Source organism: Catharus ustulatus, chromosome 27, assembly GCF_009819885.2.
Source record: "Catharus ustulatus isolate bCatUst1 chromosome 27, bCatUst1.pri.v2, whole genome shotgun sequence".
Classification (NCBI taxonomy): domain Eukaryota; kingdom Metazoa; phylum Chordata; class Aves; order Passeriformes; family Turdidae; genus Catharus; species Catharus ustulatus.
In genome coordinates, this window is record NC_046247.1 from 4695399 (window position 1) to 4836239 (window position 140841).

The 140841-nt window shown below is 50.1% G+C and overlaps 5 protein-coding genes across 9 annotated transcripts in view; 2 read left to right on the top strand and 3 right to left on the bottom strand.

Annotated features, from left to right (window-relative positions):
* Positions 1 to 2328: 2328 nt before the first annotated feature.
* LOC117007895 (uncharacterized protein FLJ45252) lies at positions 2329 to 9763 on the bottom strand. Its single transcript, XM_033081340.2, has 2 exons — positions 5236 to 9763; positions 2329 to 4947 (listed from the first exon to the last, which is right to left on the bottom strand). Exons 1-2 carry the CDS (start codon positions 5321 to 5323, stop codon positions 3821 to 3823), a joined length of 1215 nt encoding a protein of 404 aa, XP_032937231.1. The 5' UTR covers positions 5324 to 9763; the 3' UTR covers positions 2329 to 3820.
* A 102-nt stretch (positions 9764 to 9865) lies between these two features.
* On the bottom strand, positions 9866 to 68687 carry AAK1 (AP2 associated kinase 1). 2 transcript variants are annotated; one of them, XM_033081339.2, is made up of 21 exons: positions 68415 to 68687; positions 47555 to 47673; positions 45396 to 45504; positions 42394 to 42536; positions 38728 to 38849; positions 37253 to 37334; positions 35346 to 35478; positions 34054 to 34157; positions 33042 to 33121; positions 32154 to 32308; positions 31796 to 32073; positions 31411 to 31623; positions 28181 to 28407; positions 27203 to 27360; positions 26725 to 26841; positions 24957 to 25052; positions 18409 to 18510; positions 17321 to 17422; positions 16425 to 16535; positions 13528 to 13632; positions 9866 to 11947 (listed from the first exon to the last, which is right to left on the bottom strand). In XM_033081339.2, exons 1-21 carry the CDS (start codon positions 68575 to 68577, stop codon positions 11853 to 11855), a joined length of 2814 nt encoding a protein of 937 aa, XP_032937230.1. In that variant the 5' UTR covers positions 68578 to 68687; the 3' UTR covers positions 9866 to 11852. The 2 variants fall into 2 exon arrangements, with proteins under 2 accessions (XP_032937230.1, XP_032937229.1); XM_033081338.2 differs by having other exon boundaries at positions 17321 to 17440.
* An 8185-nt stretch (positions 68688 to 76872) lies between these two features.
* Positions 76873 to 88095, top strand: ANXA4 (annexin A4). Its single transcript, XM_033081337.2, has 13 exons — positions 76873 to 77107; positions 80461 to 80516; positions 82060 to 82135; positions 82509 to 82603; positions 82884 to 82997; positions 83155 to 83245; positions 83884 to 83963; positions 84348 to 84404; positions 84829 to 84922; positions 85414 to 85509; positions 85922 to 85980; positions 86251 to 86373; positions 86614 to 88095. The coding sequence occupies exons 2-13, from the start codon at positions 80514 to 80516 to the stop codon at positions 86671 to 86673; spliced, it is 948 nt and encodes a 315-aa protein (XP_032937228.1). The 5' UTR covers positions 76873 to 77107; positions 80461 to 80513; the 3' UTR covers positions 86674 to 88095.
* A 717-nt stretch (positions 88096 to 88812) lies between these two features.
* Positions 88813 to 106549, top strand: GMCL1 (germ cell-less 1, spermatogenesis associated). The gene is made up of 14 exons (XM_033081092.1): positions 88813 to 88988; positions 89283 to 89406; positions 92085 to 92181; positions 92507 to 92604; positions 93092 to 93204; positions 93661 to 93726; positions 93902 to 93986; positions 94109 to 94199; positions 94410 to 94550; positions 98813 to 98882; positions 101851 to 101926; positions 102628 to 102773; positions 102937 to 103024; positions 105252 to 106549. Exons 1-14 carry the CDS (start codon positions 88813 to 88815, stop codon positions 105378 to 105380), a joined length of 1500 nt encoding a protein of 499 aa, XP_032936983.1. The 3' UTR covers positions 105381 to 106549.
* Positions 106550 to 107154: 605 nt separating this feature from the next.
* Positions 107155 to 140841, bottom strand: part of LOC117007787 (hexokinase-2) — a 35276-nt gene continuing 1589 nt past the window's right edge. Inside the window, exons 2-19 of one of the 4 annotated variants that reach the window (XM_033081147.2) lie at positions 140557 to 140739; positions 126304 to 126466; positions 121107 to 121255; positions 120795 to 120914; positions 118866 to 118961; positions 118650 to 118749; positions 118187 to 118370; positions 117099 to 117254; positions 116734 to 116967; positions 116232 to 116536; positions 115501 to 115649; positions 114661 to 114780; positions 114467 to 114562; positions 113590 to 113689; positions 113302 to 113485; positions 112903 to 113058; positions 112177 to 112410; positions 107155 to 111318 (exon numbers count right to left, since the gene is read on the bottom strand). In XM_033081147.2, coding sequence (XP_032937038.1) covers positions 111174 to 111318; positions 112177 to 112410; positions 112903 to 113058; positions 113302 to 113485; positions 113590 to 113689; positions 114467 to 114562; positions 114661 to 114780; positions 115501 to 115649; positions 116232 to 116536; positions 116734 to 116967; positions 117099 to 117254; positions 118187 to 118370; positions 118650 to 118749; positions 118866 to 118961; positions 120795 to 120914; positions 121107 to 121255; positions 126304 to 126466; positions 140557 to 140682 — 2817 coding nt within the window. In that variant the 5' untranslated portion in view covers positions 140683 to 140739 and the 3' untranslated portion in view covers positions 107155 to 111173. Of the gene's footprint in view, positions 111319 to 112176; positions 112411 to 112902; positions 113059 to 113301; positions 113486 to 113589; positions 113690 to 114466; positions 114563 to 114660; positions 114781 to 115500; positions 115650 to 116231; positions 116537 to 116733; positions 116968 to 117098; positions 117255 to 118186; positions 118371 to 118649; positions 118750 to 118865; positions 118962 to 120794; positions 120915 to 121106; positions 121256 to 126303; positions 126467 to 133957; positions 134117 to 140556 lie in introns of those variants that run through there. The other 3 variants (XM_033081146.2, XM_033081145.1, XM_033081148.1) reach the window with 3 other exon arrangements.

Sequence of the window (140841 nt, forward strand, 5' to 3'; positions counted from 1 at the left end):
ACAGGCTGATGCTCTTCCAGCATCAGCTCTGTGGGCCCTGCACATGGCACTGACAGAAGCTTCACTGGATTATTTAGAAGCAATTTTTCAAGTAAAAATGAAGAGAAGGAAGGAGAACCTGAATCCAGTGAGCAGAGGTAACACCTTAAACCCACACAGTTTACACGGGCACCTGCTCACTCCAGCAAAGAATCGCCCTGTTCCACAGGTTCATCCCACAGCACCAAGGCCTGACCTCCCCTTCCAGCAGCTTCTGAGCAAATTCAAGAGCTCAAGGGCAGCTCCTGGTTCAGTGTGGCTCTGATACAGGCTGGTGTCTGGGCCCTCACAATCACTCTCCTTGAATTCACAGTTTGCTGTCACAGTCATTCTCTGTGTCTCTTACTGATTCCATCCAGCAACAACTGACTTGGGGGAACATATATTTAAAACACAAACCCCTTTTTGGGTGTATATTTAAACAGAAAATGAATCAACAAAACATAGTGTCAGCTTTGCTGAAGAAACATCTCAAGGGAAACCCAGAAACTTCTTTACAGTACTTCTGTTTTCACAAGGTGGTGATGGAGGACAGAAAGCCCCATAACCACCACTATGCACCAATATTTATTAACTCTGTGCGCAGCCATGCAGGGCAGGGGGGTCCCAGCTCCACAAGCCCCCCCAACCTGGTCACTATTCACCAGCAACCCATGGGAGCCAACATGCATTCCAGCATTCTCCCTCCCAACCCCAAGACTCCAACACCTCAGTCCAAGCTTTTGCCTCTCCCTTCCAGGCAATCCCCACACCCACCACAACACTTGGTTCATCTCTTGCAACAGGAGATATTTTGGAGGGGAACTGAATGAAGGGAAGGAAAAAGTAAAACAGGGCAGCTGGGGTTTTTTTCCAAGACCTTGTTCCACCAGGTGAGGCCTGCTGAGTTTAACGTCTCAACAGACTGGGAGCAGCACAGAAGATACAAAAGAGGAAACAGCCATCAAGGGCCACTAAGGGAATGTCAACTCCAAGCAACACCCCCGGCATGGCCGGAGACACCTGGCCTGGGAAAGAGAGATAATGACCTAATTCACACCGGAGGCAAAGAGATCTGTAACCAGCAGGAAACCAGATACTAAGAGCTACATAACCTGGAACCAACAAACATTACATCAATGAATTTCTATGAGGTTTTCACTGTATAAAATATGCTAAAAACCTAATAAAACTTACGTCTCAATTATTTCCTCTGCACATCCGGCCTGTGTGTGGATGAAATTATTTCTGCTACACATCCTGGCCAGAAGCAAAGTAATGCCTTGATTCTTTAACACTAAAAATGTTGTTGGAAAGGTTTCGTCATTCCCTCAGTTCCGGTGACACGGAGAGCGGGGGATGGAGCCGCGGGCACAGCCCGCAGCGCAGCGCCAGAGGAGTGGAGCAGGAGCGGGATTATCGCTGTGGCAGCGGAACGCGGAGACATCCACAGAGTAGGAGCACTGGCGGGACAGCAGCGGGGACCGGGACAGGAGCGAGGACCGGGACAGGTGCAGGGACCGGGACAGGAGCGGGGACCGGGACAGGAGCGGGGAGCACTCACACGGGAAGAACCCCAGTGACAGGCCGGGCGGTCGCGGCCACCAGCGGGACACGCAGAACCCGCGGCAGCAGCAGGCAGAGGGGAGTTCTGCAACGAGAGGAGACCACAGCACCAGCAGCAGCGACCAGAACCCGGAGCTCCGGCAGTCCGAGAGCAAACTCAAAGGAAAAGCCGTGAACAAGCAGAAGCCAAGCTCCGAGCAGTCCCGGGGCGCTGCTGGAGGACACCAACACGTTCCGGGCCGTGCTAACGGATGAGGAAGGAACTGGGGACAGACAGAGGAGAGAAACTCCTTGCAAGTGAATGGGCCCATAGTGCTCTGAAGTCGATGTTGTCAAAAAAGGGGGAGTGTAAGGATGGGGTATACACCCCACAAACGATTGCAAAAAGCCCTATACGTATCTCCAGCTTTTGAACCGTGTTCAGAATGACTCAACCCCAGTCCACGTGCCATTTCAGGGGATTGCAAACTCACCTAGAAAAAGCTTAAGTATTTGTTAACAATCTTGAAAGTGGAAAATGGAAAGGTCCCTTTTCATTATTAAGCTGGGGGCAAGGATATGCTTGTGTTTCCACAGAACCTGGCCCACAATGGGTACATGCAAGGGTGATCCAACCAGCCTTGGTTACTCCAACTTCCTCATCAGCTTGGGAAACTGAAAGGACAACATGAATGGAGCTTGTTCCCTGACTGGTTTGTGGGGTTCAGGCCCTAACTTGAAAGATTTTTACACAAAAAATGGTGATTCCGAGTATGTTGTTTATATCATAACACTCATACATGGAGTTTTTATAAAGGGATTGAGCTGTAAGACAATTATCCGATGTTATTTCTATCCCTTGGTTGGTTGTAGGTTGTTCACATTACCATTGATTATTAATAAAAGTTTATTTGTAAGATATGTTAGGGAAACCCTCCCAGCCAAAGCCTAAACTCTGGCCAAGCTCTCTGGTCCTGGCTGGTCAGGAAGTTTGCCATCAGACCTAAGTATTTCTGCTCTAGAATTGTCATGAAGTCCTTTGAGTTGCTGATTTAGAAGTGGCAATGTGTGTCGCTTAGTGACAGCTACCATCTAGGGAAATAGTGTCTTCCAGAAGGGTATAAAAAGAGGTTGCCTTTTGTAATAAATGTCTCTGTTTCTCTGCCAGGTTGAGTCCATGCCTCAGTCATCACAGCCCTGCTCTTTGGGAACAGGATAGGAAACATAACACTTCAGAAGGAGAGCAAATGAATTTTGTTTAGGTTCATCCTCAACCAACAGGAAACCAATAGGCAGAGTTCACTTTGAGTCGAGCTCTCTGCCAGTATAAACCAGTCCAACAGGGCTGTGGCCTCTGCTGAGTCACACCACATGAGGTACATCAGGACAGGTATGGAGCTGTTTACGTCAGAAATTTCCCCATAAGGTCTTCTTTTAATACTGTAAATACATGTCTCTCCTTCACCATAAGCAGATTTCTAGGCCCTACACATTGGCATGGACCAAAGAGGAAATGCATGTGTAAAAGTGAAAGCTCTGCCTGATTGTTTGCACGACCTTCCAGCAACAGTAATAGCCTGATTGCTTTGTTGGTTCACAGCACAAAGGCACTGTGATCCTTCCCTGCCTCCAGCCCCAGCCTGGGGCAGCAGCACTGCCACGGGTTCCAGTCCTGGGGGAGCAAAGCTGTACTGCTGCCCTGCCTTTGCTCTCACCAGCACTGCCCAGGCTGGCCCAGACATCATGGCACAGCTCTGGCTCCCACCAGCACACCTGGAGCCGTGACTGCCACTGCTGCTGAGCAGCAGGAGGATCACTGACAGCAAAAGTCACAGGAAGCCTTTAACCTGTGAAATCATGTCCTTTCCAGAGCATTAGCAAGTCCCGCTTGACTCGCTCTGTAATTAATAAACATTTTAATTCATCTTGTAGTGCATTTCTCCACCAGGACCAGAAAATATGGAATACTGCTGGTTTGAGAAAAGCATCTAAAAAAAGAAATAAGTGAAGGGAAGACAGTGAGAGGAGGAAGGTGAGAAGCAACTGGAAAGGATACGAGGATCCTGAGAGCCAGGCATTTGGACGAATATAACTTAAATGGTTCAACTATATATCACTGCAAATAGTTCTGACCAAAAATAATAATTACTTTATATATATATATGTATATATTGCTATATCATTCAGTTCAGCTAAGAGGTTTGAGTTCCTGCACGAGGTGGTCCTGCAGGCAGCACAGCCCCCAGCTCCGGGCAGGTTAAGGCTTCTGCTTTGCTGCTTTGAAGGGGAAGGGCGCTGAGGCGAAGGGATCCATGCCAGGCAGCTCCATAGTCCTGGAAGACAGAGGGACAACTGAGACAGACCCCGCTATGGCCTGTCTGTTGGTCTGAGACACCACTTTGTAAGCAGCTATGGGCTTGGCCTCGAGGCCCGGCCCATCCTTGGGACTGTAGTGTCGGGAATACTTGGACAGGGATTGTGGACGGAAAGGCTTGCTGGCCGCGGAGCCCAGCGCGGCGTCCGGGGGCACTGACTGGCTGTGGCTCCTCTCGCCGGCCATGTCGCCCTGCTCTGGTGGCACTGCTTTAGCAGGGACACTCTCCTGGGCCTCCACGGCTCTGACAGAGCAGGGATGGAGATTGCCTGGCTGAGCAAAGCCAGCAGAAGGATGTGGAGCTCTCACCGAGGCCACGGAGCCGGGAGCTGCCGAATCCAGGCACGGGAACATCGGTTGTGCTCGGCCATCACCTCCTTGGCTCAGGAAAATGGGTGGTGTGAACAGCTCCTTGTGGGAAGTCAGCTCTTCCATGCTTTTCTTCTTAGTGAAAGGAGCTCTCAGAAACACATCTGCTTCCTCTGGATGCTGTAGAGCTGTGTTGCCCTTACAGATAAAAGGAGCTTTGGTAAAGACATCCACTTCCTCGGACACCTTCCTGGAGCTTCGGAAAGGAGCCGTGGCAAACACATCGGGTTCGTTAAAAACCTCCCCCGTGTGAGACTGGAAGGCCGGGAACAACGTCTCCCCTGCTCTGGCCTGGGACTGGGGATCTTCTTTGGAGGCCTCATGCCTGGGCACCGGCTGCAGGAACCCTGGGCACAACTTGCACGTCTCCTCCTCCTCTTCCGAATCCATCAGTAAAGGTCTGGACCCGCTGCAATCCAGAATATCTCCCTCATGGTCTGTCCCCTCTCCTTCACTGCTGTAGAAGGAGCTGTTGCTTGAAGGACCATCCCTGGCCAAGTACTCTGACTCTGAGTTGTGCTGCACTTTCACCTCCAGCATCTCGGGCTGACCCTTGTAAAAAGTGAGTCCATCACTGCCAGAATCTCCTCTACAGAGCTCAAGAGCTACAGCTGGGAACCGGCCCAGATCCCTCTGCAGACCTACAAACACAAGAGAAGAATGTTACTGAACCAGCTCCATCTGCTCACTCAGCAGTCACAGTGAAAAGTATGTTACACAAGAATGTCACGCTGCTCAGATGGAAACCACCACCATGCATGGAAAATGGGCAGGACAGAGAAGGCAAATCAATGAAAAAATAATGCCAGGGAAGGTGTTTGCGACACGGCCCAGGGACAGCGCTGATACCACTGCTCAGAGGATGGGAGATGTCTGACACACACATGGGCACACACAGCACCATCCCAACAGGTTTCTCTCCCACCCACCCATGACAACAGCCACCAGTGCAGGGGGTGTCCCTTCCCACAGACGAGTTCTGTCATTCCATCCTGCACTGCTGCTCTCCAAGCACATCTACTGCTTGGTGTATTCTCTCTTCCTGTGGGCCACCCCACAAATACATGTGGGGATGCCCCAAAACCTGCTAAAACAACAGGCCCATTTCAAAGACTGAAGGTCAGCCTACAGCTTTTAGTGAATCCTAAATAGCAGCTATTTTAGTAGCAGCCATTCTTTTTAACCACTGCCAGACAAATGGTTTTTAAGCACTCCATACCATGACTTCAAATCAAGGATCAAAGCCCCAGTGACCTGGCTTGTTTCTGCATTAGCATAACAACCAGTGTGGGGAGAGGCTGTCCTGCCCTTCTCCAGCTCCAAGAGCCCACCAGGAGGCTGGGTTTGCCTTAGGACTCACACAGACAAAACAGAAGATCTCTTACCTTCACAGAACTACTGGCAGGTTAGAAGTGTGTCATTGGATTCGTTAGCAAGAGGATAGGAGAAAATCACATGAAAACTAAAACAGTAGGAATTGCAGCAAGGAGGAGGAGGGTGAGGAGGCTGGCTGGTACCCAGGGTCAGCAAGGCACCAACCAACACACCCTGCAGTGACAGAACCTCACTCAGAGAAAATTCTGCCCAGGGTAATTGTTCATGTTTACACATGGATCACAGCCCTCAGGCACTGCTTCTCCATCACACCCACGGATACACAAGTTACCCCCTTCTCCAGCACTGCTCACAAGTAAAGACACAGCAGCTGTTCATGAGGCATCAAAACCAGTATTTATTGGGAAGCTCTTCACCTGGGTACATCACACTGCTAAATAAAGACAGCATAGATATGCGAACATTTGACCAGTTACTTTACAAAAACCCCCTCTCCTTCCTGCAGCCCGTGTTTTTCCTCTGGTGCCACTCTGGGATTCCAGGAGCAACAGGGCTCCGGTGGAGCTCCCTCCCATGAGGCTGGTCCCACACTGGCCAGGAGTCACTGTGACATTCTGAGATCCAGGCTGAGCCAGAGCAAGACCAGCTGTCACATCAAGCAAACCCCTCCGGATCCCCCAGTCCACAATGACTCAGGAAAAAGGCATTCAGCATGGAGAGCATGGCCATGCAGACCAAGGGCCCACTCTGCACAAGAACAGTACATTTGGGTGGAATTTTCTTTCTAACTTTGATGTGCATTAGCAAGTGCCTGTGCCCACACAAGCCATGACATTTTTGGGACAGAGTAAGAGAGGGAGGACAGGATCTAAACTCATCTGCTTAGCAGCATGCAGCTCTGAATGTGGGGACACTGCATAAGAAGCAGAATGCCCTGTTCTGGGAAAAAATACTTTTTCTGATGTTCTGTCTGCCCATTCACATGAGAAGGGCATCAAATGCTCAGCAGCAGTTTTCTCCCTTGCCAAGGCCAGTACAGGAGCAATGAGTAACTCTGGGAGACAGAATCTAAGTGATGCTTCAGCAGGAGCTGCTTTCAGTCAGAACTGCCAAGTGACACTGCCAGGGAAGGGCCACAGTGACCTGAACACAACAAAGCTGGACACAGGGATGGTCCCTGAGAGTCTGGGGACTCACTGACAAGGCAGGAGCTTGGGGAATGTTTCTCTAATGCTGAACCAGGGAGACCTGGCAATTCCAGACCCTTTCCACTGTAACAGCAGTTTTTCTTTACCACTTTCCTTGGTCCCAGAAGGAGCCACAGCAGCATCATTACAACAAAGAAGACAACATCATAACAGCATTTTACTTTAGTTAATGTCTGGCTGTGTGACTCAGACATCTCTCCAGCTGTGAGTGTCACATTAAAAAAGGGTTTGGGCTACACTGACACTGAAATATCCCATCAAACCAAAACCCTGTAAAGGTCAGGGAAGAGAAAACAAGACAAGGCCAGTGTCCCATAAGCATCTGTAACTACAAAGCAGCACTGCAGAGGTGTCTTTGCCTTACAGGACCACAGGGAATTTCAGTTTGCCAGTGCTGCTGGATGCTTTGGCAGGGCTGAGATCAGAGACCAGCCCTGGGAAAAGGCCTGGATGCAATTACAGAAAAGGGGTCACTCCACAAGCTGGTGACAGCAGGAGGATGAAGGACAGATCTCACTGAACTGAGGCATCTGCCTTTCCTGAGACCAGGCAGGTCCTGTCTGTCCCCTCCTCTTCCAGACTCCCAGATCTGGGTGTTACTCCCTGGGGAAGCCTCCTCAGGTTTTCAGTGAGTAATCAGGTTTAAGGAATGCCCACTGCAAACAGCCATGAGCTTTACAACAGAAATCTTTACAGAAGCTGGAGCTTGGAGATGAGGATTCTCCTTACCCCTGCACAACACTAGTGTGCAGCATTTGATTCCAGGGTCAGATATACATATTAAAAGATTCCAAACTATATTCAGGCTCTTTTTCAAGAGGGAGAACCTTAACAAAAACCTCTCATCACTCAGTACCCCAAGAACACACACTGCAGGTATTCAGACAGCAACCTGAAAGAGCTTTACCCCAGTGACAGCCCTGGAACCTGGAAATTCCTCAGCTTCCAGGGAAAACAGTGCCCTGAAGTGGCAGAGTACTGAAATAACCAAGAGGAAAACTAGGAAAGATTTACTCCCTATTTCAAGAGGCAAAGCAGTCACCACAATGGAGAGGATCTCACTTCTGGAGCACAGCCTGAAAAAAAAAGATCAGGGAGACAGAGAAATTCCTGGAGTTTGAAGCTACTCTTTCACCAGGAAACTCTCCTGATTTCATCAAGCCAAAGTCAGGCAGGACTCAACATCCAGGAACAGGCAGCTAAAGATCAGCACAGTTACCAGCGTGCAGAATTACTGGTTTGGAATTTTAAAGGGGTCAAAAGACTTATCACTCCCTTATTCTTGCACTGTGGAGATTTTCCTTGTATTCCAATTCCTAGAAGTAATCTAATTAAACAGCAATACAGAGCTACCCCCACACAGCACTTCCAGCAAGGAGGTACCACAGCACCAAAGGTCAGTGACACCTGTGGCAATTTGCAGAATTAAGTGTTTCTACTCAAAGCCAGTCACAGTGGGAGACCTGGAGGCAGATCCAGAGCCCTCAGCTCTAGGGCATAAGGAATTTAATGCTGCAGGTCTGGCACACTTGTACAGCCATCTGCACCAGGCAGGAGTCAAGCACACCAGCTCACATCCCACATTCCAGCAGCTCATGAACACAGCAGTCTGGCCTGTGCATGCCAAGAGCATCCTCTGGCTCCCCCTCAGCTGTGCTGTGCCTCAGGCAGAGGTTACACAAGTCCTGTTCGAGGTACAGGCAGTGACCCTTGCAGAAAAATGCAAGGGCAGCTCCATGGGGTGGCCCCGCTCCTCTGGTGGCAGGAGCAGCAGCCCCACAGCAGAAACATCCTCAGAACAAGCCCAGTCCCACAGCAGAAACATCCTCAGAACAAGCCCAGTCCCACAGCAGAAATGTCCCCAGAACAAGCCCAGTGAGCAGCCCCTCCTCACTCCCCAGGGACAGCACAGGGAGTGAATTTTTACATAGGTGGTTTTGTGGTTTTGCACAGCCACTGAAGGCAATACCCTGCAAGCTTTTAGGCCAAAGAAATCATTATTGTTCCTTCACAAGAAGTTCCCTCTAAAAATAATTTTGCTCCACACAGATTGGCTCAAGCGGGGTGGAAGAGGATGCAGATCTGCCGCAGAGCCAAGATTCTCCCACCCACTGTCCCAGCAGGTTGCACAGCACCTGAGGCCCTGGCCAAGGAACTCCCAAGGGATCCTGAGCAGACATGAACAGTCCAAACCCAGGAAGGTGCACCTTCTGTTTTGGGACAGATGCTCCCAACACAGTGGATACTGTCAGAAACAAGGTGGCTGATTGAACTTGTGTTCATCCGGTTGAGAAGGAACAAGAAGCTTTCCAAAAGCAGGGGCCCCTCCCAACCTAAGCCCCTCAGAGAAGCAAGAACCAACACCAAAATTCCAACTATTCCTTTGAACCTTTCCACCCAGACCCAGAGTTTGTTCCTGTACCCAAAGCACAACTCTGACATGAAGGGAAATTGCTCCACATGCTGTGGTTGTGTCTGCAGTTCCCTGACAGGAATCCACCAGAACAGGCAATGGCACTGCTGCCAGCTCCAGCTCTCGCTGCCATGCCACCATGAGGGCACTGCTCACGGGCAGAGCAGAACAGCCCTGCTGGGACTCCAGGGACTGCTGACACCACTGAACATCTCCCAACCCCACAGCCCTTCGAGAGGGACAGGAACACCTCCCCTGGCTCCAATCCAGCTCCAACACTGATTCTTAGTCCCTCAGGGGAATGCCAGGCACCAAATGTGTCCCATGGGACCCAGGATGAAGCTCAGTTTGTACCCTCAGAGCAGCAGCTTTCACACAAACTCCTCAGTTCCGAGCAGCACCAGCACTACCCCAGAGCCCATGGGACACCACAGTTTCTGGAGAGTTTAAAATGAATCCCCAATCTCCACTCATCTCTCATTTCCATTCACTCTGCAAACACGTGGTGAATATTTTCTGACAAAGGAGGTCTGAGAACAGACATCTCTAAAATATCGTATTTCCACCCACACCCATGAACAGCTACTTGAAAAAGCAATAAAATAAACATTCACATCTGCTTATTTAATAGCATTATTAACAACCCAGTGCATTTGTCATTTTTTCCAGAACCCTTGAACAAGCGCCATTAGATTTAAAATCTTAAACATTCTTTAAAAGTACTTTAATTCACAGAAATCTTTGTTTCTAATATACAGTAGATGGTTACTTTTTAAAATCCATTCTCTTTTCATATAATCTCAGTATCTGACTATACAATAACTTTCTATCTATAGCGTCTTCATGTTTTCCAGTCCAGCTTGCCTGTGCTTTAGGAATATAAAACAAAAAAATAATAAAGTTCTATCCACAATTTTACTAAGGTCATTTCCATAGTTCTCATGTAAAGCTTGTCTTGGAAAGTGCAGTATACACATGTAATGATACAACACACTTAAGCAATACTTTTATTAATAAGTGTAGGTTTTAAAAGAAGAGTAATGTAGAGACACAACCGATGGGAGTTCTATGTACAGAATTTGTTAAACTAAGTGCTGGGGTGGGGAGAAGATGGAGAGAGGAAAGGAGGAGTCACAAACTTGGGGTTCGTCCCTTCTCAGCGAGGTCAGCACAGACACATTCAGTCGCTCGCACTTTCGCACGTGGGAACTGCACTGGTACTAATACAGCTACAAACACAAACACAGGGAGCAGGAAGCTGGGGAGAACTCCACTACAGAGGAAGAGTCCTTCTGCTCAGAGAGGGCTTTCAAATACAAGATAGAAATTCTGGACTTCATGGTAAGCCAAGGGAAACGAGTTGAGCGTATCCAGCTATTGACAAACCAAGCGTGTGAAGGGGAAGAACAGGGAGAACCCACCGAGTTGTAGCAGCACTGATTTCAAACCACCTGAACCAAGTGCATGCGTGTTCACAGAGACTGGGGTGGAGAAAGGCCCACAGGAATCTTTGTCTACTGAAACAATGGCTCCATACTGAACTGGGGTGAACTATAGCAGTTACAAGAGAAAATGGAGAACCCAGAACAGATATCAGATGCTTGACTAAAACCAGGATTAAAAATAGACAAACAGCCGTAGGACAATTTGTTTCATACACAATTTACAGTAGGTTGAGGGGATTTTCTTTTTTTTTCCAGTCAAACACAGAAAAGAACTTACAGAAAATACATCTGCTGCTGCCACAGCACCCTTTTCACCAAAAGAAAGGTCAGTGAAACACTAGTCACAGCCATACATGGATTTGGTTCACAACCTTGTTACACTTCACTTAGGGTCATTTCTGCAGCTTTAACAATCTGGTTGTTTCCTTTTTTGTATTCTCTTTTTTTCCTTTTCCTTGGTTTTCCCTCCCCCAGGAAGCAGTTTGTTCCCAGCAGGATTGTTAAACAGCAAACCATGAGCTGGGGGCAGCTGGAAAACTCTTCATGTGCACCATCACCAGAGTATGGCTGGACTGCTCCAAAGGAACTCAGGGCTTCCTCCTCCTCTGAAGCAATTTAGAGCCACCAGCTCTCCTACCCCATGTCCCACAGCTGAGGGATGTCTCTGCCACTGCCACCAGGGCCCTGCTCCTGCCCAAGCGTGGGGAAATGGGAACAGAACCAAAACCACACCCAAAAGCACAAAGCAAAGATGGGGACGTGCTGTTCACGCCCTGCTCTAGGGAGAGGAGGCTGGGGCAGGGTCACAGAGCAGTCACAGCTCCCTGAGCAGGGCCAGGAGGGCTCTTCACGGTGCTCCCCTGTGCACGGCCACGGGACAGTGCAGAGGGAACACCACAGGGTTTTACCAGCTTTAGAGAGAACAGGCTACCTGGAGAACCGAGCCACAATCTTCCCCTGGGCACGGGAAGACAGGGAGAGAGGTGGGTGACCATCCCCTGTTGGCAGATTTTTCTCTTAATTAAAGGAGAAGGAAAAAAAAAAAAAAAGAAGCCCCAAAGAAGCGCAACGGAAGGAAACTCTTCTGGCAACGAAACCGGAGGTTTGGGTACGTTACAGAAACTGCGTCTGCTACTGTGTCACTGCTACAGGTCTATGAGCTGATCCACCAGCAGCAAAGACCTGGCTATGTTGGGAAGACTGGACTCAGAGCTTCCACTGTTGTTTCTAGAATGCCCACCTGAAAGTGTGAGAGATAGGAATTCAGTATTGAACAGGACACACACACACGACAGTTCCAGAAGTTCAAGATCAAGAAAGAAGGAAAAAAGTCAAAGCAAAACAGAAACTTGCTCGAGTTCTTCTCATTATTTGTATCATGATAGCAAAGAATCCCCTGCTCACTCTTCCACCCTCTCCCCCCAAACCAAACCACCACAGCAGCCAAAAAATCCCTACAAACCCATCCTTTTCACAAAGTTTATCCAGAACCCTGTCCTTACTAAGGGATCTCCAAAACAATTCAAGGACTCCCACAGCCCACAGAAAGGACAGGTCAAAGTTTTAAATCTTGAAATCTAGTTGTAATTTTAGGAGTATCTTTGGGTGCTTTGAGCTGCTTCCAGGAGAACTGGGCTATCATGGGACCTTCTGCAATTGGGACTTGGACACTAAAGGAGAGAACCACAGAATGGTTTGATGATTTGGGTTGGAAAGGACCTTAAAGACCATCTGGTTCCAACCCCTCAGGATGCTTCCCTGCACTCAAGGTGGCCTATCTTGGCTCAGCCTTGGGAGAAGTCTCTGATTTCTAGCAAGAGCAGAGTTTATAATGTCTGAACTGTTTCTAACAAGTGTCATCCTCTGAAAGCCAAGACTAGTGAAGAACAGGGGTTCAGCACATTCCTGCTGCAACCAAAAATGGGAGGGAGGGAAGCCAAAAGGTCCCATGACCAAACTGGGGGGAGGGAAAAAAAAAAAAAAAAAAAAAAGGCGCCTTTAAAAAGCCCACACAAAAAAAGTCTTGGATTTGTCTTTAAACCTCCACAAGTATATCAAAGGCTACCATCAAAAAATCCTTTCAGCAGGGTGACTGCAGAGAGGGAACCCAGTTCACTGATCCTTCACTGGCAAGGAGTGAAACACTGCCTGCTGCTGTCCCTAAAGAGCTAAAACCACAGCACAACTGGTGCTGCTGAGCCATCAGTGCTGCTGGTTCCTCACACCCTCTGTGGGGCTGAGACTGCTGGCAAAGATCTCCTTAAGGGCATCTGGTGCCAGAACAGTGAAAATGAGCAGCTGTCCAGTCACTGCCCCAGACTCTGCCTGCCCAGAGCTCCTCAGAGCAGGTGGGGACATGGACCAGACTTCTCACACTCAGCTCCCACCTTGGGAAGACACCAAAAACCTCACTTCCAGCAGGAGTTTTGGGCTCTAAATTATCATCATTCCCATTCTTTCTTGTGGCTCATGCCAAACTCACTTAGACCAAAGGTTTGGGCAGTAAGTAAGAGGTGGGAGGACACAGCTCTCACTGCACTCAGCCACTGAGGGGTCTGTGCCCTCCTGGCAGGCTGGGAGAAATGAACCCATGGGAACTCAAATACTGCATGTCTGGTTTTGGACATGGAAATCTCCCAAGCAGAGAATCTACAGAAATTTCAAGGCCAAGGTATCTCACTAAACATCACACTGATAATATCTCACAGCTCAGGATTTGAACTAGTCACATGTGCTGCAGCACCACTGCCCCAAAACTAATTTATATATTCACTGTTTGCCTTTTTTCCTTCCATTTTTCAATCCCACATCCTGGCTTACCTTGTGAATTTTTGGATATCAACACTGGAATTGGGTCAAACTCATCTTCTGTCACTTTTTCAGAGCCCTCAGGAGCATCAAAGCCTGATATCAGGTTAGTATCTTCTGCAGCATAGAAGAGAAATAAGGGCAAAGAAGCAAAGACAGCAGAGAGGCTTGTTAGAATTGCCAGGAAGTGTTAGAACATCTTAATGTTTTCAGAGACAGTGTTCAGAAGCAGGAGATTTATTTAAAAGGTTAAATAAAGTTGGTAAGTCTGGGTAGGAAAGAAGAGAGGCAATGAAATACAGAAGTGGAGGGAATCAAACCAAACCAAGCAGGTCAAGTCACAAGACCCAGAACAAAACCTGACCAGTCTGAAGGCTCAGCTGGACAGTTGGCAGAGGCCTGGGGTAAGCTCCCAAGGACTGAAGGTGTTCTTTGTCATGAGCATGGTGTGAGAGCTCAGTCTGGCTCTCTGGCTCCCAGCTTTCATGCACAGGGAGAGGAAAAGGGCTGAGGGGAAAAAAAAAAACCACAGAAGAAATTCCAGTCATCTATATGAGACAAAACCCTGAGCTTTCACCCACAGCAATAAAACAAGAAGGGCAACATGAAGTCAGATTTCCAAGGAGTTTATCTGCCTGGATGCTGTGAGAGATTTTCTAGAGGCCCTTAGGGCAGTTCTGGGAGATAATTCCATTGATTTCAAACCACATCAGCTGCAGTTCACACTTGGTGGGAAGCACTTTCAACCATCTCCAGAGATGAGATGACTTATCCTTCTCATCAGGCAATTATGTATCTTCAGAGCCTCTCACACGCCCTGGGCATCACTACTTTGTTCCTTTAGACACCTTAAATACCCTTCCAAATCTTCTCCTCAACTCCTGTATGAAGTATTTCTGAAAGCCCAGCAAGGACACAAGGACACATCAACCTGACAGTTTTTGTGAACAGGAACATTCCTGTCTGACTCCTGTTGGGAATGAGAGATTTCTGCCCAAAGCTGACCAAGAGTTACCAGGTTTGGGGAGAGATGAGGCAAGGAAGCACTCATGGAACTACTCTGTGCTCTGGAGGATCAGACCCAGGGAAAACAACTCCCAAATGTTTCAGGAGAGCAGTGCAAAGTGTACACAACACAAACCACACAAAGGTTCATCCGAACAGGAGCGGTCACCATGACCTCTCTGTCCCCACAGTTATTTATTTATTTATGCCTCTTCCCAACAGCCTGGGAGCTCCTGCAAGGATTCCATTTCCATGGCATTTCTGCACACAGAAACACTGCCCAGCTGTGCACATCCCTGAGGAGAGGGACAGGCTGGCCAATGTCCCCACCTGGGCACAGCCCCTCTCCACAGCCCTGCAGTTTGGCTCAGTGACTTGTGCCACCCCAAGCAGAAACCTCCTCCCTGTTCTCACACACAGAGCCTGGTGCTGAATCCAGCAAATGCAGATTCAGGGACCCTGAAGGCTCAGCAAAGGGCTCAGTGATGGACAAGGAAAGGCTGCAGTGGGCAAGGCTGAAGGATCAGCCTGCTCAGAGGTCAGATCTCACTGATAAAGGATCAGAGCACAGCTGCTCTTCCATGATCCCACTGATAAAGGATCAGAGCACAGCTGCTTTCCCAGCCCTCCTGGTCCCACTGGTGCCAGCAGCACTGCAGCTCCACAGGCTGATGACACCCAGGGACAGCAGCACCCGTCTCAGGAGTGTTTTATGTCATCACCAGCACCAGGACTGGATAAACTCAGCAAAAAAATAAAGAGTGAGACTGATGTTCAGCTAATAACCACACCCAGCACTACAAATGAGGGTTTCAAAACAAGCCATCAATGAGCTCTCAAAAATTTTAATACCTTGACCCCACCCCCACTAACTTCCTCACTTTCTCCTTCTCACTCTCCTCATCATACATGAGCCTTTCCCATCCCAGAGGGAACAGCAGGTCAGCCCTGGGAGAGCCATGCAGAAAATTCATTTTCTCATTAAGCCATGCCAGCACACCTGGGCTTTGCTGTGTCCCAGGATGGAGCAGTAACTGCTCCACACACATTTCAATGCAAAGTAAAGTGGCACAGGAGTGTATTACAACACTGAGTAATTAGAACAACTGCTTGTTTAACCCAGAAGCTCTATAGAAAGCACAAACTCATTCTGAAGTGCCATCAAGTATAAAATTTGATTACAGACTGGTTTTGCAGCAATTCCTCCAAGGCCAGAGCATTTCTGTTGCTACAGGGATACTCACCAAGTGAGCAAAGCACACCCCAGCTCTGAGGGGCATCCAGGAATCAGCACTGCTGCTCTGAGCCTCTTTTTCAAGGCAATAAATAGCCCAGAAGTCCTGGCCTTCCCTCTCAGGTTCTCATTCATGTTTGCTGTGACACCACAGCTGGACTTAAGAGCTTCTCCTGATATGGACAACATTCTCTAGGGTTGGAAGAGCTCATCTACCTGGGATGCTAACTTCAATAAACCAAAAAAAAATTCTTTCATTCTAAAAACTTGTGACAGATGACTATCAGGCTTCCTTCAGGAATTAACAGTGCAGAAAAAACACAAATCTCAAATCCCACATAGAAAAAGCAGACGCAGAATGCATTCACTGAGGAAGGGCTGCACACAGAACCCACTCTTCCTGCCCACTGGATCCCCACTCCATGAAAAAAAACACCATTTTCGATAAAATCTGTCTTCACAGTCAAGCTGAATACTTGATTTTTTCCCCCTTAGTACTTCAGTGCACATTCCAAGTTTGAGCAGCTTGGGAAGAAAACAAAGCAATGGCTTGGGGACAATAAAACACCAGAACAGGTCAGAGCATCTGTTTCTGTAAACCAGGAGCAGCTTCAGGTCAGCTCCAGGCCAGGACAGGACAGGCAGGGCTGAGAGCAGAGGGCTAATTTACCTTTGTGAGGCTGAGCCGCGAAAGCTACGGGAGCAAACTCATCCAGGAGGTCAGCAGCAGGGTTAGAGAGCAGAGAACAGTCAAGCAGAGAGTCTTCCCCAGTGAGAGAGTCTGGATCCAGGTGGGCATCCCAGGGTGGCATTGAACAGGACACAAAGAGTGTTAAGCTGACATTCCCACACTCCCCTTCACCCACACACAGGCCACGAGCCCAGCTCTGGTGCAAAGCCAGCACAAACATTGCCACTTCTGCTGGAAGAGATTCCACTGCTCTCAGTGAGGGCAGAATCCCAGCACCTCCAGTTGGGGTTTCTGTCTCTCTGAAGCTGAACAAATACAGGAATCCCACAGAGCCAAAGTGGGAGCTCTACTGAAAGAGGAGCTTCAAACCCAGGGCACTCCCATCAGATACCTCCAAGAAGAGCACAAGTCCATCTGCTGTGGGAAGTGGCCCAATCAAGGTTGCACAATGAGAAAGGGCCAGGAGTTGCTTCTTGCCCCCCTGGAACAAATCAGTGACTGCTCCTGAGTTCTAAACCACTTCATGGGAGCAATGCACCAGCACCTACAGGTCTGTGATGGTGGGCTCAAGGAACACTGTACCACAGAATCACAGAGGCCAGACACCCCAAAATCCCACTCTCTGCATCCCTGGGAGAGGTGTCCAAAGGTTCCTGGAGCTCTGGCAGCCTTGGGACTGTGCCCATTCCCTGGAGAGCCTGGGCAGTGCCAGCACCCACAACCTCCTCCATTCCTCCCAAGAAGAGGAACCACAGAACACTCCCTGAGCAAGGGCCCCAGGCAGGCTCAGGTTCCAGCAGTGGAACAGCACCCCTGTGGAAGCAGCCAGAGTTCTCTGGTCCTCAGAGCCCCCCAGCCCCTCCTGCCTCACCAACCTGTTCTGTTGGAGGCCACCGACTCGCTCTGGGACACGAGGCGCTGGGGCACCGGCGCCTCCAGCCCCGGGATGAGGCTCTCCACAGCCACGTCAGCTTTTCCTTTCCACAGGGCCACAGCAGCACAGGAGAAGCCAGAGGTTAGTTTGCAAGGAAAAACAGGAGAAGGAACTGAGGCAGGAGTTGTCTGAATCCTTTACTGACCCTGTAGTATGTGTCAGCTCAAGGGTTTGTTTGGTTTTGAATCCTGGTTTCAGCTTTTATTTGGTTTTATTTACTTTAATTTGTACAAGTCAAATTTAAAACACCCAGGGAGTGGAACAGCAGGTTACTAACACCTGCCCTGCAGCTGAACAGGAAGAAAATATCCAGAAGAGCCTTGTCCAGCAAAAGGGAAACAGTCACCACTGGAGTCCCTTTGCATTCAGAGTAACTGATCATTAAAATTCAGACAACTGCCAGAAACTGCCAAAGCAGAAGTTGTTTTACTATTACAGGGAGTCATGTCCTTCTTTTCTATCAGAGCCAGAGGTCACACCCAGCTGGTCACAGGAGCCCAGCTGGGACCCCAACCCACAGAAGCAGCTGATGAGAACAGCCTGCAATCACTGCCTTCAGTGCACCTGGCAACTGGATAGAAACACAATTCTGCAGTGCTCCAACATCCTGACCCTGCCTGGAGCCTGCTGCATCCACGCTCACAGCAGCCTGTCATGTTTATTCCCAGCACTCCCCAGGTCCAGGGAATGCTGTCCTTTCTCCTCATCCTGCTGAGGGTCCATGGAGACAGACCAGCAAAATCTTAACCAGAAATAAAGGTATTTTTGCCATTTTCTTCTTCAATCAGCAATTAGCTTTTCTTCTACCAAGAGAACACCCAGGGCACAGCTATGCCATGTCACTGCCAGATCAGTGCAGACACCAAATCCTCACTGCTCTGTGCCCATCTCACAGCAAAAAGGCAGATCTGTCCCAGCATGATCCATTCCTTCCCTCCCTGTGTCTGCCCAGCAGCAGGGGCTGTGCACAGGGTGAGCATGCAGGGCAGGACAGCAGTGTGACAGGAGGGGACAGGGCTGGGGCTTTACCATTGACAGCGTCTGACGTGCTGCCGAAGGGGTCAGCCAGAGGCAGGAGCTCGGGGAGCAGGAGCGCAGGCTCGGGAGATTTGAGTCCCTCAATCAGTTTTTCTGGGGCAAGCAGGAAGAGGAGGAAGGGAGGCAACAGAGAGAAAAAGCAAAAGAAAGAAAAAGACAACATTAATGAAGGGCTCAGTTCCTGGCTCACTGTGTGAGCCACAGAGGAGCAGCTGCACCACAGGCTGTGCAAACAGCTCCAGCACAGAACCCCGAGTGGCCTGGGCTGCCAAGGACCTTCCAAAGCTCATCCAACCCCAGCCACACACAGGGACACCTTCCACAAGCCCAGCTTGCTCCAAGCCCCATCCACCCTGGCCTAGCACACTTCAAGTTCACAGACTGGTGTTATTATTTATTATTCAAAGAAACCCTCTCACAGCTGCACAAAAGCACAGGTATCCTGCTGTATGAGGCTTGCCATGCTGAGAACATCAAAGAAAAGCTCAAACTGCTACATATGTGGGAATAATATCCATCCTTTTCTATTGCCCAATATAAATAATAAAATAGTCCAAGTACAGGACAAATTCTACTCCCCATGACAAAGCCAACAACTGAAGCAACCAGGAGGGGAAGGAAACCTAAAAATCAGCCCAAGAGGCAGCTGTTATATCACTACAGGCCTGAAAAGGGTCAACTGAAAGGAAAAATGGAAACAGCAGCCTTAATACACAGGAACTCCTCCCAGTAAGTAAGAATATCCGTTTTAGAGGCTGGATTCACATCCAGTGCCATCCCTGGCTTGTGTGGGAGGGAGCAGAGGAGCCAGGCTGGGAGCGGGGCACCAAGAGGTATCATTGCTGTCACAGGGGCTAAGGAGGTGGAATTGGTTATGGGGTGCTGGGAAAACAGCACAGGAGAGCTGTGGGGACAAGGAGACAGGGAACATGCTCCATTCCAGGCAGACTCTTCCCAAGGGCCTGTCAGTGCCCAGCTCCTCCCAGGGCACCTCCCTGCAGCTTCACACCCAACACAACCAACAACCATTCCTGGCAGATCCCACTTCCAGGTGTCTTGCTCCTCTTCCCTTACCTTCACAACAGTTTTCTTCTGTTCCAACTGTGCAGATTTTCCCTATGACACACTGCAAGTGCCCCAAGACAGGTCCCAGAGTTGCCTATTGAGCTCAGCCATGTTTTTAACCACAGAGACTCTGAGAAATACTATAGTATTCTCCTCATGTGTTCATTTTCCCTCCTGCCCCAGGGCACAGCAGGTTTTATGCAAAGCTTTAGGCTGTCAGTGGTTCTTTGACTGATTTTGATTCTTGTTTCACAAGATCTCCTTCCCTGCCTCCTTCAGTGCTGGTGCTGATCTGCCAGTGCTGTTTCAGGCAGCCACTGTACCCCTCAGTTAAAGGAACTTTTATCCCCTTGCAATGAGGCTGAGGAGTTCAACAGAAACAAGGTGTCAGGATGAATGGGGAAGGAGATAAAGTGCCTCAAATCCAATAGACAAACCCAGATCATTCCTGTGCAGACACATGAACAAGCCCCAGGATAAACAAGGTTAAGAAAAGGTAACCTGTTACAGAGGTATTTGACCTCACAGAGCTCCTGAAGGGCTCCTGGGGTGGGCCTTGATCAGTTCCAGCTGGGAAATGTATGTTTTACCCAATCACTGTGCTCCCACTTGGAGCTGCTGCCTCTTGGGGACCTCCTCTTCATCAGTCAGCCTGTGTAAAACCTGCCAGATGCTGTCCAGCTGCAGGGAAGTGAGTCTGACCCAGTTCAGGATGAGCTGACCACTGCCAACCATTTTCTGTTGGGTTTTCTCCTTTGCCCCATGTCAGCCTGCCAGGGCAGGTTTGCTGGGGCTGTGCAGCAGCCAGGGAAACCATGGCAAGCTTTTAGAAGGTGTCTAAGCTTAAAAGCACAGAGGGGGATTAAAAAGTGCCCTCTCAGCCCCTTCCTGAGGTAGAGCCCAGCCACACACTGCAGGCTTTAAGAAAGAATGTGAAACATTTGTCAATGTTCCTTGCAGTAAGAAATTACTGAGGGTGTCCTATCAGGGTAAGCAAAACAGCTGCAGGAAAAGTAGAGCAAGAGTCTGCAGCTGATGGGTCTTGGAGCATCCCCAAGAGGATGACGCTCTTCCAGAGCCTGGAAAACCAAATCACTTCCTCCAGGAATGAAAGCAAGAGCTTCTCCTCTGATGTGCACCAACACAAGGAAGAGGTGAAGCCATTGAATTAACTCTGGATTCGTCTCTGGGGATGAGCAAACGGGCCAAACCCCACACACTAGCTGAGAAGCACAGCTTTGGACAGCCCAGTGAGAAAGTGCTGACCTTCTCTTCAGATCCCTTTTCTAACACATGCACAGACCTGATGGAGTTTACAGTCAGTCAGTTTGCTCAGACTTTGCATCTGCAGCCAGAGACTCTGTTGCCATGCTGCTTTTATTGCTGGCCACACACTCTTTCAGCCACAAATACATTTTAAGAAACACCAGATTAGGAAAAATATCAATCAAGAGATGAGGGAGGCAAAGGGGCTTTGGGTTAGAGCAGGCTATTAGAAACAACAAGAACTCCTGAAAATTTGCAAGTTAAAAAGGAGCAGAGGGCAGAGCTCTGTGCCTGGGTGAGGACACTGAGGCAGATCACAAGGCACATGCCCAAGGCAGGAGGGGCAGCAGCACTGCACACACAGGGCTGGTACTCACTGCAGGGCTGCCCTGGGACAGCACACACAGCTCAAGAGAGCACACAGCAGAGTCCTTTCCTTCGGGGGCCAGCTGGGAAAGAGAGACACGGCTGTGAAAGTCCTGCCAGGCCAGCAGGGGGGAAGGGAGGGAAAGCACCAGCATGGGCAGAGGTTTGTCACTGGGGAGGGTTTCTGCCTACTGACTGATGAAGTGTCAACAGCTTAAAGGAGGCCCTGCATGGTATGCAGCAACAGAATCCTTGGACTAGCCCAGGGAAGGCACTGCACTTCCATTCTCCTGATGATGAAATGGGGTGGTTTCTTACATAGCAGGGGCAGAAAGGGGAATAAAGGCAAATGGAATGCTTCCAATGCACAGAGCTTTGCAAACACCACGGAGGGTAACAGCACAACACTTAACAGTGGCTCCTTAAGAGATCAAAATCAAGCAATTTTTGTTTCATGTTCAAGATCTCAAGTATTTGTAAAATAGTAAATTCTCCCCCCTGAGATCAAACTCAAAGCCCAGACAAAAGAACACTGCATGCTCTTTACACTAATTCAGTTGGGATTCTCATGGTCTGCTGGGTTTATTGCTTTAAATCATCACACCACCACCTTTGTCCTCTCAGTAAATACAGCAATAAATCCATCAAGCTCCTGCCCTTTTGCATTTTCCCAACTCAAGATGTAAACTCAGATCATTAGTGCACACCCACAGTTGCTGTGCATGCCTAATGGTGCATGTGCAATTACTTTATCTCAATGTGTCATCTTGGTACAAATAAATTCTCAGCAGAAATACAGTTGTTTATTACAGTTGTTATAAACACCCAGGCATAGCTGGGCACCTAGTTATCTTTTCAGAATTTATGGGCCTGGAGTAGAGTTATGGTGATGAAAAAGATCTCATCAAGTATTTTTTTCCCAAAAAGATAAAATACTCTCCTACATCAGTCAGAGTGACCCCACAGAGAGAGCTCCCCTGACCAACACCCCAGGATTAGTCAGTGGTGAAGCCTGAAATAAGCTCATTAAGAACAACTTGGCTCATTTTCCTGCACATGCACAAGGAAATATGTTTTCAGCATGAATATTTCATTCTCCCTTACTTTAACAGATGTTTTGCCATATTTTTACATTCCTCATGCCAGCTCCTCTTACTAGTTACAATTCCACTGAGAACTGCAGCCATTACACAGGGGAGGAGGAGGGACACACTGAACACCACCTGTGGCACCCAACTGCACCTGTCCTGCAGGGAGGAGAGGCCAGGGCTCTGACCAGCACCCAGGTGATGCCACCTGCACCTCCAGGTGCCAAGGGGAGAAAAAGCAGCTGAGTTTAGCCAGGTCCTCAGCTGCTGCAGTGCTAGATGGCAGGGCCCCCAGGACTGGCTCTGTAGGACAAACAGAGTAAACAACCAATAAAACCTCACCCATGTACTGAAACCTTTCCTAAACAACACTGCCCTGCAGGCTCAGGGTGCAGGCTCACACTTCCACTTCTGAAAGGGCCATGCATCCTCCCAGCTGATAAAGACAGAGGTAAAATGGATTCAAAACAAGGAGATTCACTATTAAAGCTTTCTCAGGCATAAAAATATTCCAAACAGAAAGCAAATATTCAGCTGCTTCTGCACAGAACTGACAAGGTGCTGTGCTGGGACCTGGGGTCACTCCCAGCTCTGCTGATCACTGCAAACACCTGAACTGCCAGGCAGCACAGCCCTGAGCCAAGCCCTGTGTGCTGGGGATGTTCCTCACAGGTAACAGTGACACAGAAGAACAAAAACACAACACTGCTGGATGACACACAAAGCTTGAAAACCTGAGTTCAAATCCAGAAGTTTGATCTTTTCTGCTGAATTTATAACCAGACAACAACCCCTCTTAGTTTCAAGGCTAAGGGCTAGTCTGTAGCCCTAGTCCTTGAAAATATTAAAGAGCTCCTGGCCTCAGGTTTTACTTTAAAAAGAACAAATAAATGAAAATTTCTTTGCAGGAATCCTCAAGGCCAACAAAGCCAGGTCTCCTGCATGTCCTGGCCTCATGAAATGGGATCCACTGCACTGAACAGAAGCACAGGCAGCAGGAAGAGCAGCAAGAGCCTGCACAGATCCACAACCAGACAGGTTCACATCTGCAACGTGGCACCACAGAGCCTGCATCCACTGCTGCTCTGATGAGCTGTCCCAAGGGCAGGGCTGGCAATTCCTCCACAAGGGTTTCTCTACTGGTAGGAATTCCAGAGCTTCCACAGCTGAGGCTGCAGCTGCTGCTCCATGGGGTCCTGCTCTGTGGAGATGCAACAGGGAAAACACCCTGGTGTCCAGCTGTGAGCTGAGGATGCTGGTGGGGAAATTAATAGTCTGGGTGACTTCAATCAGGATAACCAACACTTCCAGCAGCAGTTGGGGGGAAGGAAGAAGGAAAATGTGCAGTCAGCTGCCTTCTGTGGGCTGTTTTCAAGGTAGAGCTGGGCAGGTCAGCTCCTGGCAGTGCTCACACGGGGAACAAAGACTCCAAGTTTTGCTTCTACTCTCAAACTGCATTTATGGGTAAAATTCCTTTTGGACCAAACCACATTTCTTCTGTTCTTTGAGCATGCAGCAGAAGGAAGCAAGTTCCACAGAGTTACGGATAAAAGGTTTCTTTTTTTTCCTGAACTGTTCAGCTCTCCATTGAGAGATGCCACCTTCACAGTATATTTTGAAGCTTGGGTCCTCCAAACCACCAGTGAGCCAGAGCCTGGGCTAAGGACAAGGGTGGGAGCTGCAGTTGTGCTCTGAGGCTCACTGACATGGGACCTGCCACACACACTCACCAGAGGGCTGAGAGAGGCTCCAAGATAAGAACATTCCCATATTCCAAATCCCACCGATTTGCAAATAAGCTCCTAAGCACTTACATAATCTTTTGCTAAAAAGTGTTGGCTGTTGCAGCCAGAAATGTGCACAGAGAAGGCTTAGAAGCAGCACTGCAAAGTAAATGAAATAGCACCAACTGCACTGAAAAATCTTGCCAAATCAGAAAAGGTCACATGTAACTCGTGCTTCACAAGATGCTCAGATTTACAACAGACTTTGGAAGCCAAAGGAACACTGACTCTTACAGGAAAGAAAGATTAACTATAATAAAACCTACAATTTCAACATTGGAGACAATTTGAAAACAGCTTAAATCAGAACAGGTAATTAATTACCTGGGGATTATTTCTCATAGAATCTTGGAATGGTTTATGTTAGAAGGGACCTTAAAGCCTATCTCATTCCACCCTCTGCAATGGGCAGGAACACCTTCCACCCTCCCAGGGTACTCCAGACCCCATCCAACCTGGCCTTGGACACTGCCAGGGATTCAGGGGCAGCTACAGCTGCTCTGGGCACCCTGTGCCAGGGCCTCCCACCCTCTCAGGGAACAATTCCTTCCCAGTATCCCATCTAACCCTGCCCTCTGCCAATAGAAAACCATTCCCTGTGTCCTGTCCCTCCAGGCTCTTGCCCCCAGCTCTCCTGGAGTCCCTTTAGGCACAGAAAGGGGCTCTGAGGTCTCCCTGGAGCCACCTCTGCTCCATATTGGACAACTCCAACTCTCTAAAGTCTCCCTCTTAGGAGAGGTGCTCCAGCCCTCTTTGAATACTGAGCCTCTAAAGACACCAATACTTTTGGCATTAGGAACAATGAGATAACCCCAGGCTCTGCCATGAAAACCATCCCCACTGCCAGTGAGCCCAGCAGAGCCTGTCAGTGACCAGGATTTCAGGTGTGCCTATAAACAGAACCAGAAGATTAAGAGGACAAAAGAAAGCCCAAGACTCTGCCCCGCTCCATCCCCTCAGCTCTGGTTACCTGGGGTGTCAGATAACGGGAGAGGAATGAAAGGATCAGGCACAGTCAGAAGAGGAGGGCTAGAGTCCAAACTCAGAATGTCTTTCGTTTTTTCAGCTGGTAGAGAAGAGGAAAAGAAAAGAAAAGAAAAGGCAGAATGAACAGAGAAGAGGAAAGGAGAAAGCACAGAGTAAAAACCCAGCACAGGCACAGCCCCAGCTCTGGCCTGACACAACCACACACAGGCACACTCTCCCCAAGTGTACTGCTCAAAAGAATAAAACCAAACAAAACTACTGTTACCATGTGGTTCTCCAACACAACTTAACCCACAGATCTCAGAACATTCCCTGGCAGAGAGGAACTGTTATCTGCCTTCACAGTAGCATGAAGGGTGAAAAAGGACAACAAAAAGACAAAAAGCCCATGTGGGGACTCTGTGTCTGCAATAAAAGCTGCAGCATCTTGTACCAGCCAGGCTGGGACATGGTCCTGTCTCTGAGGAAAGAAAGAAGGGCTGGAAATGCCCAGCCCAGCATCAAGATTTCCAAGGTACCTTCCTATGCCAAACCCCAGGACTGGAAAGTCAAAGGGCATATGTTAAAGACACTGCCAGGACTGACCATGGTACAGCAATCACAGAGCCCAGGACACACAGATGATCCTCAGGCTTTTCAGAGGATGTTTTAGAGCTCAACGTGGAGCTGCTGCTGCTCAACATCATCCACAAAGGCTGCTGGAACATCATAAACTGCTCACAGCTGGACAAACTCAGAAAGCAGCTCCCCAGGAACACTCCCGTGTCAGAGACTTCAACTCCTTAACTGTCCAGTAAGAACCAACATACCAAGCTCAGTTATAAGCTCCCCTAAATCTCCTTTTATAAATAGAATGAGGTATAAATGGATTTGTCAGTCCTTGCCCCACACAGGATTCTTCAGCCTCTTCCCAGACTCCTCTCACTAACAGTTGTTTTGCTTCTGTGGGGAGGCATCAACCAGCTGCATTTTTCACCATGGTGGAGATGCCCAGCATTCCAGCTCCTGGAAGAAGCTTTCCACCTCTGTGCTTGGCAGGTCTGAGCTGCCCTCACTGAGGACTGATGCTGCAGGATTAGAAATGAGCAGCAGCATTCAAAGGGTTTTGGCATAGAAGGGGCTGCTCACAGCAAAACCTTGGGAGGACCAAAGGAGACAAGGACCAAGACACCAGACAAGGTCCCACAGACAAAGGCTTCTGCAGAAAAACTAATTCCTCAGACCAGCCAAGGGTTCTGGAGCCACACAGCCCAGTCAGTGCAGAAATTACTGCCTTCATCACTTAACATGTTAATTATGAGACTGTGTTCTCCTCTGAGGACTTTCCCTGCTCAGTCATCCCTGCTGTCCTCCTAACTCTGCAGCAGAGATGTTGTTATCCCTGTTCCTCTGCTCCTCCAAACAGATCAGCAGCTCTGACCAACATCTCCAACCTTCCCTCACAGTACATGACAGCTTTTACTCTTTGTTATGAGCTTCATGGAACTTCCACACACTAAGAAGCTTCCTTGGGTACTTAAGGGGCTCAGTTTTTTCCCTCACCACAAGCCCCACCTCTGCCTCCACGCAGTGTCCCGTCTCTGCCACCCAACTGTGTCAAGGGAATGCAGTCTCTGTACATTCCCTTCTCTCCTGAAGTGCCAACCCTACTGCCTGCAGCTCTCAGTGCCCAATCTGTATCACTTTTCCTTCGCTTCAAAGAGGTTCTGACAAGAGCTGCCATTCCAGGCTGTTCATGTTCACAGACTCACCTGGCCCAGCAGTGAAGGAAGAGCCACCAAACGCATCGGCCGGGGCTGTGGACGCAGCCGGCTGGAAACCTGGGATCAGGTTCTCTGTGGAACCACCTGCCTTTTCTGGAGCCTTCCCTGGAATGCAAACCCAGAGTTAGGGGGAACACTTCTATTCTGAAAGTAGGCTGCTTATTTATAGTTTTAGGACACCGTTCAACTAAGTGACTTAAGTCTCTTTCTGAAAATCCCAACTTGCAGATGAAGCAGAGTTTAAATTGCAGCTTCCACAGGCACCTGAGCAAGGGCACTGTCAAAGCAGCTGGTACTTCTGCCTTTGAGGCACCACTGCACTGCAAACAGAAACAAACTGGAAGAATTCAGCTAGAGGACTGTAATTATATGGGGCACTCGAGCAGTCCCTGCCCAAAAGCATCCCCGGTCCACAGCATCTTCCCTTGCCAGAGCAGGCAGGTGTTAAAACACCCCACAGACCTACCGTCCCCCAGCTTTGCAAAGTCCTTGTTCAGCAGCTCTTCAGCTGTGAGCTTGGAGAAGTTGTCATCATCAAAGGGGTTCCACGTGGACACGTCAGGAGGGTTGTAGACATTCTGCTGCGAGGTCCTTGGCGAGCCCGAGGGCGTGGTGGAAGCAGATCTGGATGTGATCATCCCAAACAAGAGCCATTAACTTCCCATCCGAGTTAAATTTCCCATCTGAAAAGCTCTGGCCAGCACTATCAGCTGGTCCAAGCTACTACACTCTAATGACTTCCCAATTAGAACAGCCAGTGTAAGTTACTGCAGTCCCATGCTCAGAAACCTGGGAGCACTGAGGCTGAGCACTCACATCTCAGGGGTTAAAACCAGCATCCCAAGCATCCCACCAGGAACAGTGCCAGTGGGAAGGCTTCTTGCCTGCAGACACTATAAAACTGACAGCTAACTCCTAGGGAATCAGAGCTCCATCAAGATCTCCAAGAGCATCAAGCCCAATCTTCAGGAAATGCTGGTGTCAAGCAGTGAGAATAAAGCGCACACCAGGGCTGTGGCTGAAATGACACAGCCTTTTGTGAGCCAGAGAAGGCCCTGGTCACCCAAAGCTTTTTGGGAGCTCAGACAACTCATGAGGACTTTGGGGAAAATCTTCCAGCTCTTCCTGCCAAGCCCCAAATGGAGGTCTTGAAGGCAAAGACTCCCTCAGAGATTTGTGCCTACCTTCATTCAGAGCTTTGCATCGAACACCTCCCAGAGCATGACCCTCACTCCACACTGCACATGAGGGCCCTGGGCACCTACCTGGACTTGCTGAAGCTGAGCCCCCCCAGGTCTTGGGCACCTACTTGGACTTGTTGAGGCTGACCCCTCACCCCAGGCCCCAGGCACTACTTGGACTTGTTGAGGCTGACCCCTCACCCCAGGCCCCAGGCACTACTTGGACTTGTTGAGGCTGAGCCCCCCAGGTTTTGGGCACATACTTGGATTTGTTGAGGCTGGCCTCGGCAGCCGCGGCCTGCAGCAGCTGGGTGGATTTGCTGGCGGGGACGCCGAACACGGCGCTGTGGGTGACGTCGCTGAGGATGCGGCGGTGCCCCGCGCGCTGCGCCTTGGGCGAGGACGGCGGTGTGAGCGAGCCCAGCTTCTGGCCCTGCGCCGGGGCCGGGCCCTGAGCCTGCTGCTGCTGCTGCTGCTGCCTCGCCTGAGCCTGCCAAGGGAGAAAAGCACAGTGCCCTTGCTCAGAACAGCAGCCACTGAGAGAAAACAGCTCCTGCTGGAGCACCCAACATTCCAGTCATGGACTGAGGACAGTCTGGAGGGGAAAAGCCAGACAAACAAAGGAGCCATGGCAGGGGCGGAATTTGCTGCTCTGCAGTATTTCAGGATTACTGCACAGGCAGTCTCTCCCCTTTCTGTGGTGCAGCTCTGGAGCTAAAACCTCCATTAAGACTTGGCAAAGCCTGGCTGGGCTCAAACCTGCTCAAGGGTAGAGAGGCCAAGATCCAGAGCAGAGGCAGAAAGAACTCAGATCACAGTGCAGAGGAGTCTTGTCACAGGGATACAGTGAAAGGTAGCACTGCCTCCAGCACATAACGTGTGACTGGGTCAAATGCCTAAAAGGGTGGAGGTCTTGTGCAAAAAACCTTTCTCTTAGGGGAAGGGAAAAAAAAAAGCAAGGACCACAGGAGCAACATTTGTCATTAAAACTGGAGAAAATCAGGCACATTTGGTTTAGGTGTGAGCCAAGACAGCCCAGTTACAAATCCTGTAGAAGCTGCAAAGGGTTTCCTCACATTGATTTTGTCTTTCCATAGCCTTAGTCTTGCATTACACTCACAACTCATAAATACTTGAAATACAGTTTTGTAGTGATAAACAACAGCACCACTTGTGATTGTGTGATTTTTCACAATCTGTCTGCCAGGGAGATATCACTGCTGGATCTAAAACAGGAAAACTGGAATACAAGGAGCAGCAAGCTGTGCATGTCGCCTCCCCTGCCTGGGCCCTACCTTCATGTTCCCAGGCCTTTTCCAACCAAGATGAAGGGCTTGGAAAGACATAAGAGGGCAACAGGAGAGAGGTGCCCAGTGTGGTACTGAACCCTGGTGGCAGGAGGCAAACAATGAGGAGCTGCTCTGCTTTTCCTGTGGCATCCCAGCACACACTCACTGCGGAGAAGCAGAGCGCCCTGCCTGCTCCCCATGCACCCACCTGCTATGTAGGTCACTGCAGAGCAGGACATTTGGTGCTGAGAGACAAAAAGGCAGTGCTGGAATCACCACAGGAATGAAGGCAGAGCTTATTAAGCTGGAATCTCCCAACGTGAAAAGGTTTTGATAGGCCCTGGCTAGGTGTCTTCTGCTCAGAGACTCTGCTTGGCAGAAACTGGGCTTTGCTACCATTTTTTAAATGAGCCAACCACTGTTTTTCCCTCCTGACTGCTGCAGGAGCAGGAAAGAGTCCAGATGTGTCCATTCTGATCAGCCTACCAGGGGAGTAAGGCTAATTTTCAAGTTAGCCGATCTCATAAAATTAAGGCTGTTCTTGTGCTAGCAAAGCACAGCAAAGCTCTTGATTCAATGCTCCATTTGAGGCATTTCTGCCCTAAAAGGAACAGGGTAATAATGGGCATCACTCAAAACCTATCTCCCACTAACTTCAACTTCAACAACTGCCCCAGGTCAATCACCAGAACAGGAACAAAACCAGGAACACAACAGCTCCCAGCCAATCCAGGGTTGGATATACAACAGGAAAGGGGATATGGCAGAGCCCTGAGACACCTCAGAGAGCAGAGCAAACAGCTGCCCCAGCACTGCTCAGTTCATGGATTATGGAGTTTATTGTCAAATGAACTCCTGATGGCACTTCCAAGGAAACAAGGAGAGGGGAATTAACAAGCCAGCACAAAGTGACCCTTAGCCCGGACTCAAAGAATACTGTACCTCTGAAACAATGGAATCATGGACTGGGCTGGGGTGGAAGGGATCTTTAAGGTCACCTAATTCCACCCTGTGCCACAGACAGTGATGCCACTCACCCCATGCAGCCCAGCCCTGAACACCTCCAGGGCTGTCATCAGATACTGCCCACTTTGCACACCTGCAGCAAGGTACAGCACAAACACCGGCAGCCTGATCCTGTCTGGGGCCCAGGATTACTCCTAGCACACAACCAGAGTTAGGGACACCCCTCCAAGCTCCAAAAAGCCAGGGAAGAGCAGATGGGATTGTCCAGCAATGGAAGCAAGAGGCACAGCTTCCTCCCACAGCCCTGCAGAGAACTTTGGCTCCCTGGCACAGCTCCCTGCCCCTCCCAGTGGGCAGCTGCCTGTGTCTCTGCACTTGGACGTATTTTCCATCAAGCAAAGAGCATTTATTTTAGGTGCACACTTATATGATTAGTAAAGTGGGTAATTGATTTATTTATTTTTAGATATGGGGCTTTCAAAAGTCTCCTTTGAAAAATCTTCCTCCCACTACATTTATTAAAAAGTTAACCCAATGTTAGGAAGCACCAGGAAGCTGTTTGTACTTTCCTCTGAGCATCAGGCAAACATTTTCCAAACAAGAAGCAACAAAGTAGTTCGGTGCCTGGTGCCCATCTTGGTGTGTTAAGGACAAATAATGTTTCAGAGAGTTTCTCACATGTCTTCTATGGCAATGTGACAGGGGATGGAGAGAAGCTGCATTAAGCAGCTACTTACATCTCCTCTGCTATCTACTCATCCATTACTCATCTCTTTTCTGTGGACCCAGAGCACAATTCGAGTCCAGCATCCTCCTAGAACGAGAAACCCAAACAACTGCACATCCCTGAGGCAGCAAGGTCAGCACTGACATCTGTGGCCCAGTAATAACCAAATTATTACTAATCAGGCCCCAGAACCATGGAAGTGTTTGGGTTGGAAAAGGCCTCTAAGGTCATCAAGTCCCAGCATTCCCATGTTCCCAAGAGCCACATACTGGTATCTGTTAAATCCCTCAGGAATGGGGACTCCACCACTGCCCTGGAGAGCTGTGCCAGGGCTGGAAAACCCCTTGGATGAAGAAATTTTCCTACTACTCAATCCAAACCTCTCCTGGCACCTGTGATCTGGGCTCTGTGGGTCTAAAAAGCCAGCTGAGCTGTCCCCAGCACACAGGAGCTGGCAGAGAGCATTTGTAGCCCAAGTGCCAGTGCCCCATCCCTTTCTCCAAGGTCTCACCCCCTGCTCCTGCGGCTGTGCCGGCGGTGCCGCACTGGACTGGGCCTCGGGCTGCGCCGGCGCCAGGGGCTGCTGCTTCTGCTGAGCTGCTGCTGCTGCTGCTGCTGTGCTCTTCTGCTGCATGGCTGCCTGCTGGGCCATCAACTGCTGCTGCTGGTAGTAGTTCTGCATCAGCTGCTGCTGTGCGGGCGCTCCTTGCTGCATCGCTGGGAACTGGGAAACAACGCCGGTTGAGAGGTTGGAGGTGTGGTGGACCTAGACCAAATCTTGCTGGAAAATGCCCAAAAGCTGCACCCATTCCCCCCAAAAGAACTGGAAACTTGCCATAAATACAAAGCTCCAGCCCTGCAGACACAGATGTGATGAACTCATTGCACACACCCACCTGCTGTGCCTGCATCTTCTGCTGCTGCTGCTGGAAGTAGGCAGCCTGTTGCTGCTGCTGTTGCTGCTGCTGCAGGAGCTGCTGCTTCAGGAAAAGTTGCTGTTGCTGATGCTGAGGGGTGGCCTGGGGTTGTGTTGAGGGGACCTGGGGCTGTGCCTGGGGAGCTGCTGCTGGCTTGGCCTGGGGCTGGGCTGGAGGCTGCTGCGAGGCTGCTTTTGGCTGGGAGGTGCTGGCAGGGAGCGAGGGCTGGGCACTGCCCAGGGCAGCTGGGCCTGCAACTGGGACAAAAACCCAAACCCAGTTAGGCCAGTGCCCTGGGGCACACAGGGGTGCAGAGGCGACATGACATGTCACTCACCCTGTGGCTGAATGGCTGCCTGGGCTGTGGCTCGCTTCCTGGGTGTCAGGGCTGGCTGGATGGGCAGAATTCCAGGGTTGGGCTGGGTCTGTCCTGCTTTAGGTCTCTGCCGGGGTGCTATGGACGTCTCTGTCGTAGGGATGGGGTCTGTGAGCCTGTCAAGGAAGAACAAGAAGGAAGGGCAGTGAGCACAGCCTGAGTTGAGTGGCTGGTCCACAGAACACACAGCGGGGTTAAACACTCACCTACACTTCAGTTGGGTGTGACTGACAAAGGAGAAACACTCATGGGCACCCAGACATGCCCAGCACAGTAAAACCTCCTGGATGCACTCACAACAATTAATCTAACACTATCATTCTGATTTCTCTGCCAGTCGTGGCATCTTCTCCTGGTGGACAGCTGGGACTTGTCAAAACCACTCAACTTACATCCAACTATTTCCTACAACATATTGCTTGAAACCACTCAGACTTCTGAATGAGCACATGAAGGACACAAACCAGCTCATGAGCAGCTGGTACCTTAGGGCAGAGTTGTCTAAACTGCCATCTTTAGATGTACTTTAACTTTGGTACATCCACCCCAGAATCAGGTCATTGAACTCTTGTGATCTCTGCTCAATGTTTACTGAGCTCCAAAAATGCACAGCAAGAGAGAAGAGGAGCCATCCCCCCAGCCTTCTGTCATTTGTAGATACCAAATTGTTCTTGATAACTAATAAGTCTGATATCAGATTGTTTCTGAGAGCTGACTGATGGGAGAATAACTGTGCTCAGTCACCATTTGGCAACTGAAGTCCCCAAGGAAGCAGCTAAATACACCTTTGCTAATAAACTGCAGAGACAACAAGCAACAAGAAAGGGAGTAAAAAGCAGGTGGGATTACCTGGCCTTTGATTGACTCTTCTTTGCAGCAGCTTCACTTGCTTTAACTGGGTCTGGGAGTTTAGCAGGTATTGAAGAGTTCTGCAGATCCCAAAAACACCCAGTTTGTTATTTTGAGGGCAGAAAACAGAGTCAGAATAATAATGTGCAAAAAGAGGGACATCTGGGGATTCCCTAAGCAATTACTTCTCATGCTGGACATATAACAAACACCACAAGCTCCATGTCATGGGGAGACAGGAGTTTGGGAGAGTCTTTATAAAGAAAGAAAAGAGGTCTCAGCTTTTTCACCATTTAACATGGAATATGAGCACAAAGCTCCACAGTACAACATGGACATTTTTAAAGGACAACCACAGGACATTAGTGACAAAATTTATTAATTATGCTACAAAGACACAGGCATAATAGAACCCAAACTATCTTTTATTCATAAAGACCATAAATAAGCATAGGGAACATGGAGAAAAAACTCTAAATTTCTATTTATGTAGAAACAGCAAAATAAATAGTCTGTCACAGGTGTCCATAACAACATAAGGAAATAATTGTCAACTCCATGTTTCAGCTGAAGTCTCTGAAGACACACTAAGAAGGGGCAGATGGTTGTGTAAGGTCTGATGCAGTTCAAATGGCAAGTCCCAGCCAACAGATTCAGAACTGCTGTGTTCAAAACCAAGTGCAGGCCAAATTACACATGCTGTGATGAGTGTGCCTGGAAATCAAATTGCTTTCCCAAGCATGGCCTAATTTTCCATGTTCACATGCACAAGATCTCTTGGTTGGCCTCACACTGGTGACTGGATGAGGAGGCAAATTAGGGACAAACAAATAAGGAACATGAGAAACCCTGATTCCTGACCCAAAAAATCCAAATCAAACAGTGCTGATACAAACGAACAAGACCCTCCTAATTAAAGAACTGTGGAACAGAGCAGAGTCAAATGCTCAGTATTCAGCAACTGCCTCCCCAGCCACTCCCAGAGCTCCCCTCAGGCCACTCCCCTGCTCACCTGGACATTCTGCACCGGGCAGTCCTTCTTGGCCAGTTTGAATGCAAAGTAGGAGACCTGATAAATGTCAGGTCTCTTATCAGGGTCTGGCTCAAGCATGTACCCTTGAAGAGACAGAGATGCTGAGATCAGAGCAACAGGACACACAGATGCAGGGCAGCCAGCTTTGGCAGCACATCAGACTTGACACAGCAAAGAACTTTTTTTGCTGAAGGTGGGGAGGTCCTGGCACAGGGTGCCCAGCCCAACTGTGGCTATCCCTGGATCCCTGGCAGTGTCCAAGGCCAAACTGGATGGGGCTTGGAGCAACCTGGGACAGTGGGAGGTGTCCCTGCCCATGGCAGGGGTGGCACTGGATGGGCTTTAAGGTCCCTCCAACCCCAACCACTCCACAACTCCACATTTGGTACAACCAATTGCTAACAGTATCCTGCTTCCCTCAATGCATGTGATCAGGCTCAGCAGGGCTGAGTTGCCCATGGGCTCAGCTGGGAACAGGGCAGGACAGTCAGGATGGACCAGGACAGATCTTCCAACAGAGCTGGGACCTGCAGCTGCTACTGAAGCCTCTAGGGCAAGGAGGGGAAATGCTGCCTGGCCAAGGAACAGCACTGGGTGGGACTGGGCACTTCCAAGTGAACCCACAGAAAAAGGGCTTGATCCAGCCCTGCTGTGCCAGCAGGGCAGGGAGACAAGGAAGTCACAAGCACCACTGCAGATACCCCCACATCAGCAAAGAAAATAGCAGCCTGCTCCACAAACACATACAACTCTGTGTGAGTCAAGACTGTGGCTAGGAGAAGAAAAAAAAATCAAAAGCTGTGCTGGAAACAAGAGAGCTACCCCAGCTTTGCCAAGAGTAGTGCATTGTGCACTTAATTACACATTCACTCTAGTCAGTGGGATATTTATAAATCATTTCAGTTCTGTTTCCCAGTTCACAGAAGATGAATTCTTATCACTAGCCTAAGTCACTGCAGTCTTTTCAGTTCCTTATCCAAACAGATTTATTACTGCAGAAATACGTTTCTGCATAAATAGGCTTATTGTGCCAGTTTCTGTAGGACTCAAACCAAATGGTTGTCTGTGTTCCTGCCACAGAAATCTCTTTGTCATGACTGCCTCTCGAAGAGTGAGCTCCTAAACCAGTAAAAGATCACTTTAACCACCTCTGTGTGTAAGCAAGCCTCTGAAAAGAAGAGAAAAAGGAATGGTTTTGCTGTAGGGGCAGGGGCTGTAAGAGCAAAGCCCCTGGGCTGTTTTTCAGCCCTGTGGCCCTGTCACACACTCACGGATGAGGCAGTGCATGTCCTGGGAGTGCCGGGAGTTGTCTGGAATGGTGAAGTTGCCATCACAAATGGCCACCTGGCTCTCCCCAAAGGGCAAGGTGAAGTAGCACAGCTTGTACAGCAAACAGCCCAGGGCCTGCAGAGAGAGAACAGGGCAAGGATTCACCAAACTGAACCCAGCAGGGCACAGCTCTGACAGCAGGCAGGGGAGTCCTGCTGATGTCAGGCCTGCACTGATACCCTGTGAGGGACCTGAGACAGGCACAGCTGCAGGGAAGATGAACACATGTAGAGCTCTCCCTTGTTAGACACTGATCTGGGGGATTGTTCATCATCACACCCCCCACAGCTCTGCAGAGCACGACCCTTCATGTCATTGAACAGGCAAAGCCTTTCTGCCACACACTGGGAGGAAAGAGCAAAGTAACAGCACAAATAAATGGCAACCATCATCATCAATACCTCCATTCTGACAAAGAGAAACCCAAACTGTTTCCAAGATTAAGTTCAAACAACCTTTCAACTGCTATAAATAAATGCCAGGGAAGTACAGCTCATTCTGCAGGCTGCCACCCTTCCCTCTACTGCCACGCTGTTTTTGGCAGCAACAACCACCACCTATTGCAAAAGAAAACAGTTTTTGCACAAAGGGCTAATTATGAAACACTCCCACCATCTCAGAGGAGGGAGTAGGAAACATTTCCTAATCCTAAGAAACTCATCATCAGCTCATCTCTTTTGTCACAGGATTTCAAAATGAAATTGCACTCTGGTTTAAAATAACCTTGATAAGATTTAAGGGAAAGGGAGGTTTCCAACAGGACAAGCAGTGGAATAGGCCTGGAAGCTGAGGCCCCACTGTGCTCACCACCATACACTGCCCTGGACACGCTCTAAGCGCCACTGGAAGAGAACTCCTGCCAGAAAGAGCAGAGCCTTTGGATCTCCCCCTTTCCACACTATCACAGGAAGGAATGCAAATCCTGGTTCTCCTCTGGCCGCCTTTGAGGCCCTGTCCTTTCCTGCTGTTACAGCTGTGACCACCCCTCTCCACTCACTCCAGGCCAGTGACCCTGCACAGTGCAGGGCTGATGCCACAGACCCCTGGTTAAACCTGCTCCCACAGAAGCTGTTGCTTCCCCAAGCTCACTGAGGGCACTTTCAGCAGATATCACACCAGCAATTCTCCCTCTTGTAGATGCAGAGCTATTGAACATACATCAGAGCTCTCTTTTTCTGCTTCTATCATGTTACTTCCTAGCTCAGGGCTCCAAATAACACAAAACATGCTCCCAGTTAGCATTTTAAACACTTTTAAACACATGTGCTGAACTGCCACTCCAAACAGTACAGACTCCTTCTCATCTCTGTCTCACCCAAACGAGCCTTTCCCCTGACCAGGTTAGCCAGGAATGGACTCCACCACAGCTGGACTTCGTTCTCACCATGAAGAAAGAGCATGGCAGGATAACCCTCATCATCAGGAACAGTGCAGAAGTTTGGCCTTTGGCCAGTTTGACAACTCAGCCCTATCTCACACAGGATAAGCACACTGCTGCTGTGGGGGGCAGGCCCATTTTCTCAGGTTTCTGCTCAATTCTGACCAGAACTTTGACTCCACATACTAACAACCCAGCACAATGAGCCACAATACCCTGAATTTTCTAGTTTAACTCTTAAGCTATGATCTCATTTGCCCTGTTCAACCCTGGAGTTTCATCCATCTCTAAATTCAAAGCGGACAGGAGCAGTACAGACAGCCGCTCCACAGCCTCCCTGCTCAGCAGGAACTCATCAGACACATCATCAGATGAATTCTTCATTCAGAAAGTGTCCAGGCCAGCCCAGTTTCCCTGCTGTGGCAATGAAAGCAGCCTGGCTGGAGGATGCCCAGTGGTTTCCATACATACCCAGATGTCTGCTTTTGTAGTGATGAGCTTGCCGCTGTACAGGTTCACCATCTCTGGAGCTCTGTAGGATAACGTCGTGTACCTGCAGGGGAAGGGGGATCAGGGACTCAGAAGGTCTCTATCAGGTAGGTCATGTTCCCAAATAATTTAGAACCCACTCTTTCCCATCTCATTTTAAGGAAAGGGATGCTAAAGATATCTATCAAAAAAACCTGTTAACAGCATCACCTGCTACACACCTCAAGCAATAAAATATCCCTCAAACTGCCCTGGGAACCAAAATAGCAACCACAATCCTCTCTAAAACACAAAATTCACCACAAAACCATGCAGTCATTTTAAGAACAGAAACATTCAAGGATTCAAAGCATTAACAAGGTCACTAATCAAATGTCCTCTGCAACACGCTAACTGCAAGTCTGTGGCCAACTGTATTACAGAGATTATAACTGAATATGTGGCTCCTAAAAAGTAGATTTCCACACCAGGAGTCCTGCTCAGTCCACCACTGTAGCAAGGGATGGGCCACTGTGTACCTCAAACCACAGTGAGAATCTGCCTCATCTTAACAGATCACAACAAACAGAAAAGCTGGAAACTGCTCCACAGATTATGAGGCTCTTCTGCTAAGATTTCCTACCAGCAGGTCTATCATTTCTGCCTGCTGCTTACCCTGATCACAGGAAAGCACTGCCAAAGGCAAAGGTTTTGCAGGCTTAAGCATACAAATAGGGCATTCCAAAGGGACTGCAACACCAGATTAAGAGCACTCTGAAAACTCCAGTCAAACAAATCTAGGGAATCCAGGCAGGTGTAGCTGAATTCCAACAAAACAGGGCATCTGTACCCATTCCAGAAAGCTGTATTAACAGGAGTGGCAAGTCCACAGCAGTGATGCTGTCAGAACTGACAAGGCCAAGGACCTGGAGTGTGCTCCACCCCTGATCCAGGGCTCACTGAATTGCAGGTGAACCCCCTTTCAAAAATCACCAAGGGGCACCAGAGATGCTACCAGGATAGCTGGCAGTGTGTGGAGCAGGAACAGGAGTTGGACTGAACCTCTCCAGGACCTGACACTGCCCCATGCAGAGCCAGGATCAGCCCCAGTCAGTGCCCAGGTCCATGCAGAGGGTAGCTCAGTGAGGATGGGATTGTGCCACCCCTGTCTGGAGCTCAGAGAAGCCACAACAGATGAAGGACAGAGACAGCCTGACCCTGCACAGGACAAAACAGAACTGCCTTGCTGAGGTGCAGCTGCCTCTCTGCATTAATCTCAGTCTTCCAGGTCCAAAGCAATTACATCAAGCTCAATTTATTGTTTCACCTTCCCCCGGGCACTCACTCACCTGCAGCAGACACTGCCATGCAGCACAGCAAATCTGTTGCAACAGGCTGAGCAAAATTAATCCCAGCACAAGAAAAAATTACCCTTCAAACACAAACTAGAGCTGAGTGAAAAGGCAAAGCACACTTACTTCTTGATCTCCTCCTCGACTGCATTCACCCCTTCTGTTTGAGGGTTCTGGAATTTGTTAGTAGCACTTCCAAAGTCACACAGGACATAGTGGCCACGGTCATGCAGCAGGATGTTTTCAACCTGGAAGCATCACAGACAGACACAGAATCACTCAGACAAAAAAATATTCAGGGTTTGTTTTTTTCAGATGAGTCAAGGTTTCAAGTGCCTGAAGACATATCAGACATACCTAACACTAAAGCCTAATGTGACAGCAAAGAAAACAGGCATCAAAACTCTGTCACATCTCCTAAAATAAAAGTCAAAACATGGAAGCACAGTTGTAACACTGCCTTCCATCCTGCCACCCCTCCCTTCTCCTCCTGCAAGCACATTTCTTTGCCTCTTGTAAGACTTCAGTGTCCTGGTGCCTGTGGAGCTCAGTTCCCTTTCCTCCAAATATTATTTGGTACCTTGAATCAGGCAACAGAAACAAATGCTGAAACAAATGAAATCAGCAGAAACCTTCTCCTCAATACTCACAACTGTGCATTAATAAAACTCTACCTTGTATCCACCTAAGAAAATTGCCTGTTTCAACACTGATTTAAAATGTGTGAAACCCTGCGCTGAGATCTTTGCTTTGAAAGAGCAAGAGTGCTCCAACTCCTCATCTGTGCAGCAGCATTAACAGCATGTTCTCTCAAGGGAACACACAATTTTTCATGTCTTTATCTTCAATCAGCGTCAAATGCTCAGATAAAACAATGAGATAAAACATACTGCTCATACAGTTCAAAATAAAAAAAAAAATCACCACATAAGCGTTTGCTGACAAAACCCTTTAGAAGCAAAGCTCCCCATCAAGGATGATCTTTACAAGAAGGAAATAAAAAGGAGGAGTCAGCATTTTAAGCATCAGAAAATGCAGCCAAATTAGAGCAGCTGAGGGGGAAAACGTTGGCTTGAAACCAAGGGTTAAACATGCCCCTTCCCCCTCTGCCATCCATCTGCTTTGAATAAAGCACTCCACACAGATGTTCTCCCCAGCAGATCAACCCTGGCAGCATTATTCCTCCTCCCTGCAAATACTTCTCCAACATTGCCCCAAGAGTCCTCCCACTTTATCTGGCTGAGAAGTCTGAGGTGATTTTTCACTCCAACACCCTGTAAGGTTTGTTAAAAATCAGCATGGGACTATCCAGTAACCAGGTTTGCTCAGCAAATGCCAGGAGAAAATAAACACAGCAAAAGAAATTACTGCTACCCACTACCCAGGCCAGAGAAAAGTGTCCTTAAAAGGAGTATGAAGGTGTTGTCTTCTGGTCAAACACTCAGAAAGCTGCACTCCAGCTTCCAGCACTGCTAACTCTGCTTGCAGCCTCTGACACACCCAGCACAGTCAGATTTAGACCCCAAACAAAAGCCTTTAAAGGAGACCATGAGGTGTCTTAAGTTGTGCAGGTTATGGAGTGTAGTCAGCTTCAGTCTTTCCAAAATAAATGCTTCTTTGCTAGAACAGAACCAGAGTCATAAAAACCACTGCACAGATATGCTGAGTAGGGATGAGGCTTTCTTTAGCTGACTGATTCAACACCCAGGACCTTCTCCTGAGAGCAACAGCTTCAAGGCCAGTATTCCTGAGCTCAGGTAGTGATCTGAGAGGAATGCATGACCAAGGCACACTTCCTGGCTGCTCTGCAGCACACAAGGCACCTCCTCGTTTTTAGGAAAAAGCAGCATCAATATACACCAAAGCACATGAAATAAGCATCACAGCCTGTACTGCACAGCAGGCAGTGCCACAGCACCTGAATCAACCACCAGGCCAGGAGGGGACCCCTGAACACAGCCAGGGGTGACACAGGATCTTTTTGTGGTGCTCACTCACAGAGCCATGTCCCCTTTTGCCTATGGACACACTGGGTAAAGGTGCTGCTGGTCCCCAGCTGTTGGTCACTTCCTACCAGCTGGGGACTGTGCCAACAGGAGGCTGTTCTGCTCCAGGCAAAGCCTATGGGTTAATTCAAAATCAGAGACAGGGGCCACTGAAACTCCTCCAGCTGCACTTGTCTGAAAGGGCTGAAAGCTCATTCACAGCATCCCTTCTGCTGGCAGAGCTCTCTGGGCAGGAACCTCCAGCACCAGAGCAGCATCAAAGAGCTGGAAGGCAAAAAAGGCCTCCAGGCCCCAGGCAGCTGCCTGAAAAGCCAACATCTGCCCCCTTTTCAGCAAGGTTATATTCACCCCAAGAAAACATATACACAATGGATGGCCCTCCTTACGCCCAGAACTTGTACAAAACTTCTCTGGCCCTTGATCTCTCTTGGCTTTGCAACTCCCCCTTGACAGTATTACATTTTAACATAAATAAAGTCAAAATATATGCAAATATTAATTGTGTTAGTACTTAGCTCTCCAGAGGTCACCATGACAGAAACAATACACTACTCAAGCAGAAAACATGTCTCCAAGGAGAGAAGAGCCAACTCTGACTCTGGGCACAGCTTACCAAGAGTCAGGCCTTGTAAAACCTGCCCTGACCTAGACAGGCAACAGTGGGCTGGACACCAGCCACAACAGCCCATTTCAACTGGAACTCAGGGCAGAAATTAACACTCCAGATCAACTACTAATCCAGTACAGATGTCCCAGATTTATTCCCCTGCAACACACTGAGTTTTGTTCTTTATTAAACCCCCTCAGGGATTCACCAAAAAGGTAAGGGCAGGGGTCAATGTCAGCTGGAGAGGTTCCTGCTCCTTATCCTCTCACCCTGTTTTCCTGACCTATAGGAACTCCTGCAAGCTGCTCACAGACTTTACAGCTTCAAACCCAGGACTCAGATTGGTAAGAGATCACTTGTTTCCCCCTGGACACAGGAGTTGGTTCTACATCCAAACTGATTGAGCAGTGGCATCACTGCCACCTCAAAAATGCCAGAGCACAACAAAGCCTGAGGAATTTTTCCCCTGCTCTACCTGGCTCTCCTTGGTACTCATGGCTCTGGCTCATGTAAAACAATGGCCAGTGGCACAAACAAACATCTGTGAGGGCTCTGGAAACAGCACCTGCCCCACAAAGCACATCTGAATTTCAAATGCCACAGCAGCCTCCTTCTTGGCTGAGTATTTCATTCCAGCACTTTACAAGCTCAAGCTCATTGAGAACAAAGGGAACATCTTTTTGTTTGCTGGATTACAGGCTGGGATTTTTACTAAGATAGCCCTGCTGGCACAGCTCTGTTCCCAGCTAAGCACACAGTTTTACAACACACTTTCATGGTCAGAGCTCCAGAGGCCACTTTCAAAAGCTCCTAAGAATTTCTGCCCCAAGACCAACACTTCTTGAGTGCTCCTTTTAATTTGGGTCCAGGAAACACCACACTTTTTGTGAGCTACCTTAAATACGCAGTGTTTCAGGTCACTGTAAATAATTCATCAGGTATATTCTGGCCAGAATTATTCACAAATATTTGTGTTTAAGTAGATATATACATGGCAAACATATGGTAAGTAGCACTGAGAGGCTCATTTCTTTTTTTATCTTCCAGCAGAGAGGTGTGGTTTTGCCCACTTTCCCTCATTACCAGCAGAAGAAGCACAGTGTGGGCAGCTGGCAGACACGGGGGACGAGCAGGATGCTCCCTCTGTGCTGCACCCCTGGAGCAGCAGCCACAGCTCACCTTCAGATCCCTGTGGATGATGGGAGTCTTGCACTGGTGCAGCCTGGCCACGGCCTCACAGGTGTCGCAGAAGATCTGCAGGACCTCGCTCTCAGTGAAGCCGGTCTGCAGGCGCTGGTTCATCAGGTTCACCACCTGTCCCCCTGGCAGGACAGAACACAGCAGGGACAGTGAGCCCTGAGCTCCACAAATCAATCACAGCAGGGACAGTGAGCCCTGAGCTCCCCAAATCACAGCAGGGACAGTGAGCCCTGAGCTCCCCCAATCACAGCAGGGACACAGTGAGCCCTGAGCTCCCCCAATCACAGCAGGGACAGTGAGCCCTGAGCTCCCCAAAGCACAGCAGGCACACAGTGAGCCCTGAGCTCCCCAAAGCACAGCAGGCACACAGTGAGCCCTGAGCTCCCCATATCACAGCAGGCACACAATGAGCCCTGAGCTCCCCAAATCACAGCAGGGACAGTGAGACCTGAGCTCCCCACATGACAGCAGGGACAGTGAGCCCTGAGCTCCGCAAAGCACAGCAGGGACAGTGAGCCCTGAGCTCCCCAAAGCACAGCAGGGACAGTGAGACCTGAGCTCCACAAATCACAGCAGGGACACAGTGAGCCCTGAGCTCCCCAAATCACAGCAGGGACAGTGAGCCCTGAGCTCCCCACATGACAGCAGGGACAGTGAGCCCTGAGCTCCGCAAAGCACAGCAGGGACAGTGAGACCTGAGCTCCCCAAATCACAGCAGGGACAGTGAGCCCTGAGCTCCCCAAATCACAGCAGGGACACAGTGAGCCCTGAGCTCCCCAAATCACAGCAGGGACACAGTGAGCCCTGAGCTCCCCAAATCACAGCAGGGACAGTGAGACCTGAGCTCCCCAAATCACAGCAGGGACACAGTGAGCCCTGAGCTCCCCACATGACAGCAGGGACAGTGAGCCCTGAGCTCCCCAAAGCACAGCAGGGACACAGTGAGAATTCTCCAGCCCACAACACATCATGGGGCACACAATGAGCTCTGGCCACCCCAAACCCAGTCCCGCCAGCATCCCTGGTCCTGGGCTGCTCCTCAAACTGAGGCTTCACAGTCAGCACATGAAAGTTCAAACTAAATTCACAACAAACCTTCCCTGGAGGCTTTTTGCAATCTGCTTACTCAGCTTGTCTCATTCCCCTCCATCCAAGGGGTTTGCGGAACCTGTGGGCAGGTGTTACAATTCACCTGGGCTCTGAGTGAACCTTTACACAAGATCCTACAGCCCACCTTGTCCTGGCTGTGTCAGCAATCAATAATAATAGTACTCCCTTTTTTTCTTCCAAGTAGGACTTCTTTTGTCTGACTAGAGGAATAAAAGGCTGAATTTGGGGCACCCACAGTCCACAAATTAGTCTGCCACATGTAAGCAAAAGGAGGGAGGAAGGGAGACACTCAGAAAACCCACACATTAAGTGGTTTGGCTGAAGTTGTTGACTGGCAAAGAAATTAAAAATCCATCTGTAACAAGGGAAGCTCTGGACAAACAAGCAAGTTTTCATGAGTAAGTCCTGAAATTGTCTCAGCTTTGAGGTTTTGTTGCTGTCAAGGCCTTTCCAAAACAATCCAGAGGTTTTTTTTCTCCTCTAAACACCCTAGACAGAGAAAAACTCCTTTCTGAAGCTCTGGCAAAGCAGAACTGTATCATTCCACATCACAAGTGCTGGAAAACTTTCGTGGTAGGAAAGAAAAGCTCAGTTTAATGAATACTACAGCTTGAACACTTTACACTCAAAATGACTGCAGTTCTGCACATAAAGACACTGATTTGGTTTGGAAACTGCCAACCACAAAAGGAAAGGAACAAGGGAAAATCAGTGTGTAACAACCGTGGCAGTGGGAAGGCTCAGCCAGCAGCCAGCATGTGCTCAGCACATCTGGCAAGAGCCACGTGAGAAATGCCATCCTGCAGCTCTCCTCCCTTCAGACAGGAGGAAACTCCTTAGAAAGATGGATTTTACTTCAGCAGCCCAAAACTTGGGTACTACAGCTGGGGAGGGTGCATGTGAGGAGCTCAGGTTTGTACCTCCCTCCACAGGGAGCTCTGCACATGGGGCTGAGCAGGATTTGCCAGCATTGCCAGGCCTCATGCTTACAACACTCCTGCCATGTTCAGGCTGGAGCTTCAAGAGAGCTTACAGAGAGATTCCTTCAGCAAAACTGCACATAAAGTTCTTCCTTTCACCAGCAAATAGCCAGTGAAAGGCAGTCGAGATTCAAGCAGCAAAACAAAGCAGCAAAGAGGATGTAGCAGAACAGAAGCCCACACTGGGCATGTTTACACACATCTACACGTCCTTGCTAAGATGCTTTTGAATTCAAAGCCAGACAGGCCCAAAAACACCAATTTCCATCAGATGCCACCATCCAAACCAGCCACAGGCTCCTGAAATCACCTGGCCAAAACATTACTTTTGCTGAACAATCTTCCTGCAAGAAGCATTTGAGCCTAGCACATGCATCATGTTCCAAACACCACATCCCAGCCACAAAGACCAAAGCTTTGGGATAGCTGGAAGAGCCTGTCTGGCTACAGACAGCCAAGCAAAAAGGTCAGAGGTAAGAGTAATCCTTTTTGGCTTCCCATTATCCATTTCATGCTTCTTCCAGAACAACCCTAAGCCAGGCTGATGTGGAACAAAGTTTGCAATGAGACTGAGGTGAAGAAAAATTATATTCCTGGTAGCTTTAAGAGGAGCCACTTCTTGTGTGGACCATTCTAAAAACAACAGCAAGATGTATTTAGGGGTTCTCCTTCACAACAAAGGGGACCAAGCAGCAAAGATGGTACCAATCCCGTTAGTAGAGTCAACAAAGCCTCATGGGACAGCCACTTCTCCAGCCCTAATGCTGGCTTTGCTCAGCTCAGCTTCCTGGCAGCTTAGGGACAGCTCTTTTTTCAAAAGGAAGATGTTGTGCAAGTTTCCTGTAAGCACAGAAGGACAAACCCACCCCTGACCAGCACAGCCCCACTCACCCCTGCAGAAGTCCATGAGGATCAGCACTTCCCACACGTCCCCACTGCTGACAGAGTTGATGCTGGAGTCGATGTAGCCCACAATGTTCTTGTGGCCAGACAAATCCCGCTGCAAGACAGACAGGCAAATTCACACCATGGACCAGCCAAATTCACACCATGGACCAGGCAAATTCTCACCATGGACCAGGCAAATTCTCACCATGGAACACCTATACAGAGTGAGCAGCGTTTTCAGCTGGTTCCTCCGCACTGCACAAGCTCCTGTCACTTCGGATTAATTGTCACTCAGGGTTTGAGCAAACCTGAGATCTGTCTCTACCTGTTTTCCCTTATAGAAGAATCTGAGACAAACAGCAGAGAAACAGCCAACCTGATGAATTAACTTTTTCAGGTCTGGTCCAGGTTTTGACACATTCCCTGAGGTGGCTCAGGCGAAGCCCCAGGAGCTGCTTCTCCACTACAGGAGGGCAGGGGGTGGCAGTGGCCATGCAGGACTTTGGGCTTTACTTGTCTCATCCCCTTCCAACTCTTCTGCTGACAAAACATATCTCAAATCTTCACATGCTCAAAAAAACCCAAAAATAACAAAATAAATTTTAACCTTGCTTTTAGAAGTGCTTTATTTTAATTAACTGAACAGATTAAAGCAAAAGTTCTCATATCAACAATTTGTCACAGAATCAGACAGGTTTGGGTTGGAAGGGACCTTAAAGATCATCAAGTTCCAAGGCCCTGCTATGGAAACACATGCTAAACTGCAGGAGAAAATGGTTTCTTTGGGACAGCCAGCCCAGTTTGATACTCAGCTTCACCAGTAAAGGAAATCAAGGTTCTGCTGGGCACATTCTGCTGTAACACTGTAGGGCTGTAAAAACTGCAGTTAAGTGTAAAATAATTCCTTATTGTAGAAAAGCTGGAAAATAAATAAACATTTCCTTTTAGGGATGCACTGGTTCTTCAGGAAACAAATGCCTGGGACAAGATGCAGTCCAGGAGCAAGCAACCCTGCCAGGTGAGAAGGACACTCCTCACTCTTACTGTCCAGGAGCCACCATTCCAAAGGCACCAAAGACATGGAGACAAGAGAAACCCAAGTAAACAAACTTTGTGAGCACAACTAAACCTTTGATGTGAGATCTAATCTCACCTTTTCCCTCGTAGCCATGAGGAAACCAAGCCCAAAGCTTCCCTGCACTATCATAAACTACAGCAGTTCACTAATTACAAGCTACTTCAGAAATCACACACAGAATTGCAACAGGTAGGAGTTTATGATATGACGATTATTTACCCCAAACCTGTACCTCATGTGGTAAATTCACAAAATAAGGATTTCATATTTCTTTCCCCACCTGGCAGCTGCTCTAAATGCTCATCAGTATCTTTGAATACAACTTCAAAAGCGGCACTTCCCATGTTTACCATGCTGCAAACAAGATTAGGAAAATCTATCTGGATCATCTCCATTTTCTCTTTGTTTAGAGAACCTAAGTTTAAAAACAGCAATTAAAAATAGCTATCCCATCATATAAACCCTTGTGTCCAATAATCTACATCCCAGAGCTTATTACAAATGCTTTATATTTCAGAAGCCCTGGCAGCAGCTACCCCACAAATACTGTTTTAAGCTACCAACCTCACCAATGCAGAGACAACCTTGATCCTGACCAAAAGGATTAGAAGATGATGTGATACAGATTTATCTCAGGATGGAGATCTGCCATTCATGCACTGATTTCAGTTCAGGGATATCACAATCATCAGCCTTTTCTCATCAAGTTTAAAAGGCTGAGGACTCGAGATCTCAGTTGAAGATTGTGAGACTCCAAATTCCAACACCCCCAGCCATGCTCACATCTTCAGGCCATCTTCCTTTTCCCATTAAGCCATGTAGTTTTTCCCTCATTTTCCTGGAATTCCCTGGGCTTTTTTCAGGTACCAGGTTTTCCTTGTCCACTGCACAGAACTTTTGAAATAGTTCTGTACTAGATTTTCACACAACTCCAGAGCTCAGGTCTTTCCACACAAGTCATTTTCACAAGGAAAATGCAGTTTGTGACCTGATGCCATGGAGTTCACAAGCAGAAGGTGACCAGGCTCCCACCCCCCTGCATTCCAGCCTGGGGGCCCAGCACAGAGACAGAGCAGGGACTCACCATGATCTGGATCTCCCTCTTGCAGACCTGCAGGTCATACTCGTTATTGACATACATCCTCTTCAGGGCACACTTCACCCCATTGCTTGTCCTCACCAGGAACACGATTGCAAAGCCACCTATAAAAGACACAAAATCACCTGTTCATTAACAAGAAACCTCTTTGCCTTTGCTCCCAACCCTGTCCCTGCCAGGGGAGTACAGCAGAAGAGGGAGGGCACTGAGCAGCTCCCACCACCCTAGTGGAATGCTCCTCCCCCATGCCCATCTCCAGAGCTCCCAGCTCTGCCTGGACAGTTACCTCTAGGAACTAAAAGGGATCCAAGGGGGTAATCTTCAGTTAATGGCAATGAAGTTAACACCTAACATCTCCATAAAAACAAGCAATTACATTAGTTCCTGGTCCTGCCAGACAGTCCCTCATTGCTCCATTAATTCCCATTATGGAGAAAAAAGGCGAAGAACAGCAACACTGCCTTGGACAGAAATCAGAGCTACAGATCACCCACTGAACCACCAAAGGCCTAAACTTAAAAGGCTCTGCAACTTTGAAGCATCTAAGTTACATTACAAAGCTGATTGTACAAGAAGCAGAAGAAACATCTACCACATGTGGTTTGATGTTAATGCTTTTAAATCAGGACAGAAGAACAAGGGAAAAACCCACAATTCATTCTGTGGTCATTGCTATTAGTAAAGTCAGGACTCCCAGGATAAACTGACTTGTTTCAGATGAAAGCCTTTCATCTCTGTCAGCTCTCCATCCAAATACACAGGTTTACATTTGCAGTCCTGGCAGAAATAGGAAATTGATGGAGGATGGAGGTAGAGGCATTAAAAGTTTCACACCTGGATCCAGAGATCAGAATTAATCTGGGCAGAGTGGCACAGATCGAAGCAGCCAGAAGTGCTGCACACTGGTGAAAAGGGAGGCACAATGACACTGCTGATGCCACTACCCAACAGCACCTCACCTGCTCTCCTCACACTGCACACATTTCTTTCATGTTCAAGGACTCAAGAGCCCAGCTCACAAGTGAGTTACGTGTCTTCAGAAGTGCCACTACAAGGGGAGCAGCAGTTACACACCACAGAACTCAAGTGACATCCCAAAGAACTCCCCTTTTCCAAGTCTGAGCCCTTTGGTGAATCCCATTAACCACCAGACCCCCAGCACACACAGCTCCAGGGACACGTTTGTGCCTCACAGTTACTCAGTACCGGCACGGGTTGCCCCAGTCATGCCTCATGTGACAAAGCCACACTTGGGTAAAATTTACTGACCAGAAGAGAATGAAAAAGCAAATAACCAGACAACACTGCAGTGTTTCATGTACAACTCTCCCTGTTTGTTTCAAAGGCTTTTATGACATTACAGCTCCTCTTCCAGCTCGACACAGGAGTTACACACACAGGTAACACACCTGCCAGCACGGGAACTGCTCAGCAGGATTCTCTCTTGGCAGGCAAACCCCCTCAGTTTCACACAGCACAGTTTGCCACAGGAACTAGAGCAGGGTTTCCAAGGAAGCCCCACTGACTTTTAGAAGCAGCCTCAGAGACACAGCAGGAACACGCAACAGAAAGAAGAAACAAAACAAAACAAAACAACCCACTCCTCCTCCCTTTCCCCCCTACAAGAAAACCCCACCAAAAAAATCAGCATTAAGGCTTCAACTAAAGGTCTTGAAAACTACACCCAGGCTGCAAAATGGACACTCAAATTCAGAAAACTGGGACATGCCCTGAGATGCAGCAAATCATGGCTGCTCAAACCCCCTCGCAGCTCTGGAGGGGCCTCCATGCACAGTGCTCAGTTCAGACCCAAAAATAACCCTGACTCTCTCCCTGAAGCTGCTTCAAGTTGAGGATCTCAAATTACAAGTATTTTTTTAAAGCTTCTGACCCCACAGCAGTAGCCTTATTGTTCTCCCCAGCTGCATTTGTCTCGTTTTTGGAGAACAAATCCACACATCCCGCTGTGACTCTTTAGCCCAAAGGGTGGCTGTGGAAAAAGAGTAACACAGCATTGCACTGATTTTTCTTCCCCCTCTTATAACCCTTTTTACTGGCAATTATGGCCATCAAATTCAGAAGGAGCTGTGCCACTCAGGCCCCTGAGAAGCAGCAATGTTTGCAGAGCAAACACAGCTCAGCTGTGAGGGCAGAGGGACAGCAGGACCCAGCAGATGGCCAAGTGTCCCTTGGCAGCATCAGCCAGCCCACAACAGCCCAGGAGGGACTGAGCTATGCAGCACCTGGGCTGCAGCCAGCACTGCTTATCCAGCACCTTGGGATGGACTTCAGAGCTCCCCTTCACCAGCACTTCCAGGAAAGGAGGGGCCCTCATGTGTCTCCCATGGGCTGCAGCCCTGCCTGCTCACTGCCCACTCCACAGCCAGGCTTTGCCCACATGTCACCCATCTGAACTCTGTTCTTCACAGTCAGCACCATGCTGAAAATCATACACTTAGCTGATCTTTGAACTGCTGGCAGCTGGTTAACCCTTCCTCCTTGCCCACTGTACATCTACACCACCACCAGCACTTCCTCAGCCTCAAGGGCTTTCAGCTTCCAGAGCTCCAGACCACAACCAATTTCTCCCTCATTATTCAAGTCCAACCCCCAACTTAGCTAAATCTGGGTAAGGTTGAAAGGAAACAGATCAAAGACAAATTTATAAGCAATTATGGTGAAGCCCTGCCAGATGCACATTACAAGACCATTTACTACTACTCAGAGAACAGCAAGACAACAGCCAGGCACTGCCAGCTCCAACATAATGATGATCATCCCATGACCTGAGCAGCTCCCAGCAGCCAAGGTCAGCTCAGGAGCCTGTGCTACAGGTGGCCAGGGAGGGTGGGTCAAACACAGGCACAGCTTAGAGGCAAAGTATTCCAGGCACCAGGAACATCCCCGTGTGTCTGCTGGTAAAGCCTCTTTTCCAGTACACGTGTGGAAAGCAAAAGGCACAAAACCAGCGCAACAGAATAAATAAATCCAACGACTTGCAAGCACCAGAAGGGACAAAAGCAAGAGCTAAGCCTGAGAGTCACCTCAGAGGACAATTTTCCCCTGCACGTGTGCCTGTGATTTAAGGTTCTGAAGGAAATTCAACTCTCTTCCCACACCAGCCAGCAGAAGCTAAAATATTACTCCCATTCTAACTCACGAGAAGTTATTTCTGTGTTCATCCTGAAGACATATTAATATTGGTGAGCAGGCAGCACAGAGCCAGCACTGGGATCACCATCAGCTTAGAGCCACCACCAGCTACAGGAGTTTCTTTTTTTGTGTCTCTTTGGCATTTTAGGCCTGCCTCAACAGCATGGAAACATGGTTATCATACTACACACTGCTGCCTGACTGTTGTTCTTGCTAAGAGGTTTTAGGACAAGCTGAAAAAATACTGGGAAGTTCCAATTATCTCCAGTCAATACAGATGCCAAAGCAATTTTCCATGCAGGTTTGTGTCAGGGCACCGGCCAGCTGCCAGCTCAGGCACTTATGTTTTCAGCCCTTCTGTAATTTCAGCAGGATGCAGAACTCCTCACAGCCAGGCAAGCACTTCTAAACTAGGTAAGAGCAGCTGCACAGAGCTGCACGTGATCCCTCTGAGCTCCTGCAAGGTAAGGAGAGAGCACTGTGCTGAGTTTAAGGGATTCACAGGGATTGCAAGCCTGGAATCCTCTTGCAGCCAGCAAGCCACAGCAGGCAGCAATGCCAACCTGCAACCAAGCACAGCCTTGCTGCTGCACAGAATTTGCACCCACAGATGTTATGGTGGGGAAGACCCACAGTGAGATGGGCTCCTTCCCTCACCCCCTGGGGACCAGCACTTCCAGAGCTGCCTTTCACTGGGGTGACACAAACCAGGTGAGCTCTGGACACCACCCCTCACCCTCCACAGACCCACCTGATCCTTCTGGGATGGCACCACTGGAGGGTGCCAGGGAAACCACCCCAAATGTCTTGTCCTGAGAACCTCCTTCCTATACCAGTACCACACCTGTACCATCACACAGCACCACCTCCTCAGCCCAGCTCCAGACCTTCCCCCCACAGGTAACCTGGAACAGCAGAGAGGAAAACAAGGCACATCCACAGGCAGGTGTTGTGCCTGCCAGACAACACCCAGGAAAAGCCTGTTTTCATAGATCACAGCATATCCTGAAGTGGAGACACTCAAAAGGATCACCCAAGTTCAAGCCCTGGCCCTGCACAGAACAGCCCAAGAATCCCACCATGTTTTGTCTATGCTAGAAAAAATAAAGCAAGTTCAGCTGTAGCCAGACAGTGTTTGAAGCCCCAACTCAACAGACCAGTTCATCTGTGCTAATTATAGTCCAGGAACAAGGCTGGACTCTGCCCTGTGCACACACAGAAAAACAGGCTGGATTTCACGGACTCTGCAGGACCAAAGGCATGTCCACGAGCCCCCAGTGCTCCCAAGACCAAAACACTGCATTTCTGTGCTGCCCAGTTAGGCTGATCCAACAGCCTCTGCCAGAAACAGCAGCTACACTGACAAAACAGTAACTGTCTCATCCAAACACAATTAGACAGAACCTCTTCCTAAAATCCTGCACAGCATTCCTCCCAGAGACAAGAGTGCTGCTTGTCCAGGAGCACAGGAGACACACAGCTCCACGACCTACCAGCTGCACACCTGAACTCTGCAATAGCAGCTGCAAAAACAACTCCATGGATGTGTCTCCCCCCTCTGAAAACACTGTCAGGATTTTACTCCAATCACATCCCTCGTTTTTTGTTGAGGCTATGCTGGGTTTGAGGAAGAATCACTCCTCTTCTCAGTTAAGGCACTCAAATCATTGGGCTTGAAACAGCCAAGTCACCAATTTCCACTCTCAAAAAGAAATTTTTTTTAAAATCACTGTTTTGTTTTGGATTTTCTCCATCATCCTTCCACAAAGAAAGTAACAATACCTGGAATTACCATAGCTCCTGATAAACATTGTGGATACCACTAAAAACTCTTATTCCTCAGTGGTGAAATTCTTTTCTGAGACAGACAAACAAGACATGGTTTTCCACTGAATTGTTCTCATCTAGGTGTATTTTAGCTTCATCTCATCCCCCCCAATGCTTTGTGTGCAGACAGCCCACTGTGCTTCAGCACTGCAGCTGAGGGGAAGCCAAGTGCTGCTCAGATGTCCCCAGAACTGCCCTGGGAACATTCAGCCTTCAGGGACAGCCAGCAAGGCATTTTAAGCTCCAGCTGTACCAGCAGGCACTTAAAATTAAGTGCTCTGCTGAACCAGGCACAAAGCCACTCCATTTGCACAATTCCAATACTTACTGATCCTTATCCATCAAGAATTATGTCATATTTTGCCTTATCTCACCAGCCAGAAGAACTTCCTTGGCATTTACCTTCCTTCCTAAGTACAAGCACAGGCTCCCTCAGGTTTTGGTTTTTTCCCCACAGTGAGGATGCTGTGATCTAGCTACAGGAAAACCACAGTGACTCTCTTGCATGGGTGTTTCCAGCTCACCATTTCCAAAGCTTTACTAAAACACAGGAATGTTTTTCCCCCAGTCACAGCCACAGGCAGCTATCACACTGACATTGCACATTACCCATCACTGGACAACATCACCTGGCAACACCAGAACCATTTTCTCTCTACTGTTGTGCTGAGGAAGCCATCCTGCATCTCTGGCTCCTCTAACTGGAACAATATTCAGTCAAAAAAAAAAAAAAAAAAAAAAAAAAAAAAGAGAAGTTTTCCCCAATTGTGTATATACAACAGCCACTTCTTTCAACCCAAACTATTCTATGTATGATGTGCTTCTTGATCTTACAACACCAATGTTTTTGAGCATTTTTTCCAGAGACAGAGATGGCTACAGCAAACCTCAGCTCTAGAGTCACTTAAAAAGTGGGGTCACCACATAGAAAAAAGGCCAAAGAAAACAGTTTGGCCCAAGTTAAACAATACAACAATCTGCAATTATTTCAGACAACAGCCAGACTCAGCAGAGTTCTGCAAGCATACCAGGGAAAAGCTCACCATGTGCCAGTGCTGCTCCCCTGCAGCTCTCGTGGCCAGCTTTCAGCAAAGCTGAAGGGATACCCCTAAACCTGGTTCCCCACCCTGCACACCCAGGATGAAGATGGACAAGTTACTCATCTGTAGGACAGGCAAAAAGGTGTCCTGTGATCCTGTCCTCAGAGCACACTGGGGTTGCTGAGTTGCAGAGACCTCCCAAACACCCTCCTGGGACTTCTAGGAAGTGCCACTGGGACCACAGCAGGAGCCTCGAGGAGGCTCCTCAGCAGCTCCTGTAAAAAGCACCACACTGTCCCACAAACCCAGCAGTGACAGGGAGGAGAGCCAAGGAAAACACTCCTACTGATCCTGCCTTGTATCATGACCTGGTGTGACCCTCCACACAAGTAAATATTTGCTGGCATATTTTAATATGGGCTTTTTATTTCAATAATAGCTCCCTATGATTTGCATTAGGATTACAGTGCTATTTTTGTGGCTATTAATCTGCACCAATGTATTCTTTCTGCTGCCTTTATTCCACTCTTTCACTGCCCAGCAGGAGAGTATTGCTGCACATACCTGCTGGAAACACACCATTTCAAATCCCATTTTCCCCATTTTTATGCCACTTTTGCATCACTTTAGACTCTCTGTTTCCAGGACAGGATATTTCACTCCAAATTAAGCCTTCTGTTCCAGTATTATTCCTTGTAATTACCAAACGTGCCCACAAACCAGAGGCAGCATTGTGAAGTGTTCTACTGTGATACATAACAAGGGGTTGGAATGAACAGGATCACTGCACATTGATTTTTCTGCTTTATGAAGCATCTGCAACACCTTTAAAGTCACAGTGTGTCAGCATTAACATCTTTACAGAAAAATACAACTCCCTCATTTTGTTTTAAACATCATTTGAGGCAGGATTCTGAAAGCATGGTAACAAAGCAAACTTTGCATCAGGGCTGTAATAGCCAAGATCATGAAAATACCAAAGGAAGTAAAGACAACACCGGTACAATCCATGATTTACTGAGTTCAACTGGGAACATCATCTCTGCTTACCCTTCCTTTGGACAGAGACAGTCAGAAACACAAGCAATTTGCAAGTAATCTCTCTGTCCTTCAAGCCATGGTGTTAAAAAGGATAGGTGGTCCCAGCTCAGAGCAGGCCCTTCAAACCACAGGGGTCTCCTAGTAAGCGACAGCAACAAGTCATCCCAACAGGATGGGACTGAAGGTTCACCCTCTCCTGACACTTTAGCCATAGCAGAACATGTTACCAACTGGAAGAAATATTTTTACAGGCTTCCCAGCACTGGCAGGTACCAGAAAGGATCTTACCCAACTCAGCCTCTCTCAGGCAGGACTGACACTGCCCACCATCCCTCTTCTAACCTGTTCTTTCACCACTCTACTCCCCACATGCTCTGCAGCAATTTATTCCTGGGTGTTGTCACCCTGTCACCACCAGAAGTCTCACCAAAATCTACACTGGATTTCCACCTCAAGTGTTTCCCTTACAGACTAGTGTAGCTCCAACCCATCTTTTCTCCACAGCCTCCTGGGTGACTGGAAGGATGCTATCCAGACTCTTTTCCAGATGATCCAGCACAAGACAACTAGAAGGATGCAAAGTAGTGGTGGTTGTACTAATGCTCTCCTTTGTGTTTGTATTTTGTTGTTTTAGTACTACATATTGAAGAGACATGACACTTGGGGTTTGGGATTTAATTAGCGCCTGTGACTCACTCTCCCCCCAATTTCATAATCCTCTGGTTACAGTAGGGTATTTACATGCCATTTTATATCCACATAAGTGAAGATTATTCACCCTCAAGCTGCAGGTACAGAAAACACACAGTCTGTTTCAAGGCACAGGCCTGCATCACCTGGCAGGAGTACATGGACAAAACCAGTGTTTGCTCCCCATAACCCAGGCTAAAAAAACAGAATTTTCTGTACCTGGGCTAAACTGTGTCAACAGTCAGCACAAAGCACTGACATGGTATGCTCAGCCCCAGGTTCACATACAGACCCACAGATGTAAGTGGTACCTGCACAACTGTCTGAAGGTGGCAGTGGGGACAGAGGTGACACTCAGGACACGCCACACACACAACAACAGCTCCAGGAGGGCCTGAATGTGGATCTCCTGGTCTGACTACACCCAAATGCCTGTAAACAGTGCATGTGCTCGTGTACATGTGTGTTATAAACAAGAGTCCAACTCTGAACAAGAACAAAACAAACCCTCAACCCCAGCCAACAGCTTCCCCAGCTGAGAAGAGCAGATAATAACACTAAATTAAACAGGGCCTCTCTCAGCCGAGATTTTCTACCTCAAATGAAATAACAAGCTTTACTTAGCTGGTTTTTGTTGGATTTTTTTAAGTCCCTTGACTTACCTAATGCATAACAGTGCCAAGTTTAAGGGACTGCTTCAACCTAAAAGTCTGTCCCAGCACCTCCCAGAGCAGTATTTGGAGCAAGCTATTTCAAGGAGCTCTGCATACCAGGAACACAAACCACTGGTCTGTGCAGGGCAGACAGGAGGGCTCTGACCAGTGCTGCTCTCCTTCAGCTCTGAACCACCAATATGAGTCCTCCTCACAGTGCATGCAGGCCTGAAAGCTACAAAGCAAATGAGACTGCAGAAAACACTGCACTACACTTCCTTCCATCACAGTCCCTGGGAAGCTCCCCATGCTCATCTCCAAGAGCAGAGATCCAGTTCTCAAGGCCTGACCTCGCCATACTCACCTCTATAGGGAGTTAAACACACTAAAACCAAACAAAAATCAGTGCACATTCTGGGTGGTGCACTAAGCTTTCAGCTGTGGCTTTGTCTGTTCCTTTGGGCTGTTTCCACTGCCCCTAAACAGCATTTTAAAAGGTTTTATCCTGGAGTGGAGATAGAACTGCTCTGGGAAACTTATCAAATCACATCTTGAAACATCAACTGCCAATTAAACAGTCTGAACATTTAAGTTTTATCTTGAGGGCAAAAAAAGAAAGGGCACACCACTAACTCCAGCTGAAAGAGCTTTGTCTGTATAAGGAGCCATGGTCACAGTAACTCAAATTTCAAACCTGTTCTGATCATTTTAAGTGGCTGTAGGAGGCAATCAGAGCTCCAGAACTGCAGGGAAACTAGACAGCACCTAGGTAAAGCATAGAGGACATAGAGTATTTGATGACAGGAAACCTGAAACATGCACAGTATCAGGAGAATCAGCAGAATCCTGCATCTCCCCAGACGGAAAATTTACTAAGAAGGTATTTTTGCAACAAGATCAGGAATTTAATGCTGAACATACGCTAAAGAAGATTGTAACAGTTACAACTGTAAAAAGTCAGGAGAGCTTAGAGCTAAAGTGAACATACAGGAAATGCAGCTATTTTGTGAGTATTTCTAGTGATACTTCAGTTGAAGAAACTACACAAGAGACACAGATACAGGTGGTGTGTCAAGCCAGCCAAGGACAGAATCTTCCTGGCATAGGACAAACTCTTGAAGAATATTCAAGCTTTGCTGGGCAAATCACCAGCTCCCCTTCCCTCCCTGCAGAGCATGCACACAGTTTCCTCCAGCAAATGCTGGGGCTTCCAGGCTTCATCCTCCAGCCAGAGGAAAGCAGCACTGGGAAACTGAGGTGGATTCTGTGCTCACCCAGTTCATATTCACGACAACAGCAGCTCTGAGCAGGGCAACTCACTGTTCCACACAGTCCATAGCAAAGAGATACAGCCCTGCACCTCCACAGCTCCCGAAGTCAGACACTGTCCTTCCTCTAATAACCATTTTAAGCAGCTAGAAATTCTCCACACAGCTCACATTTGAGCTGGGAAGAAGCTGATCTGCACAAAGTCAATCTGCACGCAAACAACAGTTTCCACATGGAAGCAGCAGGCCGAGGAGCCTCCGTGGCTGGCCAGCAGAAATCCCTGAGCAGCCTCACACTGAGCGAATTCTCGAGGCACGGAAAGCCCGGCATCTGCGTCAGCCCGATGCCCACACAAAATGCAACTGGGATTCAGTGGGAGGCAGAAAGAAAAGGGGGAAAAAACCAAACAAGCTGCTTCAAAGATGCCTCCAGAGTCCAGACAACACCCATTACCAGGGCAAAGGTCTGCTTCCAAGAGAGCAGAATAGCCAGGCAAAGCCCTGCTTATCACAAACCCTTCTCACTTCCAACTCCAGAAAGCAGCAGCTCCAGTTGCAACACTGCTCGAGCTTCAGGCTTTAAATACCACCGGGAAACCCTTAATAGAACATCGAGCACATCTGAGCAAAGGACTTCTCCCCAGGTAAAAAAAAAAGCCTTAAGCTTACAGAGAGTTCATGGGTCAGTCTCCCAGCCAGAGGAAAGCAGGGCCATAGTCAGTCCTACAGATTTACCATAGCTGAGAATCCTAATGTGATTATCCAATAATACCAACATAATTATAGGGCCCTTGCTTAGTGTCACTGCTGCAATATCTAGGCCATGACAAGACAGATTTAGATTTACAAGCTCCACCCTCTCCTTTTAAATAGACAGGACATCACCATCGTTAATGTTGGTGTGGCAGCCCCAGCCAGGAGTGCCTGAACTGTGCAAAATAATATAACCAGGAACCTCACACAACACCAGCACAGCCTTTACCTCTCCTGACTTTAGAGGAGCAAGACTGGGTGTCTAGGGCTTGTAGCAGTTTTGACAATGAACATTCAGTCTATCAGTTATGATGCTCACAATGGCAAACAGACACAAAATAATTATATAGTTAGAGGCATCCTCTCTGCATGGATGACATGGGAAAAGCACAACTGCTTCTTGTCACTTCTCTGGGGGTTTATTTTGATGGAGCTGATTTAAAACCATTCAGCTTCATTACTTTGTACTTTTCAGGACTCCATCTCATTACAGACACATTAGGAGACACCTCACTCCCCACACAATCCTCCTGCAACTCCCAGGCCAGGTCCATGGAGAAGGACAAAAGAGGAAGCTGTAAATCACAACACAGCAGAGAAAGGAGGGGAAGGAAATTAATCTCTGCTATGCGACAGCATTTTAGAAGCCTAAAATAACCAGTGGGCAATATCCAGGCCGTGCATTAAATCCACACTCTTGTCAGAAGCTCCAGTCCAAGGGCACCAGTAGCTTGGCACTCCAAGAGCACAGCCCAGACAGCCCAATTCAGGGGTATTAAAGTATCCCACTATTTGCAGTATATGTGGCAGCAATTTCATAACAAACAGCAGCTCACTGGAGGCGATGGAAGTGCACTGGCTGTCACAGCAGGAAGCACATTTAGGTGTTCACATGGGTAGATTTGCTGGGCATGTGCTTTGCTGCACAGCCCTGTGCATCCACTCCATTACTCCCTGACAGGCAGACTTGGAAAACCAAAGCTGATAGAACAGTGTTTTATTACTATGCAGCAAGCCACGTTGCCTCCAAATAGATTACTTGGCAAGGCAGACTCAGTCCCTTTCTATTGTAATAATTTTAGTCCTTGAACTTCCACTGTAAGCCTGAAAAAAAATAAAAATTAATGGGTCATTAATAACTCACAGCTTAAAGAAGAATTAAAAGAATCATTTGTTTAGTTATCAGTCAGCCCTTTAAAAAGCACATTTCAGCTGCTATTATTCCCAGCAGCTGCTAATAGCATCTGAGCCTTTGTTCATCTCCAAGTGAAATTAGCACTGGTATCAACATGCTGCAGAGCATGACGGGCTCTGAGTGAACACGACTGGAACTGCAAAGCCAGCAAGAAGCTGCAGCAACTGCAGGCAGCTGAAAAGCTTCACTGGAAAGGCAAGGAAGCCACAAATCGGCAGAAGAGGAGAGAAAAAAGCAAAACTAGTCGAGCAGAGAGCAGGCTGTAGCTGGAGGTGTAGATGTGGCAGAAAGCAAGATGAAGGCCAGGGCTGGGACTGGTCCTTAACTGGACTGGCTTGCAAGGGCCAGGCAGAGAGGCCATGAAGAAGTGTCATGGTAACAGCAGACTCCATTTGGGAAGCAATTATGCAAGGATCCAGGACAGCTCATGGCAACAGACAAGTCAGGCATTTAGGAATTTTGATTTCTAGAGCAGCACCCAGACACCTCCTGAGAGCAGAAGCAGGAGAGCCACAAGCAGAACTTCACTACATACATTCCTGGAAGAGCCCAAGCTCACAGCAGTGTATGGAGGCTTCTCTCCAATCAGCTTCCTCTCCTTAAACCCACGAGTCCAGAGTTCAACCTTTCCAGGAATGCCAGATAACTACAGGTTATGGGTACCTGTGTAACTACAGGTTACAGGAACCCTTAGGCCACTGAAGTGCCACCTCCCTGAGTAACAGGAAAACTCAAAGACACATCCCATTCCTCTGGAGGGCATATGCTAATCCACCCCTGAAGACAGCAATGAACCTTTCAATTCCTGAGTACATGCCAAGCATGAAGAGAGGTATCCACTACGCCACCAGGCAGGTCTCAGGGAATTCAAACCCCCAGGTACAGCCAGGAGCACAAAGTATCCAACATTCAACATTTAATGGGGAAAAATATCAGCTCTACATGAAACAAGGCTTTGAGATTTACACACACACACAGGTGAAGAGGGAGAGGTATGAACTATTTGTCTGTTCATTTCTCAGATGCCTAGGAACAGGAACAGTTGCAGGGGTCCAGAACCTGCAGTCTTGTGACTATTACTCACCAAGCCTGTAACCACTGGGGATTGAATTCATCACTTCAAACGAACTTAAAGGACTGTTTTATTTATTTATATCCCAACTTAAATAATAAATATATCACTAAATGCATCAGTTGCAGAAAAGCTTTCAAAGGTACAGTATAAGGGCTTCTATGCTAAGTTTAAAGCAAAAGCAAAAGGTAGAATACAAGCATCTGTCTTCAAAAATAGAGTCATTTTAATTTTTTAAAAAATCCAATACATTTAATCCTGTCATGTTTTGCTGAAAGCTGGGTGAGCAAGGCTGAGTTTGTGTGTTTCTCTAAATGCTATCAGATCTCCAGAAGATCCAGTGTGTCAACTCTTACCCAACAATCAACTGTACCATCACAGCTGCTCATACCTCACACCCTCTCTCTGAACAGCAAGCACACGAGTATATTCTGGTACCAAGCAATCAGCAGGCACAAGGAAGGGCCAGGAATCTCCAAGGAGCAGGGACAGGCTTTGTTCTACATTTGCATTATGTGACACAGAGCCCTGGTCCATGATAAAAGTTCCTGGGTACTATGGTGACATGAATATTAACGACCCTGTGATTAAAACACCAGGCAAGGAGTTATATTTGCATTTAATACAAGACTGTCCCTGCTCTCCTACACAGCCCTTATCAAATAGCTTCATCTTCATGGGCTTCAGCTTCTCATTTGTAAAATAATTTTATAAGCCTCCCTGCCACCATCTGTTTGTCTGCTCTGCAGAGAGGAACAGGCACAGAACCACAGGTTGTGTGACACCTCACACACAGAGTCTTTGTGTTCTCCAGAGAGCAGAACTCAGGCTCAAACTACAACTGGTAATGGAGTATAGAAACAGAAGGGCAAACTCATATTCACATATCCAAATACATCTGCTGACTCAAAAGCAACAGGTAAAGGCTGAAAGAAAGGCTCTGATATTCAGTAGATTTGTTCTCAGAAATATGTGCCCAAGGATCACAGGCCAGTGTGACCTGCCCGTACTGCCCCCTTCCCTTCTCTCTGCCACATATGCCTCCACCATCCTCTGCCACCCCACAAGCCACATATCAGGGTTCTGTGATGCATTTATTTCCTTACAAACACTGTCAATAAAAGCCACAAACATAAGAACCATCAGGATCTCATCAGCCGGATGAAAAGGCAAGTGTGGCAGCACTTGAGTCCCTGCACACACACAGGTGCTTTCACAGATCCTTCCAACTCCAGAGAGTGTTTTTTTTAACAGTCTCAGGGTATTGCTCATGCCACCAGCCATCTGCATACCCCTGGTAATAAACACTTCTTGCCAATGGTCATGAAGAGTCATTACAGCAGAGCCCTGGGCCAGCAGCAGCCATAAATAACCTTCATGTGGCCACACTGCAGCTATAAGTGAGGATTTCCCATCGATCCAGCTCCCTCCTCCCAAGAAGCAGCTCAGTGCCAGAGAGGTCTTTATGGCCGAAGCACTTCCCAAGTCAGAAAACATTAATCCTTCAGAGGGTCACAACAGGTAACTGAAGTAACAGTGAATTAGCAGGTAGGTCATGCAGAGAAGGCACATGAAGTGAAAGGTCTCAATTTCTGCGCTTCTCACATCAGCACTGATTTCTTCTCCTCCTTTTAAGTATTTCAAACCACTTTGAAAGTCCAAATTTTGCACCACTCTCATAAACATCTGACTAGCACCCCTATACAACCTGGGAATAGCAGTGAAGTTACAAAAACATGTATAACACACCAAATCAAGGGATCCTCCTGCTTGCTCTGCTGCCTTGAAGAGAGACTGATGTTCAGTGACAGCCACAGGAACCAAGCACATCATGTCCTCATGGAGCACAGTGCACATCTTTGAGACAAGCCTGAGTTTATTTTACTGCTGCCATTTGTGCAGCAAAAGCACACATCAGCCCTGCAAGCATCACTTTGCTTACAGAAGGAGAGGCAAGCTAAAATGATACCTGAACAACAGCTGTGCAATTAGAGAGCCTCAGATCTTGCATTTTGCTCTCACACTCCTGAGAGCATCTTGTCAAATTGCTTTTTAAGTTCACACAGGCACATTTTGAGGCCCCCTAACACAGGCCTATGATCACCTAATGGGAAGAGAAACTGGTGTGTGACTAACAGTGAATGAAGATCAGCTCTACCTGCCCTAACCACAGCACCAGCCAGCTTCCAGCTCAGCTGTGGGGGGATGCACACGCAAATCCCTGCTCAGGAAACTCAGCTGTTGATGGATTCTTTTATTTTTAATCTATGAGATCACCCATCACTGATACGTAATTTGTTTCTGCAAAATCATGAAGCAAACCAGATGCTGTGAGCATCTTGTTCCAAAAATGTCCTTAATCCAATCCTGCACCACATGGCCCAGGGTGCTGGTGTCAGCAGGGGTTCTGCCACAGAACAAGCATGAATTTACACCCAAATCACACGTGTGCCAAGAGCACATTCACTGAAATCACAGAGAGGCAGCACTTGACAGGAAACACAGACTGCAATTAAAGCACCCAATCTGGAAGGCCAGAGATCAATTCCTGACTTGGCCACACATGCTCTGCATTGCTTCACCTCCCTATCTGAGTTCCCAGCAGCCCTAAAAGGAGTGGAAGGACACATTCACAGACTGTGCCAGGGCTCAGATACTCGGGATAGCGAGAGCTCCTCACATTAGAGGAGCTGCAGCAGCTCCCCTCTGTTTCACTCTGCTGCATCACACTGTGGACAGCTAACAATAACCTTCATTTCATTTAGTGGCAATTCCTGGACCTCTTACAAAAGGAGAAAGTTTCCATAATGACAAAAAGCCACAAATGAGAATTGCCTTGCAGTGCCTCACTTAAGCCTTTCCAAGTCTTTTCCTTGTGCTTGTAAATCACTGTCAGTATTGTTCCCACTCTCAAGAAGTACAGCAGCCAGTATCTCAAAAAAAAAGGAGGTTTGCTTCCAGCATGATACCACCATAAGGACATCCTGTGCTTTCCTCACCCAAGGAAGCCAGAACCCCTTCCTGGGAAACTTAGTTACCTCTTGTTATCAGAAGATAACTCCTCCATAAACCAACTTTGCTTATGTCATGTTCTCCTCAGAGACTTCCTGTCTCCTACATGTAGAACACAAGTAAACACTTAGCACAAGTGAAGGCAAATTGGTTGTGACTTTCCAGAGAAGCAGCACCAGCCCTGCAGCTGGCATGCTGCCTTTCCAATGGGCACAGCCTCAGCCTGCCCAGAACATTTACACTGAAAAAAGTCACCTTCAAGGGAAGCAGCTCCCAGTCCCAACACAAGTGTGCAGCACCTAGCCAGTCCTCACCCCTTATTAGCCATGATAAATGCAGGTGCTCCTTCTTGGAAGCCAAGAAGTGCTAAATCCAGAGTGGATTCCAGCTTGTCTTCACCACATTTATAACTTCCCACCTGCTCTCCTCAAGCTGCTGACAAGCTCCTGCACAAAGGGAAGAAGGGCCACGCCACAATAAAAACATTATGGCAGTGCACATGCAACCAGAGGTTAGCAACCTGTTCCTTTATAACTACTAGAACACTTCTGCAGGACCCCAGATGGAGAGTTAAACTATGTAAAAACCCCAGCCAGAATCCCAAAACTGAGTTTTCTTACACAAACTAACAACTTCATAGCAGGACTGCTTGAAACAGAAACTCTTTTGGTTTAACATGGAAGGTTCCTTCCCGGGATGATGGCTTGTGCTGGGCTAACACTGCCTTTAAACCAGCTCTTACCACAGCTGTTCCATCAGAAACCAACCTCTCTGGGCACAACCCAGACCCCTTCTGTGAGAAGCTGCACAAAGCCCACAAGCCAGGCCAGGCCAGGCCAGTCTCTGGCCTACACAACTTCTTACACACTTAAATCCACTAATACCTCCTTTTCCTCCCTGATTACATCTCAGGACACAGCACACACTGTCCCAGCAAAAGCTGTGCTAAAAGCACCAAAACACTTGGGATACCTCAACATTTACCAAGTAACTCTCCTGGGATGATTCTTCACAAGTTCCTCTGGCTTCTACTCTCAGAAAAACAGACTGCTAGAACACAGAATCAAACATCCTACCTGTCAGAGCAGAATGCAGAGTACATGTTCTGCCTCACAAGAAACACAGAAAAAGCAACAGGGAAAAAAAGAAAAAATAAAAATCACATGTCCCATTCCAAGAGGAGAATCAGTTTAATTCCTAATCCAAATGTCACTGGTCAGCTGATTAGCAGCTGGCCCCTGGTTGAAGTAGAAAGCAGTATCTCACAAAACACACTTCAAAGCAATGCCTTGAACCCAACCACACTGGAATTGGATTGAAGATCATATAAATCTGCAAAATGTACCTCAGATGGGGTTTGCTTTCAAGTGAAATTATTTCAGAAGAAGCTCATGTGTATTTTCAATGACTTCAAGTCATGGTGCTGCAGGGAAAGGAGGTGCCAAGGGTGAGCAGGGCAGGGGTCAGCACAAACCCTCCACACTCAGGCCAGCCACAGCACTGGGCAGCTCAGGGAACCCCCACCCCACCAGGCATGGGCTGGGCATTCACAGCCTCTCCCAGCTGCTTCCTACATGCACTGCAGGTCTGCTAAGGGAAGTCATGATGAATCCCATAATGTCCCCCTTTTCAAAACAGAGGAAAAAATACAGCTAGCAAACATAAGATGATTTTGTGACTTTGTAATACCAACTATTAAATGCTTTTGAAACAACACATACCTGAAAAACTTCAGTGAGATATCCAATAATCATTAAACCTGAATCCCTTACTTACACACTTTAAGGAGAAAAAGACCTTCAAAAAAGTACAACTAATTTTAAAAGTAACCCTTCATCAACCTGCAGAAACACAGCCTGTAGCTTTTACTAGAAGCAGAACAAGACAAACAAAACCGTGCTCAAACACATGCCCCATCAATGTTTACACACCTCGGGTCAGCTCAGCACTCTCTCACATTGTGAGTACAGAGCCACACAAAACACAGAGGCCCTCAAAAATGGGACACCAGGGCAATCCCTCTCAAACTCCCTAGCAAATTCCTCATTTATGGCCCCATCCTTCTCAATGTTTCTGTTGCTTTAATCCCCATCAGAGAGACACCAACCTCCCTAGAGTTCTGGGGTGGATTTTTGTTGTTTTGGTTTTTCTCCTACACACAGGCAGAAACAAAGAGCAGTACCTGATTTGGTCCAACACTGATTTGTTTTATTTCATAAAGAAAACAGCAAGACAGCAGCTTCACTCAGGCTCACACTGCAAGAGCTCCTGGGCATTCACTTCAGCTCTGTGAAACACCACTCACCTCAAAACCAGCCACAACACCCCTCAACCCATACTGGGGCACTGTGGGACTTTAAACCTGGCCCTGCAGACCCCCAGGGCCAGCAGCACTGCCTTCCCACCACAGATAATCCTTGTGCAAACTTTGAGGGGAATTTTTCAAGAGATTATTTGTGCCATTACATGGATTAGAGCAGGACAGCTACAAAGACTCAAGTAGGAATCACCTATTTTAACACCTTGTTAATAAAATTCACCAGTATCGTAGCACCACAACCAACCCCTGAAATACCTTCTATACTATTTCCATCGACTGCCTTCCAAAAGGAAGGGATGTTCCTCCCTGCCCAGGAAGGCAAGTATTCAGACAGAACTATTTTTCAGGGGTGGGGGGTGCACCTAACCACAGCAGGTATTTTTGGGGATCTACACAAGAGCCCAGAGGCACATGGAGCCGTTTGCCATCTGGCACAGACAGTACTGCAACCAGGGCACACTCCTTGTCAGCAGGGTTGCTCAGCAGAATTCAGGGTGACCAGGCACAGCTCTGGCAGACAGAGGCAAACCCCAACACTTCAATTCCAAAAGTTCTGGTTCAATTCAAGTCTCTTTCACATCATTCATCACTTCATCAATTCTCTCTTTTAAGTCACTTTTACACCTCTTTTTTTTTTTCATGTTTCACATGCTGCACCTAAACACAGGCCTCCCCACTTCCTCGTAAAGAAATGGGGATTAGAGGTCCTTCCTTCCCAGACAGGATACTCCTCCTACAAAGTGCTTCCCAGGGGACTTTTCTTTTTAGCAGAAATAGCCACGAGCTGCCTTTTCAGCACTGCTGAAACACCACTGCAGATACAGAGAGGTTTCCCAGAGGTTTCAGACGTCAGGAGCACAGGGACCTCACTGCCCACGAGCTCTCCAGGTCTCCAGCTGAGTCAGGGAGAAGAGGCTGTTTACCAGCACACTCGGCAAGGGGCATGCAGAGCTGCAGCACTTTTGAACCACACTGCTCCCCAGCTGGCCCAACTTTCCCACAGAGGAAACAGCACTTTCACTGCTCCCAACAAAAGGTGACAAGCTGCAAACCAACACACCAACTTGCTCTTGTCCCCTGGGAGGATTCACTCTGCAGGCAGAGAGATTCCAGACTGCCCACAGCAGAGTCTGGCTGTGAGGGAGATAACCTGGGCAGCACCTTTCACCAGAACTCCCTCTGCCTCACAGGAACAGAACATGGCACCTGTTTCACAGAAGTGCTCAGCCTGCCTGCAAGGAGCCCAGAGCTGCAGGCCATGCTCCATCCCACAGGCCAGCCAAGAAACCAGGAGCTGCAGGGAAAAGCTCTCAGAAGAAGCAGCTCCCCCAGGACAGAGAGGCAGGGAAGGGAGGCTCTTCCCTGCCAGGCAATCTGTGCTCCCACCTCCACCTCTGCTACAGCTCAGCCCTGAGCAGGAGAGCCCGGTGACACACAGCTTGGTGACACACAGCGTCGCTTCCCAGGGCTGTCAGCACAGGGCAGAACCTGCCAGCAGATTACTCATCAGCAAAAAAAGCCTCTGCCTTCCCATGTTACCAGGATGAGGCCATCCTGTATTAAAAAGAGACTCTGACAGCTTCTCAAGTTTAGCTCATGTAGGTCCTAAACTTCCAGGGCCAAAAGGGCCTTGGAAATATCAGTCCAAGCAAACCTATACTGCAAGTTTCCAGAAAAAAACCCAAACACTATAGTTGCTAGCTAGAAGCCAGGTTTTGGTGCTCCTCTCAAGAGAACACAACAGAAATCAAATCTAAAAAACAGTCACAGCCCTATTTTCTTGTACACCGTGATGAATTCTTACAAATCTGAACACAGGCAGCATACACAGAGTCCCTTTTCCATTTTAGGGCTCTTTCTGTAAAAGCCAACACAGGTCCTCCCACTCAGCTCTCTCCCAGCAGCTCCCCTCCCCTTCACCATCAAAACAAAACACTGTTTCGACTAAATGTGCCCAGGATGCTGCGCAGGAGGGACCAGGAGCAGGTCTAAGGAGGCCAAGATCTCTCTGAAGGTCGAGGCTAAGGTTACCAGCCAAAGACGTTCAGGAGGTTCCTTACAGCCCCAACAAATGAAATGTAAAATGGTAGTTCAAGCAGCAGAGCTGGTTACAAATAAACAAATGCCACCAGCAGCTTGCTGCACCAAAAGGCCTGCACACATCATGGATTCTATAACCCCCAGGATTCATTTTTTGATCTCTAACTGTCTTATTTAGGAAAAAGGGAAAAAAAAAAAGCAATTGGGATCACCACTTGCCCTTGCAGAAACCCTGCACACAGAGAAATCCTTCATCCCAGGTCACAGCCAGTCCTGCTCAGCCTACCTATGTGCATAACACAGCTACAGGAATTTACTCCAGTGTTTTAATCCTCTCTGCTTGAGGCAGGAAAGGAGGTAACAGCTGAAGAAAGTTTAAAAGTAAAGGACACTGCTTTCTTTATTTACAGATTTCTGCACCAAAATATTTGACAATTTTGGTTTGGGTGTTTATTTTGATTTTTTTAACTCCCAATGCAGGAGAAGCGGGAAATAATTGATTTCTGAAAATCCCCCAATTTCTAAAGCATCACCAAAAAAAAAAAAAAAACCCAAATCCAGCAAACCCACACCGGATTTAGATGGGAAGACCAGACACGTCAGCTTACATACACCACTGGACTGCGATTCTGTCAAGGACAACGAAATATTCAGGAATCTGGGGGTCAAGGAGAAGGCTAGGTGCCCGGTACAACTCAAGGCCTCCCTTTCAGCGTGGGGAGGGAACGGGAAAGGAAAAAGCAGCATACATCAAGCGCTCAGAAAGGCACCGAGATCTCACCTTCCGCCAGCACCTCGTCCACAGTGACCTGGTGCCGGCCGATGCTGAAGACTCGGCCGATGTAGCCGCTGCCCGGGCCGCTGCTGCCGCCGCCGCCGCCGCTGGTGCCCGAGCCGGGCCCGGAGCCGCCCTGCTCCCGGCGCGAGTCGAAAAACTTCTTCATGTCTCAGGAGGCGGCGGTGGGCGCGATGCCGGTGTCAGGTCCCGAGCCCCTGCTGGCTCCTGCCGCGGCCGCTGAGCGGGGCCCAGGGCCGCTCGCCTGGCGGGGCCGAGCCGCGCTGTCCCCCGGGGACTCACACCTGCAAAACCACAGGGGATAACAGGATCGTGGCGCTACCCCCGCGGGCCCCTCCGTGAGCACCGACCCGCAGGGACCCCGCTCGGTACCTCGCAAAGGGCGGCCGATGCCTCCATGCGCCCCGCGGGGCCGGCGTGCGCAGCCCCACCGGGTCACGGCGGGGGCCGGCTGCCGGCAGGGCCCGGGGCCTGCATCGCTGCCTGACGGCGTCACCGGCGGCCACCGAGCCCGTCAGGGACAGGGACCGACCCCGCCGCCGCCCGCCGCCGGCCCCATCCGACCAGGAAATGGGCCGTCACAGGAAGTCACGGCTGCCGTCGGGAGCACCGCCCCCGCGCCTCCGCCAGCTGCAGGGCCCGGCCCCGCCGCCCCGGGGTGTCGCGTCTCGGGCTGTCCCTTCCCGCTCCACCCCGTCCCGCCTCGTCCCGGGATGTTGTGTCCCAGAATGTCCCGTCCCGCAGCCTTCGGCCCCCTGCCCCACGGTGCGGCAGGAGGGGAGCGGGGGCTCGGCGGGATGGCGGCGCCGCGCGCGGCACGCTGGGGGTGGTAGTTTCCCTTCGCCAGCGGAAGGGGGTGCGCTGGGGCGGTGGGGACTACAAGTCCCGGCATGCCGTGCGGCTCTGTCCGGCAGGGGGCGCTGTGGCGAGGGGACGTGAGGGGGTTGTGGCGGAGTGCCGGGGTCGGGGTCGCCCCTCAGACCGGCTGGGAGCAGAGGCCGCCCCGCGGACAGCGGACGGGGCCCGGAGGTTCTGCGTCCTCCTCACCGCGAGGGATGAGTGCAGAAACCCTGTCCGACAGGAACCACGGCCCGCATTAGGGCTTTGCATGATGACGGGTGTTTACGTTTATCTTTGAAATAATGCGCTAGACTCGATGGTTTTGTGATATAATAATAAAAAACCGCTGCTGTGACATCTTGGGATTAACCTGAAACACAAGGTTTATCTTCACACAGGCTCTGCTAGCGGCTGCTTTGCGAGCCCAAGAAAAATTCCAAAAAGCAGAGATATTCCAAGCCCCCAAAATGTCTTGAGTGTTATACAACTGCTAGCTGGTTTTGTAAATCCTGTGCCTTGGATTTGCTGCTAAATTACAACTTCCTCGTCCTTACTGCCCTAGTACTGGCAAGACGGTCATGAGGGGCACTGCAGCTCCTCCAGAGCCCAAAGCCATTGGGTCAGGCATTGGAAAGGTTTAGTTTAGCTCTGATCTTGGGAATCTTACTTTAAATGCACTTTGGGTTCTTTTCAGAATTTTCTCCTCAGAAATCAGGAGATTTTTCCCAGCCTATGGCATCCAGAGCAGCCAACTCCTCTCCTCATGAGCTATTGAAGGCCAGAGCTGGGATTTCAAACAGCAGAGGGAAATGTAAAAATGACAAAAAATTTATTTTCCAGAATGAAGCCCCAGAATACAGAACCCAAGCAGCACGTGGCTGCCAAATGAATACCTCCATGACAACACCATTATCCTTCCTCCCCTCTGACTGGGATGGAAGAGGAAACCAAAGCATGGTCCCATTTTCCCGGTGACTATTATTTCCTGTATTATGGTAATAACTACAGCCATCCTGCTGCCAACCCCTGTCCCCAGTGGATAGGCCAGGCCTGGTTTCTTTGGGATGACAGAAATGTTTACCCTTCACACAGCCTTTTTCTTCATCCAGCCTCACTTTGATCACAGGCTTCCAGCAATGCCAGTGAGATTGGATCAGCATGTTGTAAATGGGTCTAATTGGGTTTTTCCTCACAGTGTTTGAAGACTTTTAAGATGCATGCAGCTCTCAGAACAGGCAGGTGAAATTGCTGGTGGTAACATTTAGCACAGATACACAGATCTGACAATATGTCACTACAGTCGTTTTTCTGCTGAGCCACTGTGCCTCCTCACAGTGGATAATGCTACAGCTCTTCGACCATCCTTGTCCTCAGCAGGTCTGAAAGCTATAGGCCAACAGTCCCACCCTGCAGACCCCAAAGTCCTCCTCTGACCACTTTCAGTCACCCATAATTTGTAGGGTGGCTCCTGACTGCACCTCATTTCCAAGTACACCCCAAGTCTGCACAGCTGGAGCTGCAATCATTTCAGCCAACACGTGTGAAAACAGTCCTTTTTCATTTGCAGGCTTTAATCTGCATGAAACATGCTTGGCTGTGCTTTAGGGCTGTGTGATGAATTAACTGCCAGAGGTCAATACAGAAAGTTCACATGCCCTTTGGAATAAATATAAAGTGAGTAAAGTCTCAGTTGCTTCTATATATTATTTCAAATTATTTTTTAAATTTCTCTAACTGGTGAAAATCCCCAGGCATCTCTCAAGATGGATAAAACACCAGTGCAAAAATTTGGTCCTATCACTGGGGATATCTGGGGACTCTGTAGAACTGAACAATTTCCAAGGAAATTGGGCATCTCTGTACAGTACAGGGAAATGACTCATTTTCAACTGAAGAAGATAAAAGCCACTGCATGCAGAGAGCTGCAGATGCACTGCTGAGCCTCCTCCCTGCCTCTGAGAGGGCAGTGCAATGCAGGGAGTGTCAGACCCACGCAGGGCTGGGGGCTCTGATGTTCAGCCCACAGGCACACAAATCCCACCCATGACCATTTTGGGGAGCAAAAGCTCAGCAGGAGCCATCCCCAGCTGCAGATGCTGAGGATATTCTTTATTTCAGAAGGTGCAAGGCTTGGCTGTGCTGCTGCAATCCCAGTGACCTTCACAGGGATCAGTGTGAGCTGAGCTTGAAAGCTCCAAGGGAAAAAGCTGATCAGTGGCTGCAGCACAGACGTGGCCTGATGCTTCTCCCATGTCAGAGTGACTCCAGAGTGCTCCCAAGCTCGTCTGCTGCAGAGAGGAATCTCAGTCTGACTGATCCTAAACACCCAATTTTAAGCTGTTAAAATCCCATGACGCAAGGTTTAAAGTATCCGAGTGCAGTCAGCAGAGCTGCTCCCCTGCACATTGTCTCCCTGATCCCTAGTCTTCCTGCACTGCTCAGAAAATATATTCAAATCCCTAAGAAGAAGCACATTAATACAGCTGCATCCTTCTCCATCAAACTTTCCAGACAGCTCAGCATTTTCTAAATAAAAACACAGGCCTCGACAGATTTCCTGCGGGCCCCGAAAGGCAAGGGCACACTGGCCCCTTCTGGAGAGCTCGAGGAGCAGCAACGACAGAGAACAGAGCTGGCACAACTTGCTGTGCTTGCTGTCACTTAAGTGGTCAGGGGAAACAAAGCCATGGTCACATTTTCCTGGATTCACCGCATGACAATTAAGTCTTAATCACACAGTTACGTTTATCTTGATAAGGATGTTGGGAGAGCCACTGTTTACACAGGCAGACAGTGGTAGGGCTGTTTCAAAGTAAGGGAGGAAATATTCAGATTAGATATAATAAAGGAATTCTCCCCTGTTAGGGGGATGAGGCCCTGGCATAGGGTGCCCAGGGAAGCTGTGGCTGTCCCTGGGTCCCTGGAAGCATCCAAGGCCAGGCTGGAGCAGCCTGGGACAGTGGAAGGTGTCTCTGACCATGGAGGGGGGAACAAGATGAGCTTTAAGGTCCCTCCCAACCCAATGCATTCCACAATTCTGTGTCTCTTTAAACATACATTTACTGCAAAAAAAATTCTCTTAAACTTCTTACCAGCTAAAGAATAGAGCTGCTGTTCTATCTATCTCTCTGCCTGTGATTTTCTGGATTTCAAGGATTTCTTTCCAAGTACATAATAGTGACCCCCAAACTATTAGTATGACCAGAAAAACCATCACTGATCTTCATCACCCCCAAGAAAAGGTCAATTCTCAAGCACGTTATCATGGAGCTGGGCTTTACTGGGTTCAGAGTTGTGCAGAGGAACAAAAAGACTCCAGAACTCAGATCTGTATTTTATGAGTTTTAAAACTGGAAGTTTCCACCTCCTTGGGGGTCCTGTTTGCCCTTGCAGGACATCTTCACTGGCTCCAGCAATGGTTCTGCTTCCTGTGGCTGGAAGCCAACCTTCCATCCACAGCAGTGGCACTCTGGTAGGCACACCCAGAAATAATAGAGCTGTTTGAGCTTTCAGGCCCATGCACGTAGGATGCAGTGGCCTGGATTGATCCTGTGTACAGCCAGAGGATGGAGCACTGGCTGGGGAAGAGCCATGTTTCTCCAGGAGCATGACTTTGCACCACAGCTCCACACCATCCTTTACAACAGCTGCTGTTACACTAAGGGAAATTTGTGGGTTGGGTTCTCCCTGAGAAGGGATTTATCAGCTGTGTTTCAAGTGTCAGGATCCTGTTGAGGCTCCTCGTGCCCCAAGCCACCTCACCCGGGTCTGCCCACCCCCTTTGCTCACTTCTGTTTAAATGCAGGATCAGGAAAAGTCATCCTGAGCTGGGCAGTCATAGCTCTGTTTCCATCCCCTAGAGCTGGGTTAAGGCCAAATTACACAGCAGCTAAGTAAAATTAAACTATATGGAGGCAGATATTAATTAAGAAAAAAAAAGTGAAAGATACTTATTTCAGAACAATATGTATTCTAATTAAACAGTCATTAAGCCCCCTCCCACTCTGGAGGTATTTGCTGACTCCTGTTTCCCTTTGGATGGATTCAGACCACTGATGGCCCTGGAATGTTTGCATTCCCTGCTGTTTATACCTTTAGTGAATAAAAGAAAACAGCAGACTGGGCCCGTGGCCAAGTGCAGCCTTCAGTTTCTCTGTGGGAGAAAGGCAGAGTGGGTGGGAATCTCTGAGGCAGTGTCAGCACAGCATATGCTGGGGGACAGCAGTGTGGAGAGCCCTCCACAGCCAAGATGCTGTTAGAGCTGTCAGCGTGAGGAACTGAGAGCATCCGGGATCCCCCCCTGTGTGCCTGCCTGCAAAACACACGAGCATCCCCACCTTGAGAACCTGGTGATTGAAGCACACTTGAAACAGTGAATTTGATTCCTGGCTGTCTAGTCCTTGCAGAGCTCATTGCTATCTCCCCTTACAGCTTATTGTCTGAGGCATTCAGCCTCCTGTGTCCAAGTGGTCTCTTGTTTTAAAGGCATCTTGGGTCACAGGAATTTTTTCAAATCAGTTCTGCTCCCCAGTTCCTTCTTGGCCTTGTGTAACATTAATGTTTATGTAATCTACCCAGAGAGCCTTTGACTTGCATAGCAGTGCTGGTATGCTGTGCTCAGGGTTCTAAATCGTGCCTTGATTGCTAAAAGGGAGAGTGCTGCGCATTCCCCTGATAATACTGAGTGCACAAGCAATGCTTCTAATGGTTGTGGAGAGTTAAGAACACTCCAATTTCTTATGTGAATTGGAATAGTTCCATTTTCCCACCTCAAATAAACACTGCTTACCTAGGTCTGGGAGTGTTTCATCTTCCTTCCTCTCTGTGTTAAAAGGGCTCTACTCCAGTCAAAGATCAACGGCTCCAGGCTGCCTCTTCCCAAGATCTTTCCCAAAACACCTCTGACCTGTGGGAGTGGCTGTTTCATCTTACCCGGTGATGAACAGCAGGTAAGGACACACCTTTGCTCTAAGGGTCAAAAGTGGCCCTGGATGTCAGCAGCGAGCCCTAACAACTGCAGTTCACTTTGGGACTGTTGTGATACTAATACACAGAATGAGAGAATTCCTTACCCTCTTACAAGCACACAGAACTCAATGCTTTAGAAAAGCAAGGGCTGATTTTCAGCCTCCAACTTACCTTCGGGGTACTGCTGCTATGGAGACAACGCTGACTGAGCTACAGCATCCAACACACTCCCACAGCACTTGTGCAACCCTTAAATAACCCCATTTTCAGGGGCTGCTGCTTGCAAACTGCCAGTGCCCAGGTATGAAAATGAGCACTTCCCTTGTGAACCTCCCAAAAACACCAGCTTAATCCCCAAAGGCCCAAATTCTGACCCTCACTTGGTGAATGACTTCATTAGTGTCACAATTTGGAGCTCAGTGAATGAGGTGTGGCTGTCCCTCTAGAGCTAAAGGCAGGTACCTGCTAATGAAAGAACACACTGAAAGTCTCTCCTCCTAGCACAAGGCTCCTTTGCTCTGAGGTGCAAATTTAAAAGGTCAGGTCCTTCAAGCAAAAACAAATGCTGCCATTTTCTAGCAATTCAGCTCTATTCTCATTGTGGGACTTTGAAAAAATACCTGCTTCCTAATGGGCTGCTGCATGAGCCCAAGTTATTTACTTAATGCACACTGCCCTCCCTGTTTTTCTGTGACCTTTAATTTTTATTAAGGCTTCTGCAGACGAGACAACAGCAGGATGGAATGGGGATAGAAAGCAGGTGTGAAACTGAGTAATGTATGGGGGGCTTGAGAACTTTATAACAAGGGTGGTTGAAATAATTGACAGGACAAATGAAGTATCTGCAAACAGAAGAGCAACGTGCCCTGTCACTGCACTGAGAGGGACTGTGGGCTTGCCCCTTACTGTCCCTCTTTTGATGCAGGGACAGCAAAGCTATGCCAGCCAGTGATATCCTTCAGCTGGAGGTACTGAAGGATAACCATAGCCTTTCCATCCTTTCAGAGATGAAGGCTGAAAGCTGAGCAGACCCTGCACAAAGGGATCCTGGAGAGACAAAGCCTTGTCATCTGAACCTTGTCTTGGAAAATACAGCAACAACCCTTTGCCTTCCTGAACAGAGCAGCTCCTGTAGCAAGGTACAACAGGTTCCCTAAACCCCCATCATCCTATCCACCTTCCAGAGAAGCCCAGCCAACTCTCAGCATGCTCAGAAGCTTTTGTGCTGGTTTTTTTGCTTTCTGGTCCAAATAATCATGACTGAATCAGATGGCTCTGGAGCCACCACCCATAACCAGCAAAAATTACAGGGAACTTGGCTGTGTGATGCATCAGGATCTGGCTGCTGAATGGACTACACTTACATGACTAACTCAGATGGTCAAAAACATCCACACAAATACTTTATATCTTCAAATATTCCTCCTACTTGGTGCCTCTCCTAGGGGGAAAGAAGAGGTTAAATTATGAAAATAATGAATGACAGGATTGGTGCAATATTTAACTAATTTGTAAAGAAAATTAATAACTCGTGGTATTAAATAATTACTACTGCATATGACAGTGACTGCAGTGACAGAACCTTCCAGTCCTGGGGGCTGAAGAGACTGGAAAGCAAACAGAAGGATGAAAATACACAGCTCTGCTGGTGGATTAAAATGGGCCCAGAGCAGGGACTGCTGATGTGAGAGGAAGGAATGAGAATGGAAACTTTCACAGATGTAGGAAATAGAAGAGTTTCTCCTTAGCAACAGTTTATAATATGTGCTGGTTCACACTGAATCCTGGTCAGGGTCAAGTGCCAGATGTTGCAAAGAAAGAGGCAGTGCAAAAGGAGAAGGTTTGAGGTTTGCACCTGGGTTTTCTGTTCTCCTGGTCTGTGTCCCCTTGCATCAGCAGGAGGTGCTGGGCTCTGTGGAGCTGTTTTGGGAGGCTGAGCTGCAGCAGGAGCTGTAATAAATAACCCACACAGACATGCTCACTGAGGCACAGCCTGCCTGCATCCAGGCTGCTAAATTTAGGTCCCCTTCCAGCAAATGAGCATGTGCAAAGAACACAGGGATGAGACAGAGCTATTGCATGAGCTGGAAAAAACTGAGAGGGTTGGTTTACCCGTCATAATAACAGCACTTTTGGCACCAGAGGAGACCAAAGGTCCTGAGGATAAACAATTGAATGCAAGATACATCTATTGCAAGGCTGACTTCCCTCTGTCACAGCCTTGTGATCATGCCCATGGCTGATCCTGGCAGGGTCACATGGGCGTAAAACTGAAGTCCCGTTGCCTGAAGGGTTTTGGGTTGAGGACACTGCCATTTATTGGGGCAAAAGGAATAATCGTTATGCAAAGAATCATCCTTACTGAAATCATGGCTGCTTGCAGTGCAGAGTTCTTAGACAGGGGGTGAGGATGCTGGAGACCCAGAGAGGTGCTGTGGGAGCAGAGGGGGCACGACACAGATAAGAAATCAGGACTTCTGGCTCGGGGTTGTTGCTGCCTGCGTGCTCCACGCCGTCGTCCCCCGAGCTCCCCCCCTCGGGTGCGCCCTGCTGCAGACAGGAGTGAGAGACCAGAGCCTGCAGACAGAGCCCCTCTGTTCGCAGGGACTTTTACAGGGAATGCCGGGGAGCGTGGAAGCCGGTCCCAACCTGCCAGCCCTCCGTGTAATCCCAAACACGCCATGTGAAGGAGGCTTGCTGGGAAACTTCTCCCTCCCTGCTCTGGATCACAACCAACTGTTCAGGGATGGGCAGGGCAGGGCTGGAGCTCCGTCACGTCACTGCCGCGTGTCTCCAGGGAGGGGACTTGGCCACCCAGGACAGCCGCTCGCTATCTGTGCCAGGGACCCTGTATCTGCGCGGGACAGCAGGTGAGTGCCAAGCGATCGGGGCATCCCCTCGGCTTGGGGACGGGGCTGCATGGCTGCAGGTGCCTGGGAAGGTGCCAAGCGCCATCCCCGCTTTCCAGCGCACACCGACAGCACTGCGGGAGTGGCAGCCCCGGGCTGGACGGTGCCAGCGATGCCACGGCACTGGGGCAGCCAGGGGCTCCGGCCTGGGCTGAACAAGGACGGGGAACAGTTGTGGGGTGGAGGAAGGGCTGACCTTTCCCGGGGTTTGGTTCCTATTTGTGCCGTGCCCAGGCTGGCACGTCTTCCTCACTGGCCACTGGAGCACCGAGGGCGTGGCAGGGGGGTGACACTGCTCGGGGTGGGCGCGCAGGCTAAACGAGGCGTAGAAGGCTATAAGAATCATATTTTCATTCCTTCTGAGGGCAGTGGCCACATAAAGGTCATTGTGTGGGAGGCGCTGGGATACTTCAGCTGGCTCGGGGCTCGTGGCAGATCCATTCTTGAGCTCGGAGTGAGTGACCCTGCGGCGAGTCCCAGCCCCAGCCCGGGCACCCCGGGAGCACAGCCAGGGCTGCATCCCGCACACTGGGAGCAGCTGGCGGTGCCGGAGCCATGGAAAAGCTGATCCAGCGCTGGGTGTGGGTTGTGATTGGGTAAACGTGCACCGAACGAAGGAACTCGTCGGACAAGTCCAGTTTGCCTCGTGAGGAAAAGGGTCACAGAGCGCTGTGTTTCCATCCAGATCCGAGGTGTAGGACGGGCAACGCTGAGAGCTCAAAGTGGGGGTGGCGGGAAATGCCCTGTGTTTATATCCCCTTAAGCTGTTGGAAACTTTCCTTGGTGGTTCCCGTGTGTGTGTGTCTGAGCAGTCACGAAAACCTGATTGTGCACAAGCCTAAACTTGAACTGGCCAGCACACGTGATAGTCTCAGCACCTTCCTGGTAAATTAGGTTTATTCTGGATTCAGCTTTTAGAGGATGTTGATATGGACTTAAAAGAGATTGATTATCCTGCAGAAAAAGATCATCCATGGAAAAAAAATGGAGTAAAGGGAGGGATGCCTCCTACACTTGCATTCCGTCACCTGGGCATAGTGTTCTGAGCTTGTTCTGTCAGGCTTATTGTACAAAGCCTTTTTTCTGGGGTAAAGCAAGTAACATCAGGGCCATAGCACTGGCTGGCTCTTGCATACACAATTTAATTCTTCAAAACACAGAGTGAAGTGTTGTTCCTGTCCTGAAGCTGTTTTTCCCTGATTATGCTGCAGGCCAGGAATTGTTTTAAGCTGTTGAGCACTGGCAAATCTGCTGAGCAATTCCCTTCTCTCTCTGCTTGCCAAGGGGTGGCTTAGGAGAGTTTCATTCATCTAAAGCCCCAGCATGAGCAGTTCCTGCAGACCCCTGCAGCTGTGAAAGGGTTACAGGGGCCACTGCTGGACAGCCTGGCTGGACTGCTGAGCTCTCCCATCTGTAACCTCAGTGGCTCCTTCTCACACAGAAATCACCAGGAACAAACCAGCACTTGCAGATTGAGCAGAGGGTTTGCACTGGTGCCTTTTCAATGCTCTGTTCTTCCAATTCCTAGTGGTGTTCCCAAGATGAAGAAATCAGAGTCGTGCAGTCAATATTCAGTGTGGTATTTCTGCTGTTAATGGATATTGCGAGAGCGTTTGCCCTGAGTGCAGTACGTGCAGCTTCTCCTTATTGTGTGATTTCCTTCTGCCAGCTCATTTGAACTCAGAATTTCTCTGCCTCCCTTTCCCTTACTACTGACCTTTATTCTGCCCTCTAATTGACTTGCTAAACCAGCCTGTTTGATATTCCTGCTTCTGTGTGCAAACCAGCTGCATCATAAAAACAGCAGTGAAATTTGGAGCCTTCATTTAGTGTCTGACTAAAGCAAATAAAATCGGCTTTTTGCTTCTGTTAAAAACTGGAGAAGAGCAAAGATGACTTTTCTGAGGTCTAGGTCATACTGTGATTGCTGGAATTCCTGATCAGATGAAAGAAAGCAAACTCCACACTCATAATTGCTGTGTGTTACCTGATTGCACAGGGTGTAGCAAGGTAGAGGTGACCCAGGAGTGCCTGCACATAACACATCCATGGCAAGTGCCCCACAGAGTTAACTGGCCTGAACAGTTTGCTCTGCGCATTCCAGGTCTGTAGGAGTCATGTGGAGCAGGAGCAAGCACACTCCTGTTCTTGCACAACTGTCTGGGCTCATGGATAGCAGCTGTTAAGCACCACGAGGAGAATTAGGAGAGATGTCATTCACTGCTGGCACCTCTGCTTCTGCTTCAGGGCTTTAATAAGAGAACTCACTCAGCCCTGAAATAAAACCACACATTTGGTGGATGGACTTGACTTGATGTCACTGTGTTTGCATCTTTTGAATTTATTTTTTATTTAATTCAACCCTACTGTATATAGGTAACTCTTTGAGTCTGACTTTCCTAACTTCTCTCCTGTGATGCTGGGATGAACGTAGGTTGTGGGGAAGTGAACTTTGTCCTGGTACATGGCATCCTGTCAAGTGATCAGGGACACAGGAAAATTTGGGTGTGTTCATGCAAAGGCTGTATGATTGCAAACAAAATTATGAACAGAAGTAATAACCCTGGGACGATGGCAAGTAAGCTTTGGGGTTTTTCAAGGGTTTTGTCAGTTAAAACTACAGCCTTACAAGGAAGGACAGAGTGCACCAAACTGAGGAGATGTTGAATATAAAATGTTCTATTAAAATATTAAGAGGGAAAGCAATTCTCCTGCCCAGTGCTCAAGTGAGGTTATCCTTTGTGCGCTCACCTTCACCATGATGTCTCTGCCTCCCAGGCAGGATCCATAAAGGGTTAGGGCTGTGTGGGCTATCTCACCCTACTTCATCCTCACCCTGGTTTATCCTCACCCTGCTTCGTCCTCACCCTGCTTCATCCTCACCCTGCTCACCCTCAGGCTCTTACCTGCCAAGCTCAAAGCTTGCAAGATTTTGGAGGACATGGGAATCAAGTCTATTTTCTTTGCTCCCAGGGCAACACTGTTTGCTTCTCCTTGTAGCCTCAGCCAGGCTGTCATACAGGCAATAGAGAAGAATCATTAAATTACCACTACTAATTATCTGCTGTTCACCACATCCCTTCCAGCCTGGCCCTTGCCCTGTGCTGCTATGATCCAGCCTTTGCTTAATGCAAAGCGGGGCTGAACATTCCAGGAAGCTGCTCTGGGCGTTCACTTGGGCTGCTCAATCTTGCTCTAAGTCCTCAAAGAATTAGATGGTTACTTAATCAGCCTCATTAACCTTCAATGGAAGGTGCATTCTATTAATTATTTGCTAGAAAACTAACACTCCCTGTTTTTTTTTTTCATTACAGCTGTCTGAGTGCCCTGGACGCAGACAATAACAGATTGACCAGATCCGAGCACGATGGTGAGTGAGTGTGTTTGCTGTGCCAGGCTGTGCCAAGCTTTGCTATGACCTGATAAAAGTGGGGAGTGGAGCTCAGATAAGAGCACAGCAGGAAGAACACTGTCACTGTCTGTCCCTTCAAGAGAGTGAATTTATCGCCTCTTTCTGCTTCCTTATTGTAGGGGAGAATGACCCACACATACAGGCTTTTGCATTTGGGGAGTTAATGGAAAACCAGATCAGATATTAATTCAATGAACATTAATTTCTCCAGATAAACTTCCTAGACATATTATTCTTTTGAGGTTGAGCCTGAAAGGCAGCCATTTCTATGGTTGTTATTACAGAATCTTGGAATGGTTTGGTGTGGCTTTTCTCTTTTGGTCCTTGATGGTATTTGCCAGGACCAGAGAGTGCTAACATGTAGCTATCTCTCAGAAAAGCTTACATTTAGCCAGCAGAGAAAGACCGGAGACTTTACTTGACGAGTTCCACAAGAGTCTTTATTTCATGCCAAGGGTGGTCAAGCAGGGATTCTCTCAGAACAAAGGGCAGACACTTATATTTATAGGTTCAGGGAGGATTCAAACTACAACCAATAAAAGTTTATACAAAGAACAGCATCCAATCTAAGTGAGAAGTTCTAAAGGTGACCTGACCAATTACACAGACTAATTTCTAACCAATTATCTTCCAAAGTGTTAGAGAGTGACCAAATTCTTAAGGAATTTGGCTCAACCTTGGTATCTAGGATACCTTATCTATTATAGCAAGTTCCAGGGGCCAGGGGAAGATGGCTTTGGAGGAATTGTACCATCCACAGTTTGGGTTGAAAGGAACCTTAAACATCATCCAGTTACACCTCCAGCCAAGGGCAGGGATGCATTTCACTAGACCAGGCTGCTCCAAGCCCCGTCCAGCCAGGCCTGGAACACTTCCAGGGACAGGGGAACATTTTCCTGTCCATTGAATGTTAAGTGGTATTTTGCTGATGATTTTTTCGGGAACATGAAGAGCTTTTCAAGAAAAGTATATTTCTCCAGAAATTGCACTAGATCAGAGGCAGGAGAAACCTGTTTGTGAATCACCATTTTGGATAAAACACTGTACTTCCTGGTGTGTTGTTCAAAAGAATGATGGTCCTTGACTGCTCTTAGAGAGGTCAGGAATGGGGCTTTGATGGGAACAGCTGCTTCTATGATTTAGATGGAAAACTGCTGGGAAGAAGCTGGACTGAACAGAGATATCAGGCGGTGTGCCCTTTAACTGGAAAGCAGATACTCCATGGATGGCTCATTAAGATATTTTCTGCTTTCAGTTGAGTCCCTGTGGCTCATTTCTTATGTGGCTGGGAAGTGCCTCTGGAACAAACAATTTCCTTTTAGGACAGGATGGAAACTGGTATCAAATCACTCATGTTTGGAGGATGGACTTTATTTGCTGTCACTTTCCAAAAAAGATGTTAGCATCTTTTGAACTGTATTTTTTTTTGTTAAATTCAACTCTACTCTGTGAATGTCTCACTTTGTGACTACTTTTCATAACTCCTGTCCTATCGATTTAGGCAACAGTTAAAGGTGTCTCAACTTTCAGTGCTGAGCAAGAAGCACAGGCACTAAGGAAGGCCATGAAGGGATTTGGTAAGTTATCTCCCTCCACTGTTAAACTTCTTTTTTTTTAGCTCTGGCAGTTGGGAAGGGTTTACTGGTGGTTTTGTGGAGGAGAAGTTCAGCCATTTGCATCACCTCACTCCAGGGCACTGGAGGGAATTGGGCGATTTGAACCCCACTGGAAATCCAAGTCTTGGCCATAAAAGCATCATTAGTCAGGCTCTTGTTTTCTCTGTCCTGTGCTGTGGTGGTGCTGGGCTGAGGCACTCGTGCACAGATGAAACCCAGGTTGTGCACGGATGTGTGTAAGGCTGTGTGGCCAAAAGCACACCCTGAGCAAGGCCAGGGCAGGCCTCTGGTTCTAGTACAAGTAGCTTGACTGGTTTTCCTTGGCTCCTTCCAGGCACGGATGAAGATGCCATCATTGAGTCCTTGACCAAACTGAATGTTTCCCAGCGTCAGCAAGTTCTGATCACCTATAAAAGCACTATTGGCAGGGTAGGTGCTCTTCAGAAATCAGTGCCTGTGGCTCTGACTGGGAGACGTGGACTTATCTGGGTTGTACCACTCAGGTGAAATGTGAAGAACATCCAAGTCTCCACAAGAGTATGATTGGCACTGAACACAAGCTTTCCTTGGCTGAGTTTTTTTGGTCTTGTTCACTTCAGAGTAACTGTTCATCCAAGGAATGCTGGAGCATGAAGAAAAGTGGTGAATAAGTTCTTCCTCTTCTCAAAGGCCATGTCATTTTCTCCTTTCTTCTCTTTCTGTCTTCTAGGATTTGATTGATGACTTGAAGTCTGAGCTGAGTGGGAATTTTGAAAGGGTGATCATTGCTTTGATGACTCCTACCGCCATGTATGACGTACATGAACTGAGGAGGGCTCTGAAGGTTTGGAAATCCTTTTTTATGTTGCATGACTTATGGTCAGTTCAGTATGCAATGGCATAATTGTATATTAATTATTAATTCCTTATTAAGCTATATCTAATAAACAAAAATCAAAATGGTTGTCACAATCTTGACTCTTGTCTCTGTGGTTCCCTAGGGAGCAGGGACAGATGAAGGCTGCCTGATTGAAATCCTGGCTTCTCGCACCAACGAAGAGATTCGGCGCATCAATGAGAACTACAAACTCCGTGTGTAGCACTTCATGCAATTTCATACTGGCTTAGAAGCCCTTTGTGTGTGTGTGCAGGGGTGTGTGGAGAGGACAGAGAAGGGTCTGCCAGCATCAAGGACTAGAATTACACCCAGAAATGGAGTGTAAATGTAATGGGGTGGGGTGGTTATGTTTGTCAGCCGGAGGTCTATCCATGGTGGATGTCTTGCCAGTACTGGCTGTGCTTTTTAATTTTGCCCTGTACCATGCAATATGATGGCTGGATTGCTGTGATGAAAGCCAAGAGGGGTGAGGAGATCCTGGTTTGTCCCAGTCACAGTGTGGCGAGCAGGATATGCCTGTCCCCCTATGCTGCACTGCTGAGACAACTCAAATCCTGGGGACAGTTTAGGATGCATGTTAGAAAAAGGTTCTTTACCCAGTGAGTTGCTGGCTGGGCACTGGAACAAGCTGCCTAAAGTGGTCACAGCACCAATCCTGATGGAGCTCGAGTGTTTCGACAACATTCTTGGGCACGTGGTGGAACTCTTGGGGATGGTTCTATGCAGGCCCAGGAGCTGCACTTGGTGATGCTTGTGGGTCCCTTCCCACTCAGCAAACGCTGTGATTCTGTGAGCTGTTAGTAACAGATGTGCTGTGTGTGTGCTGTGGCAGAGTACGGCTCCACTCTCGAGGACGACATTGTCTCTGACACATCCTCCATGTTCCGCAGAGTCCTCGTCTCCCTTGCCACGGTGAGTCCAGAACTGGGGAAATCAGGGGGCTGAATGTGCTTCTGGACATCTCTCACACAGTGACAAGATGCTTCAGGCTGGCTGCTCTGTGCACTTCTCATGCATTTCACCTTGCCAGCATTTCACACCAGTTTGTGCAGGGAGAGCAGCCTCACTCTCCCATGCCTTAATGCCATATGCTGTTTTTAAATTAAAGTGGATGGCTACTTGTTTCAAAAGAAAGAACAAATCACATCTGAATCATGTTTTGCTGTATTTGTAACCCATTACTCAATATTAAGAATCCCATTATACATCTCCAGTAACTGGTTTTGAATGGGGAATATGTAGGACTTCCATTAGTTGCTCTGTTGAAATGCATTTTTCATCCTTGTATTTCTGCAGGGTAACAGAGATGAGGGAACATTTGTGGATGAGGCCCTTGCTCAACAAGATGCTCAGGTGTGTAGCAATTTGCTTCCTTGAAGAACTGTCTGGGTTTGTATGTGTGATGAGTGGTGAATCCCTGCTGTTTCTAGACCTCTTTTGCTCGAGGTAGATGAATAAGCCTGAAGCTGTAGTAGTCAGCAGTGCCCCAGGTAGAGACTAAATTGGACAGTAGGAAATACATTTCTCCTTAAAGAGTTGTTCAGCTCTGGCACAGGCTGTCCAGGGCAGGAGTAGAGTCCCCATCCCTGAGAGGTTCAATAGCCACGTGAATGTGGCACTTGGGGACATGAGCTAGTGGTGGCCTTGGCAGTGCAGGGGAAGGGTTGAACTCAATGACCTTAGAGGGCTTTTCCAACCCAAATGGTTCTATGAAGTAAAAATCTCATTATATACACCTGGTGTTCTCAATTATCCTCACTTTGTTCATGTCTTCAAGTGCCTGTACGAAGCTGGGGAGAAGAAATGGGGAACAGACGAGGTGCAGTTCATGTCCATCCTCTGCACACGGAACAGGTGCCACCTGCTCAGAGGTAGGACCTCTCTGCTGTCCTGGGCTTTTTCTCTTGTTTGAGGACAGCACTTTTGTAGGAGCTTTGTACTTGTTCATCAACTGACTGTGATCCCTTCCTGAGACTACAGATATTCTCAGGGCCAGTTGATTCAATTCTTTTAGACCATTTTATTCCCTCCTGAGACAAAATGGGAGTTGAGAAAAACACCCATACAACTTTCTCTAGCTTGTGAATTGGAGATAATGATTATGACTCCCATGGGACAGATCTAAGCTTGGAAACTGTCTGCATTAAATAGCAGTTCTGGAAAATCCTAGGAGCAGTGGTGGGCTAATTAGCAAGACAGCTGATAATTGAAATGAATTATTTCTGAGGGGCAGCCCTGATTTAGCTTACAATGTCATGGTAATGGTGCAGTGTTTGTACAGGGTATGAGGAGCTTGATCTTGCAAAGTGATCCACACACTGAAGCAGCTCACTTGGCTCTTTTATCTGACTCTTCCTCCTAGTTTTTGATGTGTACAGAGTGATTGCTAATAAGGACATCACAGAGAGCATTAAATCCGAGATGTCAGGAGACCTTGAGGATGCTTTGTTAGCTGTGGGTGAGTTCCCTGCTTTTAAACTTTATCTACAAACTAATTAAATAATTACAGATACTGTCTCTTGCCCTGACTGCACAGGGCAGATTCTTTTTCACTGTTTTACAAGCAACAGTTTTTAATCTTTGCAGATGCAAAGACCTTGTAAGAAGACTCTGTGCTTTATATTTCTCTGCCAAGGGATGCTTTGGCAGATGACATTTGCTGGAAGTTTTAAAGCCCTAAAAATATTTTATTGCTGTGCACTGGACATGGAGACATCAATTGACAGCAGGTCACTGACTGGATGTCTGCACTGTTCTTATTGAGTTGCATTTTTACAGACTAAACATCTGCACTGAGAAAGTGCTGGAAGGGTTTGGAAGACCTTCAGTGTTTATTGGTTTAAATTCTCTTGTTCTTATCTCTCTTACAGTAAAGTGCATGAGGAATAAACCTGCTTATTTTGCTGAAAGATTGTACAAATCCATGAAGGTAAAGAGATTTTGCTATTTCCCCCTCTGTATCTCCATGCTTAAATCAATAACATGACAGCAATTAGAGAAAAAGAAACTGTTAATTGGAGGAAAAAAGAATTCTGAGGTTTTCTGTGGACCTCTTTTCCTTCAGGAAGCTCAGAGCTGGTAATGGATCTCTGCACTAATGCAAGAATGGTCTAACTGGGAATGGATTCCCCAGAAGGCCAAACCCCTGTGCCTGTCAGCTCTGTGCTGTGCAGCTGGAGCTGTTGTTGTGTTCCCTCAGGGCCTGGGCACCGATGACAGCACGCTGATCCGGGTGATGGTGTCCCGCTCGGAGATAGACATGCTCTACATCAGGAGGGAGTTCCTGGCCACCTACGGCAAATCGCTCCACTCCTTCATTAAGGTAACACCTACATTTGCTAAGCAGCTGCAAGGAGACCCTCTCGACAACTTTTTGGGTATTTTAGAGGAGGTGGAATTAAGGAGACTTTACATTTATGTACTGAAAACCTTCCGAATGTTCTTGGTTATTAAATTGTCAAAGAGGATACAAACACTACAGCAAGTCATTTACGCTGAAAGGAATCCTGCTTTCCATGGAGCTGCAAAATTAATGGCGTTCCTTTTTTTCTTCTCTCTCTAGGGAGACTGCTCAGGGGACTACAGAAAAGTTCTGCTTAGGCTGTGTGGTGGAGAGGATTAAAGGAGGCCTGGAGAACCTGCTGAGTGATGGGAAACAGCTGATCATAGAATTGTTTAGGTTGGAAAAGATCTTTAAGATCATCGAGCCCAATCACGATAAAGATTTCTTTTCTTCTTTTTTTCCCAAATGCCTTATTAATTACTCTGATTATTGGCTTAGGTTAGTTCATACTCTGGTTAGATAGTGGCCATTCTGGTTGACCCTTGAACACCCATTTGCCTACTAACTGGGCTGGTGAAGCCCATCTTGCACAGAATGCTGTAACCAAAGGTATAAAAGTTGTTTCCTGACCAGCTGCCCCTTTGCTGTTGTGTCCACCAGTAAAACACATCAGCTAAAGCAAACCTGGATGCACAGTGTGAGAGGCTGCACACAGAAAAGCCAACCTCATTGGTACATGGAGACTGCAGACCATGGCTTTGCTTTGGTTTTTCAGAAGAATTAAAACAAAAGAAACCAAATACCTAAAATACAAGCACGTTTACATATTAACTTGCCTCTGTTAGTGTGGAGCATTAACAGCCTGGCAATACTGTGTGTATATGTTGCCTGTAGCTCTGTAAGTGGGGAAGTTGTCACTTGGTGACATGAGAAAAACCTTTTTCTGCCCTGGTCAGAGCAGCCCAGTGGTTTTGGTCTTTCTGCTGGATCATGGAAGTATAAATAATTAGAGTTACATTATAAACCCTGCTCTGGATAAAGTGATGTCATTGGAATGTTGTCTTTTAAGGAATGACCTGTCCCCAAAACCCCATCTCACCAGCCTGGTGCTGGGGCACCTCCCTAAATCAACCTGAGCTAATTCCCCAGAGCTGCCTGGGACACCTGCCCACATCTCCCCACACTGGCTGACAGCTTCCCCATGCCACAGGACCAGTATGGGATCCCGTGTTTGTGCCTGGCCCTCACATGGATGTCTGCATCAACCTCTGGGAGAGATTTCTCCCCCAGACCCTACACATCTGCCTGTTCACCGTTCTCACTCCGAAAATGGGATTCTGATTTGTCTTAGCAATTTATTTTTTACTGCTGGTGTATAATCCTGTTCTGAAGGACCAGACTGAGGCTGCATTGTCAAAGCTCAAACACTGAGGTGGCTACACCCCAATTCCATTACTCATTTTCCTCTAAAACAGGCAGCTGCTGGCTGGAATAGGAGATGCCTCTATGGCTCCATTCAAATAATTTTCTTTCTCATTTTCTGGACTGCCATTGGAGACCTATTCCTGACTTTTGCTGGCAGAAGAGACAGAGCTTTATCCATTATTTTGAGGGTTCTGCCCAGGACAGGGAAGTGCCCAGCACAGCACAGCAGCTGTGGAGGTGCTCGGGCTTGGGCACGGGTTTCAGTGCACGTTGGGTTTCAGTGCTTTGGGTCAGGTTGCTGAGCATTGAAAAATGAATAAAGAATTTGTTTCTGTACTTGCTGTCCCGATGGTGTGTTCTGGGAGGGGACACAAGGGAAGAACTTGTTCTGTCCCGAGCTCCGGTGCTCTGCAGGGCCGTGGCGGGGTGGGGAGCGGCTGCAGAGCTGCAGAGCTGCTTCTTGTGCTAATTAGCGCTCGGGTTTAGTGCTTAGTCCTTTTAGAATCCTTTTCCTCCAGTAAGGACTTTCCAAACTTTCCAACTTATAAATGCAATCTTTGGCTCTTCTTTATCTTCTGGTTTCTGGAAATTGTCCTTGTCGTCCATAAATTCTACAGTCCAGATGTCCAGCCTCAACAATACGTTTCTCTCCCAGACTTTGTTCACTGCAGCACACTGGAGTTTGTTTGTCAAAACTTACAGCTTCAGTCATTCTCCCAAGCTCTCTTTCTACAACAGCAGTCTATGACAACTTTGCTAAACGCTGGCTAAGAGTAATTTAAGAACAAAGCACTATTTATTATTTACATCTATATATTAGTTATTACTAGAAAAACAATCCAGAAGTCAATTCAAACCATTTAGCAAAATCGTTAGGAGGGTGTCTCGCAGCGCTCGCCCGCCCACGTCTCCCGGGCCTTGCCGGGCCCGCCCGCGCAGGCGCGGAGCTGCGGGGCCGCGGCCGCCCCGGCCGGGCTGAGGCGCCGCTGCCGCTCCGGCCCCGCTCCGCTCCGGCCCCGCTCCGCTCCGGCCCCATGAGGCGGCCGAGCGGCCATGGGCTCGCTGGGCAGCCGCGTGCTGCGGCGGAAGGCCGGGCTCCCGCGGGGCGAGGCGGCGGCCGCGGGCAAGGGCGGCAAGAGGAAGCGCGGCGGGGCCGAGGGAACCGGCGATAGCGACAGCGACGGCGAGGCCGAGCGGGAGGAGCGGCTGCTGCACCTCCGGGGCCGCAGGTTTGAGGGCGGCTGAGGGGCGGGGGCCGGGACCGCCGGCTCTGAGGGGGCCGGGGGTGCTGGGGAAGGGCTGGGGCCGGGGCCGGGGGGATGCAGGGCCGAGCTGGGGCGGGCGGAGGGGCCGGGTCAGAGGTGGCTCGGGAAAGGCCCCGGCAGCGGTGCTGGCACGGGGAGACGCGGTGGGCTGGGCTGGACGAACCCCCCGAGGTCTTGAGACCAACTGTTGTCGCTCTAACGGGAGAATTTCAAGGAGTATTTATCACTGTTTGTGGTTTAATGTTTTGTTTTTACTAGGAAAAAATTGAAAAGCACGTCGAAATATATTTATCAGACGCTGTTCTTGAATGGGGAGAACAGTGACATCAAAATTTGTGCTCTGGGAGAGGAGTGGAACTTGCACAAGATTTATTTGTGTCAGGTAAGTGGCTGCTTTCTAATAAAAGGATGTCTGAGAACTGTGAAGTATGGCTGGAGATCTTTCATTTTTTTTCCTCCACTTCCTATTTAGGACTTTCACTCTTTTTGTAGATGCAAACAGTTTACCAACTCCTGTTATCAGTGTTGGGAAGCAGAGCTATATATTGATGTTTGAAAAATTTCTTTGCTTCTCTCTCTTACTGCTGATTTTTTTTAAAATGTTTGTTTATTTTATTATTAAATCGTGGTGCATCCTCTGTGAAAACATTCCTGACAGTTGTCTTTGATGTCCTGAGAAGATGTTCTTGTTTGCTGAACTAGTGGCTGAGAGACTCCTGTGATGTGAATATTCTTGCAGGGCAAAGGAAGGGCACTTCCAGAAGGGATTTGCAAAGCCTGTGGTGCCCCAGTTCAGTTTTACTGCCCACTGGCTTTGGGTGTAGGAACCTGCAGGGAAGTTGCTGTTGGTGGTTCTCTGTAGGTGCTACTGATTCACAAAAGGATTCCTTGCAGCTTCCCTGCTGCTGCAGGAGGAATGTTTTCTCAGGAACTCTAAAAAGGAGTACACCTTAGTGCATACGTCCAAAAACGATACTGTTTCCACAAACATTTTCTGTTGGGCTTGTGTTCAGGTGGAGTCCTTCGTGTCTGTGTTTTGGGGGTGCAGAGGTGCTGTTGGCTTCACTGTCTGTTCTGTGTCACTGCTGCTGTGGCAGAAGCAGGGAGGAGCTGTGACTGTGCCCTGAAACACCAAATTCGTTTGTGCCCTTGTCTTTCAGGGGTTCTGGCCATGGTAGGGATTGGTGTGAAGCCCTCAGGTGCTGTACCTGGACAGAAAGGCATTTGTGTATCAGCTGCAGTGGGAGCCAGAGCAGGGGTGTGACACGGTGGCAGTGGGAAGTGCTCTGCAAATGGCTGCGGTTGCTCGGGTGCATCAAGTGACAGGAAGAGCGAATTTTGGATTTTTTGTGGCTGTTTCTGTGTCAGTGCCTGAATTCTAGAGCAGCTTCAGCAACGGTCCCAGTGAGGGAAGTGTTTTATTGCTTTCTTGTAGGGAAAAGCCTTTTTTTTTCGAGTGTGAGAACCTTTTAACAAGCCTTAACTGAAGGCAGGAGAGGCCTTTGTGTGAGGCATAGCAGGAGCAGTGCACTGAGGGGCTGTGGGTGTGTGGCAGGAGCAGAGTTGGCAGGGACAGCTCCCACTGCCACTCAGCACCCCAGGGAGGGGGCACAGGCAGGGCTGGGTTGTGCAGGGCGGGCACAGCACTGCTGTGGCCTCAGGCTGCTGCTGTTTCCTGTCACTGTGGCTCTGTGGTTCCTGTATCTCAAGGAAGTGAAGCTGCTCCTGAGAGCTTAGTGTGGGCTTGTGACTGAAATTGGGTGTGGAATCCCTTCTGTGGGTGCAGCTGTGATCTTGTCTGTAGAGGCCTTGTAGGAGTGGTGTTCTTGGGACAGGAGCTTTGAGGGAACAGGAACTTTCACCATTCTCCTCAGGCAGGTTCTGTATCAGGGTACACTCCTGCATTGCAATTATGGTGCTGTAGGTAAAGGAGTTTTGGAGGTTAGGAATAACTCCATGTAAATGACTCTAGATGCCATTGTGCCCTCTGTGCCCCCGAACAGGCTCAGCCTGGCTGTTTCTGCTCCCCTGCTCTCTCCACACACTGTGTCAAGTTCCATGAAGGACACTCAGGTGCTGCTCTGCCTGCTCACAGCAGCTCTGAGAAATGGGGGATATCTTTTTCGTGATGCTGCTACGAAAGTGATAAATCCTTAGGAAACTGGGGAGTTGGTCTCTGTGGCAAAGGTGAGGCAGCCTTGTGAGGACTCAAAGATGAGTCCTGGGTTTGATAGGAATGTGTTGTATGTTTCAGAGTTAGGGTTATGCCAAGAGTACAGAAATACTGACTTGATCAAATGAAATCAAAATTGGTCTTGTGTTATTTGCTGTTCTGAGCTGTAATGCTGAGGGAAGAGGTCAGGGAATGTGGTGCTGTACAAATAGACTTTATTTTTTTGATCTCTCAGGTAAACTTCATTGATAGCATCTCATAATGAGCACATCTGCTGCTGGGAAGGAAAATCAGGAACCCTAGTAGAGCATTATCTTTCCCTTCCTTTGGATGGAAACCTCAAATTCTAGTTTTATTGCTTTTCACTTAATAAGAAAAGGTATATTGCCATAAATGGTGCGTGTGTCTGTCCTTGGTATGAGGCTACAGCCTTGTGCAATAATTTGTATGTCTTGCATGCCTTTCATTTTTTTTTTTTTTCACTCCCAGTCCCCAAACTGGCATTCTGTAATGCCTGCAGCCCGCAGGATTTACTGTTTGCCATTAACCTTAAGGACTTCATTCTTGGACTAATTCTGTCCCCACTGGTGATGTGGTTGTGGGAAAAGAGCTTGTGTAGCTTTTCTGGCCTTTTTAAACTCTTCCCTTACTCTGGTTACACACATGTAGCCCAAATTTTCCTGTGGGCATTTTGAGTGTCAGAAACAGCAGCTACAGTCAGCCCCTCTAGTCTGTCAGAATGCTTTATCTTGTGAAAGTTCCCTTAATATCTTTTGTTTTGCATAAAGGTGAATATTAACCATGTTTGGTTCCATGTGTTGCTTTTGGCAGTTTTAAGTGGGATGAAATCTCTTAGCTGAATTATTTTTCTCTCTTCCTTCATACAGTCAGGCTACTTTTCCAGTATGTTCAGTGGCTCTTGGAAAGAATCCAGCATGAATGTCATAGAGCTGGAGATTCCTGATCAAAATATTGATGTAGAAGGTAAGTTGGAGCCTTTTTTTTAACAAAACCCTGAAGGGAGAGGTTAAGTTAGACCTCATGATATTCAGAGAAGGCTCATGAGGTTCAGCTTCTTTTTGTGCAGTTTTTCAGCTGTCAGGGATGCTGAAGAGCTGGTTTGAGTTGTGGGAGCTCAGTAATGGATCGGTTAGTGCATCATGTTTTCTGTCTGGTCCATTGCTCTAGATAAAGAGGCAGCACTGAGACCATAGAGAGGGTGTGCAGTGAAGGGGTTTGGTTGTGTTTTAGGACTCTTTGCTGCCCCGTGCTCAGGTTGTGTCTGTGTTTGATTCTGTTCCCTTTGCAGCCCTGCAGGTGGCTTTTGGCTCTCTCTACAGAGATGATGTGCTGATCAACCCCAGCCGTGTGGTTGCCCTGCTGGCAGCAGCCTGCATGCTGCAGCTTGTAAGTCAGAAATCCCACTGTTCCTGTCTTTACCTGAAAGGAAACACAGCACTTCAGAGTATCCTCACCCATGTGGCCTTTTGCATCCAGAGAAATGAATCAGCTTTTCAGGCTAACTGGGGGAAAAGCTGAACACAATGCAGTGGGTTTATTGGAAAATGCTGTGACTAAGATTGAGGTGTGAGATTAAGTGATTTGAGAGTGATATCTAAAAGTAGATTAAATAGGTTTTGGAGCTCACTTGCTATACCCTGAAGGCACTCAGTACCCTTTTCTTTAATGGCAAATATTCTTAAGGACCATCTGTGTTTCTGAGGAGTGATGGTGTAAATGTTTTGAAGAGCATAGCACTGGTCTCTGCAGCCTGTGGGCCTTTGGGGATGGCTCAGGCATGCAAATCTGGATGAACAGCACAGTTCACAGTGTCTGACACTTCCTGTTGGGAAATGAACACTCAGAATGTTTGTGTGTTTTTTCCTCCCTGCAGGATGGTTTAATCCAGCAATGTGGTGAAACAATGAAGGAAACCATCACTGCCCAAACTGTGTGTGCTTATTACAATTCTGCAGGGACGTATGGGCTGGACTCTGTGAAGAAAAAGTAAGAATTACTGTCTCTGAGCTGCTTTAAACCTTGCCAGTTAACAGTGAATTTACACACAGTACCACAATGACCAGTTTAATTGTTTTAATATTTTTTTAGAATAGAATCATAGAACATCAAAGTTGGAAGAGACCTGTAAGATCATCCAGTCCAGCCATCCACCCACCACTAAACCACATAATCCAGAGCCAGGTCCAGACACCTCCAGGGGTAGCAATTCCCCCACATTCCAGGGCAGTCTGTTCCAATGCCTGACCATTCAAACAGGGGAAAAAAATCAAGTATCTAATCTGAATTGATTGAGTCTGTCCAGATCCCTCTGCAGAACCCTTCTGCCCTCCAGCAGATCCACAGTCCCACCCAGCTGAATATTATCTGTAAATCCTACTGTTGTAGGAATGTTAATGTTGAGAAGAAACAAGCAGAGGTCCTAACTCCTTGCTTTCCATGCAGGTGCCTTGAGTGGCTCTTGAACAATCTGATGACTCACCAGAGTGTTGGACTCTTCAAGGAACTCAGGTACAGGGGCAGCACTTGCCTCACAGGGATGAAGGACAGTCCTTTCCCAACTCTGGAGCTCATTGTAGATCACTTCCTGGCCTCTTGCTTGTTGCTTTGTTCCTTGTTCCCTATCTGCCCTTCTTCTTTTTCTCTTTTCTGTCTCACTGACCTGTTATGATTGATTTTTTTCCAGCATAAACCTCATGAAGCAGCTGATCAGCTCCTCCAACCTGTTTGTGCTGCAGGTGGAAATGGATGTGTACACTGCTCTCAAAAAGGTACTTGCCTGGGGCTCAATGCAGTGGAACCTTTGTGGGATTGACTGGAAGTGTTTCATGGAATAGCAGAACTCCTGAAACCTTCTTCAACTGACTCACTAGAATTTCTTTGTTTTGCCCAGTGGATGTTCCTTCAGCTCGTGCCTTCTTGGAATGGGTCTTTCAAGCAGGTGTTAACTGAAGCTGATGCCTGGTTTGCTGAGCGCAGGAGAGGTAGGAAGAGGTGGCCAGGCCTTGGTTTGGGGTTTGAACATGAGTAATTTCTTAATTTTAATGGCAAAAGCCATTAAATAACATAATGAAATAAAAGCCACTAAATGCCCATAATAACTTTGTCTAATCAGTAAGTAAAAACTCCAGTATAAATAAGGTCTGGAAGGTACTTAGGGAGGCAGATCATAATGTGGGTGCTGTGTGTTGCAGAGTTTGGGGGTGACATTTCCTTCCTGGAGTCGGCACAGGGGAGCGCGTTCCTGCCTGTGTTTGCACACCTGAGGCTGCAGTACATCATCAGTGACCTGGCCTCAGCCAGAATCGTGGAGAGAGATGCCCTGCTGCCCTCAGGTGAGTGAGTGAGTGCTGGGCACAGCTGGGACCTCATCTCGATTCCTGCCTTCAGTTTCTTCACCCCAGGAGAGACTGGGAGGTGCTGGAGCGTGTCCCGAGAGGACAGAGCTGGGGAAGGGTCTGGAGCACAAGTCTGATGAGGAGCAGCTGAAGGAGTTGCAGAGCAGGAGGCTCAGGGGGAGCCTTCTCACTCTCTACAGCTCCTGACAGGAGGGGGCAGCCAGAGGGGTCAGGCTCTGCCCTCAGGGAGCAGGGACAGGACAGGAGAACCAGTGTCAGGGGAGGTTCAGGTTGGATATTGGGAGCATTCATTCTGTCATGGAAAAGGTTGTCCAGCTCTAGCACACCTACCCAAGGCAGGGGTGGAGTCCCCATCCCTGGGGGGATTTAGCAGCCCTATGGATGTGGCACTTGGGGACATGGGTTAGTGGTGGCCTTGGCAGTGCAGGGGAAGCAGTTGGGTTCAGTGACCTAAAAGGACTTTCCCAGCCCAAATTATTCCTTGGTTCTTCTTGACTGATCCCGTTCTGTGTGCCTTCCCCAGCCTGTCCTGCCCTAGATTAATTGGGAAGGTCTGAGTGTGTTTACTTCTCTTGCTGCTCACATGTTTATCTCCAGCATTGGGTTTGTGGTTAAAAATTCAGCAGAAGCTGAGTATGAAAATTACAGGCATAAAAGTCTGCAAAGACACTCATACAGGTGTCACCACCATGTGGTAAGCATTCTGCTCATCAGTCAAGTTGTCAAAATGCTCTACAATAGGTACATAGTACTTTATCAATGTTTAAATGGTGCTAGGGGCCCAGATAAACAGAAAATCCTTTATCTTTTGGGAGGGTAAAACTTGCTGAAACTCAACTGAGTTTTTTCTACCATTCATTTCTAAAAACAGCTGAATAGGTGTTGATAGGATTTGAAATAAAATCCTAAAATTAAAATGAAAAGCACAGGATGCCGAGAACTCTTCTTCTCTGTTCCAAAACAAATGTTAGTTACTAATAGAGATTTAGCATGATTTGGAGCAGAGAGGATATTCAAGTATTCCTGTCTTGTTAATTTTTCTACATTTTGACTTGTATAAAACACATCCTCCTCTTAGGGCCTGGTGCTTTTTGAAGCCCAGGGAGGGAAGTGCCATTTCATATTGTTCGAGATTACTGATGCTAACATCTCAGTATCACTGGAAAAAGAAATGAAAAACCCCTTCTCATCCTGCTGCTGTTGTCTAATAGCATTTTATTATGCATAAAAATCCCAAAAGAGCAGGTCTCAGCTTTGATATATCATGTATAAAGTAAATATAATCCATCTCACTTCAGAGTGATACTGGTACAGACTAGGCAAAGTGCAAAGGTTATTAGAAAAATAACTTTGGGTGAATGACTATTTAGATCTTTAATGGGTGACCCAGGAGAACAGTGGATTTGTATCCCTGTGAAGTGGCTTTGTCAGTATGTCAATAAGATGTTGCAAACCAGAAATGTTCTGAAGCTACACTTGATTTTTCTCCTCCTAATGTGTGCTGTTACTACTTACAGTGTGATGGGCAACCTTCTCATAGTCCCCTTTGGTGGGTAAATTGTCTGTTCTCAAACCCTGAAACCTTTACCTGTGGTGTCAAAGGAAGAATTGTTCTGAGATTGTTGCATCTTTGAGGCTGATTTCCTTGTGCTCATTGAAAAAGAGTGTGAAATTTGTGCATAGCTCAGGAGTGCTGGCTCTGCAGGGAGGCAGTCTCTGAGCCACTGTGAGCACTGTGGTGACTGGATGGCACTGTGGTGCAGAGAAAGGGACACAGGACAGCTGGGTGGCACTGTGGTACAGAGAAAGGGACACAGGGCAGCTGGGTGGCACTGTGGTGCAGAGAAAGGGACACAGGGCAGCTGGGTGGCACTGTGGTGCAGAGAAAGGGACACAGGACAGCTGGGTGGCACTGTGGTGCAGAGAAAGGGACACAGGACAGCTGGGTGGCACTGTGGTGCAGAGAAAGGGACACAGGGCAGCTGGGTGGCACTGTGGTGCAGAGAAAGGGACACAGGACAGCTGGGTGGCACTGTGGTGCAGAGAAAGGGACACAGGACAGCTGGGTGGCACTGTGGTGCAGGGAAAGGGACACAGGACAGCTGGGTGGCACTGTGGTGTGGAGAAAGGGACACAGGACAGCTGGGTGGCACTTTGGTGTGGAGAAAGGAACATAGGACAGCTGGGTGGCACTGTGGTGTGGAGAAAGGGACACAGGACAGCTGGGTGGCACTGTGGTGCAGAACAGGGGACACAGGACAGCTGGGTGGCACTGTGGTGCAGAGAAAGGGACACAGGGCAGCTGGGTGGCACTGTGGTGCAGAGAAAGGGACACAGGACAGCTGGGTGGCACTGTGGTGCAGAGAAAGGGACACAGGACATCTGGGTGGCACTGTGGTGCAGAGAAAGGGACACAGGACATCTGGGTGGCACTGTGGTGCACAGAAAGGGACACAGGACATCTGGGTGGCACTGTGGTGCACAGAAAGGGACACAGAAAAGGGGACACAGGACAGCTGGGTAGCATTGTGGTGTAGGCACAGGGGACACAGGAAAAGGGGACACAGGGCACTGTGGTGCAGGACAGGGACACAGGGCACTGGTGCAGGCATGGGGGGACACAGGGCACTGTGGTGCAGGGACAGGGACACAGGGCCACGTGGTGCGTGCAGGAGGAGGACTCACATGTTGGGAAGAGTTTGGTACTCACGTGCCCTTGTAATCTGTTCATGCCAGGGTGTAGCCACAAGCTGTGTTAAGATCAGAACTTCTACTCTACATTCACAAGGAGGTTGAGATAAATCCTGGGCTGCACTTTGGAACAGGTTATTGACTGCCAACATTCGAGTATTTGAGGGGATGCTTCGTACCTGAGAGGCTGCAGATAGGGCCATTGCTGGGTAGTTTTGTTCTGCTGGAAGCCTTTTAGATTATTCCAGATGAAGTTGTTCTCAAGCAGGTAGAGAAGCAAATCACACTGAGTAGTTAAAAGTAGTGCTGTGATTGTTGATTTATTTATTTTTATACTCTCTGTGTGTAGATCCTGAAGGGGAAAACTGAAATTCTGTGTTAGAAGTTCACAGCAGTCTGATGTTTGTGCAGAAAAGGTGCAAGAGACAGGAATACATAATGTGTCTGTGTGACCACAGTGTTTGTTGTTATATTTTACTTGGTGGCTTATGAGCATTTCCTCAGATGTGCTTTCCCTCTTCATAAATCAGCAGATGAAGTGCAACTGTGAGGTAGGAGGTAGATACATGCAATACACAAAGAGAGAAGATGCTCTCCCCCCTGATATTTTTTCCTTCCCTTCTAGAACATCCATTCTCTTTTCCTTACCTGTGTAGGTTTCCTTAATTCATTTTTTATTTTCTATTGTACTTTGGTTGATTCCCATTTGGTCCTATCACAGTCTGTACTTTGACTCTAGAGTCAGTGGGACAAAGGCTGATTTCAAGTTTTCCATCTATGATCTCACCTCTCCTCCCTTCTGTCACATTCATCAGCTTCCTGGCTTGTTTTTGGTCATGTTGGCTCTCCCTGTTCTCTCACCCAGCCCATTTCCCAGAGCTCTGTGTGACCTTGCCCCCTTGCCCCATTTGTTATCTTGACTAAGAACTTCTTACACCCCATGCTCTTGGGATCTCTTTTGTGTAACTGCCTGACAAACTACTGAGTTTTGTTCTGTTTTATCTCTTGGTTGCAACATTAAATTAACATAGCAAATAAAATCTTTGTGTGTTCTCCAAGGAAGACATGATTTATGTTTATTCTTAGCAGGGTACAATTTGTCTGTTTTACCATATTTGTGTTAAGTCACTGTTTTTCTTTTATCCCTTGATTGTGTTTTCTTCTTTAACTTACGTAGAATTCCTCTGGGGGTTCAGACAACAGCACCTTCTCCCAAGAGCTTGTTAACAAGCTCCTTGGCTGAACAGAGCTTTGTGTGCTGAGAAAATGTGTGGAGTTGCATCACTTGTGGTAGCAGTGGGTGTTTGAGGAGATGAACATAGTCTGGAGTGACTGCCAGTTAGTTGTGGATGTTTATCTCTTCCCCTGTGGTTGAGGTTGGGAGCTGGAGGCCACAGGGAGTTACCAGGGGCTGGGTTGTACAGACTCTCCAGTTCATAAGTGTAACTTTATTATTTCAGTGTAATTTTATTTCTCTTTTCAAATGTATATGACCCTTCTCAGCTCCAAAGACAACACCAAGCTCATTTATTTTTTTTTAATTTTAGAATGGCTGTCCTCTGTTTACAAACAGCAGTGGTTTGCCATGCTCAGAGCAGAACAAGACAATGATACTGGGTAGGTATATTACAGGCTTTATTTCTTTCTTGAATTAGAAACCTTCCTGTCATAGAAATTCTGACACAGATAATTCTGGAGTTTGCATTAAAAGGAGAGGGGGAAGCATACTTCAGTGCTTTTGAAGTATGTGTTTGGAAGTAAGTCAGTATTTTGAAGTGCTGCTGATTTCTGTGAAGCTCTCTGTTCCCTTGGACTGACTGGTCTCTCAACCAGCAGAACTCTGGAAAACTGGTCTGATGGGATCAGAGGAGAGTTGGATGGGGGACACAAATTCTGTATTTTCCTTTATGTCAGTTAATGCTTCTCACTAGTACTTCACCTGGAAATGTGCTGAGGCTGTGAAAGGTATTTCTGAGCCTTCTATCTTAGGGATACTTTGGCCACCAAACTGTTTCTCTTCCTTCTGCTTGCTCTTGGTCATGCTGCAGTGAGCCAGCTCCCCAATTTAACACCAAAACTATGGCAAAATGTAGCTGGGAGAGTTGATCCTGCCTTTGTCTTCTCTCCTGGCTCCTAGAGTGCTTTGTGGAGAAAAAATGCCAAGTCAGGCAGCTGCAAAATGCCTGTTACTCCCCACCCTCAGCAGACTGACTTGCTCCTTTGTCCTGTAACCATGTCACCCAGCGGGGTGACAGGGACATGTTGGGTTGTAACAGGAGCTTCAAAAAAGCCCCAAACTCTGGTCTGAAGAATAACCAAGATCTTTAAGGTGTTCTCTTGGATAGCAGTCCTTTAGGAAGTAGTGGAGGGAGAGTGCAGGACTGTGACTCTCACATTCAATTCCTGCAGAGAATTTTGGGTGGCCGTGGCTTGTTTCTGATATTTCTGTTGACTGCTCTCTTGGGAAGGCTTTTGCAATGCTGCTGTGGCTGTATCTGAGCAGACAGATGTCACCCCCTGGCTCATGGGCAAGCAGGGTTCATGGGGAAGCGTGTCATCAGAATTCTGATATGAGATAAGACGCTGTATTTGCTAATTTTGATGTGTCATCCACTGGATACACATGCTTCTGTAAAAATGAGTTCCCACAGAGGTACAGTGAGGATGATGAGGATCATCCAGCTTGGAAAAGAGCAGCTTTCATACTCAGCTATAGCTGAGGATTTCAGTGGATCTTGGAATGGGCAGAGTATTTTTCCCCATTTTTCTTGCTTGTCTAGTTTTCCCTTTTGCAGTATGGGTAGATTATTTCTTTTAAGACAGTGAAAACCAAAAGTCTCAGCCTTCGAAGGGCACACATGCAGCTGTTCCTTTGTGTCAGTGCCAATGTTTTGACCATTTTACCAACGTGTAGCTGCAGGAGAAGAATTCAGGTTTTATAAGCCCGTGGTTTATCCAGCTCTGCTGCTCTTCCTCTCACACCTACTGCCCATATCACTATCAAACACATGTTTTCCCTCAGGGGTAAGGAAGCAGACTTAGGAATCAGAGCAAGACATGAATCTGACTCCTCTGAGCTGAAGTAAAGCTCTATTTCCATATCCCACCTGGTGCAGGGCATAATTGCACCTGATTATTGTAACACTGCCAGCATGGAAATGGCACTGCTTGGAAACATGTGATGTGGTGTGTCATGGTAACTTTAGAGAGGGGAGGAGAAGAAAGTGTTTCCCTTCTACTTCGAGTTTGCATTTAAAAGGATTAAACATCTTATTCAGAATTGGAGAAATTTTTAGTGTTAGCAGTGGAGTTTGTGGCTTTGAACTGTAGCTGCTCAGGGTTTACATGGTGTGTCAAAGTGGATCACTTTTTTTAAAATTAAACATGTTCTGTGGCAGAAGTCAGACAGGTCTTTGAAGTCTGGGACTGGAGTCACTTCTGCTCCTAGCAGTCTCTCTGGCAGTGTGTAAGAAGGAAGCAGAATAACTCCACTGTTCACTGTGTAGCAGCTAGTGGAAGTGGTTAAAGCTCAAGTTCTGCATTGTCTGAGGCCGCTCAAGGGATGGAGAGGGGGATGTTAATGTCAGTCTGAGCATTATGGACTAATGTTTGTGAAATTTGTCACTAATTAAACAGAAATAAATCCTTTATCACCATTACTGCATTTAGGTCAGCCACAAAACCAGTTCAGCTGGAAGATGTGGAAAAGCACACGGGAGGTTCCTGGGTGAATTTGTTCAAGTGTGATGAGCTTGTATGCATAACCTGTTGATGTCACTGGGATTAATAAAGTTCACTGCCAGCCCTCAACCTGGTGTAACTTGAACACTTTCTGGCAGTGGGTGTTGGGTTAATGATGTCATGGTGTGAAGCAAAGTGAGGAACACACTTCTGGAAAATCAAGGCTGATCTCACTCGTGCTGGCTCTGCAAGGCTGTTTTACGTGTTGGACGCAGGGGAACTGCTGGGGGAAAGGAGCTGATGTTGGTGTGGCATGACACAGCCGAGGGCTCTTGCATCTCAGGAGCTCTGAGAGGCTCTGGCACTTCATGAGCACTGAGGGGAAGTGGTTTTTTTTTTAGCTGAGTTGCATAACCAGCCCCTTGAGAAACTTCTCCCAGTGTCTCGTGGCTGCTGCTTCATAGCACTGCTGTAGTGCAGAGCCCTGCAGCTGTGCCCCAGCACTTGTCTCTGGTTGTGCCTAAGAAGTCAGCCTGCTGAGTTTAAAAAACACTTGGGTTTTTACAAGCTTGTGAGAATGTATTTCATTGCAACAGCTATTATTTTGTTACCTGGAAAAGTTCTTTTGTAGAAGTCCTGCCTAACTGAGGTGTCACAACCTGGTTTGTATTGCAGTTTTGTAGTGCAGGTGGATGTTTATGGGACAGTTTGGGATGGAAGAGGCTCTGGGAGCTCATCCAGTCACACCTCTGCTCAAAGAAGGGTCAGTTGTGGGTTCCTTCCAGCTCAGAGTATGCCATGATTGTGTGTTCTCCGGTCCCTTCATCTTCCCCACATTAAGGTATCATACAAAGCTGTTGAAGTGTCCTTAGAGATGCAGGTTTGTTTTTGTTTTTTTTTCCAGGCCTCAAGAAATCAATAAAGAGGAACTGGAAGGAAACAGCATGAGGTGTGGTCGCAAACTGGCCAAGGATGGTGATGTAAGTGTGGCATGTGGCTAACTGCAGAGCTGGCATGGCTGAGACAGGTCAGGGCTTTCCAAACCATGTAGGTGCTCATTGTCAAACTGCATCCAAAAGATGGCATGGAGAAAATTACCATTTTTTTCTCCCCAGAGGTTTGGAAGCAGTTGTCTCTGCAAGGAGCATGGAACTGGTGTTCCATTGTGCTCTTGTGCTGTGAGACTGGGATAATGGTTAGTCCAGGCAGTTAAACAGAGCTCTGATCACTGGTGTCCTTTTTAGCTGGAAAAGGAAGTTGTCTAGATAAAATGTGTAACATTCAGAGTCAGGGCCCCTCTGTGTCTTTAGGTGACAGGTCTTGTGGAATAAACAGAGAACATTAATGAAGTCACATAACCCAAGGCTGTTAACCCCGAGGAGTGCTTAGGGCATGGCTGAGGCTCACAGATCAGCCCCATTACCTGATGCTGCCTGTTTGACACCCACTGGTGTGGTGTGTGTTCTGTCTGTCTGGGAGGTAGCTGGCACTCAGATGCTCTCATGCAGTCCCCTGCAGTGTTCAGGTTGTCCCCACTGGGTTCTTTGTTCCTGAAAGGTGCAGGGATCCCCGAACCCCTCAAAGTGGTGCAGAACCCCACTGCCAGGACTGACCCTTTGGAGCTGGCATGGCACAGCCCATCCTCAGGCTGTGTCCCCTCTGTGTCCCCTGTGTCCTGCAGTACTGCTGGCGCTGGACTGGCTTCAACTTTGGCCTGGACCTGCTGGTGACCTACACAAACCGCTACATCATCTTCAAGCGCAACACACTGAACCAGCCGTGCAGCGGCTCCGTCAGCCTGCAGCCACGCCGCAGCATCGCCTTCAGGTGCCAGCCCGGGGGCTCCTCCAGTGCTGCCAGCCCTGCTGGCATTGGGTTTTGCTGCCACTGAGTCAGTGACATTAAAAAATGTTACCCTGTCTCCTCGGGAGAAACTCCTTATGCTGAAAGAATACAGGAGACTGAAGTGATTTCGTTGTTGTGCTCCCAGGTTACGCCTAGCCTCGTTCGATTGCAGTGGGAAGATGATTTGCAGCAGGACAACAGGCTATCAGATCCTGACCCTGGAGAAGGACCAGGTGTGTCTCTGGGCTTCTGAGCTGTTGAACTTGAATGGTGGAGTTCAAGGCATGAAAAAAATGCTGAGAAGTCACAAGTGCTTTTGGAGGGAGGTTGCTGTTCTTGTTGTCATTGCTTACATGGAATCTCAGGCATTTCTCTTCGAGGTAGTGGGTAATTAAGCTAATTTGTGAAGTAGATCTAGAGTAGGGTAGTGTGGGTTTCATTACTGATGATAATATGAAATTACAGTAATTTCACGAATACAAGCCGCACCAATTTGACCAAAATTTTGGTGGAAACCCGGAAGTGCGGCCAATATTCCGGGGCGGCTAATACATTAACAAAATTCTAAAAGCTGCCAACACGGAAGTGAGAGCCCGCGGCAGCCCCAAGCCAAGCTGGAGCCCGGCCGGCCCCGGCAGAGGTGGGAAAGCCTGGCAGAGGCGGGGCCAGCAGTGTGGGGGCGGGCGGCAGAGCCTGAGCCAGCAGGGCGGGGCAGGGAGGGCGGCAGAGCCTGAGCCAGCATGGCGGGGGAGCCCGGGAGAACTGGGGCTAGCAGTGCAGGGGAGCATGGCAGAAGCAGGAAGGCCGGCGGGTGGGGCTGCCTGGCAGCGGGGGAAGCCCAGCAGAATCGGGGCCAGCAGCGTGGGGGAGCCCGGCGGTGCGGGGGCCTGCAGTGCCGGCCAGGGCGAGGAAACGCGGCGGCGGTGCAGACGGGAGGGGGCGGCCGGCGAGCCTGGTGGCGGCGGCGGCAGCCCTGCCGGCGGGGCGAGCGAAAGCGGCGCTCGCGAAGCGCCGCCGCCGCGAGCGAAGCGCCGCCGCCGCTCGCGGAAGCGCCGCCGCCGCGAGCGAAGCGCCGCCGCTCGCGGAAGCGCCGCCGCCGCGAGCGAAGCGCCGGCGCCGCGGGGCGGGCGCGGCGCTCGCGAGGCGCGGCGCTCGCGAGGCGCGGCGCAGGGCGAGCGAAAGCGGCAGCGGGGCGGGCGGCGAGCCCGGCGGCGGCAGCCCTGCCAGCCGGGCGAGCGAACGCGGCAGCGGGGCGGTGCTGACGGGAGAGGGGGGCCAGCGAGCCCGGTGGCGGCGGCAGTACCACCCGGCCAGCCCCACCGAGCCGTGGCGCTGAGCTGGGCCACCCGGCCCCGTCGGCAACCATGAGCGGGCCGAGCCTTCCTGGCCCCGCCCCGAGCCAGTAAAGCCCGCTATGCCGCGATCCTGTTACTAATTGGCCAATTTGTGAAAGCTGCGCACGGATTCTCGCGACGAACGAAAGTGCGGCTAATATTCGGGGTGCGGCTTATCTATTGACAAAGACAGCAACATTGTCGAGGCACCGGGGGTGCGGCTTATAATCCGTGCGGCTTGTATTCGTGAAACTACTGTAGTTTCCATATTAGTGAAATTAGTGCCTGTGGTGCTGCTGTCTGCTGCCAGTGTCATGTTCAGCTGCTCTCCCAGCCTCCCAGCACTGCTGGCATCACTGCTCTGCATAATCTGTCCTTCAGACTCCCCATTTAGAGGCAGATTTGGAATTTGAAGACTCTCATAGGCTGAGGAGTTAAAAGAATGTCTAGTTGTTGTTTGAGGGTTGGATTTATTACTCTTTTAAATAAATTGATGAAAGCCCCAGAGAGGAGTGGAGTTTTCTTAGAGCAAGTGCCCTTTTCCACCCATTGCTTGACAGCAGGACTTAGTGAGGCTTGTGTGGGACTTGTTCATCAAGTTTCTCAAATCCCAGCCAGTAGTAATACAAAGGGGGTGGGAACACAGAAAACCTTTCCTTGTCAGTGCCATCTTCTCTGGAGGGTGACATTTCAGTTTTGAAGCTTCAATTGTTTTGTAGCCTCACGAGTTTGAAATTTCAATTTTGCTATCCCAAAACCAGTTCCTTGAGTGGAACCAAAAAATTCCTACCCACAAACTTGAAATTTGCTTTCAAGTATAAACTGTTGTGAAATGCCTGGTTGGTGAAATCTCCCAAACCTAAAAACCATCCCTTTCTTCCCAGCATGTTGGAGGGGAAATTTGCTCCAGCATTTCCTGTGGCTGTTCCCTGTGCTGCAGAGGGCTGGGAACTCTGGTGGGAGCAGTGGGCAGGCTGAGAATGTGTCAGTGTTACAAACTTTAGGTGAAGGTGAACTGTCTTTGCTTTATTTTTATATTCTGATTTTAATGTGCAGAAGGAGTGTTGTGTCAGTGCTGTGCTTTCTGGTCCCCCCTCACCGTGCAAATGTCCTGTGTTTGCTCCAGGAGCAGATTGTGATGAATTTGGACAGCAGACTCCTGACGTTCCCCCTCTACATCTGCTGCAACTTCCTGTACACATCGCCAGAGAAGAGGGCAGACAGCGAGGCCCAGCTGGATCATTTGGAATCCTGAGACCTCCCTGGGGCCTGTGGCAGCCCCTCTCACACCCTGGATGCTGCTCCAAAGCTCAGACAGGCAGGCCTTACCCTGCAGCAGCACTCCTAACCCTGGCCTTAGTGCTCTCCTATGCAGCTCTGAAAAGATCAGACATTAGGCAGGCCAAAATCAGTTAGGCCTTTTTAAATTTTTTATTTTCTGTTCTGCGTCATCAAGCAGTAGCAGTAGGCATTCCGTGTTTGAGAAGTGTTACACTTGGGCTTTTCTGGGTGAAAACTGAGCCAAATTGGAAATAGGGCATTTGTGTGGATCACAGCTTAGGAAATTACCTGTTGGACTCTGAGCACACGTTGTAGGTTGTGTGGGTTTTGTTAGTGTAGGTTTTGGGGGTTTGGTTGTATTATTTGTTGGATTTTTAAATAACTGATCTGTAAATATCAGATCCTTATTTTGCTTTTTTTTCCTGGTCTTTTTCCATTAGGGCCAAGTAAATGTGGCCTGTCAACTTTGGTTATTTAACTGCACAGTCTTTCCCACCTGCTGGGTCTAAGCCTTTTTTGCAGCTCACACACACACATTTCATTCTTGGTCTTGTTCTAACACTGCAGCCAATAATTCTCTGTCTTTTAGCAGGTTAATTTACTAATAAACATGTTCATAAATGATTTTTTTTCCATGTACAGCAAATACTCCAATGTCCTCACCATCACTTGAGTTGTGTCGGCAGCAGCTCTCAGCTGGAGTTCTGAGTGCTGACTCACACAAACCAAATACCAGTTTTTAAACATTTTCTGTGGCTTCTTTCAGCTGTTACCTTGGGAATACATCCCATGTTAGCTCAGGAACTTGTGACTTTTGAGTGCCTTTCGAGTTGTATATGTAATACCAACTTCACATCAGTTCAGCAAGGTCAAGGATCCAAAGGCAGAGCTGGGAACAAGAGATTCCTCTCTTGGTTTGATGGATAAGTAATGTCATGGTACACTCTGTTCAGTCTTCGTTGGGTTTTATGTTTGTCTCTTACAATTTTGAATTCTTAACAGCAGGATTTTTTGATTCAAACTGGGAATCTTTGCCTCGTCAGCCTATTTTTTTTAATGTCAGAAAAATATAAAACCATTTGTACTTTATAACAAGGATAAAAATGTGTTGGGCAATGTGTCAATAAATGATTTCAAGTGGAATACTTGCCCATGTCTCTCCTTTCCTGCTGGGAATAGCTTTTTGTGTTGGATTCACCCTGTGGATTCAGCACCTCAGTGTGATCTTGTGTTGTGTCATAACTTTGGCAGCAGAAAGCAGAAGCATTATCAGGAGTTCAGCTGCTGCAGCAATGAGTTTATTTATTGAGTTAATTGTATTTAGATATTTTACTCTGATTTTAATTAGAAGTGCCCATTCCTTAAAGTTGATTCTGAGGAAAGCAACAGGGGCTGCTGGCTAATGGCAGAAGGAACAGGTACCTCAAATCCAGGTGGTTTTTTGCAGCACATCAGAGTCTGAGCTGGGGGTGGATTGAGCTGTGCAGGGCTTTGCACCTTCATCCTGGTATTTTTTTTCCAGGCAATAGCCCCTTCCCTTGATCCCTGGGTGTCCTGGGTGTCCCTGTGCCCTCCTGGCTCTGGGGGCACTGTCAGTGCCAGGGAACAACCCCTTCCCGGCTGGGTCCTTCTTCCCAGGGGCCAGGATCAGGGATTTGGGATGGGGTGGGCACAGGTGCCTTCCTCAGGGATTGCTGAGGCATAGAGGGGAGCACAGAGGCTGGAACACACGACACTGACCCCAGAAATGGGTGGTGGTTGTTTTTCTTTGTTTATTGTCACTGACTAGGAGCAGCAGTGGTGGCCGAGGGGAGCTGAGCAGTACAACACCACACTCAGGAAAACGGTATGAAAAGTACAAAAATAAGGAAGCCTATATATAATATCATTGCAGTCAATTGCTAAAAATAAATATTGTAAACACGAAAGAACAACATCAGGTGAATCTACAGCACTCATTTCTGCCAGCAGCCTCACAGTCTTTGGCTTTATGACTCCCCTGCCCACACAGAGCCAACGCCCACATCAAGATGCATTTTCTTTGCTTCAGGCCAGAAAGATTTCAGATTGGTCAGGGATGTCACAAGGGGAAGAATTTTCCTCCCTCCAAATTACCTTTAGAACAGGAATTGCCCCTTTTTTTTGCCTTCAGTGCCCATTTTTTTACCAGAGCAAGTGAATGATCTGCCCATAGCAGGCATTTTCCTTATCTGGAGGGGAGGGGACTGGGGTGAGGGCTCCCACATTCCAGGTTATTTTGTTGTTACCTTGGACCTCACAACCCGTGCAGGGGGCATTTTGCCACCTTTTTACACCTCTCCCCTCCCATGCACTTGGACCTTTCACCCTCTTATCTCTCTGACAGCCAGATGGGTTTGGATTGCCTGATAAGGGAGAGCAGGCACCGCGTTATCTCGAGTTATCTCTCGGGGTCAAACTGTACTCGAGCTGCTGCCAGGCCAGAGATCTGTGCCCTGCTGATACTCCTCGGGCCATGGAGCAGGAGCTTCTCCCTCCCAGCCTTGGACTCCAGGAAGGGAAGAGGCAAATTCTGCTTTCAAGGCTCAGTAATTTGCTGATTGTGTTTATATATACCTATATATATATATATATTAAAAACTCAATAAAATCCTGTCCAAAGTACCAACGAGGAGAGATTTGCCAGGGAGGGAAGGGCAGAGACTCTGGTCCCTGCTGCCTGCGTGGCCAGAGAACATTCCAGCACCCTGAGAGTGCAAAGAAAATGCATCCAGATGGGAACAACCAAGCAAAACAAAACCATCCTAAATCCACAGAGCAGCGCTTCCTGCTGCAGGGAAGACTCAGACTGGGCAAATCAGGCTGAGCAGTCTGTCTCTCTGTCCCTACAAATAATCATTTGATCTTCCCTTCATATCAATAATTAGGATTTAATCTTCCCTTCTTCATTTTAAACACATTCACAGAACATCCTATGGTGACGTTTTGGCGTGAGGTTCCAGTCCCAGCCATCAGTCAGACTGTACATCCAACACCTCCAGTGCTCCTCCCCCGGGGACCCCAGGGAGCACAACCTGCCCCAGGTGTTCCCCAAACCCTCCCTGCAGCCCCAGGGAGGGTGGATTTGCACCCACAGGTAACACAGGTGTCTTGCAACACTTCAAGTACTGCTTTTAACTGGGAGCATTCCAGACCCTGCTTGATTCTGAGCCTAAGCAAAAGATTTCCAGCATTCCAGGAGCCTTGGATAGCCAGGTGGGTATCCCGCTCTGACCAAGCCCAGCCAAAAATCCACCACCACCCTGCAAGCTCAGGGTGATCCTTCCTCACTCCTGTGGAGTTACAGCCCCTCTGTCATCCCATCCAGGTGAGGGGACTGTGGTGACCCTGCTCCAGGCCAGGTACCTCAGCTCCCCAATTTCCCTCTCACCATGTCAGTCCCCTGTTCCAGCAGAGCCTGAATCAGAAGCAGGGCTCCTCAGGTCCCTAGTCCTTTCCATTCTGCCCCCAAAACTATTGTTGTATACAATTTCACACACTAACTGATGAAAACACTATGGATTTCAGAAGGGGTACAGCTGGCTAAGAGTAAAAAGAGCCACTAATGCAACTCTGCACAGTGCAGCAGCTAAAAAGATTTCTGTTTTGATTTTTCAGTAGGCAAAATGCTGGTTTTCTGAGGAAAAAAATCACACAAAACTGCTTGGTACCAGATTAGAGGTTTTCTGTATCATCCTTCAAAGATTTATTTGACAGCTTCTAAAACTTCCACTAAACTTGGTTTCTTACATCATTTCTATACATAGAATTTATTTGTTATAGTTGTCTTGAGGCTTATAAAAAAATAAGCATTTAAAATGCCCAAAAGAGTAATTTTTGCTTTAAAATTGTGCTACTGAACTTGACCCCCAACACAGAGAAGAGAGACTTTTGGTAATGAGGTTACCCCAAGCAGTATAAAAATATACATAAAAATAGACAAAAACTCTATCCTCCAATCTGAAGGGCTGTTTGTGGGGATTATTAGTTATTATTTTCTTTTGTACATCACTGGAATTGCATTAACTTCTGCTAAATATTTACAGAACCCTCCTCCCCCTGTCTGCCTTTGCTCACTAAGGCAGAGACCTGCAGCTTTTAGTTCATCCAGAGTTTCCTGTTGGCAAAAATGGATCCCTGTGATTGGCCATGGCACACAAGTGCTGCTTTGGGCACGGGGTGTCCCTGGGGATGCTCCCAGGCAGCCCTGAGGATGCCACATGGGGATGGAGTGACACCAGCTGCTGTCACCTCACCAAGAGATGAGCTCGGCTTGGCCGGTGCCAGCGCTCAGCCAGGACGGTGACGTGAGGTCCAGAGCCCTGCAGAGCCGTGAGTTATGTCACCCACCCATGGATGTGACCTCCCAGAGCATGGCTGGGAAGGGCAGGGGACAAAATAAAACCTCTCCTAGAGTTAAACCCAGCCTGAGCCCAACAGCATCACCACAGGGCCCCGCTGCTCCTGCACACTGTGTCCCTGGCTTTCTGCTTTCCCTTTTGTCCTGGTGATAAAGTCAGAATGCCCAAACCTCTTGTACAACAGTCATCAGGTATTTGGGTCTCTTTCTCCAGCCTACCCCAAGAAAAATTTAAATTAAAAAAAAAAAAAATTACATGACAGAAGAAAAAGAGAAGAAAATAATTACTCTGTACTGTTCTTCAACAACATGAAAAGGTGATGTTAAAACTAAGTGATACAACCCCCCCCACAGACTATGTACATAAAAAGACATCAGATCTCTTAGAACATAAATATACAGTGTATAAATCCAGGTGCCACCTAAAGGCTGCAGCCTCAGAACTATTTCACAGACACGAAGCAAACCAGACTCTCCACGCCAAGGGCAGACACACGGCCACGAGTTCAGGGCTTGGCAGGGGAGACACCGACCCGTGGCAGCGGCTCCTCGTGCCCACACATGCACCAGGGAAGGGGTGGTACACCAGGCAGTGGTGTCCAGGGGTGAAACACGACCCTACATACACGCCACATTCCTACAGGCTACTCAGGGTGCGGGTGAGAGGTCAGGAAATGGGATTAGACCCTGAGTCCCCAATTATTTCCAGGCACGTGCTCTGCCAGAACCGGCCCAGGGGTGCCCCTGGCCTGGCTCCAGCAGGTTCTCTAGTATTGCTCACCAAGGGAGATACGTGGTATCTCCAGTGCAGCCGCAGCCACGCCGGTGGAATTCTGCACCCTGTGCTTTAAGAATTACCATGACTTTCATGGAAATAATACAGCCTTGATCAGGGTAAAAGACTAGTGGAGGTCTTTAGCCCAATCTTAAAGGTTTGCTTCTACAGCACGGACAGCTACGACTCCAACATACATAAATAGGTACTGTTAAAGTGACAATGCAGTGTCTTAATTATCCAAGTGTTATCCCTATTGCTCTTAGGGGAGGGCCAGTGGTTCGGAGTGGTGGGAGAACAGCTGGGGTGTGACAGAGGCTATGCATGGGACAGCTCCAGCTCCACCTGGAAATGCAGGGAGAAGCCAAAAGACACTGTGAGATTTACTCGACAGGTGGTTTTATGGCATGCAAGGAAACTCCTATGACAAGACTTTGTACAGAGCCCACGGCATCTCCAGTCCCACTGTGGTGCCTCAGAGAACAAGTAAAGCTACGAGTCTGCTTGGAGAGGAGGGGGTGCATGGGTGTGTGAGTGTGTGCAGAGGGGGAGGGATTGGGTGAGGAAACGTCCTGTTTTGCTGAAACCGAGCTCTTGGGCAAACCTGCTTCCCTCTACCGCTGCCCGGCCTCACGGATGCGGCAGGCCACGGCCGTGATGAGCGCGGCGCCTTTGCCGCTGCCGTCCTCCGACTGCAGGAAGGTCACTTCACACTTGGGGGACAGCTGCTTCACTGTCTCATGCAAGATGCTGGAGAAGCTGCAGAGCAAGGGTAGGGAAAGGTTCTGAATTAGCCAGCCATGGGGTGAAGGTGTCAGTCCCAACCCCTGATCTGCCTTGTACAGAGTTTCAAAGGGAAACACAGATCCCGAGGGGAAGGATGGATGATGGATGGATGGATGGATGGATGGATGATGGATGGATGATGGATGGATGATGGATGGATGGATGATGGATGGATGGATGGATGGATGGATGGATGGATGGATGGATGGATGGAGACAGAGCTGCCAGGGATGAAGCTTAGAAAGCCCAAGTCTCCACACTCAGCCCAAGCCCATGGTTACGACACAACTGTGTTCAGGACTCAGAAAGAAACCCAGCCCCTTTTCAAGTCCCACCAAGCCCTGGAAGCACTAAGGAGCCTCAACAGCCCTGACCAGCCCCATCTGGGGAGTCTTCAGTGACTCCCTTTGCCCATGGGCTCCTGAGCCCTTTTTAAGCTGAGCCTTAGTCTCTGAGCTCCACTGTCCAGCAGCACCAGCTGACCAGCTGTGCATGGGCAAGTTTCTGTGTGGCCGTAAACCATCATGACCAGCTCATGGCTGGTTAGAGCTGCCTCATGCCCATGACTTGGATCCCTGGCTCAACCTGGTCACCACATCTGGGTCAGGTCCAGTGGGATTGGAGGAGCCCCTGCTGCGTGACCTGTCATGGTGCCCCGATCCTTAAGGGACAGCTGACTCCTGCTGGGCCTTAAGTTTGTGTCAGTGAGCTCCTGGCAGCCCTTGAGCCCCTAGAACACCTCAAACTCTCCCCCATTATCCCCTGAACCTTCCCCCAGAGCCCCCCAGCTGCCCAAGGGGGCTCCCTTGGAGCACAATCAGAGCAACTCACTGAGGGTGCAGCTTGTAGAGCGTCCCATCCACGCCCACGGTGATTTTGAGGAAGTCCAGGCCGCGGTTCTCACGGATCTTGTCCACCACAGCGGCCATGCCAGCGCCACAGAGCTGTGCCGCGCGCCGCGCCACCACCGTGCACACCTCCTTCACGATGATGCTGTCATCGCACGTGGACTCCAGGCCCAGGTGCTGCAGGATGGAGCGCACCTGGAGCAGGGCCAGGCAGTCGCTGGGGAGGACACGAGCATGGACAGCGTCAGGAGATGGAGCAGCTGGGATGTGTGGTTTCCCCTTCCTGAGCTCCATCCTGCAGAGCCCAGGGACTCGTGGCTTGGGTGACAGTGCCTGGGGTGACCTTACAGCCCCACTTCAAGCTCAGCTTTCAGAGTTGGATGTGGCCTGGTGTCACATCCTCATCAGGAGGCTATTTCAGGACAAAGCCAGCGGAGTGTGACACCCCTGTAACCACGGCCCCTCTCTGCCCAGGGTGCAGGATAAAGAGCCATGTGTGCTGCCAGCCCCAGCCAGCCCCCTTGTCTCCCCACACCAATACTGCCAGAACCATGTGGGCTCTGCTGATTTATCTGTGTGGCACCATCCTGCATCACCCTGGCTCCAGACCAAGCACGTGGAACTTCTCCCACCAGCCCTGGGGGCACTTCACCCAAATTCCATCTTTGCTCTGATTGGCAGCTGCTGCTCACTCCCTGTTTGACCTCACCTCTCTATCTGGGACAGGAACTTGGTCTCAAAGATCCCTCTGGTCTTCAGCCTCTCTGAGATCCGTCCCCGGAAGAGCAGCCCTCTCTTGGTGAAGTCCATCAGGATGTTGCGGACGATTTCCCCCAGGTACATGCCACTGATCATCTTCTCATACCTGGAAAGGAGAGGACAAGACTGGACATCAGGACAGGAAGGGACATTGGGACTGGATGGGGATTCCAGCTCTGCCAGTACAATCCCTTCAGCAAACCCAGCAGCACAGCCCCCACCCACAGGCAGGGGACAAGGGACACATCTGTGTCCTGCTCACCATCCCCTGAACCCACCAAGGGGCTGGTGGGGCACAACTGCTCCTGAACCCTGGTGTCCCTTCCAGCCCCTCAAAGCCACCACCCACCTCTGCTTCCCAGGGTTGAGGGACAGCTCATCCACCGCCACGTCGAACTCCGTCCGAATGTCATCCAGGCACCCGCTGTCCCCGAAGGCCCCCCACTCCATGTTGACACACATCCTGCCCTCGTCCCCTTCCACCAGCTCCACATTCCGCATCTCCTCCATGTAGCAGGCATTGCTGCCCGTGCCTGTGGAGAGGAGCGGGGTCAGAGCCCTGGGACACCTCCCACGCCCCACGGGGCAGGTGTGGGAGCACAGCCCAGGAGCTCCGAAGGGAATTTTCTTTCCTTACCAACAATCAGCCCAACTTCACAGTAGGGATCCTCGTACCCACAGGTCATCATGGTGCCAACTGTGTCATTGACCACTGCCACCACATCCAAGTCGAATTCCTGCAGAGGGATGGATTGCACAAGTTATTCCTGGAGGACTTGGAATTCCGGCTAAGTCTGCTTCCACGGCTGGGAAAGGACCTGTCTGTCAGGTGAGTGTGGCAGTCACAGAGTCACACAATCATGGATAGGTCTGGGTTGGAAAGGTCCTTAAAGCCCTTCTACCCCCTGCCATGGGCAGGGACACCTTCCATTGTCCCAGGCTGCTCCAAGTCCCATCCAGCCTGGCCTTGGGCACTTCCAGGGATTCAGGGGCAGCCACAGCTGCTCTGGGCGTCCTCTGCCATGGCCTCACCACCCTCACAGGGAGGAATTTCTTCCTACCATCCAACCTAAATCTCTCCTCTTTTAGTCTAAAACTGTTCTCCCTTATCATCCATGACCATCAGTCATGGAGGTACCCACGGACTTCCCACAGCCCCACCTGTCTGCAGGTAGAGCTCAGACCTCAGACACCTCTAGCTGCCAAGGGACTGGGTCTGCCCTGCCAGGAGCAGCCCCTGGGCAGGAGCTCAGGGTGGTCTGTGCCGAGGAAATGAGCCTGTCTCCTGAGCTCAGGGCCAAACAAGTCTGCTCCAGCCCTGGCCAGGAGCCAGCCCGTAGCTCCAGGCTCTGAAAATACAACTTCAAGTGATGAGTAAGGGCGGCTGTGAAAATTCCGACACTCATTACCCTGAGTTCAGCCCAGTAATTTGTTTTACAGGCCAATTAATGATGCTAAAGAGAGCCAGGATGTGGGAGCAGCCACCAGCTTCTCCCAGCCCTGTGGCTGCTCACCTCTCTCCTGTGAATGGCCTCCTTCAGCAGGCCCACCACGTCCTCTCCCTCGCAGCCCGTCGCCTTGAAACCTTTTGTCCACTTCAGGAGAATTCCCTGTTGTGGGAAAAATCCCCCAGTGAGTCCCCCTCAATAGCAGCTGAGAGGCACAGCCAGGTACCAGCCAGGGATGCTGCCAGGAGGGGTGGGGTTACCTCATCCAGGTTGTTCTGCTGGCAAGGGAAAGAGAAGGTGAATCCGAGCGGGAGCGATACACCCTTCATTCCCATGTACTCCAGGAAGTCGGAGATGCAGTGGACAATGTGGTCAAAGAGCTGGACAAGCAAAGCCAAAGGGAAAAGTTAGCACCACAGCCAGAGCCCAGCGGGAAGCCAGCCTGCCCAAAACTGCTGGGGATTCTGACCCATTCCCAGGCCTGTTGGAATGTTCAAATCATCCCCAGAACTCTGAACAGAGCAGGACAAGGCTCAGCTGCACTGTGGAAGTGAGCAACCCCAAAAAGCTCAATTTCACCCTCTTCCCCACCCACAGTGTGGACAAACTCTGCATTGTCTCCACCTTGCAGGAAGGGTGGGGGCCAGCAGGGAGGTGGAATAGGAATCTGATTCCTCTGCAAGGGATCCCCACAGCCCTCCAGCCCAGTCTGCTGGAGATACTCCCAATCCCCAAGCACTGCCTGAGTGGTTTGCAAAACTTCTTCGAAATGTGTCTCTGGAGACATCTCTCACTGCTTGTGTTGTGGTTTCCCTATCTGGGAAATGGGGATGATGCTTATCTGCCCTTGTGGAGTGTGTGGGATTCAGGGAGGTACAGTCATGCCTGGGGAGAACACCATTTCTAACCTAAAATCCAGTCTCCAGCTTCCCAAACTCAAGAGCCCTGTGCAGCCCTTGCTGCTCCAAGGGCAGGAGAGCACCAGCCCTCCCCACCCCTGGTTTTGCTCCCTGGAAAGGCAAAACCAGCTCTGTGGTCAGCCCTGTTCCAGCCACCCCAGGGAAGATGTCCCTTTTCCCTCTCCATATGTGCATCCTGACCTCCTCTCCTGTGCCCTGCATGATCTCCACGGGGATGGAGTAGATCTTGTTGTGCATCTCCACCCCGCGCCGCATCCCGTTCCTGACGCGTACCAGCAGCACACGAAAGTTAGTTCCTCCCAGGTCCAGGGCAAGGAAATCTCCCTTTTCTGCAACCCAAGAGAGGATCATCAGGAGAGATCTCAGCACAGGGCATCCAGGATGTGGCACAGAGCAAACATGAATCTGCCCTCTTCCAGGGAGAGGGATGGAAACAGAGACATGGCTGGGGATGGAGACTGGGGATGCAGGTAAGAACAGGGGCTGCAGGTGGAAGAGGATGCAGAGGTTTTCTCCAGATTTGGGATGATGAGGAGGCTTTGAATCATAAACCTGAGCTGGATAGGACCAACAAGAATCACAGAAGTCCAGCTCCTGGCCCTGCACAGGACCTGCACAAGCTTCAAGCCAAGGTCAGGCACTCGCCCAAGCCACAGGAAGAAACAGGGGCACAGCCCAGGATGAGGGTGTGGAGAATCCTGTGGCAGGATTTGTGGCCACGCAGAGCCAGGCTTTGTGTTAAGTCAGGTGCAGAACGTCTTGGAGGCTCAGAGCTCTGTCCAGGATAAAACTGGAGGTTTGTGCCACTCCCACCACAAAGATGAACCAGCCACAGCAAAGGATTCAGCCTCTCCCAAGGATGCAGGACATCCATGGTCTCACACACAGAGGTTTTACACAGAACACATCACCTGTTCCATCAGGAGTGGAACACACGTAGGTGGGCAGCATTTTCACCGTCGCCTCTGCGTGCGTCTCCTTGCCCAGCCCTTTCTCCATCTCTATCCTCATCCTTTCCTTCACCTCCAGCAGCTGCTCATGGCTCAACTTGAAGGGCTCTAGGATATTCTGCCGGGCCTTGTGCTGTGCAGCCAGCCTGTAGGCCACTGCTGTCACCATGGCCGCCCCTTTGCCACTCCCATCCTCGGAGCGGATGAACCGGATCTCACAGTCTGGCAGCAGCTTCCGCACGGTCTTGTGGAGGCGACGGGCAAAGCTGTGCAGGAGGAGGAAACAGACCTGAGTGTGACCCTCTGGGGATCCCCTGGCATCCAAATGAGGTGCCTGAGGGTATATCTGGAGGTGCTTCTCCTGTGACAAGCTGTACACACTCTGCTGGCAGCAGCAGAGCCCTGTCTGCGTCCCTGTCCCCAGCACCCCCAGATCCCTGTCCCTGTCCCACCCTGGACTCACTGGGGGTGTTTCTTGTAGACAGAGCCATCCACGCCCACGGTGGAGCGCAGCCGCTCCACGCCCTTGTTGTCCTTGATGCGGCGCAGCACCGCGGCCAGCGTGGCCCCGCACAGGCTGGCCGAGCGCGTGGACACGATCTGGCAGATGCGCAGCGTGGCCAGGCAGTCCTCGTGCGATGGCTCCAGGCCCAGCTTGCTCAGGATCTCATGGGCTTTCTGCAACCCTTCCTTCTCCCTGGAAGGACAAAAAGGGGTTCATGCCAGGGAACCCAGTTTTTGTGGTGGTCCAGGTTTGCTCAGTGACGGTCCATCCCTGGATGTTGGGAGATAGGGTGGTAGCCAGGAAACCCCCTGGATCCTACTTACTTCTCAATGGCAGAGACAAATCTGGTCTCAAAGTGGCCAGTGGTGAGCAGATCCGGCGTGAGCCTTCCCCCAAACAAGAGCCCTTCCTTGGCCATCTTCACCAGGATGAGCCTCACCAGTTCCCCCATGTACATCCCGCTGATCATCTTCTCAAACCTGTCCATGGGGAGGCATGAGACAGAATGAGGGAACGGTTTGGGCTGGAAAAGCCCTCTAAGGTTATCATGTCCAGCCATTCCTCAGCACTGCCAAGGCCACCACTAACCCAGGTCCCCAAGTGCCACATCCACAGAGCTGTTAAATCCTTCCAGAGATGGTGACACCACCACTGCCCTGGGCAGCCTATGCCACACCTGACCACCCTTTCAGAGCAGAAATCTTCCCTATTATCCAACATAAACCTCTCCTATCTCACCATAAGCTCCCACTGAGCTTCCTTTTCTCCAGGCTAAACGTTGTGTGTATTTGGCTGTGTGTGCCACGAGGTGGCCACAGGCTGACCTGAAAACCCCTTGGCAGCTTCCCATCCCAAATACAATCTATGTAATCTCTTCCCAGAGCAGTTTATCCCATCACTGGGAATATGAAGCCACGTGTAGATGACCATTATTCTGCAAAGAGAGCTCGTGGCCACCTGAAGGGGCTCAGTCAGTTTGCAGAGACCCCCAGATCACCCCCCACACCACAGCAGCCCTGTAGGGAATGGGAGATCTGTAGGATTGGGATGTGGACATTAGGTGAGGGTGTCTGCCCAGGCTGGTGGGTAACTTTGCTAACCAGGAAGGGAAAAAGCACATTCACATGAGTGGCTCACAAGGACAGCAGATGGGGTGGACAGCCCTGGTTCGGGACACAGCCCCCATTTGGAACACAGCCCTGGTTTGGGACACAGCTCTGGTTTGGGACACAGCCCTGAGTTGGGACACAGCCCTGAGTTGGGACACAGCCCCTCTCTGCACCAGTGGCAGAGGACGTGGTGACCCAGTTAGCTGGGCTGACCTCCCCAGTCCCAGTAATGCCAGTGCTATGGGAGGACAGACAATGCTGAGCAAAGCACAAGCCTGAGCCCGAGCCAAGAATCTGCTCACAATTGTTTGCCAGGGTTGAGTGAGCCCATGTCGATCTCACGGTCAAACTCAGTGCGGATGTCGTCGAGCACCCCATCATCGCCAAAGGCCCCCCACTCCATGTTGATGCACATCCGACCTTCGTCCCCTTCCACCAGGTCAATGTGCCTCATCTCCTCCATGTAGCAGGCGTTGGTACCAGTACCTGGGCCAAGCATGGGGACAGGGTGAGCAAGCACGCTGCCTTTTCCCTCATTCCCATCATTTTACATTCCCATTATTCCCAATTTCCCTTCGGCCACAAGCCCAGCACACCAAAAAAAGTGAAGAACTAAGCAAACAAGCATTGGACAATGCTGGTTTTCCAACACTGATATCCCCCTCTCTTTTTTCCCCAAAGACCCCAGGGCCTGCAAGATACAGGATCTCCCTGTGGCTTTCCTAGAGGGATGGAGCCCAGCTGTTCCCCCTTGCTGCAGCTCACCAACAATGAGGCCAACTTCACAGTTGTGGTCATCGTAGCCACAGGTCATCATGGTTCCCACGGTGTCATTCACCACGGCCACGATGTCGATGTCAAAGTCCTGAGATGGTGGAAACGAGAGAAGGTGACCCAATGGAGACAAAACAGGCCAAACCATCAACAGGAGCCAAGGTCTCCTGGGCCAGGGAACTGTGTACCCCCATCCCAGTCTCTTACCCCTCTTTTCTTGATGGATTTGCGCAGCAGTGACACCACGTCCCTCCCCTCCACGCTGCTGCACTTGAACCCCTTCGTCCACATCACCAGGATGCTCTGCAGGGGAACAGCAAAAGAGAAACTTGGAGGTGGCACCCGGCTGCTGGCACAGGGGACGTGTGGTCCTACAGGGGGAGCCCCCCTTATCAGCTCCCCAGCTGTGCTATCAGCCACAGCTTCCGTGTCAGATAAAGTTTATGGCCACGAAATAACATGTGAGCTGCTCGTTGCTCCCCTGGCAGGAGGAACTTGGTTCCCATGACTGGGTTCGATTGAGCCCTGCAGCAAAACCTGTTCACAACCCCAAGACATGCTCCTTGACCCATCCCTGGGGGCTGAGAGGCTGATTGTGCCTATGGAATGCTCCTTGACCCATCCCTGTGGGGTGGAGGCTCACTGTACCTATGGACTGATCCCTGAGCCATCCCTGTGGGGTGGGGTGGGGTCTCACAGTCCCCTGTGGCCAGAGGCACATGGCTGGGGGCTGAGCTGAGTCCTGGGGGGAGGAAAAGGACTCAATTACATTTGAAATCTTCAACCCTGTGGCCACAGCCCCCTTAGGGAGGCAGACACCTGCCCTGCCTTAGAGCTGGGGAAACTGAGGCACTGAGCGAGGTCATGGGGCATGGATGCCTCCTCGGGCAGTCTCTGTATTTTCCCGTCCTTTACAGCCCTGTGCCTGCAGGAGGAAAGCGTTAATCCCTGGCAGAGCCGCTCCCCACGCGGGAGGACGTGCGGGTGCCGCCGCGCTCCATGGAGTCGCTGCTGTCGGTGCTGCGGGAGAGCAGGGCAAGGAGAGCGAGCGCGAGCATCGCCCTCAGCCCGAGCGAGCCGGAAGGGCAGCAGAGGGGCCACGTGCCTCGCTGGGCTCAGGGATGTTTGGTCTCCCGGCGAGGTCACGGCTGACAGTGACAGTGACAGCCATCAGCGCCCGGGGCTGGCGGAGGGGGACGCAGACAGCCCTCCCCGCGCCGCCTGCACGGGGGGATGTGATGTTCAGCACGTCTGGGGCTGCAGGCGGCTGCAGCGCTGGTGCAGCCACGGAAAATCTGCTTTCCATGGAGGCATCCCAGGGAAACATTGCCTCCCAAACCCCTGCAGTTCCTGGGATATATCCCTGGCTCTGGCAGCACCACGGCCTGCTGGCACACGTGGTGAACCTGGGCCACGAGAACCTTGTCAAAGTTCACACATGGGTGTTATCTGAAAAACCATCAAGATAAATTAGGGGAAATCCAGGAACCCAGGGTGGGAAGGGGTCCTGGCATAGGTGTGGCAGCTGTGGCTGACCCTGGATCCCTGCAAGTGTCCAAGGCCAGATGGAACAGGGTTGGAGCAACCTGGGATAGTGGAAGGTGACCTTGCCCATGGCAGGGGAGTGGAACTCTGAGTGGTCCTTAAGGTCCTTTTCAACCCAAACTACTCCAGGCTCCTAGGAAAACCTGGCCATATGTGTGTAAAGCAGGAGATCCAACACCACTTACTATCATCAAACAGATTTTAAAAAGGCAGTCTGGCAAATATCCTTAGCAAACATTAATTCTCGTTTAAACAGGGGGTTGATAGTGTGTTTGGAGAAGATGACAAGTAACAGGGTTATTGGGAAGTGATGCCAAGCTCTACATTCCCTGAAGGAATGTTCCATCCTCTCTGTCCCTGACCCTGCAGCCACTGAGTCATTGCATCAACAAAAAATATTCATAAAAATAAAAGGACAGTGCTGTTCCTAAGCTCCTCTCAGAGCTCAGGAAATGGCTTTACAGGTATGAGAGACGTGGTCCTTGATGAGGAAAAGTAAAAAATCAATGAGCCTAATTAAAAGCCTAAGCTTAGATTGGTATGGAACCCACAGGGAGAGTTCAGCCTGTCCCAGCACAGCCCCTCACCCACCTCGTCCAGCTTGGTCTGGTGACACGGGAAGGAGAAGGTGAAGCCAAGGGGGAGTTTCTTGTCTTTGATTTGCAGCTTATCCAGGAAGTTGGCCAAACACTCAGCAATGTGGTCGAAAAGCTGGAAAAAAGGTAGAGTGAGACCCCACCTGGCTGCCCACTCCGAGGGATGCCGTGTCTGCATCCCTGCCCTCCCCGCTCCTCACCATGCTGGCTGCCAGGAATTCACAGTTCCCAGCACAAGCTCCAGCAGGATCCCCTGGCCCAGAGCTGCTGCAGCCCCAGGACACAGCAGGGACTCTCTGGGACCTACCTGCACCCCGCTGCCACGCATGAGCTCCTCGGGGATGGCATAGATCTGGTTCTCCATCTCCACCTTCCGCAGCCCGTTGTCCGACACCTTCACCCGCAGCACTCGGAAGTTGGTGCCCCCAAGGTCCAGCGCCAGGAAGTCCCCATCCTCTGTGGCACCAGGACAAGGACACCCCGTTAATTTGGAGGGTCCTCTGTCCACACCAGCCAGAGCCCTGAGGTAACCAGCCCCCTCCCAGGTACAAGGATAAGATCAGGATTTTTTATTGCATTTCATTATTCTATTCACTATTGGTATTGTATTGGAGCAGTCGCTGTATTCCCTGCCCCTCTCTTCCCCCACAGCCAATGCAGGACCAATATTTTGACCTCACTGAGCCAGATCCAGATGTCTTGGGGAGGGTGTGGCAGGAGGATAAATCCCACCAGCCCCACCCAGAAAAACCCATGCCTAAACCAACACGGATGCCAGGGAAGATGAGCCCTAGCCTCAGGCTCCATCTGGAAGAAGGCAGCAGAGCCATTCCCGACCCTACTGATGCTTGTGGAAGCTCCTAAACCTCCATCCCAAGGGGTTAAACCCTGGTGGCAACTGTGGGAACACCGGAGCTTGGCTAAACTTTCGCTATACTCAAAACCCCCTCCTGTTCAGGCTCAGCCTCCGCAGCCCGGCCAAGCTCTCGGGAATCCCACACACTCCTGGCATGCGGCTGCCGGCTCCACGGGGAGGTGGCAGCAGGAAACCAGCGAGGGAGAGCTCCCAAAGAGCTTCGGGGCCTCTTTGCTGCCTTGCCCAGGGAGAGCTGGGACACTTCTCCGAGGGCAGCCCTGAGCCCCGAGTGTCGCTCCCGTTTGTTTTCAAGGCAGCTCGCCGCGCTGGGGGCCGGGCACGGGGAAAGCGCCCAGCTGGCTGTTTCGGTGGGGAGAGGGCCGGGGAAAGCCCTCTATCAGCACTCTCGGAGTCCTGAATGCACAAATGTGCTGTGCTGGCTCCCCCGGCCGCGCTTTGTGCGGCACAAAGGGAACAAAACCCGCGGGTCATTAGTATGCACATCTCCAGTGACTCCAGCTGAAAAGGCAGCTCCGGGCCGGCCCCCGCGGCTCCACCGGGCCCGGCCGCTTTCCTGCGCTGACCCTCGAGGGCTCGGGGCGAGGGAACGGGCACGGCCCCGGCCGGGAGCTGCAGCAGCTCTGCGGTGGTGGAAAAGCGCCCTGGAGAGCGGCTGCTGTGCTCCAAGGGGATGAGGAATGAATGAGAGCGGGCTCAGAGCTGGGCATGGAGAGCAGGGAGCGCAGCCGGGGGTCAGGGCAGCGCCTTGCGGGGCCAGAACACCACGGAAAGAGGGGTGAGAGCATTACAGAGCATCCCTGAGGAGCACAGAGCCATCAGGGCACGGGGCTGCCAGTCCCTGGATATTCCCTCCTCCTCCTCCTCCCCTTGACCCTTTGCAGCAATGAGCTTTAAACCAGTTTGGCAGCTTGTTCCACAGCCCGTCTGCCAGCCACAGGGCATGCCACAGCCACGAGGCATGGCCACAGCCACGGCAGTTCTTCACGTGGAAAACACACCAAAAAAACCTCGGAGGAGCTCCCGACCGTCCCTGGTGAGCCACAGCAGGGCAGAGCTGGATGGGATGCCCTGGGCAGTGCTGGCACCGTGTCCTGCCCCTCACAAGGGTCACACTGTGCTCGGCTTCCCTGGCCATGGGCTGGCTAGCAGAGCATGGAGAACACCTCAGGGGAGCTGATAAATATGTCAGAGATAAGGGCACTGCAGCCAAGAGGGTCACAGGTTGCTCAGCTCCTTGGAGGCAATGCAGGGAAGCGAGGAGGATCCCAAAACAAGAGCTGAGGAGCCCAGCGGGAGCCATCCTTGTCCTGCCCAGCCCTCACACACCTGGTGGGGGTTCATGGCCCCAGAGCCCCAGCAGGACCCAAACACAGCCCAGAACCCCCTCACCCCCTCAGCACCATGGAACACAAGCAGCTTGGGGGCAATTCCTGGCTGCATCAGCTTTGCAGGAGGAAAAAGGCAACAAACTCTCTTGGAAAATTCCCAGCCATGTTGGGAACACGTGATGGGCTCCAGGTCTGGGCACTGCCCCCCGATTTGGGCTCCCTGTGATAAGATATCAGTGCTGGTGCTGAGCCCACAAGCCAAATAGCGAGGGCAAACACAAAGCCCTGGTTCCAGGGGCTGTTTGCTCTTGGCAAAGGGTGAGACTTGAGTGCCTGGAAAACCTGCTGCGCTCCTGGGAACAGCAGCATGTGTGGGATCACGTTGGTCACCCCAGAGATCCACCTTAAGACTTCCAACCAACTGCAATTCCATTGCCTAGGAATCCTCTGCAAATTAGATTAATAAAAAAGAAGAGGAAGAGGAAAAGCTGGGACGCCCAGACTCTAGGGAGATGCAGGAAAAGGTGGAGTTGCAGATCCTGGCATTTTCCTGCTAACCCCTGGCCTCCTCTCCCTCCTTCCAGCCAGCTCATGATGCCATGGAATGGTTGGGGCTGGAAGGGACTGTGAGGACCATTCAGCTCTGCTCCCCTGCCCTTTCACTGAACCAGGCCCTATGGCCCATCCAGCCTGACCTTGAACACTTCCAGGGATGGGGGGGACACAACTTCCTTGGGAAACCTTGCTGGGAATGTGGTAGATCCCCAACCCCAGGGCTCTGAGCATGGAAACAGACTTTTTTTCCAAGCCTTTCAAGCCTCTGCACCACATGAACTGGTTTTCCTGCAGAAACAGCCAGTTATTGGCAGGAGCTGAGCTCACCAGCCAAGGGAAAGGTGTTGCCAAGGGCCATCCTTTGGATTCCCAGGGATTTGACCCCCAAGTCCTGCAGCATCCTCCTGAAAGCTCCAGGCTGGGGTTATCAGCTGCTGGGGCTTAACAGAGGATGACCACAAGATCCTTGTGTCAATACCATTGTGGAGGAGGAAACCTGGGAACCCTGGAAAAGCCAGGAATGGAGCAGAGAGGAGGGTGTTGTTTGCACTGAGCAGGGAAAGCCACTGGGAGAGTCACTGAGCTCCAATGAGAAGCTTATTTGGGATCTATTTCCCCATCATCTAGCTGCCAGCACGGCATGGTGGTGTTCCAGTGGATACCAAAGTTCATTTTAGAAGAGTTTCTGCTTTCAAAGCAGAATCCCCCCCTCTTATCACACCACATTGGAATGGCAAAGCCATCAAGAGCCAGGAGCCAGGGCTGTGTTTTGGCTTAACCTGCAGGTGTGACCTTGTATTTCCATAAGCACCTCTCATCCCCCTGGATCCTGGGAGCTGGGCATTAAACGGGGTCTAATCCCAGAGCAGGGTCATCCCAGGAGCTGCAGGAGGAGGGGAGGGAGGACAGAGACATTCTACAGGTGGATGGTTGGGAGCCCTATGGCACCAGCATCAGGTCAGAGCAAGGCTGTCCTTGGGCTGGGAGCAACTGCTGGCACCTGGCCCAGATGCCCAGCCCAGGTCAGACTTTGCCCAGAAGCTTTAAAAAGAGGGAAGAGGGGAGGATGTAGCCCTGGACAGTGAGCTCCACACCATCTGTGCCAGGGATCTGACACCAAGCCCCCAGCCCTGATACGCCACCTTCCAGCCCCCTCCCCAAAACCCAAGGGACACTGATGCTACTCAGAAGCTGGATCCAGTTCAAGCTGGACAGGAAATCCCCCAGCTCTTAGTTCCCTGGGATTTGCTCAAAATTCCCATATTTTCCAGCCCCCCACCGGGCAGCTGCAGCGCCGTGACTCCCCCTGCATCCCTCTCATGTGATATTTTCCATGCTGCTGTTTCTCTTTCCTCCCTCCCCCGGGTGAGAAATGCCAGCTGGGGCACTGGAGAAGCTGGATACAGGGAAGGGCGCCAAGGATCTCTCTTGTAAGGGCATGGGCAGGGATTGCACCTTCTCCCGATGGCGGGCCAGGCTGCTGGAAGTGCTGACACACACTCCACCTGCACCCAGCACCTTCGGCTGCACCAGTTCCCGTGCCCAGGGGCGGCTCCTGGCTATCCCTGTAATTAAAAATATTCTCTAACATTTAAATGGATTGGAATCTTGATCCCAGGGCAGGTAGCCAGGTCCAGCTTTTGGGTGTAGGTGCAGCTGGGGGGGGCCAAGATCAGGGGATGTTTCAAGGATTAAAGGGGCTCCTAGGGAAAGTGGAGACAGACTTTTAGCAAGGGGTGTAGTGAGAGGACAGGGGAATGGTTTTAAACTGAAAAAGCAGAGATTTAACTTGGATGTTATTAGCACCCTGGGATAGTGGGAGGTGTCCCGTGGCAGGAGGTGGCACTGGATGGGCTTTAAGGTTCCTTTCCACCCAAACCATTCCATGATGTCTGTTTCTCCCCAGGGATGCAGAAGATGCCATCACCATGCCCAGACTCACTGAGACATTACCAGCAAACACCCCACAGTGTCCAGTGGTGCAGAGACCTTCTGTCACCACCTACAGATCCCTGACAGGAGGGTGCAGCCAGGTGGGGATCAGGCTCTGCTCCCAGGGAACAGGGGCAGAACAAGATGAAATGAGCCCTTTCCAAGGTTGTTGCCAGCCCAAGTGTGGAACTGGAGCAGCTTCAGCTACTCAGAACTCCAACCCTCCTTCCCTTCAGCAGCCAGGACTGCTCTGAACACTGGGCACACCTGAGAGCAAGGAGCAATGCTGCAGGGATGAGAAAAGCTCCTTCCCAAAACACCAAGCTGGGAAGGAACTTTCCCATCTGGATGCCCGAGGGAGCAGTTCTTTGGGCTGAGAGGAAGATGTGCCTGGCTGGAGCGTGCCCTGGGCAGCCCAGGGAGAGGCAGAAAAGCCACATTGTGAGAGCTGCAGAGCCCCTGCTCCTGCCGGGGCCCTGGTGGCACTCAGACAGCGCTGGCACCACTGCTGCCTCACTGCTAATGCAATCTGATGAGCCGGACCCGTGACTATCTCTGTCCTGCCAGCAAGGGCACGCGAGGGCGGCTTCCCTCCCCTCCCTCCCTCCTGCCAGTAGGAACTGGGAGCACCTCCAGCCCCAGCACAGAGCAGGGAGTGAGGCCTGTCCCCACACTCAGACTGAGCAGAATCAAGCCACAGGGGCCAGCAGTGAAGGTAGCCACGGTGCCATCCCTGTTTTGGCAGTGCCAGGAGGACAGGAACCCCCAGCCCTCCCTCTGCCCTCCCAGGAGCACCTGTGGTCCCACAGTACCTGTCCCATCTGGGGTGGACCTGACGAAGGTGGGCAGCATCTTCACAGAGGCAGTGGGGTTGGTATCTGCTCCCAGCCCCTTCTCCATCTCCTTCTCAAACCGTTGGGACACCTCCAGGAGGGTCTCATCGGAGAGCCGCATATGGTACAGGTATTTGTCGATCTGAAGGATGGAGATAAAGCCCAAAGGTCAGGTGGAGGGCTGGGGACATGGGCACAGGCCCCATGACATGCTCAGGACAGCATCCAGCCCCTCCCAAGGCTGCTGAGGTTGACACAAGGAGCAGGAGCAGGTTCTGACCCATCCCAAAGCACAGGACATGGCAGCATTGCTGGAATTGCTCATCCCAGGCATCACCCACCACTGCTCCTGCACCTCTCTCCAAGGTGCTCAGCAAAGCCTGCATCCCCTCCCCAGACTCTGCCGGCCTGGGAATGCTGAACCACAAGTTGCTCCTGATGCTCCAAAGCATCTTCCCGCTCAGTCACCTACAGACACCCAAACAGGTTGCTACAGAAGCAGGAATTCAAACTCAGGAGTGAGTCAGGAGGTTGGCAGTGGAGGTTTTCCAGGTGCAAAGCTCTTCCCATTCCATGGCATCAACGCACCTTGACCTTGACCCCCAGGGCCTCTTCCTACACCGAGGATGCTCGGCAGGAATCCACTGCCCTGTCATTTCTCCACTGCTGAGATCACCCCAAGAGCCTACTCAACACCCTCGAGCAAACCACGCTGAAGTGACAGAAGTGGGAGCTGGAGTGACACAGGTGAGTGCTGGAGTGACACAAGCACATGCCATGGCCAGAGAGGGAAGAAATCCACCCCACACCCTTATTCCTGGAAATTGTTATACCCTTGAGCTGACAATATGGAGAAGCCTTTCTATAAATCAAAACATCTTGGGATGTTTCCATACCTGGGAAAGGCATGGAAAAGCTCCTCCTCAGCCATCCAACAGCACTGTGCCTGCTTGTGCAGCCTGGCCAGAGCAGGGAGCGGGAGAGGCGGGCACTGCCCACTCCCAAACGATGCCCTGTTTCAATTAGCTTCACTTAGGATTAATTAAAGGGCAGCTGCAAGCCCTGAGAAGTCAAGAGGAAAACTCCACCCCATGCACTCACCTGTCTGCAGGCACGTAACACCAGGTCACTGGAACCCGGGCTCAGGCTGTGCTTTATGGGCTGTACTGGAGGAAATGGGCATTTTGTGGGCAAGTAATTGCACCAGGCCCAGTGTGACCTCGCTCACAGATGTGCCAACCAACCCTGGGCTGGACACAACAGCCCTGCTGCGGTTTTGGCTGCCTGTGTTTCAGGCTAAGGGTGCTCCAGCACATCCTTTTTTCCCCACCCTGAGTTCTGTTGGAAATTTGGGAGCTGAGATCCCTTTGTCGAGGTCAGAGGATGGAGGAAAGCCCGGCCCAGCACATTCCAGGAGTGATGCTGCATCCCCTTGCAGAGCAGCATCCTATGAGTTAAAACTTCTCCCCCTTTCTCCTGGTGCTTTCAGCTCCTTCCCAAAATTAGGAGCTGGAAGACCAGGTAGACGAGGGAAAAGCCCAGGAGAAGGAAACCTGGAGATTTCCTGGCACCCGTTGTTTACCAGCCTCTCCTTATCCAGCCCAGCAGCAGGAAGTCAAACACTCTCCTCCCTCCCCTCCTGTTTGCCTTCATCTGCTGAAAATTCCCTCCCATGTGCTGAGGCTCTGGTTACTGGCAAGGGTTATCCCAAGGGTTGTCCTGAGGGTTATCAGTCCATCAACCCAAAGCAGATTGTCCTCATCCCAGAGAAGCTGGGAGCATTGGGAGCTCCCCAGCAGTGAAGACCCCCCCACCCAAAAATCCCAGGGAAACTCCCTGAGGCTTCACCCCCTTCCCCCAGGACAAGCCCCACTCAGCACGTTCCCCATGTCCTCCAGGCTGCAGCACACCAAGAATAACCTTAGCCTGAGGAACAGGGTGACCTCCCTCTAATCTCCAAAGCCCTTAAAACCTGGATCATCTTCTCCCAACGTGGATATCCCCCACTTGGCAGCTAAAGCAGGTCAGGGCATACAGCAGGACAGCTCCTTCCCCACTGAAACCACCCTGGCTGTGCCTGGCCCCCACCAAGGAAGAGCCATGGCCACTGTCCTTCCCAAAACTTGCCAGCCCTGTGGCCTGGTTGGTTACTCCGAGCACACCTCAAATTGTTACAAAGATGAGATAAAACAGGGAATTCAGCCTGCAGTGCCAGAGTCCGAGCATCTTTCAAGACAAAACACCTTCTCAGTTGCTTTAACATTTTTGAAGAGCAAGGAATAGTTTAGGTCAGATTGCCAATTCCAAACAAATAAAGCCACTAGGTTAGGATCCTGAAAGGGGCAATTGAATTTCTGGAAAGCTTCCAGCCTAAATAATAGTGTTTCCTCGAGGAAATCTAAACAAACCGAAGGGAGAAGGAAGAGATGGAAGCTGGGCATGCCCCAGCCCAGGACATCATGTTAAAGCTCCGGATCTCAGAGTAGCTGTGGGTGTAATGAGCTCAATGCCACGCTTTTGAACCAAACCCCAGCAAATCCCCATCTCTTGGCTCAAGGCTGTCTCCAAGGCTCAGCTCATTTCCATGCCGGATGCTGGAGAGGTGCCCAGGGTCGCCTGTCCCGGCTGCACGGCCACCGCTGGGAAACCTCAGCTTGCCCAATTTCTGCCCCTTTGTGACCTGAGCTGAGTTTAAAGCAACCCAAAAAACCAGCTTTGGAGTTCCAAACTCATGGCTCCTGTGCAGCGCTGCAGCTGGACACTGTTCCACTCCTCAAGACTCCTCTTAAGGTGCCTGGACCCCAAGGGATCAGTGCTGTGGAAATATTAATTAACTAATCTTCAAGAAACTCAATTCCAAGTCAATGCCATTCACCACAGAAAAGAGCTGGGGCTGTTCAGCCTGGAGAAGAGCAGCCTTAAGGGGCTCCAGGAGAGCTGGAAGGGGAATCTGGACAAGGGCCTGGAGGGACAGGACACAGGGAATGGCTCCCCACTGCCAGAGGGCAGGGCTGGATGGGATGTTGGGAAGGAATTATTCCCTGGGAGGGTGGTGAGGCCCTGGCACAGGTGTCCAGAGCTGCTGTGGCCACCCCTGGATCCCTGGCAGTGCCCAAGGCCAGGCTGGACAGGGCTGGGAGCAGCCTGGGACAGTGCAAGGTGTCCCTGCCATGGCAGGGGTGGCACTGGGTGGGCTTTAAGGTCCCTTCCAACCCAAACCATTCCAGGATCCTGTAAATTCCTTGGCCCACAGGCTGCCCTGGCAGGGATGCTGGGGACTCTCTAGCCATCTCTTGGGGACACGGAGCAGGACTGCTGAGGGTGACGACGCTTCCGGCACCGCGCCACCGCTTCCTGCGCAGCGCGGAGGGGAAGGGCCCAGTGAGCTTTGTTCTGTGCAATAAGGCCTGAGATACATCTTTCTCGTTAATGATCCCCACTTCCAAGAAGGGGAAGCTGTTTGCCTTTTGTTTTCATTTTGCTCTGAATACTTTTCCAGAGCCACGTGGCTGCCAGGAACTGGAGCGGGAGCACGTGTTCCCCATCTCTCAGCGTCTCCCTGCTGCATTTTTCAACTGGATGTGACTAATTCCAGCAGCGTTTTGAGCAAAAGCAGAACACTGGGAGAGGGAGGCTCCTTTCTGGGATAGATTCCTCACCTTTTGGCAGCAAAGTCAAACATTTGTTGACTGTAAGATGATGGAGCAGTGTTCACATTTGGGCAAGGTTGGAACACCCCAAAACCCACAGCATGCGCTGTCACCCCTCTCTCCAGGAAAATTTTTGCTGAGAATTATATTTTCTTTAAGTTAATTCCCTCCCTATCCCAGTTTTAAATTTCAAGCATGCTGTTTTGTAAGAATCCCTGAAGTTTTAGGGAATGCTGGCTCTCTCCCTGCTTATCTGGGAGAGGGATGCTGTGCAAGCACCAGCCATGCCCCCCCACCCAAATCTGTAGTGAGACATGAGGAATTTGGGGAAAGCAAGGCAGAAGTGGCAGCAGAGGCTGCAGGGTGAAGGCCTCCAGCGCTGGGAAGGTTTTACTCCCCATCTCAAGGCAGAGCCTGTTCCACATCCTCGGTCCCTGTTTCCCACCCCAGGTGACTCAGAGCAGGGAACCGGCTCATCCCCTTCCCCAGCCTCCCGTGGGTGACACAGGGGTGATGCTGGGCTGCACCCACCCTCCCCAGCCCTGGCCCTGGTGGCACCCACGTCCTTCAGCTCCTCCACGCCGACTCCAAGCCCACGTGCCCTCCTGCCTCGGATGACACACGCCCGGAGTCATCCCAAACCCGGCTGAGTCAGATGTTTCCTGCTTGGCCGGTTCCTCCCCATCCTCAGCCCCGGGACAGGAGCTGGATCCACGCCGGAGGTGGAGCTGGGTGGGCATTGATGGTGAGGAAGTGACACCACGGAGCATCCACCGACCCATCCTCAGGTGACCCCACTAAAACCCAGTTCAGCCAGGAAAATCGCTCTGCCTCCCAGTTCTGGAACTGAAGATATCCAGCTGCCCCATCCCTACCACTCAGCATCCTTCTCCCCATGTTAAACCCAGGAGGTCTTCAGGGCAGAGATCTCACTCAGATGCTGGATGGCAAAGCCTCACCAGTCCCAAGAATCCCCCCTGGGATGGTGGGAGCATCCCCCTGTGGAGGGGACACTAAGGCTGAGTAGCTCTGATGAGGTGGAGAGGAGCAAGGGGCACAGGATGGCTTCCCAAAGGTGGGAAAAGCTGTCCTGACATTAACCTTGGCTCCTGCCATTGACCTCGGCAACCTCAAGGGAAGCTGTTCAGTTGGTTTTCCAGGAATTTGCCATAGGTGCCCCTCCCATATCCACAGAGGCAGCCAGAGAGGAATCAGCTGGGTAAAATTAATCCCTAAAAAAAAAAAAAAAATACAAACCCAAAACAAAACGGGGAAACACCTGCCCCTGCTTGGGGACGGCCACAAATGCAGGAAAATCAATTCCATGCCCAGTTTTTCCCTTTTGAAGGAGGGATGGGGAAGAAGAGACGCTCAGCCCCCACTCCCATGGCATGACGAGGCTGAGGGACCAGGAAGGCCGGGGTGAGCAGGCACATCCCAAGGGAACGCAGGGCAGCAGCGGCAAACTTTCAAGTTGGGATCTCAAAGGACGCTGCCGAGGTTAATTAAAGTTTGCACAATCCCTTGGGGGTTAGATAAGTCTGGACAACCCACTTTCCAGGCAGGAAAAGGGCAGGACTTGGTGAAGAAGGTAATATGCCCCCAGATGAGTGACAGAACAGGTAAAGCTGCTCCATAGCACGAATGGAACAAAAATCCCACTTTTGAGGCTATTTTCAAGGCCTTGAGGTGGACACAAACCCCAGCTATTGGAAAAGGTACTTTTTTACTCCAGCTGAGCTCCTTTTTTCCCTGATCCAAAGGAAAAACACACCCCAGGCTACCACTTGCAATTTTTTTTCCCAAATACACTTTCAAATACAGGGTTTGATAAGAAGACCCAACCAAACAAATCACAGCTTTCAAAGAGTTTCACCCACTACACCTCCCTGTGCTGGAGGAGATTTTCCCTTTGCCTGGGGAGATTTATAAACCAGGAATAATTTTTACACCCTTGGTGGAAGCAGCCAGGTCAGACAGCTGGCTTCTCCCCCCTCTCCCTGAGCCCAGCTGAGGTCCGTGCTCTCTCCCAGCTTTGCCTTACTGGAAGGATTCACAGGAATTTGTTTAAAAATATCCCAGAGAAATCCAGTTGTGGAGGCGGCCAGGAGGGCAGTGCCATCTCCCATAGTATCCCGAGCTCCGGCCGGCGGCGCCTGGATTTATTTTTTTTTTTTTTCCCTCCCTCACTTCTGAACAAACTTTTTTATTTGGGTTTTGAAGCCGGGAGGGAAACACAGCCGGTTCCTGAGGCTTCACACACCCATCTCCCAGTGGGTAAGGGAGGCGAATTCCTCCATCCAGGCTTTCCCTCTGCATTATTCGCAGCTGCCGATAAGCAAGGCGTGAGCAGCCCGGAGCCCGGGCCGGGCTGTGCCCATGGCCTATTTCTGCCCGGGTTACACAACCCCTTCCGTGGATTGGGCTGTTGCACAACCCCGGGGCCACCAGCGAGCGGAGGGAGAAGCCGAGCCCGTATTTCCTTACGGATCGCTCTGCCTTGGGAAGTTTTCCCTGCACTTTGTTTAGGTTGGGGTATGCTTTTTTTTTTTTTTTTTGTCTTTTTTTTTTTCAATGTTCTGCCTCGATTTCCTTCCTATTTAACACCGGTGAAGGGCCAACGTGGCAAGTTTCACTTCCTCGGTGGCATCTCCAAGCATTGTCCTCTTTTTTTTTTTTTTTTTTCTTTTAATGGTGATATTCTCAAATCCCGGTCACCTCACACTCACATCAGCAAATCCTGACCACTTTCCAAAGCCAGGAATCACAGATTAAATCCTCTCTGCCCTGTTCCCAGATGCCAGCGGAGCACTGCAGGAGGAGCTTGAGCCTCCGCACTCTCTCCCATCCAGCGTTTTTTCCTCCAGGAATAATTTATTAAGCCCAGCCTAAGCTGTCCTGGCCAGACAAAGGCCGGCTTCTCCCTCAGCCATGGGAGAGCAGGAGCTCTCGAGCTTTTCCAGCGCCCGAGCACAGGAACGAGGGGCGACCGACTCCGGGCATCCCAACGGGACGCTGCCGCTTGGGACTGCGCTCTGCTAGCAGGCTCGGGGAGTTTGGGACCCCGAAATTAAGGATTCAGAACCCCAAAATGAAGGGAGCAGGAGACAGGAAGGTGCTTCCCATCACTGTCAGCGCCGGGATGGGGGACACGCGCGGCTCGGGGTGCTGGTCACCGCGTGGAGAAGGGACCCTGAGGGACAAGTGCCACCTCCGGACCCGTGCCCCGGGCTGACCCCGCTCCCCGCGGGGGCTTCGGCTCGCTGCCCTGGGAGGGGGAGCGGAGGAACCGGCTCTCGGGGATGCTCCGCGCCGGCGGGAAGCGGCGACACGTGCTGCGCGGGGCGGCCGCGGGGGTCCCGGCCCCGGCGGGGAGAGCCGCGGAGATTCCCCTCTTCCTCCTCCTCCTCCTCTCCTCCCCCTCCGCCCGCCCGGCCACGCGGGGTCCCGCGGCGGCGGCACGTACCGCACGCGGCCCCGCCGGGGCCTCCGCCCGCCGCCCGGCCCGCTGCGCCCCGCTTCCCCCTCGCTCCCCGCTTGTTTTGCCTCCTGCTCCCTCTTTAAAAGTTTTTGCTTTTTCCCCTCCGTTTTCGTTTTTTCCCATTTACTTTTTTTTTGTTTTTTTCTCACTTTACCTTCTCCTTTTTGCTCTTTTTACTCCGTTCCTCTCCTTTTTCCCTTTTTCCCCTTTTCTTTTTTCTTTTTTCCTCGTTCCTTTTACCTCCTTCATTTTTCAACTTTTTTTCCTCATTTTTCCTCCTTTCCCTCTTAGTTCCTTTTTCTTTTTCTCTTCTTTCTCCCTCTTCACTCTCCCCTTCTCCTTTTCCCTCCTTTTTGTTTTTACTTTTACCCATCCTTTTATTTTTCTTCCCCTTTTCTCTTCTCTCATTTTCTCTTCTTTCCCCTTTCCCTTCTCACCTTTCCCCTTCCCTCTCCATTTTTTCCCTCCCGCTCCCCACTTTCACCCGCGCGGCCCCCCTCACCTTCTGTGTCTGGTCATGGTTGAGCTCGGTGAAGAAGTAAGCGAGGAGGTGCGAAGCGATCATGGCGGGAGCGGAGCGGGTCGGCCCGGAGCGGCTCGGCTCGTGTCGGTTCGGTTGGGCTCGGTGGGAGCGGAGCGGCCCCGGCAGCGCCGCGCGCTCCCCGCGCCAACCGCGCTCATTGAGGAGCTTCCCCCGCGCCCGTGACGTGGCCGCGCCGCCGCTCCCCATTGGCCGAGCCGCGAGGGTGTGTGCCCGGCGCGCGCGGGGGGGGCGGGGCCGCGCCCAAAGGGGGGGAGCGGGGACACCGGGGGGGCACGGGGGGGGCACGGGGGGGACATTGGGTGGGCACTGGGGGTACACATGGGGACACTGGGGGAACATTTGGGGGGACATGGGGGGTGCATTGGGGTGATGCTGGGGGGACACTGGGGGGGCATTGGGTGGGCACACGGGGGTACACGGGGGCACGGGGGGGGACACAGGGGGGGGACATGGGGGGTGCATTGGGTGGGCACACGGGGGTACACGGGGGGACATTGGGGGAACACTGGGGAGACATGGGGGGGTGCATTGGGGTGATCCTGGGGGGACACTGAGAGTGCATTGGGTGGGCACCGGGGGTACACATGGGGACACTGGGGGAACATTTGGGGGGACATGGGGGGGACATTGGGATGATACTGGGGGACACTGGGGGGGCATTGGGTGGGCACCGGGGGTACACGGGGGGACACTGGGGGGCACGGGGGGACACAAGGGGGACATTGGAGAGTGCATTGGGGGGGACATTGGGGGAACATGGGGGGTACATTGGGGTGATCCTGGGGGGACACTGGGGATGCATTGGGTGGGCACCAGGGAGACACGGGGGGACATTGGGGGAATATTGGGGGGGACATGGGGGGTGCATTAGGGTGATACTGGGAGGACATTAGAAGTTCATTGGTTGGGCACCGGGGCTTCACGGGTGGGGGAAGGTGGGGGACATTGGGGGGAACACTGGGGGGCACATGAGAGAGTGCATTGGGTGGGCACCAGGGGTTCACGAGGGGTGCATTGGGTGGGCACTGGGGAAACACGGGGGGATATTGGGGGAACATGGGGGGGACACTGGGGGTGCATTGGGGTGATACTGAGGGGACACTGGGAGTGCATTGGGTGGGCACCGGGGCGACACTGGGGGGGGCAGGTGGGGGACATTGGGGGGAACACTGGGGGGGCACTGGGAGTGCATTGGGTGGGCGCTGGGGAGACACGGGGCGGGGTGTGTGCAATGGGGTGATACTGGGGGGACACTGGGGGGGCATTGGGTAGGCACCGGGGTGACACTGTTGGGGGCAGGTGGGGGACATTGGGGGAACACTGGGCGGGACATGAGAGAGTGCATTGGGTGGGCACCAGGGGTCACGAGGGGTGCATTGGGTGGGCACCGGGGAGACATCGGAGATGGGCACTGGGAGGACATTGGGGGGAACACTGGGGGGGACATGGAGGATGCATTGACGGGGGGACACTGGGAGTGCATTGGGTGGGCACCGGTGGACACGGGGTGGCATTGGGGGTGACACAGGGTGGACATGGGGGGTGCATTGGTGTGAGCAGGGGTGACACAGGGGTGCATTGGGTGGGCACTGAAGAGACACTACGGATGGGCAGAGGGGGGACGTTGGGGGGGAACACTGGGGGGGACATGGGGGCTGCACTGGGAGGGCACTGAGAGGGCACTGGGGGTGCATTGGGGGGGACAGTGAGGGGACACGAGAGGAGGGTGCTGAGTTATACGAGGAGTCCTGGGCATGCAGCAAAGGTTACTGGGTATATTGGAGGGGCACTGGGGGTCTGTGAATGTACCAAGGAGGGCACGGGTGGGCTGGGGGTGCACTGGAGGGGTGAATTGGGGGTGCACCAAAGCAGCTGGGGATGCATGGATGTACGGGGGGTGCATTGGGCCTGCACGCCTGGGGTGCATTGGGGTATACTGGGGCTGCATCAGGGGTGCTTTAGGGAGGTTGGGGTTGCACTGGTGGGTGAATTGGGGTGTACTGGGGGTCATGCATTGGTTTGTACTGGGGAGGTGCACAGGGGGTGCATCAGGGGAGCTGTGGGTGCCCTGGGGATTACACTGGAGGTGCATTGCAGGATACTGGAGGTTGGGGGTGCACTGGGGGATGCATCAGGGGCGCATCGGGAGGGTTGGGGGAGCACTGGGGGCGGGCATTAGGGGTGCAGTGAGGGTGTCCAGTAGTGCGGGGCTGTATTTGGCGTGCTGCAGCCCGTGCGTGTGTCCGTGCCCGCAGCTCCGTGTCCGTGCCCGCAGCTCCGTGTGCGTGTCCCCGCACGCAGCCGCCGCTCCGCCCCGGTGTGCCCGGTGCTGTCACATGCGTGTGAACGTGCGCAGCCCTGTGCACCCGTCAGGTCGCATCCATCACCCCGCGGCCCGTGGCGCTCGCTTCTTCGCCCGCGTGTCCCGCTCCCCGTGCGCAGCCACGGACGGCGGGGGGTGCCCGCTGCGCCCAAAAAAACCTTGGGAAGCATCGTTTGGGAGCATCGCTGGGGCTGGCATCTGTGTCCACCACCTCGCCTCCATCCTGGCTCCATGTGCGAGTCCGCGGGCCCGGCCGGGCGTTGGTGGCCCGGAGCCCTACGAGGGCCGCGGCACGTCCTGGCCCTCCGGAGCGCTCCCGTCCCCGCTCCCAGCAGAGCCGGTCTCAGCAGCCCTGGGGCAGGAGTTACCCAACCCGTCTGCCCGCTCCCGCCGCTTTCCCAACCAGTCCGGAGCAGCTCTGGCTCTTCTTGCCTTTACCCTCTCAAGAGTCCTTTCTACACGGCCATTTACATCATTTTGGTGTTTTTGATCAAAGATCCCCTCTTTCCGTTTCAAAGGAAAGAGGGGGAGAAACAACCGAAGCCAGAGGCAAGACAATCCTGCTACCAGACACCTATTCCAGGACGATCCAGTCCTGCCAGACCCACCGTGAGTCTGTCAGGCATTCCAGTTAAATCCCCAGATCGTGACCTGATGCATTTTAGGATTTGGACTCAATGATCCTTGTGGATCTCTTCCAACTCAGGATATTCCATTAATCACTGTCCCTACATTTCAATTCACCATCTGATCCAGGTTTGTGGGGGGTTTTTTTTATCCTAAAAAGCCAAATTCTCCGTGGTCAAGTTGAAATTAAAGCAGCATTTGAGCCTAAAAATAGCTGGACACATCTGTCCGCCTTCCCCATCTGCCACTAGCCTGGCTGGATAAAGGAAGCAACTGTCTGCGCAAAATGAGGGACCTGTCTCATGCTTCTGTCCCGTAAAATCCGTTTATTCAGGGAAAATGTTCCCCAATACTCCGTTGATTTGCCAGATAATGCCCTAGCCAAGAACAGACAGGAGGAGCTGAGCTCTGCTCAACCAGTTCATCTAAATAAAGTAAATTTTTTTTTAATTTGGGGGTTTTCAGTTAGTTTCAGAATTCCTTTCCTGGAATAAAGCTCCCAATGGAAACATTTTCAAGGCATCCCAGCTCCACATGAGCTTGTAATAATCTATCGGTATTTAATGTTGCGTTCCTTAGGAAAAGGAAGCAGCTGATTGCAGGGATTGGAGCTACAACCAGCTCTAATTTCTCTAATGTGATTCCTTGGGGACGAGTGATGCAGTAATGACAACGTCGGAGTGGGAGGAAGAGCCGTGCCCAGCGGCCAGAGCAGGGACTAAGCATCCTGGAACCCTGGGACCAGCCTGACCCACAGCACAGAGCAAAGCCCCCCATGGAGCACTGCCGCTCCTGGGGACCCCCAGCAGACCACTGGGAACCCTGTGAAGCACATAACGCACTTTTCTACCGGGGAAACCGAGGCACGGGTGGGTATAGAGGAATTGAGAACCAGACCATCCAAGCATGGAGCAGCTGGGATGACCCTGGAGCTGCTCCAGGAGAGGCGTGAACTCATCTGGGATCACTTGCCCCGTGATTCATGGCTCCAGCACTGCTCCACATAGCTTCCAAGGAGGTTTCATTGGACATGGGCATACACATCCCCACGAACCCATCGGCATCATTGTGACACCAGTGACCAGTTATTGACTTCACCCTGTCACCCAAAGCACCGGAAACCTGGAACCTGGCTGGACCCAGCCCTCGCACGGGGCCGGGAATAGAAAACCGGTTGGAGAACTTTTCTTTCTTCAGCAGCCACAGGATGAGCGCGTGACCTTGGGCTGAGCTGGGTGAAACAGCCTTTCCCCAGCTCTGCTGAGAGGGACAGGGCTCACCCACCCCCAACTGCTCCATGATGGATGAGGGAGGGGAGGATTGTGCCCTGCCCACCTTGGGGGTGGTGGGATCCATCCTTCCTTCCACCCATTCTATTGCTGCTCCTCTGCACGTCTCATTGCTGGGGCAATTTCCAACCCATCCCAAATCCCTGCTGCACCCCAAGGTCACTCCGCACAGACATCCCTCCCCAAAACAGCCAGAGGGGTTCCCTGGGGTTCGGATGGGTGTCCCTGGGCTGGGCTGCCCCACAGCCTGGCTTCCCACCCCACTCACCAGGCTAATCCCCACAGAACGGACGGAAAAGGGGAGATTAAATTAGATTAGCCAGAGCCGCCTAATTTTAGCATCCTCACATGTCACTGACACACTGCTCCAGCTCTTCACTCGCTCCCCCACCCCCACAGGACTCTCAAAGCCACCAAGGCCACCAGTCAGGACAGGAGGACCCAGAGGGGGTTTGGCTGGGTAGTGGCAGCCAGAGATGTGTGGGTATGGGGGTCACTAAACCTGTGCCAGGAGGGGACTGGAGGTGATGGCCACCTTCCACGGGCTATGGCCATCCTTGACTGATGATGGCCATCCTGGAGTGGTGCTGCCTGCCCTCCATTAGTGGTGGTCACTCTCTATCCGTGGCAGCCATCCACCTCCAGTGATGGTCACCATTCCTCATTTGTGGGCCACCGTCCCCTTGTGGTGGCCACTTTCCACTGGTGATGGTAACCCTCAACCTTGGATCACCTCCACCCCCAAGGAGCCCCCTCTGCCCAGGGAGATTTTGTAGTGGGACACTCTGCACTGGCACATCCCGTTTTCCCCCTCCACTCCCAGCTCCTGCCCTCCATGTCCTGTTGCCGCCTCCCGAATCATCACACCGTGAAGATGACATTAGCCTGACCAGACCTCCCTCAGGGCAGTGCCAGCTCATCCAGCTGTACAGGAGCCCGCCAGCTCCATCAAACATCTCCTGATACATTGGATGCTTCACAGGATCGGCCCCGTGACACCACAGGGAGAGGAGATGTCTGACCGCTTCCATTCCCAGGAGTCACACTGTCCCCAACATCCCAGGAAGGTCCCAAAAGTCCCAGTCCAGCACCCAAAGCCTGGATGCTGGAGCTGGCAGGAGCTGTGCCAGGAAGGAAGGTGTTCCCAAAAGCCAGCATGGCCAAATGCAGGGAGAGCCAAGGACCACCGTGTGTTCCAGATGCCACAAGACCTGGCACAGCTCCGAGGTCAAAAGTCCCGGTCAGGACACAGGACCCTGAGTCACTCTGCCCTGGCATGAGCAACTCCCTCGTACGGCACTTTCCCAATCCCAGCGGAAAGGGGAGGTTTCTCCTGCGTCCCTGGGGCACTTTCCGTGGGCACTGCCACGTCCCATGGCGTGGTACATGCCACGTCCCTGATGCCACCAAACTGGAGCGCAGGACAGGGCAGGGAATGCTCAGTGCCAGGGGCTTTTCCCTCACCTCTGCCCAGAGGATCCTCATCCTTTCTCCCAGCACTGCAGGTGTGAGCAAGCTGGATCCCGGGGTCTTGTGGCAGTGGGATAACCACCCCGACGGTCCCGTGCCACAGCCACGTCCAGCTTGCCCTAACCCCATGAAATCCTTCCCACCTGATCAGAGGAAATTGCCCGAAACTCAGATGTGAGGAAAGCACGGGTGCACAGCTGTGACAGAATCCCACCCTGCAATCCTGTGATGTCCTGGTAGGGACCAGCATCCACACCAGCGTGGCAAAGCCACGTGTGGATGGATGTGCCTGCCAGCCTGTCCTCGGGATCTGGGTGAGGCACAGGGAAGAGCTGGCGAGGGGCTGGGAGCCACCTCCTTCCCCTCCAAAATCCCAGCCAAAAGCCACGGCACTGCTGGGGCCAGAGAAGGATTGAAACCCTCCAGGTTCCCCAAGTCCAGAACAATTCCTATGCCCAGCTCAGAGCTCTCTCTGGGATACAGGAGTAGAGCTGCGATCCTTGCTCATCACAGGCAGCATTTCCCTCTCTCCCTGACGGAATGATCACAGCTCAAAGACCCCAGTCACATGTATTTCCACCAATTCACTCTGACAGGCAGAAAACCACCCCAAGTATGACATCCCACCTTGCTCCAATATCACCGCACCTGGTCGAGGCCAGAGATTTGAGAAACAGCTCCCGTCCACCCTGCCATGAATTATTCCCCCACACCCATCCCGTGATCCCTTGGCACCCACAGCTGCTCCCCTTTCACCCCTTTGTGCTGCATCCATCGCAGATCCTCATCCAGGTACAAGCAGCACAAACTCCCTCAGTATCCTGAACCCAGGGCGAAAATCCCCTTACCTGGATGAAGCTTTCATTGTCCATCCCGTTCTCCGTGGACGCCATCCTTGGAGCATCCACGATGGTTTGCTGAGGCAGAGACTGAGACCTCAGCGCGCCGAGCTGGGTCTGGGAGGGCTTTATCATCTCTGATCTCTGCGGAGGAAGGCCCTGCGTGCCAGCGCCGAGGTCATTGGCTGGGCACTGCGCGGATGAAGACGGGATTTGAGCAGCAGTGGTGTAATCCCGGAGCCTTGGGATGAGAGTGACAGAGCTGTCTGGGAAGAGATGCTCTCTGGAAGGTTT

Coding starts and splice junctions, on each gene's coding strand:
- LOC117007895 (XM_033081340.2), bottom strand. CDS start 5,323: ATGTGCTTGGAGAGCAGCAGTGCAGGATGGAATGACAGAACTCGTCTG. Junction 4,948..5,235: donor ACTGGTGGCTGTTGTCATGG/GTGGGTGGGAGA, acceptor TTGTGTTTGTAG/GTCTGCAGAGGGATCTGGGC.
- AAK1 (XM_033081338.2), bottom strand. CDS start 68,577: ATGAAGAAGTTTTTCGACTCGCGCCGGGAGCAGGGCGGCTCCGGGCCC. Junction 38,850..42,393: donor TCATCCACAGGGATCTGAAG/GTGAGCTGTGGC, acceptor TGATGCTTCCAG/GTTGAAAACATCCTGCTGCA. Junction 33,122..34,053: donor GCCCGGTGCAGAATGTCCAG/GTGAGCAGGGGA, acceptor TGGGATCTGCAG/AACTCTTCAATACCTGCTAA.
- ANXA4 (XM_033081337.2), top strand. Junction 83,964..84,347: donor TCCTCGTCTCCCTTGCCACG/GTGAGTCCAGAA, acceptor GTATTTCTGCAG/GGTAACAGAGATGAGGGAAC. Junction 85,510..85,921: donor GGATGCTTTGTTAGCTGTGG/GTGAGTTCCCTG, acceptor TCTCTCTTACAG/TAAAGTGCATGAGGAATAAA.
- GMCL1 (XM_033081092.1), top strand. CDS start 88,813: ATGGGCTCGCTGGGCAGCCGCGTGCTGCGGCGGAAGGCCGGGCTCCCG. Junction 92,182..92,506: donor TCAAAATATTGATGTAGAAG/GTAAGTTGGAGC, acceptor TTCCCTTTGCAG/CCCTGCAGGTGGCTTTTGGC. Junction 94,200..94,409: donor GTTTGCTGAGCGCAGGAGAG/GTAGGAAGAGGT, acceptor TGTGTGTTGCAG/AGTTTGGGGGTGACATTTCC.